We start from the raw sequence: 144,179 nt of genomic DNA on the forward strand, positions 1-144,179 counted from the left end.
AGTAAAATACCTTTTCCTTTCTCTGTCTTCAAGTATAGATTGTTGTTATCACTAGTCCTCTCAAATCCAAACTTCACAAGATAATTATGAAGCATTTCATACCATGCTCTTGTTGCTTGCTTCAAACCATATAAAGCTTTGTGTAGTCTACATACCATGGTTTTGTTCTTTGTATCAAAAATCCTTCTAGCTGCTCTATATAAACCTCTTTCTCCAATATATCGTTTAGAAATGTAGACTTAACATCCATTTGATAAACTTTGAAACCTTTGTATTTAGAGTAAGAAAGAAAAGTTTCTTACTCTTTCCAGTATTGCAACATGAGTGAATGTTTCTCCATAGTCTATCCCTTCTTGTACATATCCACTATAAACTAATCTTGCCTTGTTCCTTGTGAATTCACTATATTCATCTAACTTGTTTCTATATACCCACTTGGTGCCAATCACATTTTTATCTTCAGGTCTAGGAACTAGAGTCCATGTCTTATTTTTCTCAATTTTTTCAATCTCTTCTTTCATGCTCAAAAAACATATATCATTTCTCAACTTATTCCTTTTCATTGATCTAGCATTTTTATCTCCAATGATTTGTGTAGCAGGGTGATGTCTCTTGACATACTTCAATAATATTGGTTTTGCTCTATTTTTCTCATTTGGTCTCTCAACTTCTAAATCACTATGTACATCTTTGTTAGGTAGTTCAACATCTCTATCATGTACACTAATCTTAAAATCAAAATGTGCCTCAACTTTATTTTGTGACTCAACACCTAAATGTCGCTTGGTTCTTGAATGTAACTCGACATTCATAGCATGTGACATGGTAGTAAATACAACTTGTTGTTGATTTGCAACTTGATTTACAACATCTTCATCCATAGGCATACCTTTATAAAAGTATACAAATGATTTGTATTCTTTTGGTTCCTTCATAGATTCAGTCTCATGTACTTTTGTATATTCATCAAATTTCACATTTGTACTTTCCACAATATTGTTAATGTTATTATTTAAACACTTATAAGCTTTAATTCTCGTTGAATAACCAAGGAATATACTTTCTTCACTTTTTGTATCTAATTTACCATTCCTAAAATCTTTGAGAATATAACACTTTCTTCCAAATACCTTAAAATATTTTACATTGGGTGAGTATCCATACCATAATTCAAAAGGTATTGAATGAGTACCTTTCTTGACTTGCACATGGTTCAAGGTATAGATAGTTGTACTTACTGTAGACACCTAAATTTGATTACACTGCTTTGGTAATCTAATTTAGCCATCTGTAAAGGCATCATTAATTAAATTCTTATTTAATTAATCCTTTGCCATCCCTAGTTGATTAATTTAATTAATCATCTATAGTCCTAATTGATAAATCAAATAATCTATTATTTATCAATTAAATCCTTTTCTCCTATCTAATTCCAAAAATCCCCATTTATTAAATAAATCTATTTGATAAATGAAATCCTCAAATTCAAAAACCCCTAACCTATCTCTAATCCTCCAATTAGCCTAATCCACCCCATCCACCCATACTAACCAAGCTTAGCCACTAACTCACCCACCCTCATTAATGCCATCCACTTGCACATCTCTAACATCCCTAATCTAATCCTAAACCCAAGCCTAATCCACCCCCTAATGTTGTCACATTCCTTAAACAAGTTTAAGACTTTCCTAATCCAAACCAAAGTCTCCCCTCAAAAAATACAACCAAAAAGTCATGAGTGCTCTTACAAAACATAAAAGACTCTTACAAGCCCACTCATGACTCTTACACCCATCTTCCACACTCTTCCCTCTTCCACACTCATTCCTCTTACATCCCTCTTACATACTCAACCCCACTCATCATGCCTTTAACCAACCCTTTACCCTACCCTCTCACACTCATCCTCCTTGTGACAAGTGTCACCTTCCCATTGGTGCTAAACAAGCACAATCCATGTGCTCCCCTTTGAGTGCATCTTAGCCCTCCTTAAGCCTTCATCCATCCTTGCATCTAAGCCCTCCATCTCTCTACCCCTTAGCCTATAAATTGAATATCATCCCAAGCCATTTCATCAACAATCTTTGAGCTAAAGTTACCATGCCCTTTTGAGAACCAAATCCATCAATCTTACCCTTATAATTCCAAATTGAGAGCTCACAAAGCTACCAATTTTCCATTACCCATCTCCATTGAAGCAGCTTTTGAGCATCTTGAGCATACATCCACAGCAAAAGGACACATCTACAGAATCAAGAAAGCATGGAGTGTTTTCTCTTGTGAAGTTTGCACTTCTTGTTTGCTTTCTTTGTCTAAGCATATATGTGAATTTAGTTTTTGGTTTGTGAATGTTTACTTTATTTGTAATGTTCTTTGCATACTAAATCTTGTTCTACACTTACAACTTCTCTCTAGTATTTCAAAGCAACATTTTCCTCCATCATGAGTGTTCTATCATAGTCCATTACAGACATGTTCCTCCTTTCAGCAATTCCATTTTTTGGAGGTGTCCTAGAAGCAGATCTCTGCCTTTTTTATTCCTTTGTCATTACAAAACATCTCAAACTCATTTGATGTAAATTCTACTCCTCTATTAGATCTCAAAAAATTTAGACTTTTACTTGTTTCCTTCTTAACTCTTGCTAAGTACCACTTAAACATTTGGAAAGCATCATATTTCTATTTCAAAAACATAACTGGCATTATTCTATAATAATCATCAAAAAATAGCTTTGCACCTCAATTGGTCCACACAAGTCAGTATGAACAATCTCTAATATTCCTTTAGAGGTATGACTCTTACTCTTAAAACATGACTTCGTCACTTTTCCTAACTAAATTTTTTTGCAAATTATATTGTTAGGTTTCTTCAACTTAGGAAAACCTTGTGACTCTTCTGATATTACTGATACTAGCCAAGTTATAAAAATTAACATGACATAACCTCTTGTTCCATAACCACACATCATCATATTCTACAACTAAACAAATATCATTCTTTATATCAAGGTAGAATAGATTACCTCTAGTTTGATCACCTTTTCCAATTAGTTTTCCATCAGTATCATATATCTTAGCAATCTTGTTCTCAAACTCAACCTTACAACCTAGATTACTTAGTTGTAACACACTCAAGAAATTATAGTTAAGTCATTCAACACAAGAAGCATTGTCACATAAAACCCTTTAAGCTCCTCATATTGCATTAACAACATCTTTTATCCTAGAGCAATATTGAGAAATATTTTCACCTTTTTGCATTCTCATATCAATGAACTTACCTCTATGACTTTCAAATTTGGCTCTTAGAAAATTTGTGTCCCCTCCATAAATAGTGTGAAGAGCATGCTACATTTTCTTTGCACTATCATAACCATTGATATCATTAGGTTTTACATAACTTAGGGTAGAGGATTGCTCCAAAATTGCATGGTTATGTTCTTTCTTCTTTTTTAGATCTTCAATAGTTAGAGCTCCAACAAGATCAACATGCTATATGGTGATGTTGGATTGTGCATAATCTCCAAGAACTCTTAGGTGCAACTTTATCAGACTTTTTTCATGCAAGAAAGCTATCTCTGTTAAGCTTAGGTACCTCTCTTTTTGACATCTTGATCTTTTTCCTTCTAGTACCTTCAAACTAGTCCTCTTAATTAGATGGCTCTAATACCAATTTTTGCAATTCTTTAGAATATCTAAGAGGGGGTGGGGGGTGAATCACTTATCTAAGGTCCAAATGTACAATTTTTTATTTCAAAACTTAGTGAACCCATATCTATAAATAATTTTCATCATGCATGCATCCATTAGATCATATAATGACTTAAACTTATAGGTTACTATCAAATAAACTTTGCAGAATTATAAGCATGAAACATAATAGATTCTATAACACATTTGACACAATGATTTCATGTGGAAACCCAATTTGGAAAAAACCACCAGCAACATGCTACTCATTCTCACTCTTCTAAAGTAATGCCCCATGAAAGCTCAACCCTATCAAAGGTTATAATAAACACTATTAAATGTGACTTGGTTAAAGGATTTCAATCACCCTATTAGGAGTGAGCCTTGTTAGAGGACTTTAGATCATTCACTTGGAATGTCACCTGATTAAAGGATTTACAAATGATTGTTTTGTCAAAGTTAATCCAAAGGATTTACCCTAGATTGGTACAATGATTAGAAAGTGATAGTAAGCCTTGATTCTATAACAACTTACAACTCCATTTGTAGATTAAAAATTTCTATTTTAGTCCTCCATTATGCTTGGGTTTTACACACTTTAGTTCTGATAGCTTGTTCACACATCAAGAATCCATACCCTTAAGCCTTCTTTCTTTGATTTCCAATGCAATCTCTTCTCTTACATCATTGAATGAAGTAATACCTTAGACTCCTTGTCTTTCTTAGGTTCTCACACATTACAACCTTTGCTTCTAACCAGCCATCTCTATAAATAAAGAATTAAGATATTTTGTCGTTCATCCTTCTTCATTCTTTTTAGGGTTAGATTAGATTAGGTAGGATTCAATGAATCTACCCATCATTTCATTTCATTCCCTTCTAGAAACTTCTCCTTCAATCTTCTTTAAATTCAACTCAAAATGGTTCATCATGAATTTTGTGTGGCTAGCTCATCAACTTATCTTGCACACAATTCACACAATCCAAGAAATCAAAATTTTTGGCTAGATTTATCAAATTCATGATCTTTCTCATAATGCAAAGACTCAAAATTAACTTTCTTCTGATGCTCGACACATACTATGTTTCTTGCCATTTATAGTCAAAACACTTAACATGAACTAAAGTTTACTAGTGCTCAAAATTAACTAAAATTTATTCAACTTATACTGAAATTGACTTTGTTTGGCTCTAATTTATTTTTTGCTCAACTTACACTAACTTTTCTCAGCACCTACTACACAAATTGTTAAGCTTAGTAGACATACTTCGTTTAACTTGTTCTTCTGAATTTATTCAGTGTATCCATTCTTTACAACCTTAAGTAGATTATCAATGTACTATAATATCACTATCTTAATTGATCCTTGTACTCCTTTTCCATATTATAACTCAACCTTTCCTCTAGGTGCTATTCTTACCTCATTTGATCAAATCCTCTTTATCAATCAAATAAATGATAGTACTAAAATCATCTTAGCAGGTTTGACATTAGTGACAAAACAATGATTAAAACACATATTCATACTTGTATCAATTTCTTTTTCAACAATATCTAGTGAAAATTGGTTTTGAGAAGACAAATGATAATAACAATTTTTATATCAAGGAAGGACCATAGGATAAGATGTTTCTTTGAAAAATATTTGTAGATGATAACTTATTAATAGGACATGATAACTTATGTAAATCATGCTCTAAAGAAAAGAGGAAAGAATTTGAAATGTCTATGTTTGGAGAAATAAAAAAAGTTGTGGGTCTACAAGTTAATTAGATGAAGGATGAAATATTCATTACTCATTCAAAATACATCAAGAAAATATTGAAATTATTTGGAATGGAAGATTCTAAAACAGTTGGGACACCTATGTCTACTAGACATAAGCTCTCAAAGAATGATGATTTGAAGGAGGTATATCAAACTACTTATAGATTAATGTTTGAGAAACTTTAGTATGTGGTCCACACAAGACCTAATATTGCATTGACACTTCGCATAGTTGTTTTGCTAATCCTAAAGAAAATCACAAGATGATGGTCAAAAGATTTGTGAGATATCTAAAATGAAATGAAGACTATGTATTATGGTACAAGGAAGAAGGAAATATTGAGTTAAGATCCTTTACTTATATAGAATGGGCAGGAAGTATTGATGACAAGAAAATACTAGTGGAGTAGCATTCTTTCTTGGAAAGAGGCTTGTGTCTTGGACAAGAAAGAAGAAGAATTATATTTCTTAATCCACAACAAAAGCAGAGTATGTTCTTGTGATAGTTACTTGTTCTAACATAATGTGGATCAAAAAATTGATGTCAGCAATGATGGAAAAAATCAAGGAACTAGTGGTTATCTATTGTGAAATCAAGAAATTATTTCCTAAAGAAATTGGTCTAAGACAAAGAGGTGAAGTTGGAATATGTGAAAATTAAGGAGCAACTAGCAAATATATTTACCAAAGCTTTACCTAAGGATGCATTTATGTATCTAAGAGGTAAACTAGGGGTTATTCCAATATCTAATGCTCACTAAAGAAACATATAGTGTGGCATCAACCAAGCTCCATTAAAGATTGATCATGTTGATGTAGTGAAATGCAAAGGATATTGCATATGAATCAGTACAAAAGGTACATTGTAGTTTTAGATGTATGTATCCTTTGGTGATTGATGTCAAAGAGGGAGATTTTAGTGTCAACATGGAATAGTGATACGAAAATTTGTGAAAAGCTCAGTATTAATGAGATTAAGGGAATGTCTTGATGATGGAGTCTACAACCAAGAGGGAGAAAATTATAGAAGAATAGTAACAAGAAAGAAACAAAGACAAATCCAAGTAGAATATTAGAGGGAGCTAGTATGGATGTGAATCATAATGAAACTAAAGATATTATATAATTACTCATACTTTTATCAACTTATGTTGACATGTTGTGTTATCATCAATGCCAAATAGGGAGTTCTTTGGAATCAATCACTCAATTATATATTGTCATTGATGTTTACACAAATGTCAGTATTAACCAAGCAATATAGAGTTTGTAGTATTAACCTTGTATATTTCAGTATTGACTGAGTAGTCAGGTAATGAACACTTTCCATTATTAATTGAGTAGTTGGTTAATGAAAGGATTCTTTCTTGTAGTATGGATTGAGTGGTTGGGAATTGAAAGAGTTATGTTTTGATTAAGTGGTCGAGAAATGAAGAAGTCATAGTGTCAACCAAGTGTTTAGTTCCAGTGGTGACTGAGGGACAACAAATTAAAATTATAAAATGTTTTATTATTTGAGGCTAACTACTTGGATGTTTATTGATGTTTTGAAAAGGTCTTCAAGTCAAATATTTGTAGCTTATGAAATATAAGAAAGGTCAAGTTGTCAAGATAAAGTGTATCAAGAAGAATATGAAAAAATGGATATGTGAAAAAAAGAAAAGGCATAACAGGAAAGTGTGGAAGATAAGCTGCAAATAAACATCTAATCCAGAAGGATCCAGAGGTCAAGATAGAATAGATATTTGAATTTTCAAAGATAGTTACTTCATAAATCAGGTCAAATTAATATTTATTTATAACCATTGTAGCATTAAAGAAACCTCTTAACACACTTGACTTCATAGTCATTTTGTAAATCCTCTAACAAGGTGACATTTCATGATTGAAGTGTTTGAAATCCTCTAACTAGGCCACTCCTAATAAGGTGGTCTAAATCCTCTAATAGGGTCATACTTAACAGTATGTTTTGCAACCTTTAAAAGGGTTGGCTCCTAATAGGGTTCACTTCAGAAAAGTAAAATTTATTCTGACTAGTTGCAAGGTGGTTTTTCCTAAATTGGATTTCCACCTTAAATCTTTGTGTCATCTGTGTTCATGTTATTTTCTTATGTTTTATGTTTCTATAACTAAGTTACTAAAGGATAAAATATTTTAATAAATACTAAGATTGCTTTGTTAATTGAGCATCAGTATTGTTATAGTGTTAACCAAGCTATCCAATTACATATGATCAATGAATTTTTTATTTGAAATTTAACGGAAAAAGATTTGTTTTTGTGGTAACTGATTCACCCCTCCCCTCTTAGTTACCCCTCTTATATTTTCAACATAGATCTTGAGAGTTAGCTTGATAAAAAAAAAGTATTCTTAGATACCTTTAAGTCCATTAGTAAAGATCATTTTGAAAGATTGCCTATATTTAATGGAAATTTGAATAGGGAAGAATTGTTAGATTGCATAGATGCAATCAATGATAATTTTGATAGCAAGGAAGTACTAGATGACAAGAAAATCAATGCTACAAAAGCAGGTTTAAAGGTGGAATATAATGCCTTGGTTTGGAGGAATATAATGCAAGAAGAAATAATACAAGTCAAGAAGAAAAATATGACATCTTGGGAGAGAATATATATTAGATTAAAGACCCAATTCTCTCTTTGATATTATGAGGTAAAAATTCATAAGAGATCATAGAACCTGAAATATAGAGAGTTGGATATAAATAAATATATAGAAGAATTCCATAAGCTCAATTTGAGATCCAAGAAATGAGAGAATTAAGTGAAAAAGTTTGCTAGATATTTGAATGGTTCGAGATAGAATATAGAAGATGAGATAATTATCCTAGCCCTTAACATGATCCATAAGTTCTTTTAATTGACATTATGGGAAGAAGCTAAAATTAAAAGGATAGGATAAAAGATTCAAAGCAGTAGAGTGGGAGAGGATATAGAGGAAGGAGAGCCTTTGGTAGAGATAATATTGCTAAAAATGGTGGAGAAACCCCTCTAACTAAGGGAAGTAGAGAGAGTAGTGGAAGAGGAGGAACATATAGAGGAGGCTTTAGAGGAAGAATCAATTCTAGATTAAGATTTGGGAAGCAAGGAAAAAGTGCCATTGTATTTACTAGTAAATGCTACAACTATAATTAGGTGGGACATACCATGTGTAGATGGCCTAAAATGGATTCTAGTTATCATGTAGGGAACCCATATAGTCCAAGAAGAAGTTAATTATAGTGTGATCTCACTTAAGTAGTACCGAACATGGAAGGAGAAAATCTAATAATAAAGAGAACATTATTGAAGGTGTCACAACATTAAGAACCCCCTCAAAGGAAGGCACACTTCATAACCAACCATAATTTCCATGTTAATGTTTGCAAATGAAAGCATTGTTGCTATGGAAATGGTAGAGAAGTTGAAGTTAAAAATATTGCCTTACACTAGCCCAATGACTAAATAAGGGTCAACAACTATTAAAGGATGAACAAACATGGGTAGAGTTCGAGGTACATGATTATAAGGACATAGTTTTGTGTGATATACTCCCTATGGATACTTTCCATATACTATTAGGTCATCCATGGTAGTATGATGTTAAAGCCATACATGATGGGAAAATAAAATCCTATATGATAACTAAGGAGGGTAGGAATTATCAAATGGACCCTTGACTTGATCAGGGTGAAGATAAACATGTAGGATCCAATTTCATGTTAGTTATTGGTAAGGATTCTTAAAGTTTTTGAAAATAGAAGGTGACTAGGGCTATGCAATAATGGTTAAACCTAAAGATGAAAATAACATTGAGGCTAAAACTGAGGTTCCTACAAAATTCCAAGAATTGTTGATTAGTTTAAATACATTGTAGTCAAGGAGATACCTGATGCATTACCCCCTATGAGAAACATATCTATTACATATATAAAATACTAGGAGCTAACTTACAAAACATATATTCTTATAAGATGACCCCTACTCAAAATGAAAAAATAAGAAAACATGTGGACAAATTTCTAGATAAATGGACTATAAGGAAAAGTCTAAGTCCTTAAATAGTTCCCACAATATTGGTTCTCAAGAAAGATGGAAAGTGGAGGATGTGTAAATATTCAAAGGTGTACAAATACATCTCAAGCTCTAATACCATGTAAGAATTTTCCTAAGGAAATGAATGTAATGTTAGGATCTAGAAGCTCAAGAGATAGCACAAGAGAGATAGGAAAAAATGATCAATTTCTTAAGTAAATAATGATCAAGCAGACAATGCTCATGCCCTTGATTTACAAGGTAGAAGTGCCTAAATATATAAGCAATACATGATAACAAGGAGTAATGAAAGTGATAAGAATAAAAACTAAGCACATTTCCAAAGCTAGATTATCCTCCATTGTGCATGCAATTATGTGCAATAATGCAAAGATAAGAATACAAAGGTGTATCACACAAAGAGAGGCATGAGACAACATGTTCTTAAATACAATATATACATCTATGTGTCTACATGACAAATATGAAATCTCATCATCCAATTTAGACATAAGTAAAATCTAATTAGTAATATCTAGTTACACCAACAAAGGGCCATTAACAATATCACAATTTGATACATATTCGCTATGCCTAGGACATAGGAACTAATGGACTAATTGATTGGAGTATGCTATTTTTCAAAGGGGGACTTAAATTTAGGCTATCATTACATTAGGATCAGACAAGGGGATGAGTGGTAGACAACCTTCAAAACTAATGAAGGACTGTAGAATGGCTTGTGATGCCTTTTGGGATCACAAATGCACCTAGCACCTTTATGAGCCTTATGAATGAGGTCCTTGCTATTTTTTTTGGAAATATTTTTACAATATAGCTTGAAAACATTTTGATCTTTATATGGATTAAGGAGTATCTTAAACACTTGGATATGGATCTCAAGAAGCTACATAAGGAGAAATTGATTATCAACTTGGAGAAGAGTGAGTTACTCAAAATTGAACATATTTATATTGGTTTTAAGGTATCATATTGTAGTTTGAAAAATGATCCTTCTAAGGTAGAAGTCATCCTTAATTAGCCAACTCCTAATTTTTTAGGGGATGTAAGAAGTTTCCATCGTTTTCTTACTTTTCTAGTGTAAGCCTACTTTTGGTATCCAAGATTGAAATTATGCAAATCAACATTATCCTAGTGTTTGGGTTGATTTTTATTGCTAATGATGTTTTTGTAGACTATGACTTGTGAAGAAGATAGTGTTTTGAAGATATGTTGAACCTGAACTTTGAATTTTGAAGTTTACAGGTTCAAGTTCAAAGTTAAAAATTGAGCTTTCAAATTTAGAGAGTCAATGTCCAAATCCAAGTATAAATTCAAGGTTCAATTTAGAATCACAATATGCAATTCAAGGGTTAAATATTGAGTTTATAGAATCAAAGTTCAAGCTTCAAATTCAAAGGTCCACCTTGTTAGGTTTGAAATGTAGATTTAGATGTAGATTCATAGTTCAAGATATAGATTCAATGGTCTAAGAAGTTCAACTCCAAGGTTCAAGTTTAAGGTTCAGTGATCTAAAGTGCATCAGTGTGAGAGTTTGAAATCCTAGAGGGAAAAATAATAGTTTGGCTTCACTATGCCAATGTTGCAGATTCCAAACTTTCTAATATATCCTTGATGGGCCTATTTCTCTTTTATCTTCTCGTCAGTGAGGGAAATGATTAGTTCCTCTATATCAATCATTATATAACATTTTCCTCAAAGATGCTTTAGGAATTTTTCAAATTTCTTTTTTAGAAAAGCCAAATCATACGCAACTTGGTGTATGTGTGTTTTATTGAAAATAGTTAGAAGGTTTATAAATCTATCACTCACATGAATTTGTCTCCAAAGATTGATTTCTAAATGCTTCCAATTAATGTAAAAGAAATGGAGTAATTCCAATAGACCCCATGACTTAGTCATTTACATTCATCAATCATTAAATTGAAATGTCACATGGAAGTTAAATCTGTTGATGTGTGTACCTTACTCCACTAATGAGAGGCATGTACGTGAATTCTCCATTTTATTGTTAAATCAAGAGATACTAGATCTACATGGCTCTAATTATCAATTCAAAAGAGATACCAAGGCATGCATTGAACATTGTACCTAATATCTTTCAAGTGGTGGGATGGGTTTAAAAGATCAATGGACATATGTTTATAAAGCTCCATAAGTATGAGAGAATATTGATTGAAGCATTGTCATATGAGTTGATGGTTAAATTGAGTATCGTATGATATGGTGAAATAGAGTATGGTTAACTCTATACTCAAAGCGAATATAAGAGTAATCAATTCTTTTTACAACTTGGGGAATTGATACAAACATTGTCAAACCATTTCTTCATGATTGAGATCCATCATCATGTTCTCTTCCAAATGAGGAAGACCATCAATATAGTGATTAAAGATAGATCACTTAAAATGGGTATGTCATTAGATACATGATAGACCTTTTTGGAAATATAGATGGAGTAACTAAGAGTGGGGGGGTGAATCAGTTACCACAAAAAAAAATCCACAGATCTCTTAGATATCTTATAAACTATTTACTACTATCACTTAGTAGACACATAGAAAAATATAGTAACTTAGTAGATGTACTCTAAGTTAACTTATTACTGATCTTTAAGCATTCAAAAAGATTTAACATGCATGTATAAAAGTAATAACATGAACACAAGAGACACCAGATTTAACATGGAAACCCAATATGGGAAAACCCACCAAGTAACTAGCTACCTATTTCACTCTTTTGAAGTGATCCCTGTTAGGAGCCAGCCCTGTTAAAGGTTACAAAACACACTCTTAGGTGTGATCTTGTTAAAGGATTTAATCACCCTGCTATGAGTGGCTTTGCTAGAGGACTTTAGAACAATTCAATAGAACTGTCCACCTTGTTAGAGGATCTACAAAATGGTTGTTAAACCAACTCTGTTAGGAGATTTGGAAATCACTACTAAAATGGTGAGAAAGCAACAATGAATTGACCTAAATGATATGCAACTAAATTTTTTGATATAGATCTCTATTCTGCTTCACTAGATCCTCTCTGATCAAATACAATTTTTCTACTCCTCAAGGATATCTGATCCTTCTTCAAAATTTGATTACACCTTCTTCTTCACAATCAATACACTTTCATGCTCGCTCATTCATTTCTCATTCTTTAGAATTCACAACTTGACCTTTTATTTATACCTTACAAATTGTCAAGTCGACTCATTTACAAGTTACAATTATCAATAATCATTACATTAGTTGGCTACATTCATTACATGAAACAATAAAACTTTATTTCCTAAAATAATGAAATCGTTCATTGGCCCACCCTGCTTGGTAAACATTTCTCTAGAAATTATTTCTAGTGTCAACCAACTAAAGCTCGGTGAACACTGTGAACTCTACAAAATCCTTTGGAGACTGAATGAACTCGGTAAATACTAACTTTCCTTTGTGAACCTTGTGAGCTCGGTAGAAACTGACTTTTGCCACAAAAACCTTTGATGCTCAAGTGAGCTCAATAGAAATTGTTTCCAAAGAGTAACTTTTAGGAATGCTCAGTAGACTTTGTAATTCACTTTACTGACCAACTAAGCTCGGTAGACTTTTCTTGATAACTAATATGACATTTTTGTAACATCAAAGACAACACACAATTGAATAATTGTATCCAACAATCTCCCTCTTTGGCATTGATGACAACACAACATGTCATAGCAGATGAAATTTGAAAACAAGTCTTTTTTGACAAAATAATTCTCCCTCTTAGATTTTATGCCACAAACTTCTCAAATACAGAAATCTCCCTCTGTGAAGGAATTACATAGCTTCTTTACAAACAAAAAACTCTCCACAAACAAATTCAAATTTCATAACTATGACACTACACTCCCCCTCTTTGACAACACATGCCAAAGAAAAGATAAGCCAAATGAGTAACAATGTACCTTGATTACTGATTCATATGCAATGTTTCCATGACTATGCTGCATCAACTAAAAAGATCTTCAACTTTGTTCTAGTTGATGCATCACTAAAACTTCATTTTAGTGAAATTTAGATAGGGGAATGACCCCTAACTTACATCTTAGATACAAGAAGGCATCCTTAGGTAATGGCTTGGTGAATATGTTAGCAATTTGTTCTTTTGTATGAACATATTCAAATCCTATCTTCCTATCCTGCACCAATTTTCTAAGAAAGTGATACTTTATTGCAATGTGCTTGGTTTTTGAATGCATCACTAGATTTTTAGATATGTTAATTGCACTTGTATTATCAAAAAACATAACAAATGGTTATTTTATTTCCACATTCATGTCTTCTAACAACTATTTAAACCAAATAATATTAGAACAATTTATTGTTGTAGCAACATACTCTGCTTCTGCTATAGATTGTGATGTACAATTTTTCTTTTTACTTGTCCAAGAAACCAACCTCTTTCCAAGAAAGAATGCTCCACCATTTGTACTCTTTCCATCATCAATGTTTCCTACCCAATCAGCATCAATAAACACTTTCAAGTCTAGATTACCTCCAAATTTATACCACAAACCATAATCTTTAGCTCCTTTCAAGTATCTCAAGATCCTTTTGATTGCCATCAGGTGGTTTTCTCTTGGTTTTTCTAAAAATCTTGCTACAATACCAACTATAAGAGCAATATCTAGCCTTGTATGAACTATAGACCACAACTTTCCAATCATTGATCTATATAAGGTTTGATCTACTTCTTTGGATTCATCATCCTTCATAAGCTTTAGTCCAATACACATGGGAGTCCTAACTAGTTTACAATCTTCCATACCAAATTTCTTGAGTATCTCTTTGATATATTTTGACTAAGTAATGTAGATCAGATTCTTGCTCTGCTGAATTTGAAGATGAACAAAGAATTTAATCTCACCAAACATAGAAATTTCAAATTTCTTGTTTATTTTCTCTAAAAATTCTTTGCATAGATCATCATTTCCTGTGAAAAAAGTATCATTTTACAAATACTTCTGCCAAAAAAATCTTGTTATCTGGTCCTTCCTTGATATACAAGCTACTATTATCATTAGTTCTCTGAAAACCAATCTAAATAAACTAGTTATGTAATCTTTCATATGTTTCTCTAGGGGCTTGTTTCAGACCATACAATGCTTTGTGTAATTTGCAGACTATGTCCTTCTTGTCTAGATTAACAAAACCTTCAAGTTGCTCAATGAAAACTTCTTCATCTAGAATACCATTGAGAAATGCAAATTTGACATCCACTTGATATACCTTAAATCCTTTGTGTGCAGCATATGAAAGTAGGGTCCTAACACCTTCCAGTCTTGCAACAGATGTGAAAGTCTCTACATAGTCTATTCCTTCTTCTTGAGAGTATCCTTTACATACCAGTCTAGCTTTGTTTCTTGATACCTTTCCATCTTCATTTAACTTATTTCTTAATATGCACTTTGTTCCAATCACAAGTTTATCTTTGGGCGTAGGTACAAGATTCCATGTTTTGTTTTTCTCTATTTTCTCTATCTCTTCATTCATAGCCTCAATCCAACTTTCATTTTCCAATGCATCTTTGACATTTCTAGGTTTAAAATCAGCAAGTAAACAAGTACCTTTTAACTTACTTCTTGTCATAGTACCTTCAAATTTGTCTCCAATAATCTAATCTAGGGCATGATGTCTCCATACATACATTGCTAATACAGGTTACTTACCTTTTGATGGAGTTCCATTGTCCTCATTTTGAATTTCAATTTTAATTTCTAGTTGTTCTGACTATTGCTCGAGTCTTTTAGACTCAATAGGAATTGGCTCGATAGCATCTAAATGTGACTCAAGTTCCTTCAACTTGGTTTGAACTTCTTGCAACTCGGTGACTAAAGACTAAGGAGTAGAAGTTTCCTGATTGACAGATGTATCTAGCACTATATCAGGATCAATGAAAAAAAATCTCTTGTAATCTTTTGGTTCCTTTTTTCTTTCTTCTTCAGTCCTCTCTACAAACTCATCAACTTTCACATGTGCACTTTCTATAACTTTGTGAGTAGATAAATTCAAACATCTATATGCCTTACACTGGCAAGAATATGCCAAAAATATGCCTTCATCACCCTTCACATCAAATTTTCCTTTTCTAGATTCTTTCAAAATATAACATTTACTTCCAAATACTTTTAGGTAACTTACATTGGGTTTATAGCCATACCATAACTCATATGGGGTCTTGAATGATTCCTTCTTTAGTTGTACTCAGTTCAAGGTATGAACTGCAGTGTTGATAGCTTCCTTCCAGTATTTGATAGCAATGTTCTTTTCAATCATTAGAGTTCTTGCACCATCCATGATAGATTTATTCCTCCTTTCAGTTATTCCATTCTACTCAAGAGTTCCAGGTGTTGATACTTGTCTTTTGATTCCCCTTTCAATGCAAAAGTTATTGAATTCATGGGAGATGGATTCACCACCTCTGTTTGATCTCAAGCATTTTAGTCTTTTCCTTGTTTCCTTCTCTAATCTGGCCAAACACCATTTGAACTTATCAAATGCTTCTAATTTCTCCCTCAGATACATGACAGTCATCATTCTAGAGTAATCATCAAAAAAAAAGAATGAAGAACTTTTCTCTAGTATAGCTCTCAATTCCAGTAGGTCCACATAAATCAATATACAAAATCTCCAAAATTTCTTCAAACTAATAGTTTTTTCTTTTAAAGCTAGTCTTTCCCATCTTACCAATCTAACAATTCTTGAATAGACCAACATATGGTTTCTTTATACTAGGAATGCCTCTTACTTTCATGAATTTTCTTATTTTCACTAGGTTATCAAAGTTCACATGACATAACCTTCTATGTTATAACCAACTTTTTTTCAACTTGAGCAATAAAACATGAACATTCACCAAGTTCAAGATAGAACAAGTTACCTTTATTTTGTATGCCTGATCCAATCAACTTTCCTTTTTCATCCAACAGTCTTGTTTTTCCATTCATGAATTCCACTTTGAATCCAATATTGATTAGTTGTGCCACACTTAACAGAGATTTTTTTAGACCTTGAACCCAATAGGCATTATCACATTCAAGCTCTTTGGTTAGTGAGATTCTTCCTCTTCTTTTTATACAACAAAGTTCATTATTACCAAATTTCACACTACCACCATCATAGTCTTCAAAATGTACAAACTTTGTTTTATCACCAGTCATATGATGAGAGCAACCACTATCTATAATCCATGTGTCATTTTTTTTTACATGAGACATAAGTGCCATCTTATCTTCCTCATCATTATTAGATTCATGTTTCACAACAATGTAAACAATTTCATCTTCACTATTGTTAGAATCCTTAGAATCTTTAGCCATGAAACATGGTTTCTTACCTTTGTCTTTGAATGATTTGAAGTCTTTCTTGCCATTGCACTTGTCATCTTTCTTCTCATCCTTAATTTTCTTGTTTGGGCACCTAGCAGCAATATGACCAATTTCCTCACATGAAAAAAAGATCAAAGGAACCTTACCTTTGTATTTTCCTTTGCCTTTAGAATATTTCCTTGCTAGTAGAGCTTCAACCACCTCAAGATCACTGTCAGAACTCTATTATGATTCTTCTTCACTTTTTAACTGAGAATCCTTTATCTTCTTTCCCTTTTCTTTGAGTGAAAGCTTGCATTCAAATGCTAATTCAATGTTCTTGGAAGCTGGAACATAGTTGTCATAGTTATCTAGCTCAAATGCAGTCAATCTTCCTACTATGGCCTCTAAATTTATCTTATCATTTGCTTCACATCTTCTTTCTTGAATTGTAGAAACTCTAATTTCATAAATGGGAAGTAATGTTCTAAGAACTTTACTTACAACTATTTCTTCTTTGATATCTCCTCTAGAAGCTTTGATTGCACTAATGTTTGCTTTGACACTTTCAACATATTTAGCAATGTTCTTATCCTCTCTCATTCTCATCTGATCAAATTGTCTTCTTAAACTTTCTACTTTGGCTCTTCTCACATTATCATCACCCCCATAGATATCTTTCAGTGTGTTCCACATAAAAAAGGTAGTTTTGTAGTCCTTGATATCATAAAATTCTTCGTAGCTTAGGGCAGATGCAATATCTATCATCATGGTGTTATGAGCCTTCTCCTCAGCTATGTCATTAACAGTAGTGTACAAGAAGGAGTTACATATTCCTCATCAAGATATTTTAATCTTGTATCTCCAATGGAAGCCAGATGGAGTCTCATGAGACCTTGCCATGCTAAAAAGTTATCCTTGTTAAGCCTTGAAATTTCCCTCTTGTGAGACATCCTGATCTTTAGCTTAGATCCTTGAAATCCTTCCTGCAAGCACCAAGTGCTCTAATACCAATTGTTGAAAATATAGATGGAGTAACTAAGAGGGGGGATGAATTAGTTACCACAAAAATAAATCCACAGATCCCTTAGATGTCTTATAAACTAGTTACTATTGTCACTCGATAGCCACACAGAAAAATGCTATAACTTAGTAGATGTACTGTAAGTTAACTTATTACTGATCTTTAAGCATTCACAAAGATTTAACATGCATGAACAAAAGTAAGAACATGAACACAGGAGACAAAAAATTTAACGTGGAAACCCAATATGGGAAAAACCACCAATTAACTAGCTACCAATTTTCACTAACTTTCCTTTGTGAACCTTGTGAGCTCGGTAGAAACTAACTTCTACCACCAAAACCTTCAATGCTCGAGAGAGCTCAGTAGAAACTGTTTCCACAGACTAATTTTTGGGAACGCTCGGTATACTCTGTAATTTGCTTTGCTGACCAACTGAGCTTGGTAGACTCTATCTGATAACTAATATGACATTTTTGTAACATTAAAGACAGCACACAATTGAACAATTGTATCCAACACACCTTGATTATATATGTGCCTTGCAAATCTATGGAAAGAACATGTATATGTTTAAAAAATGCACAATCACCACATCTTCAATGGATGTGAGCAAGTAATAATCCTTGCAAGAAATATTTTTCAGATATAACTATGATTCATAAAAACACAAAGGTTAAATTCCAAAACTATTAATGTGTAATGGTGCTGAATGTGAATCATCATAGATGAAGAAAAACATTATCTTATGTCTTTTAGATTAGTAGAGATAATATCCTACCAGTTGCAATGGTGAATCAAGTTCATCATGGATTGATAATGAGAAATTAACTTAGTCTTTAGAAGACATAGGTTATTCTCTATAAGGATTCATTTTAATATGGTAGAGGCATATCCAATACAAGATAACTTTTTGGCAGAATGCTTGCAACAATCGAAGGTAAAAATAGTTCAGAGATAATGATTCCTGAAAAATCATTTTTCTAAGGACACATGCACATCACTGTGGTGGGTAACCAAAGTGTGAATCATGCCACCTCTAGTAGTTTGAAGGTTCTCATACATTCACCATGATCTTTGAATGGCTTGCTTCACTTGTAGTATTCTCACCATTGCACTTCATCAATAGACAAATTGAATGCTTTCTATATGGTCCCAATGATGATAATGCCTGAGTAGATGAAGTTGTACACACAACTAAAGCCACATGTTAATAAATCATGTGTATGCATTAAATATTATCACTCCTAGTATTTGGAAAGATATTAGAAGATAGAAGAGGTTTCTAACAACTCTTGGAGAATTAGTTATTAAAGAAATTTGATTCATGCCTAAAAGGGGATTCAATATTTCTTAAAGATTCAACTAGGAAACCAAATAATGTATTTATTTTAATATTGTAAATTTCGTAGGGCTCTTCTTTTTACTCTTAACAATTTTGAGGCTATAGAAGGGGGGAAGATATTTTCATGGCTTGTTTATTGTAAGAGAGGAAGATGTATGGAATATTTGCATTTTTAAAACTTGAATGTATGGGTAGGGGAATAGTGCTCTTTTGATTGTTCTGTCATGTTTTCTTTAAATAAAAGGGAATATTTATATATTTGATCTTAAGGTCTGAATATCAATTATTATAATTAAAACTAAGTATATGATTATTTCTTTCATATTCTTGAATACAGTCCTATGATATTATTTCAAGTTTGAGTGAATTTGTAAGTCAGTTGGCTAATAAACTTGCAATTGGAAAAATAGATCATGCTATTCTTTTAATTTCCTCTAGAGGCTGAAAAACTTTGTAGATAGTCTTATGGCTATTTTCTTCTTTTTCTATCATCTATTATTTTGTAATCTTGATGATTGCATTTGTCCCATAGTGATGAAAAAAATTTATGAAGCCTTTGTCTCATTTGGTAAAAAACATAAATCAATATTTAATTCATTGTAAATATTTTTGGAGGGAGTTGTACCTCTTGTTTTAGAAAAGAGTTACAATCTATGATAACTCATCCAACTATTAGTATCTCTTGTCCTTTCTAGATAATTCAAGTCAATTCTTTTCATTATTTTTTGGAGGACAAATCTATTTACTAACATATTTTTGGTGACTCTATAGGGGACTCGAAAGAAAAAATTAGTGCCTGATATTTGGTTCCTCAGTTTTCAATTTATCTCTATGTGCAGGAGATTAGCAACTCTATGAAAATAACTATGCTAGGTAGAAATTTTTCAAAGAAGCTGAGACCTAACCCTAACATCTTGGAGATCATGTAAATGAAAGAAAAATTTATATGAGACTTCTGGGAACATTGTAAAGAAAGCATTTTATAAGCTATAAAAATAAACCTTAGCCTTGAATATGATCACAATTATACCCTACTATGGAGGAGTTTGTGTTACAAATTTCACAAGCTAAAAGATTTGGAAGAATGTATATGAAAGAGTGCAACAACTTGAGAAGTAGCTAGAGGTGGATAATGATGAAGTTCTAGTTATTCTATTTCATCCCTCTCCTACAACTACCTTGTTATGAATGAGAAAGAGATTTGACAAGAATCTTCTTGGCCTTATGAAGAGAATGTGACTTGTGATAGAAGTAAGTTGGAACTATGCCCCATAAGTCAGCCCTATGGTTTTGAAACTCTTCTTAGAAAGGAGATCCTTGAAGAAGATGAAAATCATGTTGATGATAGTGTTGAGAAAACTCAACCTCAAGGATCACTAAATAGCTTAGGAGGTACCCCTTGTGAAGATGAAACCACGAAGCAGCCACCCTTATCCACTGAAAAAGAAATAATGCAACCTTATAGAGATTAAAAATTAACAAGAAAGGAAGATATGTATGGTTCTTTAAGTTGGCCTATTGTGGAGTCTTTTTCTTCATATGAGTTTTCTTATATTGAGAATAGAATTAGTTCATGGCTAGCAGGACACTTTTTAGATTCTCACAATTTAGAAGAGGGAGAGAAATTTGAAATGAATACAACACTTAAGAAAAATGAGGATCTCAAAAGACCACAACCTAGGGTAGTATCAACTCTCTTGGGTAATGATTCTTTAAATGAAGAATAGATTATTGAAGGGTTCTTGTCAGAAATCAGGAAAGAAGATTGAGAAGCAAGTAAGATAGAGAAAGAATTTATATAATCAAAAGGTAAAATTACTTGGAGTATGCCTAATTCTTTATACCTACCAATGGGGTTTTGTGAGCATGTCACTATTAGAGACAACCCCTTATTCTAGATATATAGATCACCTTTGGGTGAGAAAGATTGTTTCTTTCCCATTGGAATAGAAAGTGTTAAGACAAGTGTGAAGCAAAGAGTAATACAATGCAAAAGACCATTGGATATCTTAGAAAGCTTGTTGCCTTGTAATCAAGAAGTTATTCTCCAGTCCTTCTCAATTGACAAAGAAGGGATGGATTCTATGAAAGCTTCAAGTATAAGCTCTCATTTCTTTTCTTTATATGAAGGATTTTCAAACTGAATAGAGACAAGTGGTGATGAATTTAACCCAGTCAAGGTTGACCCCATGTTTGAAGAAGCTCATTTTTTTTTTAGGATTTTTGCAATCATAAATATCCGTTTACTTCTACTGATCCCAAGTGTGTGTATAAAGAAAATGTCTCAATCTCTTCTATAGAAGTATTTGAATATCATTTGTTTCAGTTGGATATTGGAAAAGGTCTTATAAGTTCTACACAAAAGGATCAAGAAAATGCAAAAATTTATGATGATATATGGCTTTATGGGTGTGGTGGTTGATTGATAAGATTCCACATACTGAGTTTGAGTTACCAAGATGGAGAGTTTTGCAAATGGAAGTGGTGTTGGGTTATGCCATGTCGATGCAATTCATTGTTCTAAAAAGGATCTTTCTTCTAACAACTAGTGAATGGCTTTGTGTAAGTCCTCCCCACCCCTAGTTCAATGGCGAGTTCTTCTAACTTGTGTATACTTGTAAATATCTTGTTGCTCTTTGAGCTTTTGGTATGTTTATGTAGTTGGTTTCTTTTAGCTTGCTGGTAGTTTAGGTGCTTTGGTGTCCCCTTTCTCTTCCCCTCTTTGTAATAGGTCCTTTTGATCTCTATTGTATGCCAACTTCTTTTTCACAATGGCTGAGCACTAGTCTTCTACTAGAGTTTTTCTAGATTCTTCAAGTTCCTCATGACCCACATCTCCAGTAAGAGCCAACTGTAAGCCCACTTTTGGTACCCAAGTTTGAAATTTTTCAAATCAACATCATCCTAGTCTTTGGGTTTCTTTTTATTATTAATGATGGTTTTGAAAACTATGAATTGTGAAGAAGACAATATTTTGAAGATATGTTGAACCTAAATTTTGAACCTCAAATTTCATAGGTTCAAGTTCAAAGTTCAAAATTGAGCTTGCAAATTTAGAGAGTTAGGGTTCAAATCCAAGTTCAAATTCAAGATTCAATTTAGAATCACAACATCTAGTTTTAGGGTTTAAGTTTGAGTTTATAGAATCAAAGTTCAAGCTTCAAATTTAGAGGTCCACCTTGTTAGGTTTTAAATGTAGATTTAGATATGGATTCATAGTTTAAGATACAGATTTTCCAATCTGAGAAGTTCAACTCCAAGGTTGAATTTTATCAATTGTTATTTTCTCATTAATGTCAAATATATTGATGAGACTTATTGCTACCTAATCTAAATTTCATATCTAATTTATTGATGAAGAGGATTTGAGAATATACTTATAACCGTAGCATCTAGAGGAAAGATTGAGATATGAAAAGCAAGTTACACTAGACATTTGATAAAGAAAAGTGATTGTTTATGTCAAGAAAGTTAAGAAAAGCTGAGTAGACGTTTAAAATATAGTTAGTGTTGAGTAATGCTATTGTCATCAAGCTACAATTAGTGCCAATCAAATCTAGTGTTGACTGAGCATTAGTAGATTGAGCAAGATAGTTGATGCCTAGCCAGAAATATTTACAATGACTAAGTATTTTAGTGACGATCAAGTGCCAAACTATAGAGATTATTGAGTGATACTATAAGAATGAATTCAAGGAAATTTTGAGATCAAGCCAACTTAGTTGATTTCTTGGGAGATGTAATACATGTTGAAGATAACATTGATGAGTTGGATCATTAAATTCAAGGCAAGGATTAGGTAAAACCTAACAGTTGAATTCTAGAGAAGTTTTTAGAAGAATATCAAGAAAATGGACATATACAGTGAATAGTGTTGAATCTAATCATAAACCCTAAGATGTATAGTGGATGTAGAAAATGGTAAACAAAAGATTCTCTATTTAAAGAGATATAGAGACAAACAATTAGTGTGTGCATGTGAGTGTGTATATGCAAAGCTTGTATGTGAAGAGAGACATATCGAGAAAGGTGTTGGATACAATTGCTCAATTGTGTGTTGTCTTTGATGTTACAAAAATGTAATATCAGTTATCAAAAAAAGTCTACTAAGATCAATTGATTAGTAAAGAAAATTACAGAGTCTACCAAGCTCACTTAGGTGTCGAAGGTTTCTATGATAGAAGTTAGTTTCTACTGAGCCCACAAGGTCAACAAAGGGAAGACAATGTTTACCAAGTTCACTCAGTCTCTAAAGGATTTTGTAGAATTCACAGTATTTATCAAGCTTTAGTTGGTTAACACTGGAAATTATTTCTGAAGCAGTGTCTACCGAGGAAGGTCAGCCAATGAAGGATTTTATTGTTTTGGGAAATAAAGTTTAATTATTTCATGTAGTCTTTGTAGCTGATTGATGTAATGATTATTGGTAATTGTAACTTGTAAAATGAGTTGACTAGATAATCTATAAAGTATAAATAAAAGGTCAAATTATGAATTCAAAGTATGAATGAGCGAACATGCAAGTGTGAAGAAGAAGGTGTGAGCAAATTTTAAAGAAGGATCAGATATCCTTGAGGAGCAACAAAGTTGCATTCAATCAGAGAGGATCTACTGAAGAAAAATAGAGATTTGTAACAACAAATTTTAGTTGCATCTCATTCAGGTCACTTCATTGTTACTTTCTCACAATTGTAGCAGTGATTCCTAAATCTCTTAATAGAGTTGGTTTAACAACCATTTTTGTAAATCCTCTAACAAGGTGGATAGTTCTATTGAATTGTTCTTAAGTCCTCTAACAAGGCCACTCCTAGTAGGGTGATTAAATCCTTTAACAAGGTCACACCTAATAGTGTGTTTTGTAACCTTTAACAAGGTGTGCTCCTAATAGGGCTCACTTTAGAAGAGTGAAAATTGGTAGCTAGTTACTTGGTGGTTTTTCCCATATTGGGTTTCCATGTTAAATTTGTTGTCTCCTGTGTTCATATTCTTACTTTTTTTCATGCATGTTAAATCTTTGTGAATGCTTAAAGATCAGTAATAAGTTAACATACATCTACTAAGTTACAACATTTTTTTGTGTGGCTATTGAGTGATAGTAGTAACTAAGTTTATAAGACATATAAGGGATTTGTGGATTTATTTTTGTAGTAACTAATTCATCCCCCCCCCCAGTTACTCCATCTATATTTCCAACAATTGGTATCAAAACTTTTGATGCTTGTAAGAAGGATTTCAAGGATCTAAGCTAAAGATCAGGATGTCTTACAAGAGGAAAATTCCAAGGCTTAACAGGGATAACTTTTTAGCATGGCAAGGTCTCATGAGACTCCATCTAGCTTCCATTGGAGATACAAGATTGAAATATCTTGATGAAGCATATGTAACTCCTTTTGGTACACTATCTATCAATGACATTACTGAGAAGAAGACTCATAACACCATGATGATAGACATTGCATCTGCTCTAAGCTATGAAAATTTTGATGATGTCAAGGACTACAAAACTACTTTTGAAATGTGGAACAAGCTAAACGATATCTATGGAGGTGATGACAATGTGAGAAGAGCCAAAGTAGAAATTCTAAGAGGAAATTTGATCAGATGAGGATGAGAGAGGATGAAAACATTGATAAATATGTTGAAAGAGTCAAAGTAGTCATCAGTGTAATCAAGGCTTCTAGAGGAGACATTGAGGAGGAAACAGTTGTAAGTAAAGTTCTTAGAACATTACTTCCCATTTATGCAATTAGAGTTTTTGCAATTCAAGAAAGAAGGTGTGAAGCAAATCATAAGATAAATTTAGAAGCCATAGTAGGAAGATTGACTGCGTTTGAGCTAGATAACTATGACAACTATGTTCTAGTTTCCAAGAATATTGAATCAGTATTTGAAGCCAAGCTTCACTCAAAGAAAAGGGCAAGAAAATAAAGGATTCTCAATCAGAAATGAAGAAGAACCAAAACAGAGTTTTGATAGTGATCTTGAGGTGGTTGAAGCTCTACTAGCAAGAAAATATTCTAGAGGCAAAGGAAAATACAAAGGTAAGGTTCCTCTAATCTATTTTTCATGTGAGGAAATTGGACATATTGCTGCTAGGTGCCCAAACAAGCAAAATAAGGATGAGAAGAAAGGTCACAAGTGCAATGGCAAGAAAGATTTCAAATCATTCAAGGACAAAGGTAAGAAAACATGTTTCATGGCTAAGGATTCTAATGATTCTGATGATGGTGAAGATGAAATTGTTTACATTGTTGTAAAAGATGAATCTGATAATGATGAGGAAGATAAGATGGCACTTATCTCTCATGTTAGAAAAAATGATACATGGATCATAGATAGTGGTTGCTCTCATCATATGACTAGTGACAAAACTAATTTTGAACGATTTGAAGACTATGATGGTGGTAGTGTGAGATTTGGTAATAATGAACCTTGTTGCATAAAAGGAAGAGGAAGAATTTTACTAACCAAAGAGCTTGTATGTGATAATGTCTATTGGGTTGAAGTTCTAAAACACAATTTGTTGAGTGTGGCACAACTACTCAATATTGGATTCAAAGTGGAATTCATGCATGGAAAAGCAAGACTGTTGGATGAGAAAGGAAAGATGATTATATTAGGCATACAAAAAAAAGGTAACTTTTTCTATCTTGAACTTGGTGAATTTTCATGCTTTATTGCTCAAGTTGAAGAAAGTTGGTTACGACACAGAAGGTTATGTCATGTGAACTTTGATAATATGGTGAAAATAAGCAAATTTAGGAAAGTAAGAGGCATTCTTAGTATAAAGAAGCCTGATGTTGGTCTATGCAAGAATTGTTAGATTGGTAAGATGGGAAAGACTATCTTTAAAAGTAAGAATTATCAGTCTAAAGAAATTTTGAAAATTGTGCATACGGATTTGTGTGGACCTATTGGAATTGAGAGTTATACTAGAGAAAAGTTCTTCATTCTTTTTGTTAATGATTATTCTAGAATGATGACTATCATGTATCTGAGAGAGAAATCAGAAGCATTTGAGAAGTTCAAATGGTATTTGGCCAGAGTAGAGAAGGAAATAGGAAAAAGACTAAAATGCTTGAGGTTAGACAGAGGTGGTGAATTCATCTCCCAGGAGTTCAATAACTTTTACATTGAAGGGGGAATCAAAAGATAGGTATCAACACTTAGAATTCCCAACAAAAATGGAATAGTTGAAAGAAGGAATAGATCTATCATGGATTGTGCAAGAACTCTAATGATTGAAAAGAACATTGCTATCAAATGCTAGAAGGAAGCTATCATCACTGTAGTTCATACCTTGAACCGAGTATAGCTAAAGAAGGACTCATTCAAAACCCCCTACGAGTTATGGTATGGATATAAACCCAATGTAAGTTACCTAAAAGTATTTGGAACTAAATAATATGTTTTGAAAGAATCTAGAAAAGGTAAATTAAATGTGAAGAGTGATGAAGGAATATTTTTGGGACATTCTTGCAAGAGTAAAACATATAGATGTTTGAATTTTTCTACTCACAAAGTCATAGAAAGTGAATATGTGAAAGTTGATGAGTTTGCAGAAGGGACTGAAGAAGATAGCAAAAAAGAACTAGAATATTATAGGAGAATTGTTTTCATTAAACCTGATATAGTGCTAGATACATATGGCAATTAGGAAACTTCTACTCTAGAGTCTTCAGTCACCGAGTTGCAAGAAGTTCAAACAGAGCTACAAAACCCAAGTCACATTCAAATGCTACCAAGCCAATGCCTACAGAGTTTGAAGGACCCGAGTAGTAGATAGAGCAGCCAAAGCCTAAAATTGAAATTCAAAATGAAGATAGTGGAACTTAGTCAAAAGGCAAGGAACCTGTATTAGCCAAGTATGTAAAGAGACATCATGCACCAGATTAGATCATTGGAGACAAATTTGAAGGTACTATGACAAGAAGTAAGCTAAAAGGTACTTGTACTTGCTAATTTTGAACCTAGAAATGTCAAAGATGCATTGGAAAATGAAATTTGGATTTAGGCTATGAATGAAGAGATAGAGAAAATAGAGAAGAAGAAAAAATGGACTCTTGTACCTAGGCCTAAAGATAAAAATGTGATTGGAACTAAGTGGGTATTTAGAAATAAGTTGAATGAAGATGGTAAGGTGTTAAGGAACAAAGCTAGACTCGTATGTAAGGGCTACTCTCAAGAAGAAGGAATAGACTATGGAGAGACTTTGGCTCCTTTTGCAAGATTGGAAGGTGTCAAGACCTTACTTGCATATGTTGCATACAAAGGATTTAAGGTATATCAAATGGATGTCAAATCTACATTTCTCAATGGTATTCTAGATGAAGAAGTCTACAATGAGTAGCCTAAAGGTTTTGTTGATCCAGACAAGAAGGACATGGTCTACAAATTACACAAAGCATTGTATGGTCTGAAACAAGCCCCTAGAGCATGGTATGAAAAATTGCATAACTATCTTATTCAAATTGGTTTTCAGAGAACTAATGATAATAGTAGCTTGTATGTCAAGGAAGAACCAGATAACAAGATTGTTTTGGCAGAAATATTTGTGGATGACACTTTGTTTATAGGAAATGATGATCTATGCAAAGAATTTTCAAAGCAAATGAACAAGGAATTTTAGATGTAAATGTTTGGAGAGATTAAATTCTTTGTTGGTCTCAAATTTAGCATAGTAAGAATGGAATCTACATCACTCAGTCAAAATACATCAAGGAGATACTCAAAAAGTTTGGGATGGAAGATTGTAAACCAGTTGGAACTCCTATGTGCATCGGACTAAAGCTTACCAAGGATGATGAACCAAAGGAGGTAGATTAGACATTATATAGATCAATGATTGGAAAGTTGCAATATGTAGTTCATACAAGGCAAGATATTGCTCTTGCAGTTGGTATTGTTGCAAGATTTTCAGCAAAATCAAGAGAAAATCACATGATGGCAATTAAAAGGATCATGAGATACTTGAAAGGCACTAAAGATTATGGATTATGGTACAAATTTGGAGGTAATCTAGACTTGAAAGTTTTTACTGATGTAGATTGGCTAGGAAATATTGATGACAGAAAGAGTACAATGGAGGAGCATTCTTTCTTGGACAGAGGTTGGTTTCTTGGACAAGCAAAAAGCAAAATTGCACATCTCAATCTACAGTAGAAGCAGAGTATGTTGCAGCAACAGTAAACTATTCTAATATTTTTTAGTTCAAATAGTTATTGGATAGTATGAAGGTGGAAATCAAAGAACTAGTTGTTGTGTTTTGTGACAATACAAGTGCAATTAACATATCAAAGAATTCGAGTATGCATTCAAAAACCAAGCACATTGCAATAAAATATCATTTTGTCAGAGAATTGGTGCAAGATAAGGAGATCAAATTGGAATATGTCCATACAAAGGAACAAATTGTTGACATATTCACGAAGTCATTACCTAAGGATGCATTCTTGTATCTAAGAGGTAAGCTAGGGGTCATTCCCCTATTTGAAGTTCACTAAAATGAAGTCTTTAGTGATGCATCAATAGGAAAAAAGTTGAAGATCTTTTAGTTGATGTAGCATAATCAAGGGAACATTGCATATGAATCAGTACTTAAGGTACATTGTTAATCATTTGGCTTGTGTTGTGTTTGGCATGTGTTGTCAAAGAGGGAGAGTATACTGTCATATCTTTTTGAAATTTGAATTTGTTTGTGAAGAGTTTTCTATTTGAAAAGAAGCTATGTAATTCTTTCATAGCGGGAGATTATTGTATTTGAGAAGTTTGTGGCATAAAATCTAAGAGGGAGAAATATTCTGTCAAAAAAGACTTGCTCTCAAATTTCATTCTACTATGACATGTTGTGTTGCCATCATTGCCAAAGAGGGAGATTTTTGGATACAATTGTTCAATTGTGTGTTGTCTTTGATATTACACAAATGTCATATCAGTTATCAGATAGATTCTACTGAGCTTAGTTGGTCAACAAAGCAAATTATAGAGTCTACCAAGCTCACTCAGGCATCAAAAGTTTCTATGATAGAAGTTAATTTCTACTAAGCTCATAAGGCTAGTGAAGGGAAGACAATGTTTACTAAGTTCACTCAATCTCCAAAGGATTTTACAAAATTTGCATTATTTACCAAGCTTCAGTTGGTTAACATTGGAAATCATTTATGAAGTAGTATCTACCGAGCAGGGTCGGCCAATAAAAGATTTCATTGTTTTGGGAAATAAAGTTTAATTGTTTCATATAATGTTTATAGCCATCTAATGTAATGATTATTGGCAATTATAACTTGTAAATGAGCTGACTGAATAATCTATAAGGTATAAATAAAATTTCAAATTGTGAATTCAAAGTATGAATGAACGTATGCATGGATAAATGAATGAGCGAGCCTGCAAGTGTGAAGAAGAAGGTGTGAGTGAATTTTGAAGAAGGATCAGATATCTTTGAGGAGCAACAAAGTTGCATTTGATTAGAGAGGATCTAGTGAAGAAAAAAATATATTTGTAATAGCAAAGTTTAGTTGCATCTCATTCAGGTCACTTCATTGTTACTTTCTCAAAATTGTAGCAGTGATTCCTAAATCTCTTAATAGAGTTGGTTTAACAACCATTTTTGTAAATTCTCTAACAAGGTGGATAGTTCTATTGAATTGTTTTTAAGTCTTCTAGCAAGGCCACTCCTAGTAGGGTGATTAAATCCTCTAATAAGGTCACACCTAATAGTGTGTTTTGTAACCTTTAACAAGGTTGGCTCCTAATAGGGCTCATTTTTTATTACATTAGAGAAGAAGGCTTAAGTTTTATTGAGAAGAGTGGATTGAAAATTTAAGGGTGTCCAAGCAAATCAAGATCAGAGATGTCAATGGAAGGCTTATCAGTAAACCAACATAAAGACCGAACATAGATCTAACCTAGCAAAGGGAGTTGCAATCACACAAATTAAAACCTATTATTTTCTTTCTAGTCATTATAAATAGTTTGTATTGAAATTATTTCAACAAAGGTTGACCTAACAGTCATTCAAAGACTTAACAGTTTGTGTAAATCCTTTAACTAGGTGACATTCTAAATGGAATGATCAAAGTCCTCTTACAAGGCCACTCCTAATAGTGTGAATAAATCTTCTAACCAGGTCACATTTTACAATGTGTTTTGTAACCTTTAAAAGGGTTAGCTTATAATAGAGCTCACTTTGAATGAGTAAAAAAGAGTGACATTTTGCTAGTGGTTTTTCTCAAATTGGATTTTCACATAAAATCTTAGTGTCAAAACTATGATGAATGCTTTATGTGTATTTACATTTGATAATATTTTCTTTATGCAATGCAATTATGTTTATGAGGGTTTTATAGTATAGACCAAGAAAAATAATGATAAGTACAATGAAGTGTTTATTGTTTAATTGTTCAAGTGGTACATATTGATCTTGAGTAACTAATTTGACTCCCCCTCTCAATTATTTTAAATAGTTCTAACAATTGGTATTAGAGCTCAGTGCTTATAGAGAAAATTTTGAAGTACTTAAAGCTAAAGATCATGAATAATAAGAGAGATGTACCCAAGATGAACAAGGAGAACTTTCATGCATTGTAGACCTTGATGAAGTTGCATATATCTAGTATCAGTAATGTTGGTGTCAATATTTTGGAAAATGAATATATATTAGTATCAGCTACTCCTCTAACTATTGAACACCTAAAAAAGAAGCAAGAACACAACCAAGCAATATTGGAGATTGCCTCATCCCTAAGCTATGACAAGTTTGATGACCTAAAAGACCGTGGCAATGGAAAGAAGATGTGGGACAAATTGAAGACTAGGTGATAACAATGTTCTAAGAGAAAAATCAGAAATATTGAGAGGTGAATTTGATGACATGAGAATGATGGAAGGTAAGAAAATAGTACAATACTGCATAAGAGTTAAAGAGGTTTTTAATGCTATTTGAGGTGTAAATGGAGAAATCAAAGATGAAACAATGATAAGTAAGGTATTGAGAACTTGACTCCCTATGTATGTTGTTATAGTCTCTGCAATCCAAGAACTGAAATATACACCAAGTAACAAATTTTAGAAGGTGTAATTGGTAGACTTACTACTTTTGAGATGTCTAACTTCAATAACTACACACTTGCTACTATTGAATATGCTTTCAAGTCCCAACTAGTTCTTTGCAAGAAGAAAGGAAAATATGTGAAGAGTAAAAGTGATAGTTCTGATGATGAGATTAATGAACTTGAAGCCCTCATTGCAAAAAGGTTTGGAAGAGGAAGAGGTGAATACAAAGGAAAATTACCTATCATTTTTTTTTCATACAAAAAATTTGTTCATATTGCTACTAGATGTCCTGATAGAGATGAGAAGGATGAAAGGAAGGAAATAAAGTACAAAGGAAGAAGAAATAGAAAAGACTACAAGAGAAGCAAGGATGACAAAGGTAAGAAATCTTGTTATATTGATGAAGAAAGGATTGGTAATGAATCTAAGACTAATGATGATGAAGTTTTCTATGTTGCTATGAAAAAAATTCTGATGAGGATGAGAAAACTACATTAATTTCTTATGTGAACAAAAATGATACATGCATAATTGATAGTGGATGTTCAATTCATATGATTGGTGATAAAGAGAAAATTGAAGATATTGGTCAATACAATGGTGGATATGTTAAATTTGGTAATGATATCCACATGTTATAAAAGGTAAATCTACAATTAAACTAATTGATAAGATAACATGTGACAATATTTATTGGGTTGAAGGACTTAACTACATTTTTTTGAGTGTTTCACAACTGAAAAAATCAGGTTACAGAGTTGAATTTCACAATAGAAATGACAAGATAAATGATGGTGATGGTAATCTAATTGTAACTAGTGAGTAGACAAGAGGTAACTTATTCTATTTAGACCTATCAAAGGAGACATGTTTGTTTATACAACAAGAGGATGTTTGGTTATGGCACAAAAGATTATGTCATGTAAACTTTGATAATTTGGTGAATATAAGTATGATGAAAAAATTAAAAGGGTTTCCTAAACTAAAGAAGCCTAAAAATGCTATGTGTAAATAATAGCAATTAGGAAAGATGACTAAGTCTAGTTTTAAGAGGAAATCATATACTGCTAATAATATTTTTGAATTGGTTTGATGTTACTATGGAGATCAATTTTTCATTCTATTTGTGGATGACTACTCTAGAATGATGACTGTAATGTTTCATAAAGCTAGATCCAATTCTTTTCAGTTATTTAAGTGGTATTTATCTAGAGTTGAAAAAGAAACATCAAAGAGTCTAAAGTGTTTAAAATCAGACAAAGAAGGTGAATTCATTTCACATGAGTTCAACATATTCTGCAATGATAGAGGAATCAAAAGCCAAATGTCAATACCAAGGGCCCCTCCTCAGAATGCAATAGCTGAAAGGTGAAATAGATCAATAATGGACTATGTAACAACATCAATGATGGAGAATAATTTTGATGAAGGGTGCTCCCCTTAATACCATAAACACATAACATAAACAAAGAAACAACAACAAATGTGAGAACAAAATAAGGACTTCTTATTTGCTCCGCAAACACAGAATTAAAGAATTCATAAGTACAATATGATAACCCACATGGGCACCTTCATTACAGTAATCTGCAAGAATAAGCTATGAACTACCACATAGAACTATCCTAGACAATGTTTGAGCCTTTCTTAAATAGGCACTTTTATGCCGCCTAGGAAGGTTCTAGATGTTCAAACTCAATACCTAGGGAAGATAAACCCTAACAATACATATAGAGTCAGCTAAATACATTTTTGATAAATTAATTTAGTTATTTTGGTAGCCCAACTTTGGAAAGGCATAAATCTCGAACCATTGCTTCGATTAGCTATTATAACCACTTTTTGAAAATGCCAGCTCCTTATTTGCAGGCTTGAAATGGCACTAGAACCCTTCTATCGAGTTTTTGGACATCATCCGGGCACTCTAAAGCCTCCAACCATAAACATAAAGATATTTCTATAAAAATTTCCACCAAAAATTTGCAATAACTTCTTTGATACTTAAGATGGAGCAATGAGATTTTTATGGTAGGCTTATAATTCCAAAATGAACCTTCCTATAGAAAATGAGAACATTCCAAGCTCATATGAAAAACTTACTAAAAATAGCAAGTTCCCATAAATAGTAACCACCCTGTCTACTAGTCCTTATTAAAATAGAATGGATTGAAAAGAAAATATATTTGGGTGATCCAAGATTTCTCTAACACCTAGGATGATCCTACACGAGACACCCAAGGTAATTTTAGAAGTGATCCCATCACATCTCATGTGTTCAAAGGAAAACCAAGATGGTTAACCTCCTCCTTTTTTAGCCATGATGAATCTTCAACTTGTCTCCCTTTTCATTTGACCAGATATTCCTCATAAGTTCTATTCTTGGTACTTTTACCCACAACTTTCTAGTATCTCCTCAATCTCCTTTGTAGTTGAACTAGCTACTAGAATAATCCACTGTGCTTCTGCTACTTCATCCTCATCACCTCCTTCATAATACTCTATCAAATCTAAAATATTAAATATTGGTGAAATATTAAATTTAGTAGGCAACTCCACTTCATAAGCATTTCTAAAATCAAGCCTTTTCACTATCTTGCACAATCCAAAATTCTTCATCTTCAGCTTATTATATGTACCCACTGGAAAACACTCCTTTCTCAAATGAACCATGACTTCATCTCCAATCCAAAATTCCTTATAGCTCCTTTTCACATCTACCTTAACCTCGTATTGTGTATTCATCTTTATAATGTACTTCCTCACCTCCTCATGGGTGTTCTTCAAATGTTTAGCAAAATATTTTGCTTCAGCACTACTTATCTCACCTTTATCCAAATGCCTCAAATTAGAATCATTTCTGGGACTATTCCCATATACAATCTAGAATGGAGATTTAATAGTAATCCTATTGATAAAATTATTATATGCAAATTATGCCTACGGTAAAATCATATCCCATCCTTTTGGCTTGTCTCTAACCAAACATCTCAGCAAGTTTCCCAAACTGTGATTCACAAATTTTGTCTATCCATTAGTCTATGGATGATGTGATGAACTAAACTTCAATTTTTTCTTCAACTTCTTCCACAATGCATTCTATAAATACCCAAAAAATTTAGTATCTTGATCTGAAACTATACTCTTTGGAAAGTCATGTAGTCTCACCACTTTGCTAAAAAACAACTTTGCCACATGAACAACATCACTAGTGTTCTTGCAAGGAATAAAATGTTTCACCTTTGAAAACTTGTCAACCACCACAAAAATAGAATCATGCCCTCACTATGTCCTTGGTAATCCAAGAACAATATCCATGTTGACATTCTCCCACGGCTTCTCTGATATAGGTAATGGTTGGTACAACCCTATATTCTGCTTCACTCCTTTTGTCATCTTACATACTCTAGAACTTTGAACAGACTTCTTCACATCCTTCTACAACTATGGCTAGTAATAATTCTCAATAACCAAAGCTATGGTTTTATCCCTTCTAAAATTTCGAGCCAATCCTCCACTATGCTTCTCCTTGATAAGATTCTCTCTCATTGAACTTCTAGAAATGCACAACTAGCTTGCTTTGAACAACATACTATTCTAGATCATGAAATCCAGCCACTTTTTTTTGTCAAGTATAATAGGTTCTATACAAGCCTTTCACACTTCACCAAAATCAAGATCATCTAGATACAAAGTACTAAGTTCCTAGAACACAACCACCTCTATTTACATTTTTGTCAGCAAAATTTGCCTTCTACTAAGAGCATCTATAACTCTATTAGACTTCCCACTCCTGTTTTTGAAAAGAAATGTATAACTCTACAAAAACTCAACCCACTTCAAATGCCATTGGTTTAGTTTTCCTTGACTATTAAAATATTGCAAAGCTTGATGATCAATATACAAAACAAACTCCTTAGGAAGAAGATAGTGTCTCCACTTCTTCAATGCTTGAACTAAGCATAAAATTATTTATCATAAACATAATATTGTATTTCTTGCATCATTCAATTTCTCACTAAAATAAGCAATAGGCCTTCATTCTTGGCTCATAATAGCTCCTATTGTAGTACCACTAGCATCACAATCTACTTGAAACAACTTGTTAAAATCAGAAAGTGCCAAAATAGGCTATTCAATAACTTTTTATTTCAATAGATTGAAACTCTTATCTGCTGCTATAGTCCACTTAAATTCTTTCCTATCCCCTCTCATTGTTTCAGCTAAGGGTCTACAAATATTGCTAAAACCTCTTATGAACTTTCTATAAAAACTAGCCAGTCCATGAAAAGGTCTCACTTCTATCATATTTCTTGGAGTAGGCGATTGAAGGATAGCCTTCACTTTCTCTGGGTCCATTTTTAGACCTTCTGCTAAGACCACAAATCCTAGGTACACCAACTCCTTCTTTTCAAAACTACACTTCTCTAGGTTTATCAACAACTTTTCTTCCCTCAACTTATCAAACACCTTGTGAATATGGATCAAATACTCCTCCAATGTCTTACTAAAGATCAATGTATCATCTAGGTAAATAATGACAAACTTACCTAGAAACTCCTTCGATATGTCATTCATGAGCCTCATGAAAGTGCTTAGTGCATTAGTTAGCCCAAAAGGCATGACTAACCACTTGTACAGTCCTTCTTTGGTCTTGAAAGTAGTCTTCCACTCATCACCTTCTTTGATATGAATCTAATGGTGCCCACTCTTCATATCTATCTTTGTGAAATACTTAGCTCCACTCAAATAGTACATAATATCATCCACCCTTGGCAATAAAAATTTGTACTTGATTGTGATCTTGTTGATAGCATGAAAATCTATGCACATCATCCATTCTCCATTCTTCTTTGGAGCTAATACTATTGGTACAACACATGGACTTAGAATCTCTTGAATCAACCCCTTCTGCAACAACTCATGAAATTTTCTATTCAACTCTTCACTTTCTATTGGTGTTATTCTATGCACTGCTTTGTGTTGTGGTTTCACAATGCAAGCCCCATTTCTCCTTGAAATTTGGACCCCCTAGTAGATTTTTTGTTTTCTAGACCCCTAGTCTAGGGCTTTGGTCATTTTGGGAACTCCACTTGGAGTTTGGGCCAAGTCCTAGTCCTCTAATTGAGATATCTAGAGGTTAGAACTAGAGAATTTAAGTACTAAAGGGTAATTTTTAGTGCACAAAAAAACTAGCTTATTGGGGGAAAATTATCTATTTTGACTAGTGTTGACCCAATTTTATTAGTCTAAGTCCTAGGGAGTCCTCATTTGGATCTTATAACATGAGCTAATTAATGTTTTCTTCTTTGTGCAGATAAAAATACATCCTTAACTTGTCAAGGTCATAAATTTTGACCTAGAGCTTAGAATTCAAAACTGTTTACACCGTTGGAAAGAAGAACTTAAAATATAATTTTAATCCCTAAAATAGAGAGCCTTTAGCTACTCAATTTTAGGGATTGATGAAAGTTTCAACTGGAAATTTTGAGTAGAAGATCTTCGAAAAAGCCAATTAAAAGGACCTAGAAAATCTTGTTAAAAAAGATATGGAAAAGTTTCAAAAATTTGATCATTCTGGATAATCTGGATCACCTAGTCTCTAACTTGAAAGGATTGGGAAGTTGGAGAGAAGAAAATATCAAAGATACAAAGGTCAGACACATGGACTAGAATAGGTTCCTCATCTTATGCAACTATTAATGACAAGATTCAACATAGGTGCCTTGGAATTGCAAGTAGAAGAAGTAGAAGGAGTTCAAGTTTATGAAGGTGTTTGTATTTAAAGAGGGTAAATCATCAAAATGATCAAAGTAAGTACACAAAATTAATCCCACACCTCATCTAAGAAAATCCCAAAAACCATTTTCAAAACAAAGAACTTTAATTTTTTTCGATGAATTGAGTAGTTGAAAAAAATTCTAACTCTGGAAAACTCTAAATGAAAAAATTCTAACTCTAGGAAATTTTAAAGTTGAAAAAATTCTAACTCTAGAAAATTGTAAAGTTGAAAAAAAAATCTAACTCAAAAAAATTTAGAAGTTGAAAAAAAATCTAACTCTGGAAAATTCCAAAGTTGAAAAGATTCTAACTCTAGAAAATTCTGAAGTTGAAAAAATTCTAACTCTAGAAAATTCTGAAGTTAGATTTTCTAACTCTAGAAAAATCTAAAGTTGAAAGAAAATCTAACTCCGAAAAATTGTGAAGTTGAAAAAATTCTAACTTTGGAAAATTTTGAAGTTGATAAAAATTATAACTCTAGAAAATTGACAGTTGGTGAAATTTTGCATTTTTTGGACCTACTTCCAAGGTGCACTTCTTCTGAAGTGTGCTAACAATTAACTGTCAGTTCCAAATTTAGAGATTTCCATGCGATGAAAATGATTTTGATGGTAGTTTAACTCCTACAAACATCTAGTGAAGGTTGAGCTTCTATTTTTGGCTCTTCCAAAGACTACTACATTATCTGATGGCTTTCTTCTTCTTATTTTCTCATGCTTTCTTTGTTTTGAGACATGTAAAGGCTCATGCATCCATTTAATAATATAAATATGGATGGAGTCCTACTAAGCACCAGTTAGAGAGTTAGTTTGTACATAAATAGATTTTTTTTATTAGTTTAGAAGCATATGTTTGCATAAAGATATCTCTTACTCTCAACACAAATTGAGGAGAAGATTTCTTATAAATTCAAGAATGTGATATGTATTTGAGGCCACCATTATTTTGATGCAATAATATATGCTATTGGTGGTCACATTTGGAGTGTAGTAATTCTTGCCTAAGTGTGTTATATTTTGTGAGTGTATGTTCATGAAGTGTAATTGAGCCAATAGTTTTATTGCATTGTTTTGGTTGTGCAATCTTTTAATTATGGTGTTTGCTACTAGTCTACAAATGCCACTAGCATACTTAGTTTGAGAAAATATCATCATATTGTTCCTGTATAGCTTTTCATCTTGCATGAACACACTTTTTGTGGCCTTGCAATTTGATGAAAAGTGAAAGATCTTATAGCTACTAAATTCTCATCGATGATGGCAACAGTGGAATTAAGGAAGCGTTGCTCCTATTTTCATTGGTTACCTATTGATCTTTTCAAAGGCTTAACTCACAGACGCATTGTTTCATGGCTTGTGTCCATTAAGATTTTACTTTCATGTTATTTGTTTAAACTACTTATTACCCTATCTTCGTTATTTTCTTTTACAAACACTGGGTTAATTTAGGAATTCATATAGTTGCATTGTTAGATTGCATTCATTTAAAAATAGAAAAATAGAAAAATATATTTCTTTTTGTGTGTTTTATTCTTTTGAAATAGCAAGTAGATTTTACATCTTATTTGAATTGTTCAAACCAACAAAGGCGTCCCTGTGAAAAAATACATTTGTCTTCAACTGAACAGATTCTAATAGCTCACAAGATCGCCCAGAACCTTGGAGTTGATCCCAGATCAACTTTTCAAGAGAGGAGTTCAAAAGGATTTCTATTGTTAAGCATCATGAAAAATGATAGCTCAACACCTTATTTGGGAAATTGGGTCCTAGAACCAAATCCATCTAGTGATTGATCTTCCTCATTGGGGGCAATCCATCAGGTACATTATCTGATGCAATATCAGAAAACTCTCCCAACATATCTGTAATTTCTATAGGTACCTCCTCTACTTCTTTTCTATCTTTTGGAATTATGTAAAAATACATATGCTCTCATTTCATGCCTTTGAGAAACTCTTTTCCATCAATAAAACATATTCTATCATCACTACATACCTTTTCTTCTTTATCCTTCAATGGCTTCAACTTATGCTTCACTCCATCCTTGGTCAAAGTGTAGGTATTCGCTCACCCATCGTGTACAACATGCCTATTAAATTGACACAACCTACCCAACAGCATATGACATATGTCCATAAGTATGATATCAAAAAGTACCTCATCCTGGTAGCCTCCAATCTTGAACTTCAATGAGCATTGCTCATTGACCATGACCTCATAGTCATCTTGCACCCAAGTAACATGGTAAGAATGTGGGTGTTTCTGCCTCTTCAACTTCAACCTTGTGACAATCATTTAAAACACTAGATTGTAAATACTTCCACCATCAATGATCACATCACAACACTTATCTTCACATTTTCACCTTGTGTGAAACAAGCTCATTCTTTGATTAAGTACATTCTCACCAGTCACCATGATTCTTTTGTTAACTAGGACTTCTCCTCTTTCAACATCTTCAGAATGTGATGATGTGGCATCTTCATCAACAAGTGCAACTCTAGCATGGCCTTTTGTTCTTTGATCTATCCTTCCTTGGCACTAGAAACATTCAAATGATCTATGCCCTTCTTCTCTGTAGTGAAAACATTTCCTCTAGATCCTTTTCCTCTACCTCTTCCTCTCGGATCTCTATTGTTTTGATCATGGAAATAGTTGGAATTATTTCCCCTCTAGTTTTGACTTCTACTTCTAGCCTCATCCTTTTTCTTTTGATCATCATTATAACCACCATAAGATCATCTGCTAGATCTTCTGCCATGACCTCTTCCACTATTCTTCTTGTCAAACTTCTTGTTTTGTTTTTCCTCAAATCTTAGGGCAAATTCATATGCCTCCTCAATACCATTCATTCAATCTAGACTCAATTTTTCCTAAATACTTAGCCATAACCCATTAAGATAATGGGTGACTTTCTCCTTATCAGCTTCTGCATGGACAGTTCTGATGAGAACTCGGTAGAACTCTTTTGTATACTCTTGAATAGATTTTCCTACTTGCTTCAACCCTTGTATCTTCTTCAACAAATCAAGCTCATAATTGAGGGGAATGAATTTTCACTTTAGTTTAGCTATCATTTGATCCCATCTAGTGATTTTTATCTTTCCCTTTATATTTCACTCCAACTGAACCTCCTACCACTAGATCTTTGCATGTCCCTTTAGTTTTTCCTTTGAAAACTTGACCCTATCAGGGTCCTCCAGTTCATTGATCTATTCGATCAACTCCTCTGGGTTAAGATTTTTCAAAAATGTGGGAACTTCAAACTTAGGTCTTTTTCCAATCTTGGAGATGGCCCTAAAAAGCCTTTCTTCCTCTTGATTTAGAACTACCTCTGCTTTGGCATTTTTGTATACTTCATCCTCATCCTCACTTTCATCTCTTACAAGAAGATTTATTCCTCTATGCATTTTTTCTTTTAGTGCTTGCATTTGTCTTTGGAGAGCTAAAAACCCCTTAGGTGTAGCATCGAAAGCTCTTTTTCCACACTCTCTTCGTGGAGGCATTTTTATGCTTCTACTAAAACCATAGTGCAAACTACCTCACAATCAATGATATGTCTTCACACTTAGCCCAAACCATAGTCTTGGTGTGAACTGCCTCATAGTAAGTGATCTGTCCACACACTCAAGAACTCTAGCTTTGATACCACTTGATGAAGGGTGGTCCCCTTAATACCATAAATACATAGCATAAACAAAGAAACAACAATAAATGTGAGAACAAAATATGGACTTCTTATTTGCCCCACAAATGCAAAACTACATAATTCATAAGTACAATATGCTAACCCACATGGGCACCTTCATTATAGTAATCTGCAAGACTAACCTATGAACTACCACCTAGAGAAATCTTAGACAATGTTTGGGCCTTTCTTAAATAAGCAATTTTATGCCACCTAGGAAGGTTCTAGTGCTCTAACTTAATATAAATAAGCCCAGCCGCTAATACCTATAGTTAGCTTATCTAGGCTAGCTCAGTGATCGAAAGGTTCAAGGAAAGAGAGAGAGTGATCTAAACATTTCAAAACACTAACATAGGGCCATACCCCTTACAATAATCTATTTTAGGTTGCAATAAAATAATAGGCAATACCTAGGGCTGACAGACCCTAACAATACATATAGAGTCAACTAAATACATTTTTGACAAATTATTTTGATAGCCCAACTTTGGACAGCCATAACTCTTGAACCATTGCTCTAATTGGCTATTATCAACACTTTTTGGAAATGCCAACTCTTGATCTATCGGCTTGAAACTACACAAGTGCCCTTTTGTTGAGTTTTTGGACCTAATCTAGGCACTCTAAGGCCTTCAACTGCGAGCTTGAAGATTTTTCTATAATTTTTTCCACTAAAAATCTATAATAACTTCTATAATACTTAAGCTAGAGCAACGATAATTTAGAGCAATGATATTTTTATGGTATACTTATAATTCCAAAATGAACCTTCCTATAGAAAATGAGAACATTCCAAGCTCAAATGAAAAAAATTATAAAAACAACAAGTTCCCATAAATAGTAACCACCCTATCTACTAGTCCTTATTAAAATAGAAAAGACTGAAAATAAAATATTTTTGGTTGATGCAAGATTGCTCTTACACCTAGGATGCTCTTGCATCAATTATATCATAGAAATATTGGAGAGATCCTGTTAGTGTTGTTGTTTATACCCTGAATAGAGGACAAGTCAAGAAAGTTACAAATGTTACACCTTTTGAATTATGGTATGGTTATACTCCTAATGTTAAATATTTCAAAATCTTTGGTAGTGTATCATATTAAAATAGAAGCACTTCCATGTTAAGAAAATTTAGCCCTCTAAGTAAGTGGTCTAGGCTTATGTCAAGCTCCTTGAATAGGTCTTTGCATGGATCGAGATTTTTCTCCCTGTTCTTCTTCTCCCCCTATTTCCAACCACTTTCTAACAACTTTCTCTGAGAAAGTAAAGACTTTGACTTTTTAGGTCAATGATGACTTGAAGGGTCAAGATCAACCTTGACCTTGACCTAGGTTAAGGACAACCTTGACCCTAGCCTAGGGAAAATTTGACCTCAACCTTTACCCTAGGTCCAAATTTCAAGTTTCAGAGGTTTTAGGATATCGGGCTTCAAAAAGTTTCATTTTCCCTCTTTTGGGTCATCCATTTTGGGTTTCAGAATGGTAAACTCTTAAATTGCATTTAATCTAGGTCCATTTCTAGGGGTTAAGGTTAATTTGGATTTAATTCTCCAATGTCGGCCCCTCTAGAAGTTTGTGCCTTGGATCACTATATAAGGAAGCTTCCTCCTCTCATTTTCTCAAGAAATATAAGAAGAACACAAGAACAAGGAAGCATATTGTGATATTGGATGATCTATTATTTCCAAGATCAAGAAAGAATTCCTTCAAGCATTTTAAGGGAAGTATCCAAGCTATATTCTCCATTCAAATTCTCTATTAAAGATCAAGGATTCAAGCATTCAAGCCTTTGAAGGGATTTGGTTCAAGCATTCAAGATTCATTATTCAAAACCCTATATCTAACCATCATGGTAGTGTGATCTTCCTTCAAGATCAATTCATTCTTCTCTCAAGGTGGATTCCAAGCATACAATCATTGAGGTTTTGATTTAGATTTGCTAATGTTATGTTCAAGATTTCATATTAACATACTTGTTTACATTTCAAATATAATTTCATATCTATTGAATATCATACCTTCATTATTAGATTTACTTTTACTACTTGTTAGCATTTTCTATTTCAATTCCATTATTAAGGTTGATTCCAAACTAGGGTTTGACCAAGGTAAACCCCTTATCCAAATAACAAAACCAATTTTCTTGTAGTTAAAGGTATAGGAAAATGAATATTAGTGCAGATTTGAGTTAAGGATATATCCTATATTCCTGCTCTTACATCATATTTACCCCACACACATCCATATTTTATTCTATTCATTTTGGAGAACTCAAGACAAACAACTTTTTCTTTTTTGGTGTTAGATCTTTTGCTTCCTTTTATGCTGTTGTATTTTTAATTCAAAAATATAAAAAAATCTATATATTCAATAAAATACAAAAACATTTCTTGCACCAAAGATTATTGATGCTTTGGTTTGTTGTCATGTTCTTTATTACCCTTCTTTTAGCATCTCTTTTCCATTCCTATGATGTTTATGAGAATATCATTCACTTTATTATGTTGATGAACCTTCATCTTATTCTTGCTTATGCTTTTGTGAATTTGATTGGTACTAGTCTTCCTAAATTCAAAACTCTTATTAAAGATTCATGTGCTAGACTTATTATTCTTTTGGATTATGGGAAAAATTTAGTAGATGATATACCATCTCCAAATCTTCCTAATTTGATTCCTAATCTTCCTGTTCCTAATCTGATGCCTAATTCTCCATCTGTTAATCCTCGTTCTTCCCATACTTATGATGGAATATGAGCTATACTTTAGGATGCAAATGTGCAAGATTTCTTTGATTAATCTTCTTCTTTGATTCATGATGATATTAAAGGAAAGGGTAAAGAAACTTCTTCAAAACCAATTATTCCACCTTATACAACTTTTACTCATTAACATGATAAACAATCACCTCTTGTAGATGCTTTACATGATATGTACACTATATGATATAATATGATATCTAAACAAGGTTCTAGATGTTTAGGGCTTGGAGTTAATGAGCATGGTATCAAGTATCCAGTTCATATACCCCTTAAATAGGATATGCATGGTGTTGGTTTTTTACAATCTCAATCCAAGGTGGTTGATCTTAATGATCGTCCTCCTCTTCATGATCTTCTCCCTACACCTACCTTAGATAACCTTGATATTCATTAAGAGGTGGCTAAAATGGTGTATGTTGAGTTAATGAATTCCAAGAAAGATATCTTTAGACCTATTCCGAAACATGCTCTATACAAGTACAAATATCCTTTTCAATATAGTAATACACACTTACTTGTTGATTGTAAACATTTCCAAGTATATGTTCATGAAAGAGCTACTTTAGGAATCATATCTCACTCTCATGTAGTTTTACAATTCCTTCATAATTTTGATATAGGGGATTCCTTTCATTTTTATATCATATAGCTCTCTTCTCCTCTTTTCTTTGGATTAGGGGACAAGAGGTGTCTTTCCATCTAGTCTCCTTGGATCCATTAGGCCTTTTATTGGGCGTAATTGGTATTCTTTCTTCCTATTTTTCTATGATTTTGTATTATGTTTATAATCATTCATAGAATCTATTCAAGATATCTTTTTTTTAAGACTTTTTTTGTAAAGGTATCACTTTCTTCATCCCTAGGGGGCAAGGTTCTTCTTTCTTTCTCTTTTTCTAGGGAATTGATTTCCTTAACTTAGTAGTGCTTATTTATATTGCAATATTATTTCATCATACTGATACATGTTTTGGTTATGGATAAACTTTTTATACAAGAGGTTTTTGTCCTAGCTCACCTCTTCTCTATGTTGCAAATTATGTTCTTTGTAAACTCTTACCCTTGCTTTGGTGTTAGAGTTTTTTTCCTCATTTCAAACATTATTTTTCCTTCTCTTTATAGGGGGCTTGATGATTGAATATTTGTTCCCACTTGGTTTATCTTTGAAATATGATATTATATCTAAAAGTATTAGTCAATGGTGGGGGTCTTGTTGATAAGATCTCTTTCTTTGAGGATCTTTTTTTTTCCCATGAGTGACATATTGTTTTGACAATATCTATACTCTTGGATGTAGGGGTCAATTCCCTCCCTAAGAATATGCTATACATTCTTTTAAATAGGATATCTCGTTGCATTGTGAAGTAGGTATCATCTTCATTATCATGTCTAGAAGCTAATCACAATAGGGAGGGGACACACATAAGGTCTCCTTTGTAATATAGTGGTGCAAAGCACCCAAGGGTTTTACTCTCAATCCCTAGTTCATTTGTGTTCTTGTGATTGAGGAATGGATCACATCAAATAAGCCACCAAAGACTTTAAACTTTCATTCATTTGACATATACAAGGTCACAGCCAGTTAGACAACATAATCCCATAATTGTGTGAATTGGCAAGACAATCAAAATGTAAGCTTAGTGCATGACCATAGCTCAAAATAACTAACATCAAATGAAGTCATCCAAGTTGCAAAGGAAGGAAAGATAGAGTAATGCATCATTGCAACCACTAGTGGTTAGGACAATGTAACCATAATGAAGCAGTGATGAACAAAAATGAAAACTATTTCACACCATCACAATCAAGAAATGCTAAGTCTAACTAACAGTAGTGAAGTAATGACTAAAGGAAAAATAGATCATTTTCATTGTCGCAAATAGAATATATTAAGCTAGAAAGGAAACAACAAAGTCCTGACTGAAGGAAATGAAGGTTGGTCTATGGTCATGACTATCAATGACTAACTGTGGAGTAAGCCAATGAAGATGCAACTAAAGCAAAAATAGATAGTTTCACTTCATCATGAAAAGAAGATGTTAAGTCAACAAAGAAGTAATGAAGTATCAACCAAAAGAAATGAAATGATTTTGCACGGTTGCAACTTAAGATAATCATCATTTGCAAGTCTACATTTCTATGGTCACAAGGTAGAGTAAGCAGTCAAGAAAAGAGGTATTGCAATGATGAAATAGATAGTTAGAGGATAAGTCGCAAAGCTACAACTAGTTTTTGTAGCATCACAAAAATAAAGTATATAGTAAGAGGATAAGCCATGAAGGCATGAAAGTGCTAATAAGATGACTAGGTGCAACATCACAACTTGGAATGTAGTTACTGAAGAAAGAAGTGTGAAGAGGTGAGAAAGACTTATTTGCAACATTGTAGCTAGAAAAATCAAAAAGAGAAAGAGTAAATAGAGAAAGGAAAAGAACACATTAGCCAATAAATAATTACAAATGAAGAAAGAAGTTGAAGAGTCAAAGAAGGTGGTTGAACACTGAATCTTGATGATTTTCTAAACAAGCTGGCAAGGAGATAAAAGATGAAGGGTCTCAGATGACACAGAAAAAGAGGTAGGAGAAGTTAGAAAGTTAGGGAATTAGCATTGTAGAAGCTAACAGAGAGTTATTTTCCAGTAGATACAATTTTCTTGAATGTAATGTGATTTTCTAAATTCATTAAAGATAATTGAAGTGTGCTAATCAATTTTAGTTTGTAATTTATCTTTTGTGGGAGAGCTTAGTAGAGTAGAATAAAGATACTTCTTGATACCTGTGTTCACTCAAATGGACTTCTAGAGTCAAGACGAATCCTCTATACATATGTTCTTTTCTTTTTTCATAAGTGTGTGTGGTGGAGCTAGCTCTAAATTGAAGAAAGGCCTAGGTGAGAAAGGCATGTCTTGGTTAGAAAACTTGTAGAGAGAGAGAGAAGAAGTGATAGGAGAGTGCATTATTGATTTTTATCAGTCATGAGAACTGGTGTTTTGATAGTCTTTTTGGTAGGTAGAAAGCCTTGAGAAGGGGAAGAGATTAGTTCCTCTAGTACTAGGGTAGGTAGTGATCCTAGGGTTTCAATAGTGAGTCTAAGAAGTTATAGAAGAAAGTAGAACTCAAGGTAGAAGGTGACTATTGGTCATTTTTTCCTTCTCGCCAGAATCACCACATTTGAATTCAATGTAGTAACATTCACAACTTTGAAATATTCAAATATTCAAAAGGGGCACAAAATAATTTATGCTAACCTTATTATATTTCTTTCCCTGCACATTTTAATGTTTCTACAGGCCCGCAAGTCCTCATCGTCGGACCAAGATAAATCAATGATTGGAGATATCTCGCTATGGGAAGTTGCATGTTGTTTTGCCATAGCAACATAGTTCCTTTTGGCCACGTGGCCGGTGGGTCCTCCTTTTCCTTATTTTTTCTTCAGTGCTGGGTTTTGACAAATCCACGGTGGGCACTATGGTGCTATCAAAAAATTTGTGTTCCTCATCGTTAGCGACATAGCACCCAGATAGAAAGTGATACTGCAATGACATCAAAAGGAAGGTGGGTCCCAAGTATGCCCTATTGGATATCGGTAATGAAATTTGGCACACACGGTGGGACCTCAGGCAATGTGGAAGGATGATTGTTCTTGAAATGAGGCTTTGATTCATTGACAGCTGGGTAGTTCGTTGATGTCAACAATTACCTAGACCCATGTGCCTTTTGAATGAAGATTTCCTCACCCTCGGATCAGTTTGGATCAACGGTAGGCGCTATCTCGCTATGGAAAGCTACGAGGATATTATCCATAGCGACATAGCACCTCGACGATGCATGGCATAGATGATGTAATGGGCCCGCCCTTATCCAAAGTAATATTACAACTCATCCTCAGTGGTAGTTGTTAGGTGGGTTATAGTACAGTGGTGATATTTCATTGGTCCATTCAGCCAACTCAGTGTGTAGTTGTACAATTTTGTTGATCACCATAGATCTAAGGAAATCGACAGTAGGTGCTATCTCGCTATGGAAAGCTGCAAGGATATTACCCATAGTGACATAGCGCCATTGTGCCATGTGGATCGATAGGACTAGGTTACTCCAAGATAAAGATGCCAGGTGGTTGCCAAGTGGTTCAGGGGCCCCCAGAAGTTTTAAGGAGATAGCGCAGTAACACGGCAAGCCTTCACAATTGTCAGATCAGTCTGAATCCATGGTGGGCACTATCTCGCTATGGGAAATTTCTTGAAGGATATGCATAGTGACATAGTGCCTTGATGAAACATGTCCCAGTGGGTTCGATGGAAGCAGTAATGGTTAGATGCGCTGGCAGTTAATGTGACGGTTGCAGTTGGAGTTTGAGGAATTAGTGTAGTTAGTAAAGAAAGATTGGTCAACCTCAGGAAGACCTTCTAAGGTGGAAAAGTGAAAAGAGATCATTGGTCCACATGGCTCATTCTAATGCTAGGGTTATGTTGACCTACTAACCATGCTGGTTCATGAACTGGGAATAGGGTATATTGAGGTTTTTGCATAATCCAATATTATGATCGATTCCAACCACCCTGGAGTAAATACGAAACAAAGAGGAACATTCTACCACCCCAATCTAATCTATCTACCTGGTCAAAGCACACTTATGGTGCCATTTCTATCTTCTTAGGGCCCTGTTCCAACCAAGATTAGATATCATTGCATCTGGATCTATACCCAGATTAGATTTTCTCCATGGTTGTTCTCTGCAGGACTTAATGACAGGTTGTTGTGAAGTAATTACAGTTGGAGGACATCCCAGTCATGCCTGAGCTATAAAGGAAAATTTGGTAAATTTTTTGAGGGTCAACATTTCTCTATTTTCTCTGTTATTGCTCTGTAGATTCTCAGTGTAAATTCCCATGTGCCTCTGAACTGCATGACTTTCTATCTTATCTCTTTCAGCCATTGGTATGAAAGTGCAAGAACTCTTTGCCTCTTACTAGTGTTTTGTAGAGATCTATGATCTGCATGATTGTATCTCCTTGCCCTACGAATGATAATATAAGTGAACCTCTTTTTCCTTGTGTCATTCATCTTGGTCTTTTGATCTGCATGTGATTATTATATTAAAGAAAGTCTGAATGTGTATATCCTTAGTTTCATTCTGGTTCAATAGTGCATATATGGTTAGAGATTGGTCTGAACACTCTATTTTGGTGCATCACCTCTTTAGATTAGATTAGGTAGATTTTCTTTCATGCTCTCCTTCTCCCTTTTCCTCTCCAAGAGTAGTTAGCTGCATCTTGATAGTAAGAGGAAGCTGGCCTTCTTCAGAGACTCAACCTCATAGTTCAAGTCCCACAGCTTGGAGGTTGTTTCCATGTTTCACAAGGTTGTCCTTAGGTAACAACTTTGGACAAGGGTGCAGACTTTAGTGACAACATTTTTTGGCACGCCTGGTGGGACAACTTTTCAGAAAAATTCAAGCCTACTGGTGTCAAAAGGGAAGATTTCAAGATCAATACCAAGGAGATAGAACTGGCTTCAGTGTTTAAGCCTTCAAGAGGCTCATTCTTCAAAGTACTTGGCAACTCTGAGCTTCAAATACATATCTAGTTCCAGACCAAAGTTGCAGTGATTCATGCCTAAAGCTGAAACAAGGGCATCTTCTAGAGGTAAGTTTCAGTATCAAGAGCTTTCATTTTTAAACCCTAGAAGAAGGAAGACTAGAATATCTTTATCATCGGTTAGGAGTGCAATAGTAACAAATACACCTACAAGATCTATCTCAACTCCTCCTACTATTAGATCTTAGCCTAGAATACCATCAATACATATCAATAGATCACTTGTCTATATTGTGTTGCCTAGAGCTCATACTTTTTCCACCTTTAATGGTGGGAGCCCTCTCTTATTAGCCCAAAGACATGACATACCAGTAGCTGCCCTCAAAAGTATACCAGAGTTTACTGGTGAAACTTCTATCTCTCCCTCAGAACACATTCAAGAGGTTGCAAATGTCTATAATATCCATGGTATTACGGAGGATGATGTTGCAATTAGGCTCCTAGCTTCATCCTTGAAAGGAAAAGCACTACAATGGTATAGAGGTTTAGCTCATGGTTCTATAACAGATTGGGATGGATTAGGAGCAGGATTGTACAAACATTTTGAGGATAAAAGTAACTATTTGTCACTTTTAGAGCAATTGACTACTATAAAAAGAGCCCCCCATGAATGTATGACTGATTTTAATTATAGATTTCAAAAACCATGGGATAGAATACCTACTTCAGTGAAGCCTACCCCTAGTAATTCCTTCTTGCATTACCTTAGAGCTTTTAACAGTGATATTGCCACTACAATCCAAACTATGGGAGGAGATACCTTGCCTAATGCTTATGAAATAGCAATAAAATTAGAGAACATCCTAATACAAGGAGGTAAGCTAGCTCTAGGGCCTCCTATTCCTTTCTTCCCTGATGTTCCAAATCATCAACCAGCAATGGCTCCTCTTCCCACAATTCTTACATCACAATCCCTTGTCCCAGTCCCTCAATCTTCCACATCCTCAAATGGGATAGATGAAATCAAGGAGATGATGCAATCTCTGATCTAGAACATGGACAAAAGAGAGAAGAACCTTGATAAAAGATTACAAGATTATGGGAAGAAGCTGGAGGATAACTCCTCTATGATGCAGAAACTAAGCAACAAGGTGGTGACTTTAGAAAGATAGGAAGCTCAAGGTAGTAAGCCTCATCAATTGCAATATCAAACTCCAAGCAGTGGTAGGCCTCCAAATCCTAATCATTGCAACAATTCTTTTGATCAGAGTAGGCAGGGTGGCCATGCTTGAACCTCAAATGTAAATCAAAGTAGGGCCATAGTCTCTCAAAACAATATGGCCCAAGATCAGGATTTTTGTCCCTCCTGCAACTACTCCTATGCCTATTGTATGTGTCAGAAGGCTAAATCTTTTATGGCATTTATAGTCCAAGATCCTGTAGCAAAAAAATCATACAAGGAGGACCAATTTAAAGATGTCTCAGATATGTAAAGACAATGCAATTTCTCTTTTATGAATCATCAGATGGAGGAGAATTGTAATGTAAACTAGGATTCCATTGCTCATAACACTAGAAGCAAAAGAAGAGCTATGGAAGATGTTGTCCATCCTCCTCCCAATCAGGCCTCAACTTCAAATGTGATATCTCATGAGCAAGAAGCAAATAATCAATCAAGTTCCTTTTAGCAGCAAAGGCAAAATCATGGCAGAAAGGATGCAAGTGATCCTCAGGTTATTCCATCTCAACCTCATACAATCATAGCTCCCAAGGGTTCTACCAAAACACCTACTATGCCATTCAGTGTGGTAGAGAAAATGAAGAAGACAAATGTGAATATCTCCATGTGGGATGTTGTTGCTACTATACCCACGCAAAAGAGGTTGTTGCAGCAAGAATTGGAAAGAATTGAACCAAAAGATCAGACACTCAGCATGGAAAGTGCCACAAGCCTAGTGCAACCATCAAGGGAGGTAGAAATGAGTAAAAAGGTTATACCTCCTCCATTATTTTTTTCTCTATTTATACAGGGCAAACTAGTCCACAATTGCATGATTGATTCAGGGGCTAGTAGTTTAGTGATGCCTAGGTGTGTTGTTGATGCTTTGGGAATGAAATATGAGCCCATTGTTAAGGATGTATTATAGTTAGATGGTAGTACTATCAAGACTATAGGGATTCTTATAAATGTGGAGATGGCTTTACATGCATGCCCTGGTTGTACTATAACCCAAGATATCTTTGTTGCTGAGGTCAAGCCATATTTTGCCATTTGTCTATCAAGAGACTTTACTGCCATTGCTTCAATTAGAGCAGAGCCTCAAACCCTCCATCATATTGAATCTTATACCCCCAACCCCATCAACATGAATTGCCCTATCCTAGAGATGGATGAGAATGATATAGTGAATGAGCCCACCGCTTCCCTAGTAGAGATACCTGATTTTTTCTTGGATGAATGAACTAATGCGTATCAATTTGACCCTATGTCAAAGACCGTTGAGACAGGTCTCAGTACATATTGTATATTGGAGTAAGATGCTCTAGTTCCCAATCTTATGGTTACTAAAGAAGATGTAAGTGGGATATGGAGCATGTACTTTGATGGATCAAGGAAGTGATGTTGATTTCTCCTGCACAAGTAAGGTACTACTTCTCCTTTAGGCTCCAATTTAGTTGCACTAATAATGTAGCTGAGTATGAACCCTTGATTCAGGGTCTCCTACTTGCTCAAAAAAGAGGAATCCAAGCCTTAGGGGTGTATGGAGACAATGAGTTGGTGGTTAATCAAGTGAGAAATTAGAATACCACCAAGAATGGTTTGCTTAAGTCTTAGATTAGATTAGGTAGATTTTCTTTCATGCTCTTCTTCTCCCTTTTTCTCTCCAAGAGTAGTTAGGTGCATCATGATAGTAAGAGGAAGCTAGACTTCTTCGAAGACTCAACATCTTAGTTCAAGTCCCACAGCTTGGAGGTTGCTTCCATGTTTCATGAGGTCGTCCTTAGGTAACAACTTTGGACAAGGGTGCAAACTTCAGTGACAACAGTGACCTCCCCATCATATTGGTATTAGAGTCATAAGATTGTGGCTTGCGTAGTATGTTTTATACTCCTAAATCCATTGGGTCTTCAAAGATGGTGACCAGTGTTGAATTGGCTAAGGAGGAGATGAGCAAAAGAAACTTCTAGAAGAGAAGACCATGATCATTTATGAGGCCATTGAGGAGATGAAAGACAAGTTAAAAGAGATGGAAGATTCAACCCAAGAAAGAGAAGGTGAATGCCTTAGTAGCAGTGCATGAAAGGAAAAATTAGAGGATGAGATACCTGAACTGAATCTACCCTTGGGTGAAGGAGAACCATTCCTCAGAGCTCTCAAAGCATTGGGAGGAAAGAGTCTAAAAAATGTTTCATTTTTCCATGAAAAGATGGATGTAGAGGTGGTCCTAAAATGGATTTAGAGTTTAGAAAATTACTTTGAATGTGAAGGGATAATAGAGGCACAAAAAGTGAGAGTTGCAAAATCTAGATTGAAAGGATAGGTACTTACTTGATGGAAGTTTGTGCAAGAAGAAAGAGAAAGTAAAGGAAAGAACCCCATAGACAATTGGAAGGGTATGGTGGCAAAGATAAAAGAAGCTTACTTGTCAGAGGACTATGAGATTTATTTACAAAAGTAGAGTTAGAATTTTAACTAGAAGGATCTTGATGTGGCTACCTACATTGAAGAGTTTCAAAAGTTGGCTCTAAGGTTGAGGGTATATGAGGGAGAGAGCATCGAGGTGTCAAGATATCTTAATGGCCTTAAAAGGTATATTCAAGATGAACTAAGTTTGTTCAGTCTCAACACACTACAAAGTTGTTTTCAAATGGCTAGAAAAGTGGAAGATAAGTTGAAAAGAAAAGGGGACTCAAGTTCCAAGAACATAGGTAGAGGTAGAGACTTCAAAGGAGGTTCAAGAGGAAGTTCTAGTTTCAAGACAAATGAGAAAAGAAACTATGGTGATTCCAAATAGAATGAGTAGACTAGTAAAAATAGTTAGAGAAGTGGCTCAAATAGAGGAAGAGAATCTAACAATGGTAGCAGAGGTAGAAATGGCAACAACAATAAGAGAGGCTCTTATTTTAGAAATATGAAATGCTATAAGTATGGAAAGTTGGGGCATCCTACCTATAGATATCCATAGAAAGCATCAACATCATCTCATGGAGAGAAGAAGATCAACTACATCCAAGAGGAGAACAATTTGAGAGCAGGTGAAGTGGATCTTGATGTAGAGAAAGGTGGGAGCCTCATGTTGAGGAAAGTCTTAGTAGAAGAACCTATAAAGGAGGAACCCAAGCAGAGAAGAGAATTTTTTTAGAACAACTTGAAAAATATTAGGCAAGGTGTGTAAGGTGATTATTGACTCAAGGTTTATTGACAATGTCATGTTAGAGGAAGTAGTATAGAAGCTTGGATTAGTTAAAATGCCACATGTGAGTCCTTACAGAGTGACTTGGTTGAATAAAGGGTAGAAAATCCTGGTAAATGAACAAGTATGGGTAGAGACCACTATTGGAAAGTATCAAGATAGGATCTTATGTGACATACTCCCCATGGATGCTTGTCATATGTTGTTGGGAAGACCTTGGCAATATGATAGAGAGGTAGTACATCATTGGAAGGAGAATAAATATCCTTTCAAGAAGGATGGTGTAACTATTGGAAATATTATGATAGGCTAAGTTACTAAGAGGGGAGGGGTGAATCAGTAACCAATAAAACTTAATGCTTAATTAGCAATTAATCCTTCATGTATATTCTGATCTAATTTGCATGCATGAGTAACTTAAAACATTAAAGCATACATCACACTTTTGACACACAATTTTGGTGACTCAGAAACCTTCCAATGAGAAAGTAAAACTGGGATGGGGTGATACCCATAAGCTTTAGTACTATAGTATAAAGTTGGCTAGTTAAGGCTTACAATGATCACTTTTGATGATCTACCCTATTAGGAGCAATAAGGATTGCTAGGTCCGCCTTGCAAAAGGATCTACAAACATACATTGAAGTATGCACTCGGTAAAGAGGTTTACACAAGACTATTTTGTCTACCTTGTTAAAGGATTTGACTGATGCACCTGTTAGAATGAAGTAGTAGTTGATTTCTGATCTATAGATTGGTTTGTTGAATGAGATTCCTCTGAGTGTACAAAGCACCTTGCTATGATAGATAAATCTTTGTTTCTCCTTATACTATTGTAGCCTTTTCAGTTCACTCTTCTTCTCTTTCCTGATGATTACATTACTTCTCTTTGATTGTTTGGATGTGATGCAATAAATTACATATATAACAATATAATTACACAATTACAAAGTTAGCCACGATACAAGTTTACACAAATATTACAAAGTTGGCCAAAGTCTAGAAACTCGAGTTCTGAAGATTGACTTGGTGAGGTTTTGATACTTGACATCCACTATCAATGCTCAACATCATCTTGCACTCAGTAGATGTAGAAGCTCAGTCCATACTAATCACTTCCAAGTAGTCTTAAACTCAGTCTGCATTGGTGGCTCGATGAATACTATGAAACTTGACATATAAACTAAATCACTTGATTCACACTACATAGCTCGATTAATGCTATCTCATTGAGCTCGATATAAACTAAGTCACTTGGTTAACACTAAGTAGTTCAATTAACACTAGACTCACATCACATCAACTACAAACTTGATAAGCACTACACAACTTAGTTTACACTGGTAAACTCAGCATACACTGAGATGCTCAGTTTACACTACCGATTGTTACCTTTGTATTATCTGCTCAGCTCAAACTAAAATCTATCCAAAGGACTTGGTAGCAACTATAGAACTCAGTAGCAACTAAAATGCTTGGTTAACACTATTAATTTTACAATTTTCTTGGTAAATACTTACAATATGAATAAATGTATGTCACTAATAAAAAACATGACTAGAATGTCAACAATCTCTTGCTTTAGCATTAGTGACAAAAACACTTATCAAGAATATTCAAAACATCTTTATCCATCACCTTATGTCTCCATCTTGATAGACTGTACTATTTTTGAGATTTTTCAAAATTGGTTTTGTAAGAGATATATTTTTGTACATGGTAATGCTCCCCATTACATAATTTATAGTATACTATACATATTTATAAAATATACATTTAAATACATCTTCTCCAATATTCTTTCAATCTTCTTACATCTTCTCACATCTTCTCCCCCTTATATATTCTTATAGCTTCTCCCCCTGTTGACATTAATGCCAAAGATTTATGCTATATATTTATTTACACAGTAATGCCAAAATGTGACAAGAAATCTGAGTGTACCTTCAAAATAAGCGCCAAAGTCTTGTCCCAATTTTTTTGCAAGACCTTGCATGTGTGCAATACAATCTGCACTTTTACTGCCAATTCGATCATGTCATCTGCAATGGAGAAGTTGTTGTCATGGATGAGCATTTTTTAATGTACAATGTGCTTCTACAGTACATCCATGTTAGGGAGAATCATATTCTGAATATCTATCAATGTAGATCTGATTCTTGCCTCTTCTCTAAGCAATTATGCCTACATATCTGTTAGAAATTTGATCTTATTAAAGTGAGCAAAGCTAGAACTTGGGTCAAGCTACAATTTCTTTGCACTTGCCTTTAGATCTTCATCAATTTTTGATAATTTATCTCTTATCTCTTTTTTGAAAATTGATGTATCACATAGTTTTCCAAAAAGTAAAGATACATTAATGCACGAGGTCTCTAGAGAGCCTAAAATAGTAGATAATTCTACTTGATGAATGGAAATTTGTTGAGCAATAAGTTCTAAAACTTTATTCACAAAATTTTTCTCAACTTTCTGTAATAATTTATCTTGTCCATCTAAATTTTCATTATATTTCTAGACTGCCTCTACCAATTGATACAAACTTGGTTAAGAAGTATCAACCTCTATGTCTAGAACCTCTGCCAAAATATTCTTACCATCCTCAATGATCTTAAACTCCTTGTTTCTTTCCTGTCTTAGCCTTTGCTACTTGGCTTTCTTTTGAAGAAGTTCACCAAAAGTTTGCATCTGATCTAGATTTAGATTTGAGATGTCCCATTTAGGAATGACAATCTCCTCATCAATATCTATATCCTCTTCCTTTTCTTTGCCTTTACCTAAAAATTTTGTCCTCAGTTGAGGCTTGGTCTCAATTGTCCTTGCACTTATTGCTTGTGTACTAGGAATGGAAACAATTGTTGAAATGGTATGACTCACTGCAAAAATGGATATGTACTCATTGAAATACTAGTGATAGGAGTACCTGATGTAGCCAAAATTGATGTAGAGGGAGAAGTTTGCTGTGTGATAGATGAAGTTCTTGGCATTACTATCAGTGAAGTATTGAGTTAGACTGGTGCAGATATTGATTGAGTGCTTGTGTTTTTAGTGCTAGTCACAATCAATCTTGTTGAGGTTGTCTCTAGGCTTGGTGTTATCAATGTTTTACTTGGAGAATGAGGAAGTGAGGCTATGACTGTTGTAGCAATCTTAACTAGGTTGGTCTCCTCAACATCTTGTGTATCTTACTTGGTAGCTTCCTACCCCTATTACTCTTCATCATATATATTATCAAAATGAGTCACCTCTTCATCATTTTTCTCTTCATCTTTGTACTCCTAATCATCATCATCTACCTTATCACTTATACTAACTACAAAATCACTCAGTTTGTGAATAAGATAGACATTCTTCCATGCGTTTGTAGTGTTCTTCGCAACATGCTCAATTTCTTTCAATAGTGTAAGGCAAGTATTGAATCTTAAAGTTAACTTTTCTTCATTCTTCTTCAAATATTCTTTCACCTCCTTATCATCCAAATTTGGCATAAGCTACCTTAGGGTCTACTCATATGTATCTTTTGTAGTTTGCATGGCATGTTTCCATCTTGGCACAATCTTGTCCATCAAAGCATTGGGAATCTACTGAGTAAGTTGGCCAAGTGAGTATTTCCACTTATCCATCTTGGTTATCAATATATCTTCTATCTGCTTCTACTCATTAGCAATCCTGGTTTCATATTTCAATGCATTGAAGTTTGTAATACCAAAACCTGATTCCAACTCTTTCATTCTTTCCTCAAATATGGATGGAGACCTCTTGAAAATTATGTCTCCTTCTTCTTTATCTGTTTTCTTCCGAGATGATCTTCTTGTGAACATAGTAGTGGATGTCTTTGCAAGCTTGGTAATGATTACCTTATCCTTCTTCTTTAGTGGCTCTTCTTCTTCTGACTTCTCTTCATCCTTTGCTTCTTCATCCTCACCATTTCCTTCAATTAACAAAAGAGTAGAACTAGTTTTTAGTTTGGAAATCATCTTCTTGCCCCTGTTAACTACCTAACGAAGCTTTATTTCTAGTTCTATCCTAGCCTTTTCCTCATCATAGGTGCCAAAGTAAGCAGCCTTGGGATCAACTGGCTCATTTATTAATGCCTCAATTATGTCTTTGGTTTCATCAATATTCACCTCATATCCTAGAGGTTTTACCCATGCAATTCTTGGCATAACTGTCTAAATATACACCTTGTCAATGGATTATTTTTGGAAGTCCTCATGGTCTCCATGTTTTTGTTGAACTGGTTCAATAGTAACTTGGCAAGGTCAAGAGAAAGGCTATTCTTGACTGCCTTATATGTCAAATCAATTGCTTTGCAGGATACACTATTCAATTTGCTCGAACTATATATCTTGTGGGCAATGACATGAATACTAAACTTCAATTCCATGTCAGTGACACCACTTATCTTCATTCCCCTTCCATCCCACTCGACAAGGGTTTTCTTGTGATATTGCTATGAGGTTTTAACTATGTGATTTTGAGTCAAACTCATTGACCCATGTTTCATGAGTAGTGATTCAACATGAATCCATCTCTCATGAGAATAAATGGAACACTTAGATCCAATGAGTGCCAAGTCTTCCATTTATTCTCATGAGAGATGGATTCATGTTTAATCACTACTCATGAAACATGGGTCAATGAGTTTGACTCAAAATCACACAGTTAAAACTTGATAGCAATATCACAATTTGACTTGTTGTGGAAATTATCTTCTACTTATCAATGGTTTTTTTCTCCAGTTCAACCCGACCTAGGGTTTTAGTCATTTTAGCTTTTTCCAACATTGGGAGACCAATGATCCTATGGATCATCTTCTTAGTTATCAAAACTGGTTGCTCCAACCACAACTGACCATTATGCACACAACTAAGGATAAATCTTATCCATTTCACTTGAAAATCCTATGGCATGTGAGGAATGTGAGTTAAACCTTTTGTCTCTGTAGACACCTAAATCCTTTAGAAAATAAAGTATTTTTATTTTTTGAAAAAGTCCCTGATGACATCATCATTTATTAATTAATTAATTAATTTTTATGCCATTAAATCCCTTTATCTTAATTAAAAATATTTAATTAAGGAATCCTTCCCAAAAATGTTTAAATCTTATTTAAATATTATTTTCTTATTTATTAATTATTTAATTAATAAATTGACCAAAAATCCCAAAATAAATAAATAAATAATTTTTTGCCCAAAACTTGGCCAATTTCCTTAAGACCACTAACCTCTTCCAAAATCTTCTAATCCTTCTTTAAATTCAATTAAAGGCTAATCCCATAATTTTCTATCCCTAATCCCAACTCAAAATATTTAATTAAGATTAAATATTAATCCTCATGTTTATTAAAAATGTTTTAATAAATATCTCCTCAACCCAAACCCTTGAAATAAATAAAACTTTATTTATTTTCTAAAAAACCTTTTTCATCCTCATCCTAGGAAGTTCTAGACTCTTCTAGAAAGTCTTCATCCTCATCCAAAGCCTAGACTCTTCTAGAAGATGTCAATCCTTATCTTTAATCCTAATCCTAATCCCCTCCTAACCTTGTCACATTCCCTAAACATGGGTTAAGACTTGCTAACCCAAGCCAAAGTTAACAGATATCTCCTCCTTCACCCACCCTCATTTATTGCCATCCACTTGCCCAAGCCTCATCTAATCTGAACCCACGCCTAATCCAAGCCTTAATCATTTGCACATTCCTAAGTCAAGCTTAAGACTTTCTTAATCCAACCCAACTCAAAATATCTCAACTCTCTCACAAATATCCCAACCATAAAATTTTATGAAGCCCACAAAGCCATAAATGACTCTTACAAGCCCATTCATTGCTCTTACAAGCCATTATGAGGGTCTTTATGAGCTTTGAGCCTCCTTTGTTGACCCCTTACCCCCTCTTTCTCTAACCAATGACATTGTGACATGTGTCACTCCCTGATTGGCTGTAAGGAAGCACAATCCATGTGCTCTCCTCTCATTCAATCTAAACCTTCCATAAGCTTTCTCACATCCTTGCATCCTAGCCCTTGATCCCTCAAGCCCTTTGCCTATTTAAGGAATCCTCTCCCAAGCCATTTTAAACACAATCACCCATAGTAACAAAGTAATGCCATTTTTTATCATGAAGTAAAGCCATAATGCCATTTTTGAGAAGCCATTTTACATCAAATCTATTCACCCAAGCCAAAATTCATCAAGAACACCATTGAAGCCTTTCGAGAATCGAGCATACATCCTATCTAATTAGACAAAGCTACTCAATAAGAGAGCTTCTCATTGAGAAAGCCCATTAATGGCTCATATTCTCAATTGAGAGCTCATCTTAGTCTATCTTGAAGTTACGTTTATTTAGTTTTGTGAATACTTTTGATTTGATATTTAGTGTTCTTTGCATTACTAATCCTCATATACATTCTGGCACGTCCGGTGGGACACTAAATATATAATCAAAAGTATATGAGGATTAGTCCATCCAAATCATCATTACTCGAGATTTGGGAAATGCTTGGAGGTGATGTGGATAGGATTTGGAGGGATTTGACATGTGGTAGGATTTTGATGCTTGCAAGAAGTGGAAGGATTTTAAGCAGTTTGATCGATGGTATGGGGATGATAGCTATGGGAGATGGAGGTGATATTATAGATGGGGAAGCTTCATCACTGACTACTTCACATGGTTGGATTAGATGACATGGCTTATCAACTATTGCAGGTGGGTTTTCTTGTATTTCCTCTAGGAGATTCTTGGGAGACTCATGTGTCGGAGGTGGAGGTGTTGGATTGACAGGAATAGCTGGTGTGATGGGGGTGGAAGATTAGAAACTTGGTTGATTGGGTGATGGAGGAGAAGCTGGGATATGAGATGGTATGACTAGATAGTTTGGAGGAATGCTTGGATTTTGGGGGATGGTTGGCGGAAGGCATTTAAGGCTCTCAAGATACCCATCATAGTCAACAAGATTTTCATCATCATTGGAATAGGATGTAGCGGGAGAAAGGACAATGCGACCAAACTCATCATGATAGGGTTGGGATTTCATGTTTTGATGATGAGTTGGATGGGGATGAGGTCTTGCATATGGATGAACCTGGAAGCTTATGGTTGGATTTGGATTAAGCACATATTTTGGATTGGCTGATGAAAAATTTCCTAGGGAGAGTCAAAGCTGCATGACAAGCCTAAGGAGGATTGGCTGGAGATTTTTGGCTTTCCTGTGGATGGAAGACTTCAAGGGTATGCTATCAAAAAGTGAGAGTTTTGCTTTCCTATGTATAGGATTGGTGGCTTTTGGTGTCAACTTGAGGATAAATAATTGATACTATGGGCATGACACGAGATTGACCACTTGTGGATCCCAACCTTTAGCTTAAGGTGATGAGGGATGACAAGTGACAAGGCTAGATTACCCTAGACAAAGCTCTTTCAAAGGGATAACCTTGGGGATATTGAGGGATTTGGATAGATTGATTGGATAACAAACTCTGGCAGAGTAACAACAATTCCTTAAAGGCTTGGGTGATTTTGGATTGGGTTGCTAGCTGGTTGGGGGGATGATTTGGATGGACTAATCCTCGTATACTTTTGATTATTTATTTAGTGTCCCACCGGACGTGCCAGAATGTATACGAGGATTAGTAATGCAAAGAACACTAAATATCAAATCAAAAGTATTCACAAAAATAAATAAATGTAACTTCAAGATAGACTAAGCTGAGCTCTCAATTGAGAATATGAGCCATTAATGGGCTCTCTCAATGAGAAGCTCTCTTGTTGAGTAGCTTTGTCTAATTAGATAGGATGTATGCTCAATTTTCCAAAGGCTTCAATGGTGTTCTTGATTGATTTTGGCTTGGGTGAATGGATTTGATGTAAAATGGCTTCTCAAAAATGGCATTATGGCTTTACTTCATGATAAAAAATGGCATTACTTTGTTACTATAGGTGATTGTGTTTAAAATGGCTTGGGAGAGGATTCCTTAAGACCACTAACCAACATGTATAAACCTCTTTTTTGCTTTGCTGCTAGTGGATGCCATCTTTGCTTGGTAGGGTTTGAGGGAATTTGAAAACTTTTGGTAACAATTCGCTCAAATCGATTGAATGCTTCAAATATCACTCTGTGCAAATAGCTCTTGAAAATTCACTCTGAGAAATGACTTCAATTTCACCCTTTTTATCAAATTTCAACATAAATACCTAGTATGAATGTTAGATCAAATTACAGACTACCATCCACTTTACTTACATTAAATAATCAGTAGAGTCTTCCATGATTTGGTAACTACATAAGACTTAGTTACTCTTGACCTTGCTTGATAGAGTTTGTAACCTGACCTAGCTTGGTAAGGAAGGTAACTTGGTAGTAACTAGTACCTCTTACTCAGTGATCCCTTTGTATCTTGAATGCCTATATGGATCTTTTGTCCTATCAAGTGGAACTAATATTAGATGTCTTCTTTAGTAGCCTAGTTCTAGTTCTCCTTTGAGAAATTAAGTGGAAAGGGTGGAGTCACCCAATTCTTGAGTGACTTGGTCATCATTTCTTGGACTTGGATTCTCAGTAGATTTTGGAACCCATTGTTGTCTCATTTTCTTTCTAATGTTATCATTGTTTGCCTTCTTTTCATCTTAAATTCTTCCAGTAGTCATATAGTTCTTGGCAGGATGACCAAGTTCTATACAAATGAAACATCTTTTGGTAGTATCTCTTTTCCTCATGTGATATTTTTCACAATTCATTCCAATGTGTCCAAATTCTCCATAGTAATGACATTTGCATCAAGTGTTATAGTCCCAACCAAATATAGCTTTTAGAATTTGTTCTACTGGATTCAATATCTTAGTTTTGCATTCTGATGACTTGTGCCCATGCTTCTTACATTTGTGACATTTGCCTTCAAATCTTGGTTTTTCTTTGCATTCATTAACTCTATGACCATGCTAATTACAATTGTAGCATTTTCTATTGAAATTTACTTTCCCATTGCTCCAACATTTTCTTGATCTATGACCTATCTTACCACAATGACTCCAACTACATTTTTTATTCTTTTGAGCTCCTTGCTTAGATGATTCAACTTCTTCTGTATATCTAATTCTTTCTTTTCCTTTTTGTTTGTAATGACTTCGCTCATTCAATTGATTCATGTCTGCTTGGGATTTCATCATCCTTTCATTGGTTTTCCTTTTAGCGTTTAGATCATTCTACACTCTTTCATTCTCTAATCTTAGATTTATGATTTCTTCATTTGCATTGGTGAGCTAATAAATGAAGTTTGCTTGCTGAAGGGATTGGTGTTTAATTTCATTATTCTTCCCTTCTATCTCTTATCTTATCTTGTTTTTCTCTTCCATGACTTCACACAATCTTACTAATTGAATTTCTTGCTCTCTTTTTAGTTTTTTTACTTCTTCTTGAAGAGTACTATTCTTTTCCAATAGTTCTTTGATTTCTTCATTAGCTTCATTTGAATTTCTTTAATGGATGTCTTCAATTCTTTCTTCTATGTAGAGTGGATCATTCATCTGGATTGCAAGATCTTTTCTTCTTTTTAGGGATTGAGAGAGTTTCTCTTTTGCTTTATTAAGTTGTCCAATAGCCAATTCAAAATATAGCTTCTCATTGTTAATAGCCTTGTCAAGTTTGAATACCTCCATTGCCTTTGATCTTTGCTCAAGCTGTTAAAATTTTCTCTGAGAACCACAATGCTCTGATACCAATTGTTGGAAATATTATGGTAGGTTAAATTATTGAGAGGGGAGGGGTGAATCAGTAACCAATAAAAGTTAATGCTTAATTAGAAATTAATCCTTCATATATATTCTAATCTAATTTGCATGCATGAGAAACTTAAAACATTAAAGCATACATCACACTTTTGACACACAATTTTTGTGACCTAGAAACCTTCCAAATAGAAAGTAACATTGGGGTGGGGATGATACCCACAAGCTTTAGTACTACAATATAAATTTGGCTAGTTAAGGCTTGCAATGATCACTTCTGATTATCTACCATGTTAGGAGCAATAAGGACTGCTAGGTCCACCTTGTAGAAGGATTTACAAACATACAATGTAGTATGCACTCAGTAAAGTGATTTACACAAGACTATTAGGTCTACCTTGTTAAAGGATTTGAATGATCCACCAATTAGGATGAAGTAATAGTTAATCTCTGATCTACAACTTGGTTTGTTGAATGAGATTCTTCTAAGTATACAAATCACCTTGCTGTGATAGATAAATCTTTGTTTCTCCTTATACTGTTGTAGCCTTTGTAATTTTCCCTTCTACTATTTTCTAATGATTACATTACTTCTCTTCAATTTCTTGGATGTGATACAATATATTACATATATACCATTCTAACTACACAATTACAAAGTCAGCCACAATACAAGTTTACACAAATATTATAAAGTTGGCCAAAGTGTAAAAACTCAAGTTCTAAAGACTAACTCAATGAGGTTCTGATATTTGATATCAACTATCAATGCTTGGCATCATCATGCACTTGGTAGACATAGAAGCTCGGTCCATACTGATCACTTCCACGTAGTCTTGAACTCGATCTACACTGCTCACTTGGCAAATACTATGAAACACGACATATAAACTGAATCACTTGATTCATGTTGCATAGCTTGGTTACTACTATTTCATTGAGCTCAGTATAAATTGAGTCACTTAGTTAACACTAAGTAGCTTGATTAACACTAGACTCACATCACATCAACTACAAACTCGATAAGTAGTGCACAACTTGGTTTGCATTGCTAGACTCAACATACATTGAGATGCTCAGTTTACACTACTGATAATTACCTTAGTATTATATGCTCGGTGCAAACTAAAATCTATCCTAAGGACTTGGTAGCAACTGAAATACTTGGTTAACACTGTTAACTATACAATATGCTTGGTAGATACTTACAATCTGAATAAGTGTATATCACTAATAACAAACATGACTGGAATGTCAACAGTAACTTATAGGATGCAATCCATAGTGGAAGAAGAAAAGATAGAGAAGGCTACTGCCAAAACACTTTTGATGAGTGGAAAACAATTCCTAAAAGACCTAAAAGAAGGAGTTTGGTTTGTTGTCCTATTGAAGCCCAAAGAAGAAGTAGAGGTGAAGAAACCTAGTATGTTACAAGTGGAGGTACAAGCTACATTGGATCAATTTAAGGACATCATTAGTGATGGTACACCATCCACACTACCCCCACACAAAGTAGTAAGTCACCAGATTGATTTCATGCTATGAGCTTCATTTCCAAACAAAGCTACATATAAGATGACTCCATAATAGAATAAGGAGATTGCTAGGTAGATCCAAGAGTTTAGCCCATGTGCAATACTAGTTGTGCTAGTACTGAAGAAAGGAGGTAAGTGGAGAATCTATACTAATTCTAGAGAAATAAATAAGATAACCATAAGATATAGGTTTCCTTTTCCTAGAATAGAAGATTTGATGGATTGTCTAGGAAGTGCACAATACTTCTCTAAAATAGATTTAAAAAGTGGGTACTACCAAATTAGAATGAAGGAAGGTGATAAGTGGAAGACAAAATTCAAAACCATTAAAGGGTTATATGAATGGTTAGTCATGCCATTTGGTCTCTCAAATGCACCAACCACATTTATGAGACTGATGAACAAAGTGTTGAAGCATTGCATTGGTAATTCTATCGTAGTTTACCTAGATGATATTCTAGTTTACAATAAGAGCAAGGAAGAACATTTCAGAAATTTGGAAATTGTCTTGAGAAGATTGCAAAAAGAGAAATTGACCATAAACCTTGAAAAATGTAAATTCATGAAAGAAGAACTAGTCTACCTTGGATTTTTCATATCACAAGGTAAGCTGAAGTTGGATGAATATAAGGTCAAAGCAATTCTAAATTTTCCTACACCAAAGACAAGTACAACTATCAAAAGTTCTCATGGTTTGGCACATTTTTATAGGAAGATCATTAGAAACTTCAATGAGACATGTGCTCCTATTATGGACACTATCAAAGGAGGAATGAAGACAAAGTTTGTGTGGATAAGAAGGGCAGAGAAGGATGAACAAAGAGGTAGCTACTAAACAAATCTTGGTAATGGCTAGCTTTAAGAAATTATTTACAATAGAGTATGATCCAAGCAACATTGTTGTTGGAGTGGTCTTAAGTCAAGAGGGAAGACCTATTTAATTTTTCAATGAAAGATTGAATTAAGCCAAATCAAGGTATTCTTTCGATGATATTGAATTATACACATTAGTGAAAGAACTTAGAAAATGGAGACATTATTTGTTTCCCAAGGAATTTGTGGTCTTCACAAATAATCAAGCCTTAAGATTTATCAATTCATACGAGAAACAAAGTTTGAGGCACATAAAATGGATGGAATTCTTGTAGTCCTACACTTTCACCATTAAGCTCAAGAATCATATCAATAACAAAGTAGTAGATGCTTTAAGCAGAAGATTACTAACAGTGTAGGGAAATCAATTAAAAAGAATTAGAGTAGAGGAATTCAAACATCTTTATGAAGGAGATGAAGATTTCTCATAAGCTTACAAGGTATTCTCATCTTTTGAAAATCATTTTCATAGTGAGTTTACTAATCATACATTGTAGAATGGTTTATTATTTTAGGACAATCAACTTCGTGTTCCAAAAGGTTCAATGGGAGAGAACCTTTTTCAAGAGAAACATAATAGATGTTTGAGTTTAAACTCTGGATTGAACAAAACCCTAGAGCTTGTAAGTAGATATTATTATTGGCCTAGGATGTATAGAGATGTGATAAATTATTTTGAACAATGTAACATATTTCAAAAAGAAAAAGGAACCTCATCAAGTGTTGGTTTGCATCAACCATTATCCATACTTGATAGACCTTAGGAATGTCTAAGTATGGATTTCATTGTGGGGTTACAAAGAACTAAAACTAGTTTTGATAGTGTGTTTGTAGTAGTGGATAGGTTCAGCAAAATGAGTCATTTCATACCATGTAAAACCACTCATGATGCAAGCTACATTGCACATTTGTTTTTTAAAGAAGTAGTAAACATTCATGGATTAACAATCACTATAGTTTTTGATAGAGATGTCAAATTCATGGGTTAGTTCTGGAAAACATTATGGAGGAGATTAGGAACAAATATGTTCCATAGCTCTACATACTATCCTAAGACTAATGGTTAAACTAAAGTGATAAAAAAATTATTGGGAAATCTTCTCAGATGCTTAACAAAAGAATATGGATAGACTTGGGATCAAGTTGTATCATAGGCTAAGTTTTCTCATAATAACAATATCAACAGAACTATTGGCAAGAGTCCATTCTAGATTATTTATGGAAGACACCCAGAGGAGATTGTGAATCAGATAGGTAAAAGATATGGATCAATCAGTGGCAAATCAGAAATTGGAAGAAAAAGTAAATCAAGGAAGAAGAGATGTGCAATTTCAAGTTGGAGACTTGGTATAAGTGCACCTAAAAAAATATAGATTATAGAAAGGAATTTCTAGCAAGTTTTAGATGAGAAGAAATGGTCCCTAAACAATTCCAGAGAAGTATGGAAAGAATGCATATAAATTGAATCTACCTAAGGAATTAGGGTTATCACCAATTTTCAATGTGAAAGACCTAATTTCCTACAAAGAACCTGAGATTCAAAAAGATACTTCAAAAGCAGAAATGTAGAAATATGTCCAAGAGATCAAAATATTAGTACAACAAAAACTACAAGCAAAAAATATACTAGATTCCAAAGTGAAGAAAATGACAAGGCATGGAGTATCTCGTTCAATGGAAAGGTTACCAACTGTAGAAGCTACATGGATCAAAGAAGACTTAAAGAAAAAAGGCATTAGTTTGGAATTATTTCCAACTAGGCCAACTTAATCTCTTTTTGTAGAGGGGGAGAATGGTGTGGAGCACCCTAGGGTTTTACTCCAAACCATAGTTCATTTTCATGCTTGTAATTGAGGAGTGGATCACATTGAATAAAAGGCCATCGAATAAGCCACCAGAGACTTAAAAATTTTGTTCATTTGACATCTACAAGGTCATAGCCAGTTAGACAACATAATCCCATAACCGTGTGAACTAATGAGATAGTAAAAAAAATCCACTTAGTGCATAATCACAACTTGAAGTAACTGACATCAAATGAAGCCAACAAAGTTGCAAAGGAAGAAAAGACAGTGGATCACATCATCACAACCGCTAGTGGTTAAGGCAACATAACCATAGAAAAGTAGAAATGAACAACAAAGAAAACTATTTTGCATTGTCAAGATCAAGAAATGTTAAGTCTAACTAATATCAGCAAAGTAGTGATAGGGTAGAATAGATCATTTTGCATTTTTGCTAACAGAAGATGTTAAGTTAGAAAAGAAAAAAATGAAGTCACAATCAAAGAAAATGAAGGTTGGTACATGGTTGTGATTGTCAATGACTAACCATAGAGTAAGCCAATGAAGGTGCAACTAAAGGAAAAATAGATAGTTTTGCTTCATCATTAACAGAAGATGTTAAGTCAGCAAAGCAACAATTAAGCAAGGACCAAATGAAATAAAACAATTTTGCAAGGTCACAACTTAAGAAATTCATCATTCACAAGGTCATAGGAGTCAAGAGATAGTTGAGGAAAATAGCTTTAGAGCCATGCAAATCTACATTGGCATGGTTGCAAGGTAAAGTAAGAATTTAGGAAAAGAGGTGTGAAGCCATGACCAATATTCCCAATTTTGCAATGATGAAGTAGACAAATAGAGGATAATCTTTGAAGTCATGACTGGTGTTTGTAGCATTACAACATGAAGTAGATAGTTAGAGGATAATTCATGAAGGTTTGAAAGTGTTAGGAAGATGGCTAGGCACAATGCCACAACTTGGAATGTAGTTAAGGAAGAAAGAAGTGAGAAGAGGTGAGAAAGACTTGTTCGCAATGTTACAGCCAAAAAAGTTTAAAAGAGAAAGAATACATGGAGAAAGGAAAAGGAGACGTTAGCCAAGAAATATTTATAAATGAAGAAAGAAGTTGTAGAGTCAAAGAAGGTGGTTAAACATTGAATCTTGATGATTTTCTAAACAAGTTGGTAGGGAGATAAAAGATAAAGGGTCTTAGATGACATAGAAAATGAGGCAGGAAAAATTAGCATTGTAGAAGCTAGCAAAGAGTTATTTTCTAGTAGATACAGTTTTCTTGAATTTAATGTGATTTTTTGAATTCAATAAAGATAGTTTAAGTGTGTTAATCAGTTTCAATCTATAATTTATCTTCTATGGGTAGAGTTTAGTAGAGTAGAATTGTGTTGCATAGGAGTAGCTTAATAAATGGATCCTTCTTGATCCCTGTGTTCAGTCAAATGGACTTCTGGAGTCAAGAAGGATCCTCTGTACATATGTTCTTTTCCTTTCTTTAAGTGTGTGTGGTGGAGCTAGCTCTAAATTCAAGAAAGGCCTAGGTGAGCAAGGCATGTCTTGATTAGGAAACTTGTCGAGAGAGAGAGAGAGAGAGAGAGAGAGAGAGAGAGAGAGAGAGAGAGAGAGAGAGAGAGAGAGAGAGAGAGAGAGAGAGAGAGAGAGAAAGAGAGAAGAAGTGAGAGGAGAGTGCATGATTTCTTTTTATTAGTCATGAGAAATGGTTGTTTGATAGTTTTTTCGGTGGGTAAGAAGCCTTGAGAATGGGAAGATATTATTTCCTCTAGTACTAGGGTTAGGTAGTGATCTTAGGGGCTTAATCGTAAGCCTAAGGATTTCTAAAAGAAAGTAGAACTCAAGGTAGAAGGCGACCTCCCCATCATATAGTTTTTCAAATTACATGCTAAATCTCACAAGGTAATGCACAAAAGTTGTTAAATCCTTAAGAAACATGCAGTTTTAAAATTTTCAATATGCTAAATCCTTTGAAGGTAATGCACATAAGTTGCTAAATCCTAAAGAGATGCATTTTTCAATATGTTAAATCCTTTGAAGATAATGCACATACATTGCTAATTCCTGAAGAGACACACTTTTCAATTTTCAACATGCTAAATCTCGGAAGGTAACACACATAAGTTTCTAAATCTTGAAGAGACACACATTTTCAATATGCTAAATCTTCTGAAGTAACACACATAATTTGCTAAATCTTGAGGAGACACACATTTCATATTCATAGTGATACAAGTAGGTGGGTCTATGAGCATTCCAGAACTCATTAGAAGATGCATTACAATTACAAGCTTACTTTATGGGTGAACTATCAGGTTTGGCCACCTATTTGACTCTCCCTCCTTTGGTATTTCATAGTAAAGTGGGCATCTTACTAGGTGAGGTAATCATGTCCTCCTTTCTCTCTTTTCACTTTCATGCTAGTAGGATTGGATCATGAAGCTACATTATTTATAGTGTTGCTCTTGTCTTTCTTATGTAATCATTTATGATTTTATGATAGCTTTTCAAATATGATATTAGTATGAGAAATATTTCTTAGCAAGGTTTTTTATGCTAGTTGATTTGGGTTTGTTTAGTACTAACACTTCTTTTATGTTGTTTCAGTTTTCTTTTTGTTTTCGCACCATTGTGCATGTATGAGGAGTTGGAATCCTTAGCCCAAGGGCTTATGTCCTTAATTTCATGTTATTTTATCTCATTTTGAATCCACTTGGATCTCTTCTTTCTTCTCCTTTCCCAAGAGTTTGCATTAAATCCATACTCTTGCTAAAGTGGGGGCTTAATGTATCATCTTAAAATGGAAGCACTTCCATGTCAAGAATGTTTAGCCCTCTAAGTAAGTGGTATGAGTCATGACAAGTTCCTTGAATAGGTCTTTACATGGATCTAGATTTACCCCCCCCCCCCCCTTCCTCCATTCTTCTTCTCTCCTCCTATTTCCAGCCTCTTTCTAACAACTTTCCTAGGGAAGAGTCAACCTCGACCTTGACCCTAGGTCCAAATTTCAAGTTCTGGAGGTTTTAGGATATCAGGCTTCAAAAAGTTTCATTTTCCTACTTTTGGGCCAGCCATTTCAGATTTTGGAATGGTAAACTCTTAACTTAAATTTGATCTAGGTTCATTTCTATGCCTTAAGGTTAATTGGGATTTAATTCTCCAATGTCAACCTCTCTAGAAGTTTATGGCCTAGATCACTATATAAGTAAGCCTCCTCCTCTCATTTTCTTAAGAACCATAAGAAGAACACAAGCATAAGGATGCATATTATGATATTGGACAATCCATTATTTCCAAGATTAAGTAAGAACTCTATAAAGAATTTTCAAGGAAGTATCCAAGATATTGTCTCCATTCAAATTCTCTATCGAAGATCAAGGATTCAAGCATTCAAGATTCATTATTCAAAACCCTAGATCTAACCATCATGGTTGTTTGATCTTCCTAAGATCCATTCATTCTTCTCTCAAGGTGGATTCCAATCATACAATCATGGAGGTTTTGATTTAAATTTTCTAATGTTATGTTCAAGCTTACATATTAACATACTTGTTTATATTTCAAATATAATTGCATATCTATTGAATATTATAGCTTTATTATTAGATTTACTTCTACTACTTGCTAGCATTTTCTATTTAAATTCTATTATTAAGGTTGATTCCAAATTGAGGTTTGACTAAGACAAACCCCTCATCCAAACAACAAAACCATTTTTCTTATAGGTACAGGTATAGGACAATGAATCAATGCAAATTTGAGTACCCTATTCACCAAAATTTTGGGATCGACAAAAAAAATTTCCCTTAGAACAATGTAGGTCAAGGTCAAATTTTTTGGGTGATGCGATGCGCTTCCCTGCCCACAGGTGGTTAATTATGTGGTGTTCCATGTTCACTAACAGTCATGGCTTTTGGTGCAATGGCAAATGGGCCCTACAATTGGTATCAATATCCCCAGCCAAATCTGAGTCAACATAGCCCTGTAAATCAGTAGTAGAGCCCCCAAAGTGTAAAAACTTATTGGATGTTCCTCTCAAATATCTGAGAATCCACTTGATAGCATTCCAATGCTCAAATCCTAGATGACTCATATACCTGCTAACAACTCCCATTGCATGTGCAATATCTGGCCTAGTGCATACCATAGCATACATCAAACTTCCTACAACTGAAGCATAGGGTACCTTGGACATCTTATCCTCCTCTTCCTGTGTCTTGGGACACATCTCCTTAGTCAATTTCAAATGACCAGGTAAAGGTGTGCTGACAGCTTTAGCATTCTCCATAGAGAAACGTTGCAACACCTTCTCAACATAATCAACTTGAGATAGCGTCAATGTTCTGTTCTTCCTATCTCTGCAAATCTTCATACCAAGGATTTTTTTTGCTGCCCCCAAATCCTTCATAGCAAATGCATGTGCTAATTGGCGTTTCAACCCCTTAATATGATCCATGTTAGACCCAGCTACAAGCATATCATCAACATATAAACATAAAATAATGTAGCTATCATCATCCAACCTCTTAAAATAAACATAGTAATCTGAATGACACCTATTATATCCATGCTTATGCATAAAACTGTCAAATTTCAGATACCATTGCCGAGGTTCTTGCTTCAAGCCATATAAACTTTTCTTCAATTTGCAGACTAAGTTCTCCTTTCCTTTGACCTCAAAACCCTGTGGCTGAGCCATATATATTTCTTCATCCAAATCACCATGAAGAAAGGCTATTTTAACATCCATCTGCTCTAAATGCAAATCTTCAATAGCCACAAGACTTAAAACAGTACGAATAGAAGTCATTTTAACAACAGGAGAAAATATCTCATCAAAATCAATTCCCTTTTTCTGTGCAAATCCTTTTACAACTAACCTGGCCTTAAATCTTTTCTTACCTCCTTCCTCTTCTTTCAACCTGTAAACCCATTTATTCTGTAAAGCCTTTTTACCTGCAGGCAACTTGCACAAATCCCATGTCTTATTTTTCAGCAAAGAGTCCATTTCATCTTTCATTGCAGACTCCCGCTGAATCTTAGTATCCACCTGCACAGCTTCATCATAACTTTCAGGTTCATCAGCATCAGTAAGTAAAATAGAATACAAAGAGGGAGAAAACCTTTGTGGAGGTCTAATTTTCCTTGTTGACCATCTAACATTCACTGGTGTGTGTGGTATTTGTTGTTGCAGTTGTTGCAACAACATGAGAAGAAAGAAGATGATTATGTAGTGTTGGATGATACTCCAAAAGCTAATGTTCCAGCCATTCTTGTAGGGCCTAGTTTTGGCCTGGTCATGGGTTCAAATCTCCCTGGTGCCTTCCCGACCTACGTAAGCACTTGGTATGCGCGTCAAGGGGGAGATTGTTGGGTGATGCGACGCACTCCCCTGCCTATAGGTGGTTAATTATGTGGTGTTCCATGTTCACTAACAGTCATGGCTTTTGGTGCAACGGAAAATGGGTCCCACAAAATTTTTGGGGTAAGATTGTGCCCCAAGGTAATATTGTGTCTCACTATCTAGGTCAAGGTTGACCTACTCTCAGAAGAACAAAATTTTTCTGGGTTTTCTCTATCTTGGCATTTCTAGTCTGATGCAGGTTTGAAAATTCCCCGAAACTATACATAGACATTAGAAATCATCATTTTCAAAATTTTCCCTACTCTGAGGTTAGTATTTGTCTTTTATTCATTAAATATTTTAATTAGATACTTTCTAGAGTAGATTATAAGACTTCTTCCTTTCTTCATATTCTCCATCATTTGATTCATTGGTGCATTGATCACTTATTTGTGATCAATCCATTTGGATCTTTCCTTTTTGGAATTTGGGTTAAGGATAGATTTTATATTCCCCTCTTATATCATATTTACCCCACACATCCATATTTTATTCTATTCAAGTAGTAGATTCCATATACTGAAAGATAATAGGAATGGAAAGCTTGATGCAAAAAGTGATGAAGGCATATTCCTAGGTTATTCCACTAAAAGAAAAGCTTATAAGTGTTTAAATTATAACACTAACAAAGTTGTGGATAGTGAAAATGTAAGAGTTGAAAAGTTTTCAAAAGAGGTGGAACTTCATGTAATAATGAACTTAAAGAATATCATACATTCATCTATTTGGATGATGATGCTCCTATTTCTCAAAGTGAACAGACAAGTTAAGTTGCAAGTTCTCATCAGATAGGAAATGATGGAATGAAAATGCAAATTGCTAAGCAGTAGAAAGTGAGTGCCGAGAAATAGATTGTAAATGTTGAGTCTCAGATAGGCAATGCCAACTATCAGATAGAAATTTTCAAGCATACCAAACCTGAACTAGAACAAAGGAAAGGAAGAGCAAATTAACTTGAGTTTAATTTTCAAGATGAACCTATAGAAGATCAGAGAAGGAAACCACTTGTGGTAGAAAAATATGTAAGAAGACATTATAAACTTGAACATATAATTGGTGATGCTGAATTAAGTATTATGACAAGAAGAAGAATCAAAGATAATACATGATTAATTTTGTAAGTTTGAGCCCAAGTCAATAAAGGATGCCTTAGATAATGAAGATTGGATCAAGGTAATGAATGAAGAAATTGACCAGATTGAGAAGAAAAATACTTAGACCTTAGTGCCAAGACCTAAAGGAAAAAATTTCATTCAGACAAAGTGGGGTTTTAGGAACAAGCTTAATGAGAATGAAGAATTAACAAGGCAAGACTAGTATGCAAGGGTTATGCTCAAGAAGAAGGAGTTTAGTATGGAGAAAATTTTTCTCTAGTGGCAAGAATTGAAGGGGTTAGAACTCTTCTTGCATACTGAGCCTATAAAAATTTCAAGGTATATCAAATGAATGTCAAATCTACATTTTTTAATGGTATACTAGAGGAAGAAGTGTACATTGAACATCCTAAAGGATTTGTTGATCCAAACAAGAAGAACATGGAATGTAAACTGAAAAAATCCCTCTATGGATTGAAGAAAGCCCCAAGAACATGGTATGAAAGATTACACAACTATTTGGTGAAGATTGGTTTTGAAAGGACAAATGATAACATTAACCTATATTTGAAGAATGGTAAGAACAATGAAGTATTGCTATCTGAAATATTTGTTGATGATATCATTTTTGAAGGAAAAGAAGATTTATGGAAATCATTTGCTAATGAAATGAAGAAGGAATTTGAAATTTCTATGTTTGGTGAAATCAAATTCTTTGTTGGACTACAAGTGTGTCAAATGAAGTTTGGTATTTTCATTACACAATCCAAATATTTCAAGGAGATACTAAAGACTTTTGGTATGGAGATTTCAGGCCAATGAGTACACCTATGTCTACTAGACATAAGCTATCTAAGATTGATGATTCTACTAATGTGAACCAAACCCTATATAGATCCATGGTTGGAAAATTACAATATGTTGTTCATAATAGACCAAATATTTCTTTGGTAGTTGGGATAGTTTCTAGATTTCAGAAAATCCTAAAGAGAATCACATGATGGCGGTGAAAAGGATAATGAGATATCTAAAAGGTATAGAAGACTATGGATTATATTACAAAATAAATGATAAGTTTGAACTAAGGATGTTTATTGCCTTAGATTCGGAAGAAAATATTGATGATAAAAAAATCACTAGTGGAGGTGCATTATTTCTAGGAAAGAGATTGGTAGCATGTACAATCAAGAAACATAATTGTATTTCCCAGTCGATAACTGAAGCCGAGTATGTGTCAACTGCAGTGAACTATTCAAATATTATGTGGATCAAATAGTTACTAAAAGGTTAAATCATAGATCTAGTGGTTATCTATTGTGATAACAAGTGCTATCAACATTTTAAAGAATCTAGTAATGCACACCAAGACCAAACACATTGCTATCAAGTCTCAGTACTTGAAGGAATTTGTTCAAGACAAAGAAGTGAAGCTAGAATATGTGAATACCAAGGAATAGATTGCTAACATATTCACAAAACCATTACTAAAGATTCTCGTGAATATCTAAGAGGTAAAGTAGGGGTGATTACCCTAATAAAAGCTACTTAAGAAGGAAAGGTACATTGCATCACATATACTAGTTAGAATATCCTACATAGTGATGCAATACAACTCTACTTTGGAAAGTGGCTAAGGTAGATAATTTAGTACAACATACCAAATTAGTCATAGATAGATGAAAAATATCAGCCAAACATGCTAAATCTATATAATTCAAATATATGAAGACTTTGAAGTTGAGATAAATACACATATTTGGCATTGCTGTCAAAGAGGGAGATATCACTTAAGAAGGAGAGATTATAGAAAGAGGAAGTAATTACTCCTAAGATAGATTTAGAGAGTACAATTCAGAAAAGAAGAATCAGACTATGAGTAACAAAATCTTTTGGATTGTATGGTAACTAAGCCATAATTAGTATTAAGATGTTTGAGATGTTTCCATCAATGCCAAAGAGGGAGATTATTGGCAACTTACAATTGAAACACTTGTTGTTTTGTCATTGATATCAAATCTACTGACAAGCCATATTTCTACCTAATCTAAATGACATATCTATTTGATTGATGAAGAGCATTTGAGAAGTTTCTCATGACAATAGCGTGTAGACGAAAGGTTGAGTTATGAAAAGGAAGTTACACTAGATATTTGATTAGATAGACTTTGATGAAGAAAAGTGATTGTTTATGTCAAGAAAGCTAAGCCAAGTTGAGGATAAGTATAAAACATAGTTAGTACCGAGTAATGCTAGTATCAACCGAGCTATAGTTAGTGCCAAGAAAATTTAGTGTTGATTGAGTATTAGCATCGACTGAGAAAGATAGTTGATGCTGAGCCAGAATGATTTACAGTGAGCGAGTATTTCAATAATGACCAAGTGCCAAACATTAGAGATTTTTGAGTGACAACATAAGAATGAATTCAAGAAAATAATAGGATCAAGATGACTTAGTTGATTTCTTGGGAGATGTAAACCATATTAAAGATAACATTTATGAGTTGGATCATTAAATTCAAGGAAAGGATTAGGTAAAGTCCTAATAAACAAGTTCTAGAGAAGTTTTTAGAAGAAGATCAAGAGGATGGATAGATAAAGTAAATCGAGTTTAACTAGATCGTAAACCATAAGATCTATGATGGATGTAGAAAATGGTAAAGCACAAATTTCCTATTTAAAGAGACACATAGATGACCAATCAATGTGTGCATGTGAGTGTGTATGTGCAAAACTTGTATGTGAAGAGAGACATATAGAGAAAGGTTAATCAGAAACACGTAAGAGTGTGAGTAAATGTGAAGCTAATAGAGAAATCTTGTAGATATGATGTTGTTATTGATAAGTACATTAGAGAAGAAGTCTTAAGTGTTATTGAGAAGAGTGTATCAATTGCTTGAAGGGTGTCCAATAAAATCAAGATCAAAGATGTCAATGGAAGGCTTATCAGTAAACCAACACAAGTAATGAATAGAGATTTGAACTAGAAAAGTGAGTTATTATCACACAGATCAAAACCTTTCTTTTTTTTTCTAGTCATTGTGAATAATTTGTATTGAAATCCTTGTAATAGAGGTTGACCTAACTATCATTTGAAGACTTAATAGTCTATCTAAATCCTTTATCTGGGTGACATTCTAAATGGAATGATCAAAGTCCTCTTACAAGGCAATTCCTAAAAGGGTGAATAAATCCTCTAACCATGTCACATTTAATAGTGTATTTTGTAACCTTTAACAAGGTGTTTTGTAACCTTAAATAGGGTTGGCTCCTAATAGAGCTCACTTTGAAAGAGTGAAAAGGAGTGACATGTTGCTGGTCATTTTCCCAAATTAGGTTTCCACGTAAAACCCTAGTGTCAATACTATGATCAGTTTATTAGGTGTATTTACATTGATAATGTTTTCATTATGAAATGAAATTTATGTTTATGACAGTTTTATAGTATAGACTGGTCAACAATAGGATAAGCAGAACAATGAAGTGTTTATTGTTTAATTGTTCAAGTGGTACATATTGACCTTGATTAATTGTTTCACCTCCCTCTCAGTTATTCTAAACATTTCTAACATGGTTAAATCTGCACTCAAAGTGAATGTAAGAGTAAGCAATGTTTTTGTAACTTGGGAATCAAAACAAATACCTCTAAACCATTTTTTCATGATCATGATCCATCACCATGTTATCTTCCATATGAGAAAGACCATCAATATAGTGATTAAAGATAGACAAGTTAAAAATGGTATGTCATTAGATACATGGCACATCTTGATTATATATGTGCCTTGCAAATCTATAGAAAGTGAATGTATATTTTTTTTAAGTGCACAGTCACCACATCTTTAATGGATGTGAGCAAGTAATAATCCTGTAGGGGCATGTTTTATGATATCACCCTAATTCATAACAACATAAAGGTAAAATTCCAAAACTATCAATGTGTAATAGGGCCAACTATGAGAATCATCATTAAGAAATGAATGAAGTCTTATGTCTTTTAGATGGGTAAATATGATATTCCACTAGTTACAATGGTAAATCTAGTTCATCATGGATTTATCATGAGAAATTAACTTAGTCTTTACAAGACAAAATGTTACTATCTATGAGGATTCATTAGAATATGATGGAGGCATAAATAATACATGATAAATTTTTGACAAAATGCTTATGACAGTCGAGGGTAAAAATAGTTCAAAGATAATGATTCCTGAAAAATCATTTTGTTGAGGACACATGCACATCACCATGGTGGGCACCCAAAGTATGAATCACACCATTTATAATAGTTTGAAGGTTCTCATATACTCTTCATGAACTATGAATGGATTTTTTCACCTAGAATATTCTAATTGTTACACTTCAACAATAAACAAACTGAATGCTTTCTATATGGTCCCAAATGATGATAATGCCTGAGTAGATGAAGTTGGACACACGACTGAAGACACATATCAATCAATCATGTGTATGCATTAAACATTAATTCTCTTAATATTTAGTAAGATATTAGAAGATAGATGAGGTTTCTAAAAACTCTTAGAGAATTAGTTATTAAATAAAATTTGACTCATGCCTAAAGGGGGATTTGGTATTTCTTAAAGATTCATTTAGGGAACCAAAAGTGGGAACTAGAGAATGTATTTATTCTAATATTTTGAATTTCCCAAGGTTCTTCTTTTTAATCTTGATAGTCCTAAGGCTACAGAAGGGTTGAGAACATATTTTCATGGTGTGTTGATTGTAACAGAGGAAGATATAGGGAATATTTGCATTTTTTGTAACCTGATTGTAAGGGCAGGAGGACATAGTGATCATTTGATTGTTCCATCATATTTTCTTGAAATAAAGGGGAATATTTGTATGTTGGATAGTAAGGTTTGAATATTTATTATTCTAATTGAAACTGATCATATAATTATTTCTTTCGTATTCTTGAATACAGTGTTGTGATATGATGTCAAGTTTGAGTGAATTTGTAAGTTAGTTGTGTTGGAATGCTTTAGAATAAATGGGAGGGGGATGAATCCATTATATAAGGTCCAAATGTATAGATAAAACCTTTTAGTACTAAACAAATACTTATGCCTGCATTGATCATCCAATATCTCAAGCCATATTATATTATTGTCCTAGGTCAAATGAACTTTGCAGAATGTAAACATGAGATACCACAAAATCATTCACACAATTTGACAGAAGAATTTTACATGGAAACCCAATTTGGGAAAAACTACCAGTAGCATGCTACCAATTTTCACTCTTCTATAGTGAGCTCTATGAGGAGCCGACATATTTAAAGGTTACAATGCATACTATTAAATGTGGCCTTGATTAAATGATTTCAATCACCCTATTAGGAGTGAGCCTTGTTAGAGGACTTTAGAACATTCCATTATAATTTCACCTTGTTAAAGGATTTACTCATGACTATTAGGTCAACCTTAGTCCAAAAGATTTATCCAAAATGATACAGTTGTTAGAAAGTAATAGTAGGACCTAATCTGATGACAAAACAAATCACTTGTAGATTAAAGATATCTTGTTTAGTCCTCCATATTGCTTGGCACTCAATCTCCTTCAACTTTGATATCTTGTTCACCCTTCAAGCCTTTACCTCATTAAGTCTTCTTTCTTAGTATGCCAACTGGAGATTCATCCCTTCGCCCACCAAATGAAGCAACACCACAAGACACCTTGTCTCTCTATGGTTTGCACTATGACACTTTGCTTATGTCTTGCTATCTCCTTAAATAGAGAATTTAGATATTTTTCCTCTTAACCACAATCATCCATCTTAGGGTTAGGTTAGATTCGTCAAATCTACCCTCTTTTCCATTTGGTTACCTCTATAAACTTCCTTTATAATCCTCTTCAAATTCATCTCAAAATAGTTATCTTGATTTTTGTGCCAACAGCTCATCATACTTATCTTCCACATGCTTCACACAATTCAAGAAATCAACTTTGTCGACTTAGATTCATCAATTCTTTGATCAAACTCATTTTACTGGAACTAGGTAATAACATGTTGTTTTCTTGATAATCATTATCTTCTGATGTTTGGTCAACACTAGGTTTCTTGACATACACTAAGTCTTTATTGGTGCTCAAAAATATTAAAATTTCTTCACTCGGAACCTACTAGATTTATCTTTGCTTGGCACATACTAACTTTTCTGGGCTTCAACTAACTTGTTGCTTGGCTTGCACTAACTTGTCCAACTTCCACTATTTACTAGGTCAGGCTTGGGAGACACATTTCTTTTATTATCCTCCTTCTATTCTTTTCTCAAGTATCCTTTCATTATATCCTCAAGTAGATAAAGAATACACTATATCATCAAAGTCTTACTTTGTTTTGCCTCTTTTATACACCATATAACTCAACCTTTCTCCACGTACTCTTCTTATCCTTTCTTTTCAAATCATCTTCATAAATCAATCAAATGATATCATTTAGACCAAATTAGCAATTGTCTCACCAGCAAGTAGCAGGCTTGACATCAGTGAAAAAATAATGATTGTTCCATGATAGGTTTCATCAATCTTCCTCATTTCTATACTTCAATAATCTTCTTCAACAAGTTGGTTCATAAAATTGAAATTAGAAGAATAGATCATGCTATTCTTTTAATTTCTTTTGTAGTGTGAAAAATTTTGTAGATAGTCTTATGGCTATTTTCTTATTTTTCTATCATCTACTATTTTGTGACCTTGATGATTGCATTCTTCCCATAGTGATGAGTGAATGTTAGCAAGCCTTCATGTCTTTAAAAGATAAAATTAGATATTTAATTAATTTTAAATATTTTTGGAGGGAGTTGTACCTCTCAATTCAAAGGAGAGTTATTAATCCATGATAACTCATCCAACTGTTAGTAGCTCTTATCCTTCTTTTCGGGTAATTTGACTAAGTACTTTTCATTATTTTTCGGATGACAAATTTGTTTGCTAACATATAAGATGTCAATTTTCTTGGACTAGCATAGCTAATGATAGTTTTGAGAGTTTGAAAATAAAGTTGCAAAGTTTCCTTCTTTGAGATTTCTTGATTTTAACAAGTCTTCACAGTGGGGTCTGATGCAAGTACAATGGCCAGAGAAGAAACACTAAGTCAGAAGGACCACCTTGTGGTATTCTTTTTAGAGAAACTAAATGAGACTAAGCATATGTATTCTACCTATGGCTTAGAGTTATATGCTAGTATTCAAGCCTTAAATAAATGGAGGAAATTTTTGTTACCCAAATAATGTATTGTCTACACTAATAACCATTCACTTAGCTTCTTAAATAGTCTAGAGAAGTTGAATCAAAGTCACTTAACATGGCTTGAACAGTTGTCAACTTATACCTTCATAATCAAATACAAGAGGGGTACAACTAAAAATAAGGTGGTAGGTGAAAAAGTAAAAATCTTGCACATAACATGAACGAAATCCATGAATAAGTTAGGAAAATTCTATAGAAGAGTACAAAGAAGTACAGGGAACAAGAAGACAAATTAAGGATGGAAACTCTCTTGAAAGTAGATGATCTAGTCATTGCATATTTGAGGAAAGAAAGGTTACCTAAAGGAAAACCTATAAAATTTCTCATGAAGAAGATTGGACAATTGAAGATAGTGCACACATTTGGTAAGAATGTATATGAGGTGGAATTTCCTCCTAATATATGAATTTCACCTATCTATAATTTTGGTGACCTCTATCTCTACAAATGAAATGTGGAAGATATAGGGAAAGATGACACTACTACATCAGATGAAGTAGATTGGGTCAAATATTTACCTCCTACCCAACCCTTACAACTAGAGTGCATTTTGTACTCTAAAATCACCAAGAAAACTAGGAAAGGGTTATATAGGGAATAACTAGTAAAATGGGCCACTCTACCTAAAGAAGAAGCTACATACATGAAAAAGGCATATATATTGAAGCATGGAACAACTATTCAAGCCCTATCAACTCAAGGGATTTGAGTTTTTCCCTACCCCAAAAGTATGGAGCAAGAGCACCTTTCAATACTTGTGAAACCTAGTTAAGTGATGTAATAATGTCTAAGGGAAACAAATCATGTGGAATTGAGCTTGATTAGACCAATTTTGTTTGAAAATCTTAAATGGTTGACTTAGTTAATTATGGGAGTTTGAGCTACCAAGGTGATCATGATTTGAATTTTTCTAAAGGGCATTCCAAGGCAAATTAGCTGTGTGGGATAGTCTAGATGTGAATTTATTTCTCAAAAGTGGCAAAATTGCAACTTTGTAACTTTTGCAACAAAGTTGTAAGATTGCAACCCCAAGCCCAAAAATCTATTATGAAAGGGTATAAATTATCCAAGAGAATATATAAGGCCTTGGAATTTGGTTTTGATATTTTTGAATTGATCAAGGCAAGAAATCAAGTTTTGTGCTTACTTTTGTTTTGTTTTTCCTATTAGGTTGTTATTTCTCATGCTATAAATAATAGTATAATATTAGTTATGCTTAGAAATTGATTAGATATAAAAAATTAGTTTCTTATCTTTTAAACTAAATTGGTTTGATATTTGAAGGTTTATTGAGTGAAGAGAGTAAAAAATTTGAAGCTTACACAAGCTTAAACCCTCAAAAACCTAGAGTTTGAAGTTTAAATGGGCTTATACTAGCATTCCACGATTAGAATTCCAAATGCTTTCTTCAAATTATATTGTTTAGAATGTTTTTGTTTCATTTTTGGATTTTCCAAGATCAATTTAGTTATTTTACAATAATGCTCTAGGTTGAACACTAGAATGTGATAAGCAAAGTGTTAGGATTAACCACAGACAGAAATAACAATTACATGCAAATATAAAAAATATCAGGAAATAATAAATCACACAGAAAAGAACACAAGACACCAAGATTTAATGTGGTTCACCCAAACCCCTAGGCTACGTCCACCAAATAGCAAGTCCAATATTATTAAGATCTAGTGATTACAACCTGATTACAATCTATAATCCCTTACAGCACAATACCACTGCAATAAGCAATTTTTGCATCACACATTATTAAAAAATCACTAACCCTAAGCCCTTTTATACAATTAGTTTTTTCATCTTAGTGTTAAAATTAGTTACAAAATGTTGGCCATAAATTGGTGAATAATAGCCAAAAAAAAATTCAAAGAATTTATGAAGTATGTATAGTACTTCCCTGATCAATCACCACAAACTAACACAAAGAAGTTTACAAGAATGCTTAGTTTTAGTGAAAACAAGGTTGAATGGTGGAATCCAAATTTTTTTTAGGGTTACTCAAATTATAATAGACCCCATTAAAATGCCTAGACTCTGCTTGAATTGGTAAAGAATATGGTAATAAGTTGTAGAGTTGGTTTGAAAACTATCAATTAAGACAATTCTTTCCTAGTCCATGTCATGATAGTTAAAGGAAAAGCCCATATATTGTTCTTGATTATTGTGTAGAGTTCCCAAAAGGGTGCCAAGAACTACAATTTATTGTAAGGTTTTTTCATGAGTTTGGAGAGTTGAAATGTTATTACTCAATAGATAAGGCTAATTGTATTAGGTCTACTAAGTCTTACTATAGTAACTTTCTCAATATATCCCTTGGAGTAGAACCCATTTATCCATTGACTAAATAGAATGAAACTAATCCAAATTAATGTCATGAATAGTGTGAAAGCATCAATATCCTATTTGGTTAAGGCATTGTAGTAGATAACTCTTTGGAAGGATAAATTTACAAGGTTAACTAGGTTGTGGAAGTTGCAACCTAGAGACAAGTTGGATTATTTGAATAGAAACCTTGGCAAGGTTTGAACACATTCTAGGTGGGTCCTTTGGTAGGCCACTAGTGTAGAACCCATTGGATGGCTAGTGTGACATTTTTTCTTAATTATTCCTTGTCGATAAGTGATCCACAAACCCCTCTACATCATTCTTGAAGAGGATAGTTTTTTCATGGCGATCTCAAGGATTGAAAAAAGACCTAAGATTGAATTCCCCACATTTTAAGAAAATATTAACTCAAAGAAAGTAATAGACTAGATCAATGAGTTAGAAAAATATTTTGATTTTGAAGATATTAAAGATCTCAAGAGGGTCAAATTTGTAAAGGCCATACTAAAGGGTCATGCAAATATTTGGTGTTAGGAGATTTCTTTAGAAATAAATATAAGAAGAAAGGAGAAATTCACAAGATGGGATAGAATGGTGGAGAAATTAAGGAGATAATTCATCTTTGTCAATTATGGGCTTAATCTTCTGAAGAAATGAAAGAGTTGAAGCAATTGGGAAGATCTATTCAAGAGTTATACATAAGAGTTCTATAGAATAGACCATATAGAAGCTAACAAGGATAAAATTGTATGTTACCTTAATGGTTAAGGTCAAGTTTTTGGGAGAAAGTGAGTTTGGTTAGAATAACTAGTATTAAAGAGGCATGCCAAATTTCCAAAGGGTGGAATAAAAGTTGAAAAATAAGTTTGAAAGAAGCAAGGTTAGAGATCCAAAGGATAATCTTATTGGAGGCTGAAATGAAGATAAAAAAAGGAGTGACGATGACAGTCGTAGTAAAAATTAGAGGGTAAATAATTTCAACCATTCCCATGATCAATATAATAGGAATCAATGAGTAAAAGGTCAAGGAATAGGACAAGGAGGTTTCCATTATAGAGAAGAAGGAAATAGAGATTATGAGTGTCCTCAACATCAAGGGAGAACCAAGAGAAGACTTTCTGAAAAAACACAAGTTGCACATGTAGATGGAGATGCCAAACCATCACATTTTGAAGATGTTGAAAGAGATTAAGTCATGGTTTTCAGAGAAGCCTTAGCAATTGATGAAAATGAACCTAAAAAGAGGAATAATTTACTTCGCATCAAGTGAAAATGTAATGGTAAAGTATGTAATATCATTATTAATGGTGTTAGAAGATTTAATCTTATTTATGAGGGAACAGTTAATAATTTGAAGTATAAAGAAAGAAGCATCTAAATTCTTACAAGATTGCTTGTTTGAAAAATGATCATAGGCATATCAGATATATGAATCAAAAGTATAATTAAAACTTATAAAGGATCATAAGCTTAAAGGTTTGATGAATGTATTGTCAATCTTTTAATTAAGTGTTGAAAATTCCTTCAAAAGGTACATGTATTTTTATTATCATTTTACTCAAATGCTTTCTAAAGTGATCCAAAGTGCCCAAGGAAAAACTAAGTTGTTAAATAGTTAAAAAATGGAAACCAAAGAAGTTGATTAAGATTCATATTAGGGCATGTTTGTTTAATAGAATTGGGTGAAGGATTGGTAGGAATCAATTCTAAAAAAAACCAATCTTCAATTTGCATGCATCAATCCAAAATTAGGATACGAGTTTCAAATTCCCATTGTGATTTTAAATGTGGATTTTTAATTCCATGTCAAGAGGTGGGATTGGAATTAAATCAAATGTTCATTTTCATTTTTCTTGCTAAAAATACCCAATTCAAAATTAACAAATAAAAAATTCTAGATATAAGAAAAATCCAATATTTGCTAATACGAGAAGCCAAACAAACCCTTATTGACCAAAAAGAAACTAATTCTAGGGAATGTGTTGTTATCAAAAAAATTGAAAAGGTGTGAGATTTATTTAAAAGGTTGATAATTTTTGCATATTTATGTATTTTTGGTATTTTGTTCAATAAACATCACTTACACAAGCCTACATTTTTTACAACTAAACAAAGATAATTACCATAACATTCCATTAACCACGTCTTGGAAATAAGATAATAATTTATTGCAAACACAAATATCATATGGTAGATGGAAGATGTAAATCTTTGAGGTGTTTTATAGTTTTGATAACCATGATTTCTATCATGTAAATTTATAAGATATTATTGATGATCTGTCATCTAAAATTTAATAAATGTGTGAAAATGTTCCTTTGGAAATTTTAGATCATGTATTAATGTTGAACATCCTTAAATATCACATACTAAAGAAAAAATTAAGCCTAGAAAGTAAGTCAACTTTGACTATGAAACACTTTTTCTTAGACGTTAGTCATTAGTGTGTGACATTTATAATTAGAGATGAATATATATTGAATGCTTCTAGAAGCATTATAGACTAAAAAGAGATATGGCAGATAAAGTCAATGCAATTGGAAGCTTTTTATCATCTAATGGACATCAATCCCAATACAAAAATATAGTGTTCTGAGATGAAAATGTTTAGATGGATATTAAGAATAGTTTTCACCTCTATAAGGACCATCTAGATCCAATCAATGCTAAGTGTTACATTTAGTATCATGAGAGATGGATTAATGTGAATCACTACTCATGGACATGGGTCAATGAGTTTGACTAAAAAATACATAGTTAAATCCTTATAGGAATATCATGATTTGACTTGCTATGGAAAATATCTTATACTTAATTATCAATTGATGAGCTTCAAGGTCTTACTAATTCATGTTCCATAAGGAGAAATACTTGGTGAATGTTTTGAAAATGGGGTTACAAGTAGAGTGGGTTTAACCATGGAGGAAACTTTGTAGTTAAGCATGCTCAAGCTAGAGTAGTACTAGATGAGTGACATCCTAGGAAGTCCTAATGCTTCACCTTTGTGAGCATCACCTAGATCCAATGAGTGATAAGTATTCCATTTATTCTCATGATATATGGATTCATGTAAATAACTACTCATGAAACATTAGTGAATGAGTTTGATTAAAAAACTAAAAAGTTAAATCTTGATAACAATATCACAATTTGACTTGTTGTGGAAAATATCTCCTACTTATCAATTGATGATCTTAATAGGATTACTAATTAATTATTCATAAGGCACAACACTTGGTGGAGGTTTCAAAAATGGGGATGCAAGTAGAGTGGTTTCAGCCATGGAGGAAACTCCATAGTTAAGTGTGCTCAAGATGGAGTAGTATTGGGATGGGTAACCTCTTGAGAAGTCCTAGTGCTTCACCTCTGTGAGCATCACCTAGATCCAATGAGTGTTAAGTGTTCCATTTATTCTCATGAGAGATGAATTCATGTGAATCACTACTCATTAAACATGGGTCAATGAGTTTGACTCCAAAACTACATAGTTAAATCCTAATAGAAATATCACAATTTGACTTGTTGTATAAAATATCTCCTACTTATCAAGAACACTTTTGTCAGATTTTACAAAATTTACAAAAGAAAACCATAGAACATGGTCTATTTGATATAAACACTTGACTAGATTTAATTTCAAGGAATTAAGTTTAACAATGTCTCCATTCCTAAGGCATAAACAAAGTTTGAGTAATATTTTTTTAAAGGATTGCAATAAGTTCCCACTGTAGAACACACATATAAAGAGTTGGTAGCATGTCGTTATTATGTAAGAAAAATGTGGAATTAAAGACAAATGTTCTCTCCATGATATAAAAATATTGGATCCTTAGGATAACTATGGACTCGATCCATCAAAATATATAGACAAGAGAGATTTTAGTTCAATGTTTTAAAGTTTGATCAAACATATAAACTGTTGGAAATAAATATTGCAAATAAACATTACCCTATCAATTTCAATGATTTCATTTATGAATTTAAAAATATATGTGCATCCATCAAAGACTAACATTAGAGAAAATATTTTTATCAGATATTGTCATCTCAAATGTTTTAATAGACTTCTATACAAAATGTGGAATCATAATCAGCATAGATAAACTATTAGATAAAATGCTTATAGAAAAAACAATCTCATGGACCTCAATATGCACAATAAATCCACAAAATAGATTTTTCTAGAAAGGATTTACAATATTTCAAGAAAATGCAAATTTTAGGTGTATGTATAAATTTTGTGACCTTTATTCAATATACTTTGATTTTTTGCAAGATATGGGATTCTTCCAAAAATAGTCTCAAACATGAAAAAGGAGGTTGTTAAAATGTTAGTAATTCATAATATATAAAAATTGGATTATTGATTATAATGGTCTAGAAGCTCCAAAGTAAATGCAAGTTTCAGATGAAGCTCCACATTGTTTCATGTGTAGCTCACTTAAGCAGATGGCTTACACATCATACACTATAACTTGATTTCTAAGTTAAAAGTGTTAAATAGTCAAAGTTGACTTACCTTTTTCAAGCTTAATTTTTTCCTTAATGTACAATGTTTGAGAATGACCATATAAAATATGTGGACCACTTCCATCACTTCAAACACAAATAATTCACTTTGGTGGTTATAAGAGCATGTGACATATATAAATATTTATTTTATTGGTAGATATGGTTTCTCAAATAGTCAACATGCATGGGAAGTTTTTGAGAATGTTGAATACTATTGTTATTAGTTCCAATAAGTTTGTTATCACATATGACTAAAATTAGACTAAAGCTATAAAATATCAAGTTTTAAAAGGGATGTATGAAGATATATATTCCCCTAAAGAAGTTATATTCATTGAAGGAGTGATCCATGTTTTTTATTTCATACATCTAAGAGGTTCTATCTTTAAAGATTGATGCAGGAGCATCTTGGGTTTTCTCAATGACTACTTTGGAGTTCATGGGAAGAGGTTGGGTAGTTTCTTAGTAGGGTTCTTAGACTAATACCTGATCAAAGAAGGCATGGTGCTCGGTCACTTTTGGGTTTATTGGTGGCCAAGTAGATTGGTCTTTGAATGGATCTTGACATACACTATGGAGCTCAACATGGTCTATGGAGCTCCGCATGGTCTTGGAGCTTGGCATGGTTTGTGGTCCTAAGTTTGCACTGTGAGCTCAATGATGCTTGGAAATTTACAAGTGATCAGCTTGGTTTTTCTAACACTCAACTTGGTCTTGGTTTTTGTTGGTGTCGAGTTGTGTGTGAGCTAAATTTTGGCATTTAATTTATGTATAGGTATTTAATTTTTGTAGTAGCCAACTTGTGGCTTAATATATATTTAATGTATGGGATTTAATTTAGTTTTTAATTGCTAGGCCAACTTGTGGTGTAGTTGGGTATAAGTAAGGGGTCTTGTGGATTCTTTAGGCATTCATTCATTCAAAGAAGTGAGTCTAGAGATTAGCTAAAGAGTGAGTTTTTCCTGAGTCTATGTACATAGTACCAAATGTTTCATAGTTTATAGTAGGATTGTGATTCTCATCCATCTTGGAGAAGAGGATGAAGTGTGGGAGTGAAATTTAAAGGGCTAGTGGTCGAGGCTTAGAAAACTAGGAGATTGCTTAGTGGGCTTGCGAGCACAAATTTAGATCTTCCTTGGACATTTTTCCCAGAGTGTAGATCTGGACTAGCTAGGGTTTGGATTGGATCTTGAGGGATCTTATAGAACTATTTTATATTTTCTATTGTACTTGTCCCTAACCCAGAAGGCCTTATAGTTGGGCATATTACATGTAAACAATTATTTTTGAGAATAAAGAGTTGTGACTTGGTCTCAGATCTTGCATTATTGCTTCTTCTTGTTGTGTTTCCATTGTATGGTTATTTTGATGGGGGTTAGGACATCTCCTTTAGGGATTCTCTTTTATTTCACTGCATTAGGTGGTATCAAAGAGAAGGTGATCCTAAGTGTGTAGATTGATTGCCAAAGTTGAGGTTGTTTGCACCAAGACTTGGGTTGAGCAAGTTTGATCTGAGTGCAACTTTATCTAGTGATGGATTTTTCTTTTTGGAGTCCTATATCTCTTGGTTGTGAGGTGGTAGATTATGGTTATGACTTGCAATTATAGAGGACTTGTAGATGGATCGATGGATGTGAAGATGAAAGGTTGATCTTATTGAGGCATGATCACAAAGAGTTTGTGTATTGTAGATCTGTGTTCCTAGATTTGTGTTTTGGTTCTTGATTGTTCATGTGAGGTGGCAGGTTGTGATCTAACTTGCAAAAAACTTAGGTTTATCACAAGGATCATGGAAGGATTTTTTGTAGAGGGTTTATGAAGACCTTGGGAGATGGCTTTGAGAGGATTAGACCTTAGGATGATTATGAATCTCTGTGATGTGGTGGAGAGGAAGTTTTTTGAGATGGTTGCTTAGTTTGAAGCTATCTTGGCTAATTGAGTTAAGGATGGGTTGAGGAAGGAATTCCTTAGATGTTTATAGAGTTGTAGTCTACCGATCTAGAAGAGAGTTGTCTAGCTAGTTAGAAGACTTGTCCATGAGAGAAGATGGCATAGCAAGGTGGACATGGAAGAGGTTGGTTTTGTTGATCAATTTATGGAGTTTGATATAGAACTCTCAAAGCAACTTGAAGTTTTTGCTGAGGATATCCCTAACCCATTTGATGTTGGAATGGAGATTGGTTTTCATGATCAGTCAGTTGGGTCTGGCATGGAGATTGTAGAGCTCTTGGTTTTGGATGATCTGATTGTTGTTGATGGTGAGTTGGATGTTGCAAAGAATCTTGTTGTGAGCAATGTGATTGTTGATGTTGAGAGTTTTGAATATGTTGTTGAGGAGTTACATATTGCTTCTAATATGGAGTTTTTTATTCCTAGTTTGAATTTACTAGTTGCTATTGTGGATGAGGGTTTGCAAATGAGGAATTATGTTCAGTTTGTTCTTGGGAGTGAGCATGTTGGTTGGATGGTGGAGGTTCTAGTGTTTGACAAATGGATGTAGATGTGGATGATGTGCAGATTGGTTTTCTTGTCTTGGTTGGAGTGGAAGCCTTTGGTGAAGATGAATATGGTTGTTTATCTTTCTTTAGGCATCAAAGTGTGGGACTCACTTTTCTATTTATCTGAGGAGTCTAATGTAGGAGCATAATTGTTTTTCTTGGTGACTACTTTAGATTTCATGGGAGGAGGCCTGATAGTTTCTTTGGAGGGTGGTTGGATTGGTACTCAATCAAAGAAGGAGTGGTGTTTGGTCACTTTTGGGTTTAGTGTTGGCCAAGTAGATGGAACTTTGAAGGGAGCTCAACATATACTATGGAGCTTGATGTGGTCTTGGACCTCAGCATGGTCTGTCTAGCTTGACATGGTGTTGGAGCTCGACATGGACTTAGAGCTTGACATGCTCTATGGTGCTACGTTTGTACTATGAGCTTGGCAATGCTTGGGAATTTACTGGTTCATAGCTTGGTTTTGTTTGACACTCAGCTTGGTCTTAGTTTTTGTTGGTGTCAAGTTGTTTGTGACCTGACTTTTGGTATTTACTTTTTGTATAGGTATTTAAATTGTGTTGTAGCTGACTTGTGGCTTAACATATATTTAATGTACTAGATTTATTTTAGTTTGTAATTGCTAGGCTGACTTGTGGCTTAGTTGGGTATAATTAAGGGGTCTTGTTAATTCTTTAGGCATTCGTTCATTCAAAGAAGTGAGTTTGGAGAGTAGCTAAAGAGCGAGTTTTTCTTGAGTCTATGAATAGAGCACCCAATGCGAGGTAGTTTACAGTAGGATTGTACTGATCATCTAGCTTGGAGAAGAAGATGTAGTGTGGGAGCAATCTTTTAAGGGCTAGTGGTTGAGGCTTGGAAAACTATGAGATTGCTTGATGGGCTTGCAAGCACAAGTTTAGATCTTCCTTGGAGGTTTCTACCAAAGTGTGGATCTAGACTAGCTAGGGTTTGGATTAGATCTTGAGGGATCTTGTAGAACTATTTTGTAATTGCTTTTATATTTAGCCCTAACTCAAAAGGCCTTACAACCAGGCATATTGCATGTAAATAGTGATATTTGTGAATAAAGAATTGTGATGTGGTATCAGATATGGCATTATTATTTCTTGTTGTTGTGTTTCTATTGTGTGGTTTTTTTTTGGGGGTTAAGACATCTCCTTTGGGGATTATCCAGCCTTGCACTATGTCAAAGATACATGACCTACATAAGGTGGATATTTGAATGTGGGAAAGGAGAAACTTTCAAGTTGGAAGTGGAGTGGATTTCCTTCAAGGCCAAGTTCATTTAAGTACACCCAATAATAGCGTCAACTGAACTAATTTTTTGTACCTTCTTTCTAAACTATCAAGCTTCATATTCTCTTTTGGTAAAGTGACTTATGTGACTCATTATAAATAAAATTTATCTTTTAGGGTCAATTATTGTAAGAGTTGGGTAAATACTAAGCTTGTTTACAAAATCCATTTTGTAGGAGATTGGTGCTCTGCAATAGGGAGCCTCTACGAAGAGTCATCTAATCTCCTTGGGGTTTCCCATTGTACATGTTAGCATTGGAGTTCATTTTTTATTCTTTTGTGTCTTCCTTTGTTTATTTTAGTTGATGTATTTTTGTTGTATGTTCTTGTTTTATTTTTCTCTATCATTTTTTCATGTTTAAGCCCTCTAATAAAAATTATGTCATATAGGGCTTACTTCACCAAGGATTTCTAATTTGACCCATTTTTTCTTGACACTATTGAACAGTAGTAGTTAATGTTGTATCTAATAATAAAGTCAATGAAATAGCTATTAATGCATGGAAGAAAGTTTGTTTTAAGGAAGACACCCTTTTGAATGCAAGATTAAGCACACACTCTTTAAAAAAGTCCTTGCAGAGAATTCTTTACCATAATATCCCTCACCTACTTGTTTTAATGGTAAAATTTTCAAAAAATCTAATGTGGAACCAGTTAGGCTTGTTGGAGCTAGAACTAATAGATATTAAGTGGAAAATTATCGCATCATAGAAGTTAGAGACCTTGAGGAGGAAAAAGGGTAAGGCCTCTCTAGTTGGTTTGAAAACCTTGTCCCTTTCTTTGAATGAAGACATGATAAAGGGCATTAGGTTTGAATAATATAAACTGAGAAATATTTATATTTTCTTTGTTTGCATGGACAATAGGTTTTTATCTGCAAGAATATCTCTTGATTATTGGATTAATAATGTTTGGGAAAACAACATGGACTTGTAAATTTCAATGGAATAATTAAAAATGGTCTCTTTGTAGTTTCCTTGAAAACCTACAATATGTAGGAAAGGGTTCTTAAAAAAGGATTTTAGAACATTGGTTAGACATTGTTTAGGGAATTTCTATGATCACTAAAGGGGGATTTTGGAAAATTTATTTCTTAGTGTTCTCCAAATTGATTGGATATTAAGGGATTACAACTAGAGTTTTGCCCATTCATCCCACACATTTTAGCACCCATGTGATCATTTTTATAGGTAGAGGAATCAAAGTGTTACCCTACCTCATCTTAATGCAAGAATTTTAATTTCATTAGAACCTAAAGTTGGTATTTAGAAATAATTTCTCTTGAAATTGAAGATGAATCCTTCCATGGGAACACTCCTTACTCAAAAATCTAGGTGCTTGTTTCACTGTAAATTGAATGGATACATAAGACATGGTTTTTGATCTCTTAATTTTTTTTAAAAGAATTTAATATGACCTTTCAGAATAATAATGGGGGAAATCCTAATTTAAATAGAGAGAGTATGAATGAAAAACTAGGGGGTGGGTGTGTGCACCATTATGGTGGATAGAAAGATGGACAACACCCCAAAAAATAAAAAAATTTAATAACCTGATCAGTTTATGAATTACTCGATTAGGTTCTATTCAAATTGAAAAAGTTGTTAGGTTGGTTACCAAGCCTAGTAGAAAGAAACTAAATACAAAACCCAATCAAGTTTTAACACTCCAAAAAAATTAATAAGGTTTTAAAAGATTATTATGTTCTCTAAAACTCAATCAAGTTTTAAAGAAGTTAGATTGTGTTTCTTTTCCCATGGCTTTAGCCATTTCTAATGTCAAAAACTACAAAGAAACAACTTGGGAAATCAAAAAAGAGCCATTACCTAATCATGTTTTCCCAAATAGGAAAATTTTCAGCATCACCATCCATTTGCAACAATGGCACCATGTAAAGAAGGTAATTTTTCAAAAAAAAAATTATCATTTTTGTTTTCAATTACTATTAAGACAGGGTTTATAATTTATTTTTATTTTTATATTAGTTGGTTCAAAGAATCCTAGAAAATTAAATAGAGATGAAATAACACCTCTTGCACCAACAACACAATCAAACCATGAATATACTTCACATGACAAAGTATAAAACCCTCAAGATAATGTAGGGCAACCACAAAACCCTAAAGATAGTGGTGCAAAACCATAAAGTCCTTAATAACTACAACAACCACTTCCACTTGCAACCCTACATGTCTCCTATTAGATCATGTATATACTACACAAGAGGACCTCATCAACCTCTTGACACAAAATTACTCATACATTTCACAATTGGTCAATAGGTTGAGGTCCTCTACTCTTGATCATCACTCAACCCTCATTGATACACTATAAAAAATGCATGATAATGCAAATTAGGTGTCTAGGAGGTTATAAAATGGAGTTCATAAAGGAATAATTTTTGTGCATTTTATGTATATGGGTTATGACCAAGTGAAAGCTAAGGGCATACTTAATGTTGATATACATACTCTTTTTAGTGATCTCGCTACTAATAACTAAGAAGTATTTGCAAAAAACATTCCTTTACAATGGTTTATTCATAATAGGATGAAATAAAAAATTTGCGATAGGTGGTATATGGTATTTTAACTACCATTGTGTAATAATTATGAGGCACCTTTACACTTTTCAAGAAAGATATATTGTCAATTCATCCTTGACAAGAAGCCAAATTACTTTGGTATTTACTAGGTCTAGGGTGGAGGAAGAGGCTATGCATGTAGGATAAACTTGGGGCTTGTAAGGTGATACAACCATGAGATAGGATGAATACAAAAAAAAAAAAAAAACACGACACAAAGTTAGTTGAATCATTGACTGATGCTGTTATTGAACATGGCACAAAGTTAGTTGAAAGGGTAGATGGATCATCACATGAAACACCTCCACCATCATCAAATGCCTCACTTGGGTCATTTTGTACTATGCCAATTCTATCAGCATCACATGCACTACTAGAGTCATCCCCACCTATGCCACTTACATCATCATCACATGCTTCTTTAGATTCATCCCATCAAGTTGAGAGCATTTTCCATAGATTTCAAGTTATACGTGATGGGATGGATACTAAGGAAAATGAGGATGGTTTGGAATCAAATTCATGTATACATTATAGGAATAGATATTATGTATCTAGTATTGAGGATGCATCCCTAACATGTGATTTGATGATGACGGTCTTTTCTGGAAGGGAGATACAAGTTTGGTTATTTAGGTTTTGAAATTTTATTAATTAATCACTTAAATATCATAAATATAAATAATTTTTTTATTTATGCAATACTCCAAGTTGATACATGAATAATACGTAATTTAGTATACAACAAGTGGTAGAAGAACACCACACAATATTTGTTTTGCTAGATGCACAAAGGGAGATGGAATACTGGTGTAAGAGAATCTAGGGTTAGGCTAGACCCTCAACTCATTTTTGACTTGTATATTACACTAGAAAAGTTGTGGAAAAAATAGGGGCTCCAAGGGGGTCCAAGGAATGTGTGTTTGGGAAAAAGTTGCCAAGGTAGGCCAATTTGGGCCTAATGTGTAAATTGACCTCAAAATACTTGAAAGAAGTATAAATTGGGTTGGAGAGGCTTAATATGTTTTAAACGATCATTCTTCACCCATTTGAGGTGTTTGTGCATTGGAGAAGGAAAAAAGTGCAAAAGTTGTAAAGTTGTTATTAACACCATTGCAACTTTCCAATGTTATGCAAGATTTGGCAAAATACCCCAAATTAGTTATGGTCTTGAGATTTCAGTTGAAATAATATTTAATAGGGTATATAAGGTGGTCTAATACCTTGGAGAGGGTTTGGTTTATGTTTTGAACAAAAAGAAATAGAAAACTAGCTATTCAATGCAATTTTATCACAATTTAATTTCTAACTCAAACATCTACTGTTTAGTGGATTAAATTTAGCTTTCTATCATTCTACATAGTTAGCATACTTTATCTACTTTCCCTATGTGATTTGGTTTAGACATTTGAATATGTTAGAATGATTTGAATAACTAAGATGGGGGGGGTGAATAAGTTATCTGTAGGTCCAGATGTACCAATTCAACTTTAAACAACTTCAAATAACTTAAATAATCTCATTAAACATATTGGTCTATATAGCATATCATTAGCAAGCTAAAATTATTTAAATATATGTTATGTACATGTGTCAATTAATAGTAAAATAAATAACTATAAAAATAACATGCATGACATAATATTCACACAAGTAAATAACACCATAATTTAATGTGGAAACCCAATTTGGGAAAAACCACCAATTAACATGCTACCACTTTTCACTCTTCTAAAGTGAGCTTAGTTAGAGCCAACCATGTTAAAGGCTATAAAAGACATAATTAGGAGTGACCCTATTAAAGGATTTAATCACCCTATTAGGAGTGGCTTTGTTAGAGGACTTTGGATCATTCCATTAGAATGTCACCTTGATTAAAGGGTCAACAAAATGTCTGTTAGGTCAACCTTGATTAAAGGATTTTGATTGCAAAAATGGTTAGAATTTAATGGTAGGTTTTATTTGTAAAAGAAAACTCACTTTCCAAATTCAGATCTCTACTTTCTCATCTATTAGTTCATTGATTGGCCTCCATTATCGTCTCCGTTACTGATATGCTTCATATCCCTTCAAGAAATCACACTTAATTAATCTATCCACTTCCCATTTTCTACTCTTCTCTTCATAAAATCTCCTTAAGATAGTTAATCAACAACAAACCAAACTTAGAAAGCATCTCTTATGCCTCCTTAAATAGGTAATTTCTATCTTTTTTCTCTTAAATATTATAGTAGATCTTAGGGTTAGGTTAGATTCATTGAATCCTTCCATCATTATGTTATCCTTGTTCCTTCTAGAAACTTCTCATTAAATCCTTTTTATTAATTGATTAACAAACTCTCTCAATGCATTAAATACACAAGCTCATCAATCATTATCATACACACATTTTGACTAATCCAAAATTTCAACTATGCCAACCTCAGATCTCAAATCATAAACTATGAACTTGTTGTCACTGTACAATCACTAAGTTCTTTTACTCAATCATCACTATGTAGCTCAACATTCACTATTCTTTTTGACTCAACATTCACTATCCTACTCGATCAACACTGGTACTTGGTCAATACTGACATTTCTTTCATCAACTTGCTTGGCCATAACTATCACTTGGCTTATAATATTTGTTTGGCTTCTTCTTAAGTTCCTTAATCTTCTACCTCATTTGCTTCATTGACGGACCAAAATTGGTACTCAATCAAGCTTAGAGTTTTACTCAACTTCTTATCATTTCACTCATGCATCACTTTACTTGGCTTCTTTACTTTATGAAATGATTAAACAACATGTTATCTTGTTAATGAATAAGTTATCAAGTGCCCATTGTAATTCCATGATACTTAAGGGTAAAAGCACAATCAATTGTCACACTTGTATAAAGGAAAAGGTTAGAAACAATAATGTAGATAAACTTCAATGAGAAAAATGTCATATATCTGTTAGGAATTTCAAGATGATGCAAATTAATAAAATATGTTAAACAGTATGAAAATTACAAATATAATTTTTTAAAAATAATTGAACAATAATTGACATAATATTTTTTAAAATTAAGTTGATTTTTCTATTGTTGGAAAATCCTGAAAAATTAGGGGTTTTACTTCCTGTCACAAAATTATATGCCAAAAAGAATTTTTTGGTTTGAACTTAAAATATATGTTAGAAGACATGTATAGCTAGTGCAAGAAAAAAGAAATATTCATTTTCAAGCTATATTTTGTGATTTATAGCTTTTCAAAGTTAAACATTTTAGAAATTCATAGTTTTCATCTCCCCCCATCGTTTCCCTATAAAATATATAACAAACAAAAAAAAATGTATATTCTTGAAGACAACTCTCTCCTCTAGTGCAACATATAACTTTAATAAATTTTTTATACAATTTACTTTTCTAATTTTATTTTTGAATCTACCTCTTTCTAGAACTTAACATATCTACTTTCATTATTTAATAAATTAAACATTATTTTCCTATGCCAAACTGTATAAAAATTATATGGCCAAATTTTTTATTTAGAGATCTATGAAAATGTATTTTTAGTTTTATATGTTTGTCAAATTTTAAAGGGAAAATTGGGCCTTAAACATCATAATTTCAATGAAACATATATTTGGTTGATGTGGTTGTTATGTGGGAAGCCACATTAGGGTACTTGGCCAAGCACACCTCGGTTGAGTACCCCTAAATTCCTTAGGATGTGAGAAAAATTAGTCAAGCACCCCCTACCTTAGAGGTGCCAAAAAGCACCCATGTAGACTCAGTTGAGAAGCTATTAGATGAGGGTTACTCAGTTGAGCATTTCATGATGGTTGTCCAAATCTATGACAAACCTTCATGCAGTTACCCTTAACTTCTCTTCTTAATTTCTTGAATAGCTCACCTTGCTATGTCCTCTTTTCAATTCATATTTATCAACCAAATGATATAGCACTCAACACTATTAGTAAATGTCTTACTAGTAGGTTTGACATTAATGAAAAAATAATAAATATTCCAATTATGATTTCCAATAATCTCCCTCTTTGGCATTAATGGAAACACCTCTAGTTATCATGTAGCCTAAAATCTTCATTCTAGGTTTTGTCAACTCCCTATATGTTTGTATACTCTCTTTCTTAATTTCATTCTAATTCTCATCTATGAAATCTCTCAATCCTCCCTCTGACATCAATTGTAGTAGTATCATTACATGTCTTAGACTTCTCCAATATTATACTACTCCCTCTTTGCTAATAGCTTCTTCTTTGGTTAACATCTTCTCCCTCAACTCATGGTAACTACAACATCATCTCATCTCTGTCTTTTTCAACAATGCCAAATACACCATTCTCATATTTTTTAATTTATATACATCATCCTTATTTCACTTCCTTAACTAATAGTAATAGCTCGCTTCTTCTGTTATCCATGGCTTGACAACTTTATAGTTCACAACATTAGGTGGATCCTAAAGAGTGACCTCCTACATCAGTTTATAAGATATTCTGATTATAACAATTGATTCAATAGTGCTACTTTTATTAGCTTTCTTGAGGTAGGGGAATGATCCCTAACTTACCTCTTAGATACTCAAAAGCATCCTTAGGTAGTGCCTTTGCAAAAATGATATGTATCTTTTCTTTCATGTTCACATATTCTAATCTCACTTCTTTGTCTTGTACCATATCTCTCAACTAATAATACTTGCTCTCAATATGTTTAGCCTTTGTGTGCATCATAGGGTTCTTTGATACATCCATTCACCCATCAGCCCTACAACAGTTCACCCCAGACAATAAAATACATAACTAATTTGGTTGGATCTGATAACTATACCAATTAGTAGAGATAAAGAATTTAGATAGAAATCATGGGCCATTTGGATGGATGCTCAATACATGCTATTGGAAATATAATAGGAAAAGTAAACTCTAAGAGAGGGGTGAATCAGTACTTAAAACTTCAACATTAAAATCATTCACCACACATCCATCTCACAATCTATGCATGTAAAATGAAATACCAAATTAAGCATATACATCCATAGTATAAAAGTAAATAAACATTCAACACATGTATGACACAAGATATTTGGTTACCTAGAAACCCTCCAAGGAGAAGGTAAAATTGGGGTGGGGATGACACCCACAAATCTCCAATACTACAGTAATAAAGTGTATCCAATGTAAGGTTACAATGTTTGATCATGAAACATGATCTACCTTGTGAAAGGTCTGCCCTATTAGAGGCTTACAAGATTGTTAGATCTTACCATGTTAAAGTATTTTTACACCCTATTAGAAGTGTGCTTGGTAAAAGGACTTTAACTTATAATGAACTAAGCACCTTGTTAAAGGATTTATAGTAGCCTATAAAGACTACTCTATTAAGAGATTTAATTGATTCGCCTACTAGAATGTCTTAGCAATGATCCTTCAATTAGCACTCTACTACTAGATAATAGATCACCTCTTTCCTTATGTGTACTTGATCCTCACTGATCAGATGTATCTTTGTTGTCTTCTAATTCCTTTCCTCTATTCTCCTCTAACTAATTCTAAAATGTATCTCAATTCACAACTCCTTAGCCACCATGAATGCTTTATTTGTGCATGCAAACTTCTCTCTTTTCTCCTTCTACACAAAAATTTTAGGGTTTGTCCTCCTTATGAAGATCTAGGTAACTTAGGGTTAGGAATGAATGAATGATTATGATTCACCCATATTGTCGCTTAATCCTTCCCTTTTTTTGATTGGCTGCATAAATTGCATAGGGATTCATAAAAAATATTCATCCTTATCATCTAGGATTGAAAAACAATCCACAATTCAGCTCCAAAATGGTTTACATAGTAGTTTGTGCCATTACAAACAACTATGTCAAAACTATATTACTCAACACATGAAGTCCCTGATTCTCAACATCAACTGTAACTTCAATGTTGTAACTCGGTCTCTGAATGTCTCAACATCTATTGATCACTTGACATCTAAATGACTTAGAACTTACTATATGCTTGGCACTAGAGTGACTCGACACTTACTATATATCACTTTCTCTGCATGTACTATTTGACAGCTTATTCTCAGCATGTATTACTTGTTTGGCATAAACTAAGTAAATGAGTTGAGTATATTGTCACTCATATGTCAAAACCAATTTGAGATTAATAATCTCCCCCTTTGACATGAGTGGAAAAATACTTGGTCATGCATGAATAAACTTAATCTTTCAAGCATAACTTAGATAATATCCATTTACATAAAAAATTTTGCAAAACTTATGACTCATGAGTCATACCTCAAAATTCAATAACTCCCCCTAAGTTGATTATTCCATTTTGAACTGAAAACATAATACTCCTTCTAAATGGATATTGCATATTTTGACTCATTGAATTTGTCTTTGTTTGATCTCTAAACTTATCTCTCCTTATCATGCATTCTCCCCCTTTTGACATTTCTGTCATGGGTTGTACATTTATAGTGTGTTTTTTCCAAGAAAGTTTTATGGACCTTGAGTATTATCTTCAGAGCTACATCCCAATTATCACAAGCTACCTCCAATGATTTGATTTGGATGGCTAACTTGGCAGCAAGATGAACTAAGCCTTCAAGTGTAGAAAGATGGGGATCTTTCTACATTAATGTCTCTACACAGGCTAGCTCCTTGTGAATTAATTCCATGTGTGTGGTTAACATGGATTGGATGTTGACTAGTGCAGATCAAATATTTACATCTTGAGCATGCAAAGCTACCATCTGACCTCGAGAATTCATCAGATTCTTGAAGTGCTTCTAACTTTGAGTTAGAGAATGAGGTAGATTTGTACCTATTTTCTTCATATCTCCCTCTAAATTGTCAATATGGCAGTACACTTCCTGTGTGAACATATTTGTATCACACAAATTGGTGTAAAATGAGAAAATATTCTCTAAGACTTTCTTTACACTATCAATCTTGGTTGCTAACTCAACCTGACTAAGTGAAATAGGACTTGATATCTTTTCATTTACCTTTCCTTGAAATTTTCTCTCAAACCATTCAAGCAATTTTACATTAGAATCTAGGTCTACATCATTGATATGTTCTACAATGTTTACCAACTACTCCATGATAGGTTTGTCTACTTCAAGTGCTGGCGAGCTGAATGCATCAAGAAATATGTCCTTGATGTCTTGCAATACTTACTTCTAGCTATGCTCCCTTTTGAGTAGTTCTTGATGCTTTTTCTTCACAAGTGCATCCCGTAGTATGCTCATTTGTTCAATAGTGATTGTTGCAAGGTCAAATTTTGGTAAAAAAATCACTTCATCCAAGTTTACATCACCAAATTATGTAACCTCACCTACCTTGAATATACTAGGACTAGGCCATGATGACTACATTGGTGTAGCTTCTACACTCAGCCTGTGAAGTGCTTGACTTTGAGGATTAGTAGTTGTTGGCAAAGCGACCAGTGTTTGTATTGCTAATTGCTCCTTAAGATTTGTAGTCAAGTCTGACTCTTCAATCCTCTCCTCTTCTTACCTTTTAATTTCAATTGCACCTTGAACTTGTGTTCCAATCCATGCATTTATAGAAACTTCTTGTACTAACACAATGTGCACAAATTTTCTGATGTTTGTCATAGATGTCTCTTTTCTTTGATACACTACAATGGGTAATGTAGGTTGTATCACAGTAAGTTGAGGGGTTTTTGATATTTCTTGTGTTTCCACCTCTGCATATGTCTTCTCTACCTTCTTAAGTTCATCTACACTCACCAGTATAGGACGACTAGACAGTTGTGCCTTGGTGGTGGTGTCTAGCAATATTTTCTACATGTCCTCCTCTATTAGGGGATTGATGTTCTCAGACACATTGTCAAAAACATCCTTAATATTTATAGTTTTAGTGTCTACTTTTGTTACATGTTGAGGATTGGCACTCAAAATTTGTATATCTGGTATACTTTGTTCTATTTTTTGCTCATCTTCAGTTGTTGCCTATGTATCTGCATTTCTCTTAGTGCCTTCCACATGTGCATCTTTCTTAGCATCAACTATAGTAACCTTAGTTACTTCTTGGTCACCTTTTTCATCATCTACCTCAACAGGTGCCATCTCACTTGCCTTAGGTGTTGAGCACATTAATTACCTTCCATAATTTGGTATTGTATTGAACAACATCTTCAATCTTGTTCTATAAAATGTTAAAAGCTCAGTACTTTGTAAAAAAGTTTCTTGCATACTTCTTAATGGCCTTTGTCATCTCAAATATATCTAAATCTAGCATCACTCTTGCAAGTGTAGTTTCTCTTATATTTCTTTCTATTGTGAGACTATATTTCCATCTTTTCTCAACACTATCATACAAATTCTTTGGTAGAGAGTTGGCAATCTCAATTGGTGACATCTTAAATATTTCCATCATGGCATATATTAACTCTTCTACCTTATCCATATCTAACTTTCCAAGATTATCAAATTTATTATGTTAAAATCCACTCAAATCTACATTATTCTTTATATTTTCACATAGATTATCCAAGTTAGAAGAAGGACTATGACTTACCACTTTGAATTGGCTATTAACATCAAATTTTGTCCTCTCCTCATCTAATTTGGCTGGAGCAATGTACTTTCTCCTTTTTCTCTTCACAAATTCATCATCTTATATAGATTTCTTGGCCTTTATTTCTTTTTGATTTTCCACTTCTTGAACTTTCTTAGCAGTAGCTCTTGTGCTGGTTTTGGTAGCTAGAACTACAAGCTTATGTTTTACAACCTTCTTTGGGTTGTTGATTGCTAGAGCTTTAGCTTTCCTCTTCTTCTTCTCTATGGCTACAGGTGCTCCACTAGCTTCTTCTTCCTTGGCACATTCTTCAAGCTTAACTTCCTCTTCACCTTGATCTTCTCCTTGACCTTGGGTTAGGTCTAGTGGTGCTTGAGAAAAAACTTCTTCTTCATCATCATCTTCATTGTCTTCCTCTTCTTCATCTTCCTCTGCTCCTTCACCAAATTTTTCTTTGAGTTTATTAACAATTTTGCTCTTCTTTCTTATTACTGACATTGTCTTCAAGTCCATAGTTATCTTTTATTTTTCAACATCATAATTACCAAAGGTAGTAGCCTTGTTATCTACTTCTTTTGCAAGAAAAGTTGTAATCGTTGCAGATGCCTCATTCGCATTGATCTCATATCCTAGAGGTCTTAACCATCTTACCCTTGGAACTATAGCCTATACATATGTGAAATTGGTATCAACTGGAAAGAAAACATCATTAAAATGTTTCTCAACTAGTGACAATAGAATCTTGTGTCTTTGTTTCATAGACTTCTTGAAGCCTTAAAGTAATTAGTCATAATAGACTCAAAAATCTCTCCCATTTGCTCAGTGAATTCACCTATTTGCACTACAATAGATTTGTTTCTCTTTGAAGCTACTTTACCAAAGGAAGGAAATGTGTCCTACATAGAAAAATATACATACAAGTATTGATCTAAACTTTCATTGTGTACTCTTGTTTATCCTTATGGCTCCCAAGTTTTCTAATAATTGTTGCAACTGTAGCTTGGTAAGGTCATAAGTATGATTCTTCTTCACTATATTATATCCTACATCAACAAAAATACAAGGTACATTGTTAAACCTACTTGATTGAAAGAATTTTTGTGAGATAAATCTTATTGGAAAAGTAATTAGGGGATTTGTGATGGTATCAATTGTCATTCCTCTCTTGTTCCACACTACCCAACATTTTTCTCAATCACCTCTTTTGCTTCACTTCTCATGTTTTTGGGCCTATCTAGGGTTGGATATCCTATTACCCTTTACATAATTTTCTTAGTAATATTGATAGATCCATCTTCTAATCATACAGAATTGTCATGAATTCTTCTCAAAATAATCTTAATCCATTCTATCTTTAAAATGTTTGAAAATTCTAGCACATGTGTTAACTCTTTTCTCTCTAAAATCTTGTATTCCTCCTTCAGTACTTCATTCTCACATAGTTTTCCATATAGGTCTTTGATTTCCATATCACCTGTGCTACTCACCTTGCATGTGTAACAAAATCTTACTTCTTGAATTATTAAGACTTGTGGTGGTATCATGCATAATGCACTAGATGGGTGTTGTTTATAAGCAATGTCAAGAATTGCCTTGAAATTTGGTTGTCTAATGTTATTGTTGATTAGTTGAACATTTTTATTTTCCTTCTTTGAACTTAGTAGTAGAAGAACTAGATGCCATATTTAATTCCTAGGGTTTGCACAAATTCAAATAACGTATCTCGACACACAATAAATACCTTCACAAATCTTATGAATGGTGTCAAACGGTGGTTGAATTCACTCTATAAATGCTTGGAATGCTCTCTTCAATTTGCCTTTAGATCTTTGTGCTCTTTCTAGTTTCAAATGATGTCAAATGAGTAAAAAATTGATCATATAGACCTCAAAAATTTGCAATTAATGCTCAGTCCTTAATTAGTTCTAAGCTTGGATTGAATAGAAATTTCAACTCACTCAGCTTCCATGCAGTTTCCTTTATGCTCAGTAACCACTACAAGATTAATCAACACTATCACTTACAGTAGCTCAGGTTTAACTAGATTTCACTTAGCAACCATAGTGAAACTTTTCATGCTTGACAGTAACATGAAAACTGAGAAACCTTAAAGATTTCTTCTAGATTCTTAAAAATACTTTGCATCTTCCTTGATGTAAATATAATCTTTTAAAAACTAAATCCTTGGAACTGATGTATAGTATATCTTTTAAATATTAGTCCTACACATGACTCTTGATTTCTTAATTGGAGGTGGTGTGGTCACCTGACCCATTAGGTGAAGTGATCCCATCTAAACTTGTTGTGATGCAATCTTCCTTTCTCTTTCATATGTTGTTCATCTCATGTCTAACATTCTCAATATCTGCCTTTCCTATTTTCTTTGTTGAATGCACTACTAGGTGCCTTTGACCTTGTTGGACAATTCTTGCTTATGTAACTTGTCTTTAAGCAACTAAAATATGTAGTTTGACTCAACCATCTTTTGTATTCACTTCTAAAATGTGTTCTTATGTAGTTTTTAGAAATATGTCCATACTCTTGACAATAGTGACAACTATACATAGTATTATAATCCCAATTACAAGAGTTTCCATTGTGCTTTTCCTTTGTCTACTTGTTTGATGACCACTTAGGCTTGGATCTGCACTCATATACTCTATATCCATACTTATGATAGTTATAGTAGTACCCATCAAATCTTTGTGTGCTTATGGTCTTGGTTCTACATTCATGTGCCTAATGTCCTTGCCTTTCGCATTTTTGGTAGTAACTCATGAACTTCTACCTATGATTTTGATTTGCAGTCATTCTTTTGCAAACATTGGCAATATGACCTATCTTACCACAATTATGACAAGTAGGTTTGGAGTTCTTACCTTTGTTACTTCTCTCTTCACCACTTTTAGATGATTCTCCTTCTTCAGTGCTAGTGTACCCTAATCTAGTAGTATCACTATTGAATCTAGTAGATCTCATCAATTGCTCAAAATACTTGATGGCTTCACTAGGTTTGTTGAAACTTTTAGCAAATTCTTTTTCTTTCTTTAGGTCATTTCTTAGTTGTTCATTCTAGAACTTTAGCATTGTGATCTCAATATTTTTTCCATTCAATTCATGATTTGCAATCATCATTTGAGTCAATGTTTCTAATTGCATGTGAGAAATCCTATTCACCTCTAATGTATGTTCTTCTAGTTTATTGGTCAAAATCCTTTTGTCATCTTCAATCCTGACTTTTTCCTCTTTTTCTTTCTTTTTCTACTTGGTCACCTCACGTAGTAATACTTATTGGACTTCTTGTTCTATCTTAAGATTTTTGACCTCTTCGGTTAGGGCTCCATTCTTTCCCATCAGATCTACAACTATTGCATCAAATTCACTTGTGTTCCATCTACAAATAATTCAATAGTATCAATCTTTTGGTAATGTGTGTCATTCTCTTCAATAGCTATCTATTTCCTTCTCTTCAATGATCACTTTAACTTATCTCTTGCTTCATTCAACTAATGTAGGGTAAGCTATATTTCAATCTTCTGGTTCTCAATAGTCTTTCCCAACTTGTAGACTTACATCTTCAAGATCTTTCCTCAAAGCTACAAGGCTTTACTTTCTAGAGAACTAGGCTCTAATACCAATTATTGGAAATATAATAGGGAAAGTAAGCTCTGAGAGGGGGGGGTGTGAATCAATACTTAAAACTTCAGCCTTAAAATCATTCACCACACATCCATCTCACAATCTATGCATGTAAATTGAAATACCAAATTAAGCATATACATCCATAGTATGAAAGTAAATAAAAATTCAACACATGTATGACACAAGATATTTGGTTACCCAAAAACCCTCCAAGGAGAAGGTAAAATGGGGTGAGGATGACACCCACAAATCTCCACTATTGTAGTAATAAAGTGTATCCAATAAAGGTTACAATGTTTGATCATGAAACATGATCTACCCTGTGAAAGGTCTACCCTGTTAAAGCCTTACAAGATTTTTAGATCTTACCCTGTTAAAGGATTTCAACATCCTATTAGAAGTATGCCTAGTAAAAGGACTTTAACTTAAACTGAAGTAAACACCCTATTGAAGGATTTACAACAACCTATTAAGACTACTATGTTAAGAGATTTAATTGATTCACCTATTATAATGTCTCAGCAATGATCCTTCAGTTAGCACTCTACTACTAGATAACATATCACTTATTTACCTATGTGTACTTGATCATCATTGATCAAATGTATCTCTGTTGTCTTCTAATTCCTTTCCTATGTTCTCCTCTAACTAATTCTACAATGTATCTCAATTCACAACTCCTTAGCCACCATGAATGCTCTATTTGTGCATGCAAACTTTTCTCTTTTCTCCTTCCACACACATAAAAAGTTTAGGTTTTGTCCTCCTCAAGAAGACCTAGGTGACTTAGGGTTAGGTATGAATCAATGATTTTGATTTACCCATATTACTACTTAATTCCTTCCATTTTTCTGATTGATTGCATGAACTACATAGGGATTCATAATAAAGATTCATCCTTATCATCTAGGATCACAAAACAATCTTCAAATCAGCTCCAAAATGGTTTACATAGTAGTTTGTATCATTACAAACAACTATGTCAAAACTTTATTACTCAACACTTAATGTCCCTAGTGCTCGGCATTGAATGCAAGTTCAATGCATTAACTTGGCCTCTAAATGACTTGACATGCATTGATCAGTCAACATCTGAAAGACTCAGCACTTACTATCTTCTCGGCACTAGATTGATTTGAAACTTACTAGGTACTCAACACTTACTGCATCACTAGCTTAGCGTGTACTATCTAACAACTTATGCTCGGCATGTATTACTTGTTCGACATGAACTAAGTAAATGACTTAAGTATATTGTCACTCATTTGTCAAAACCAATCTGAGATTAACACATGCAAAGTTGGGTCGCATTCAAGGTATTTTTTTGTTGTTAATATTCATAAATTGGCTAATTTGAGAAACTTTTGGCTAGTAATTTGGCTAATTATTTAATATTTAATGCAACCTAAATCACCATATTTTTATAAATTTTATCTTTTAAATGTTTTAAATTGCTTAATAATTTATTTTATTAAAAAATTTATGTTCAAAGATTCACCATAATATTTGATATATGATTAGATTTGATTCTCCTAAATATTATATATTACTGGAGAAATTAGAATTGATTCACCGATCATTATCATAATTATTAGTTACTTAAGGGATATATCACCAATATTTAGTTTTCACTATTGATTTAAAATATATTGTAATGATTCTTATAATAATCATGAGTTAAAAAAAATTCAATTTTCATTTGTAATTGTCTATGGTGATTGATGAAGTTTCTATTACTATTGAGATTCACCAATATATTCTATACAAAAATTATGATTCCAAAATAATTGCCAATATAAATAATATTTAAAATTTAAAAATTGATAGATTCGAGAATAGAAATAATTTTTTGTTCAAAATAATGAAAGATTCACTAATATTTTATATCTTCTATTGGAGTGGGGATTTCTTAAATATTACCCTAGTCACAATACAAAAGCCAATGCTAGTTCCTTCTCTCCTGCTAGTGGGAAGTTTATTAAACTTGTATTATCATAATAAATAACAACATGTTTAGTGATCCCTTCCTTCATTCCTTTTAACAATTCTTTGATCTATACAATATTAGAACAATTTACTGCTACAACAACATAGTTAACTTCTACTATGGATTGAGAAATAGGATTTTGTTTGTTTCTTGTTCATAAAATCAATCTCCTTCCTAGAAAGAAAGTGCCTCCACTTGTACTCTTTGTGTCGTCAATATTGTATGCCCAGACAACATCTGTATAAACCTTCAGTTTGGATTTATAATTTTTCTTGTACCATTGTCCATTATCTTCTCTTTCTTTTAGATATCTTAGTATCATTTTCACTGCCATCATATGATTTTCTCTAGGATTAACAAAAAATCTAGCAACAATTCTAATTACTAATACAATATCAGGTCTTATATGTAAAACTATTACAATTTTATAATCATTGACCTATGTAATGTTTGATTCACATCAATAGAATCATCGTTTTGACAATCTATGTCCACTCACCATAGGTGTTCTAGCTAGTCTCAAGTCTTTCATTACAAAAGTCTTCAATGTCTCTTTGATATACTTTGATTGTGTAATGTAAATTTCTTTCTTCATTTAATAAATTTGCTATCCAAAAAAGAACTTGATATGTCCAAACATTGACATCTCAAATTCCTTCTTCATTTTATTTGCAAATGACTAACACAAAAAATATTGTCCTCCAAATATGATATCATCAACGAAAATTTAAGCTAGCTATATCTTACTTTCAAATTCACTTTTCAAGTACAATTTTCTATTGTCATTAGTTCTTGCAAAACTAATTTTCACCAAATAATTGTGTAGCCTTCCATACCATACTCTAGGGGTTTGTTTCAAACCATATAGAACCTTTTGTAACTTATATACCATATTCCTCTTGCTAGGGTCAAAAAATGCTTTAGGTTATTCAATGTAAACTTCTTCTTGCAAGATTCCATTCAAAAATGTAGATTGAACATCCATTTGGTATACATTGAATCCTTTGTAAGAAGAATATGCAAGAAAAATTTGTACTCTTTCCAACCTTGCAACTGGGGAAGATATCTCACCATAGTCAACTCCTTCTTCTTATGCATATACCTTACAAACTAGTCTTGTCTTGTTCCTTGTGACTTCACCTTTCTCATTCTTCTTGTTTATGAAAACCCACTTGGTTCCAATCACATTCTTATCCTTTTGTCTAGGTACCAATGTCCAAGTCTTGTTTTTCTTAATTTTCTCAATCTCTCCATTCATTGCTCCCTTCCAATTTTCATTCTCCAAAGTGTCTTTGACTGATTTGGGCTCAAACCCACATAGTAAGCATGAATCATTGTTTAGTCTTCTTCTAGTCATGAATCCTAAATCTTTGTCTCCAATGATTTGATCTAGTTTATGTTGTCTTCTCACATAATTTTCCAAGATAGTTCATATATTATTTCTTCTTATTGTGGCTCACTTGATTTTTCTTGTTCATTTGCATCTAGTGTACTCTTCTGCAACTTGGTTTCCTTTATTTGATGGTTGATAGTCACTATATATAACTCATCTTCTATAGCCTAATGGTCATTATTCTATTGATTCTCAAAATAAATCTTCTTCTTAACCTCAACAGTTTCTAAATGTTGATGCACGACAACCTCTTTTTGGGATTCAGGTAAGGTTCTAGGTTCACCTTCAAGAAAATAGAAAAAAAAAATTATAGTCTTCAGGTTCTATCTTTCATTCATCCTTAATTTTTTTAAAAATTCATCAACTCTAACATTTTCTCTTTCAATAATTATTTTAGTGTTAGAATTCAAACTTTTATAAGCCTTTCTTTTAGTGGAATATCCTAGAAATATACCTTCATCACTTTTTGCATCAAATTTTCCTTACATCTTTCAATATGTAACGCTTGCTTCCAAAAACTTTGAAATAATTTACATTAGATGTATAGCCATGTAAAAGTTTAAAAGGTGTTTTTTTTTTTACCTTTCTTCACTTAAACTTGATTCAAACTATAGACTATAGTACTTACAACTTCTCTCTAGTACTTCTATGAAGCATTCTTCTCCATCATCAATATGGTTGATCTATTCCTTCTCTCAGCTATACAATTCTATGATGGACCCCTAGGTGCACTCATTTGTCTCTTAACTATTTTTTTAGTGCATAATATGTTGAACTCATCTAATATGAATTCACCTCCTTTATCTTATCTCAAGAACTTTAGACTCTTTCCTATTTCCTTTTCAACTCTAGCCAAAGACCACTAAAATATTTGAAATGCATCAAATTTTTCTTTAAGAAACATCATAGTCATCATTCTAGAAAATTAATCAACAAATATAATGCAATATTTGCCACCATAATAGATTTTCACTCCAATAGTACCACATAAATTAGTATGAACCAACTCCAAGATATCATAAGAAGAATAGGTATTGCTCTTGAAACTAGACTTTTTCATTTTAACCATTTGACATTTTTTTCACATTTTTTTATTAGGTTTTCTCAATCTTGGTAACCCTCTAACTCTTTTCATCTTACTAGTGCTTACCAAATTATCAAAGTTCACATGACATAGGCTCTTATTCCATAACAAAATATCTTCAAATTGTACCAAAAGACAAGTATCTTATGATAAGTTTAGATAGTACAAGTTACCTCTTTTTTTCTCTCCACTTCCAATTAGTTCACTAGTAGTATTATAGATATATGTCATCTTGTTTCAAAATTCAACTTGATAGCCTAAACAGATCAACTATGCCACACTCAGCAAGTTATATTTCAAACCATCAACCTAATATGCATTTTCACATTTAATCTTATCATTTAGTATAATTGATCCTTTACCTTTCACATAACATGGTGCATCACTTTCAAACTTAACACTACTTCCATTATAATGTTTTAACTTCTCAAGCTTGTATCACTAGTCATATGATATGAGAAACCACTATCAATTATCCTACTCACATGTGAAATGAATGTAGTTTTCTTGTATTCATTAGAATCATCTTTCTTTGCAACATAAAAAAATTCTTCATCGTGATCATCAAAATCATTATCAAAACCCATCTTCTTCAAAAATATAGAAAGATTTCTTACCTTTATCTTTGTAATCTTTATTACTTTGGTTTTCTCTACTGCCCCTCCTTCCTTAACTCTTGGAGCCTTTCATTTCTTTCTTCTCATCTTTGTCAAGACACCTTGCAACAATATGACCAACTTTTTTATATGTAAAATAATAATAGGGAGTTTAGCTTTGTATTTAACTTTTTCTCTTGGTATCCTTCTAGCCAATAATGCTTCAATTTCATCAAGATCATCATCTAATTCACTGTCACTTTCCACATGTCTACTCTTTTTCTTTTTCTTAGATCTATGAAGGGTTAGTTGAGACTTAAAATAATATTCAATACTACTAGGTGAATAGTTATCAAATTTTGACAATTCAAATGTAATGAGTCTACCAAATAGATTATCCAAGGTTTACTAGGTGTACATCTTACCTAAAAAGTAAATAAAGTGCCCAATACCATTCTTATCACACTTCATTCATTTATGTCTCCTCCAACACCTCTGATAGCATTCACCACATCTTTGATTTGGCCATAATATTTAGCAATGGTCTCACCTTCTTTCATTCTTATATCATCAAACTTCCCTCTCAAGCTTTCTGGCTTATCTCTCAATACATTGTTGTCTCCTCCATGGATTTGTGTTGAATTTTCCCACATTTACTTTGTAGTAGAAAAATCCTTCACATCATCAAACATAGCATAACTTAGGGCTATTGCTACTTCAATCATATTCAATTATGCTCATGCTTCTCTTTCATTTGTTCAATTGTCATAGGTATAGGTTGTTGGAAATGAAGAGAGTAACTAAAAGGGGAGGAGTGAATCAATTACCACAAAAGTAATTCCATGTCCCTAGATGTCAAATCAAACTTTTCACTAATGATGAAATACTTTTTCAAGCTCAATTAAAACTAAGTTATTATTGTAACTTGGTTAATAAAGAAGTCTTATGAATATTATTCTATTTTAACCTTTAGTAACTTAGTTATAAAAACATAAAGCATAAAGCAAATAATATGAACATAGATGACACCAAGATTTAACATGGAAACCCAATTTAGGAAAACCACCATGCAAGTAATTACAATATTTTTCACTCTTCTGAAGTGAGTCTTGTTAGAAGCCAACTCTATTGAAGGTTACAATACATGTTGTTAAGTATGATCTTGTAAGAGGATTTAGATCACCCTATTAGGAGTGGTCTAGTTAGAGGTCTTCAAACACTTCAATCTTGAAATGTCACATTGTTAAAGGATTTACAATCTAACTATTAAGTCAACTCTATTAAGAGATTTCTTCAATGCTACAATGGTTAGAAGGTAACAAGAATTTGACTTGAGTTAGGAAACAACTTCTTTTTCAGATTCAAATCTTTGTTCTAGCTTGACCTTTCGGTCCTTATTGATTAGAATATTCTTTGCAGCATATCTTCAAAACTTTCATGCTTTGCCTTTCCCTTCGATCACATATCCATCTTGTTCCACATATTCCACTTTATATCATAGATTAAATTTATTAACCTTTCTTATATATCATAAGTTTTATCAAGTTGGCTTGAATATCCTTTCAAATAATCATTCAACATCCCAATAGTTATCCTCAATAAGTTAATTAATAGACAAGTAAATTATGTAGTCACTTGGTCAATACTGAGATTGATCACTCAGTTAACACTAGAAGTCCTTTGATGCCCAACCACTTGATTAATACTTCAAGTGCTTGGTTAATACTGAAATTCCTTCATTTCTTGACTACTAGGTTAATATTGATATCATTCATTTCCTGACTACTTAGTTAATATCGATATCCTTCTTTTCTTGATTGCTCCATTAATACTAATATCCTTTAAGTTCTTCATTACTCAACCAGTCAGTTAATATTGAAATTTGTGTAGCATCAATGGCAACATACAATTGAATCATTGTTTCCAACAATATCCCTCTTTGGCATTGGTGGAAACATAACATGTCAACATAGAATGATAAAAGTGAGCAATTAGATAATATCCTTATTTTGATTCTAATTCTCATCCATACCAACTCCCTTTGTGATTTTTCCTAGATTTGTCTTAGCTGCTTCCAAATGAATTCTCCCTCTTACATCAACCATCATCACTTTGTAGTGTACTTTTGTCATTATTCTCCCTATTTTCTATATATTTCATCATCTGTATACTTTCCTCCTTGAAATTTTAAAATCTTTATCTTTGACATAAAATTCGAAAGGATACATACTTTGAAGTTACTATGTACCTTTTATAGTGACACATGTGCAATATGTTCTGCATTTCACTCTTGAAGTGTGGAAGTCTACATCAACTTGATAAATCTTTACTGAAACTTGGTTCATGCATCACTATTTTTTCCTTTAGTGAGCATCAAATATGGTAATAACCCCTAGTTTACCTCTTGGATACATAAATGCATGCTTAGGCAATATCTTAGTAAATATGTCTTCTATCTGCTTCTTGGTGTTCATATATTCCAATTTCACTTCTTATCTTGAACTAATTCCCTTAGGTAATGATACTTGAATGTAATGTGTTTTTTCTTTGTGTGCATTACAAGGTTTTTGGATATATTGATTGCACTTGTTTTGTCACAATAGAAAATCACCAGTTCCTTGCAGATTTCCTCCTTCATTTGTGATCGTAATTTCTTGATCCATATTTTGTTAGAGCAATTAACTACTACAACAATATACTTTGCCTCTGATGTTGATTAAGGCATACAATTCTTCCTCTTGCTTGTCCAAGATATGAATCTCTTTCCAAGAAAGAATGCTCCTCCACTACTTCCTTTTTTGTCATCAATGCTTACTGCCCAATCTACATCAATAAATGTTCTTAAATCAAGGTTTCCTCCTTTCTTATGCCATAGACCATATTCTTCATTTCTTTTTAGGTACCTCAGAATCCTTTTTACTGCCATCATGTGATTTTTTTTAGGATTTGTAGAAAACCTTGCAACTATGCCAACTGCCAATGCAATATCAGGTCTAGTGTGTACCATGTACTGAAGTTTCCCAATCATTGATTTGTAGGTAGTCTAATTTACCTCCTTTGATTCATCATTTTTGAAATTTAATTTCTAGTAGACATATGTGTTCCAATTGGTTTGGAAACCCTCATTCCAAATTCTTTCAATGTGTCCTTGATGTACTTTGACTAGGTGATGAATATGTCATCCTTCATTTGATGAACTTGTACGCCAACAATGAATTTTATTTCTCCAAAAATAGTCATTTTAAATTATTTCCTCATTTCTTTAGAAAATGATTTGTATAACATCTAATGTCCTCCAAATATGATATCATCCACAAATATTTATACTAGAAATATCTTGTCATTTGGTCCTTCCTTTATTTACAAATTATTGTTTTCATATATCTTTTCAAAACTAATTCTTACTAGATATCCATGTAGCCTTTCATACCATTCTCCAAGAAATTTCTTCAATCCATATAGAGCTCTATGAAGTTTATATACCATGTCTCTTTTGTTTGGATAAATGAAACCTTTAGGGTATTCAATGTAGACTTCTTCTTCCAGATTCCATTTAAGAAAGATGATTTTACATCCATTTGATATACTTTAATCCTTTATGTGCAACATATGCTAGTAATACTCTAACTCCTTCAAGTCTTGCAATAGGGGAAAATTTTTCTCCATAGTCAATACCTTTTTCTCATGCATAACCTTTGCATACTAGTCTTTCCTTGTTCCCTATTATTTCTCCTTTCTCGTTTAAATTATTTTTGAATATCTATTTTGTCTCAATCATATTCTCATCCTTAGGTCTAGGTACAAGAGACTAGGTATTGTTCTTTTCTATTTACTCACTTTCTTCATTCTTTGCCTCTACCCAACCTTCATTTTCTAAAGCATCTTTTATAGATCTAGGTTGAAATTCACTAAGAAATCATGCACCTTTTAATTAATTTCTTATCTGTATGCCATCTGACTCTCCTCCAATTATTTTTTTAGGTGTAGGATTTCTTCTAACATATTTTTCAAGTTTTGGTTCTTTCCTTCTTTTTTCTAAACTCGGTTCTTCATTTTTGTGATCTTTTTTCTTTTTCTGAAGATCCTTTATGTGTGAATTAGGTGCCTTTTTCCATGACTTGAGTGTTTTTTTATTTGAATCAAGTGCCTTTTTTGTGACTCAAGTTCCTTTTTCTATGACTCAGGTTCCTTTTGCTATGACTCACGTACCTATGTTTGAATTGGATGAAAGTTAGGTTGCACTATCTATGACTTGGTAGATTCACTTTGCTATTGCTCAACTCCAATTGATTATGAGATGGGTAAAGTCTTAGGTTCCTCCTCATAGTAAACAAACTTTCTCTAGTCTTCAGGTTCCTTGATGCTTTTTTCTTCACTTCTTTTTGCAAACTCATCAATCTTCACATGTGCACTTTCTATAACTTTGTGAGTAGAAAGATTCAAACATTTGTATTCCTTACTTTTATTGGAGTAACCTAGAAATATACCTCCATCACTTTTTTCATCAAGTTTTACTTTCCTTACATCTTTAAGAATATATCATTTGCTTCCAAATACTTTGAGATAACAAACATTAGGTGTATACCCATACCATAATTTATAAGGTGTTTTTTTTATACCTTTCTTTAGTTGAACTCAATTTAGTGTATGAATTGTTGTGTTAATTTATTTTCTATAGTATTTAGGTGCAACATTTTTCTCAACCATTAGTGTTCTTACACACTTCATGATTGATCTATTCCTTCTTTCTTCTATACCATTTTGCTCTGGTTTTCTAGGTATTGATGCATTTATTTTGATTCCTCCTTCATTGCAAAACTCATTGAATTCATTTGAGATGAGTTCACCTCTTCTATCTAATCTTAGGAATTTCAAATTCTTTCATGTTTCTTTCTCAACTCTACCCAAATACAATTTGAACTTTTGAAAAGCATCAAATTTATCTTTTAAGAACATTACAATCATCATCCTAGAATAGTCATCAACAAATAAAATTAAGGATATGTCTCCATAGTATCTTTCTATACCTATTAGTCCACAAACTTTTGTATTTACTAGTTCCAAAACTTCTTCAAAATTGAAAGACTTACTTCTAAAACTTCTTTTACTTATCTTCCCAATTTGACATTGTTTACACATGTCCATCTTAGATATCTTTATATTTGGTATGCCTCTTAGTGTTTTGTTCTTGCTTATGGTAACCAGGTTATCAAAGTTAACATGACACATCCTTTTGTGACATATCCAACTTTCCTCTATTTAAGCCAATAAAAATGCACTTCAGTGAGATCAAGGTAAAAAACTTACCTTTTGTCTAATTTCCAATCCCAACCATGTTTCCTTTTCCATCTAATAGCTTAGCTTTGTCATTCATGAATTATACCTTATACCCTATATCATTCATATGTGTCACACTAAGTAGATTATGTCTTAGTCCTTTAACTTAGTAGGAATTTTTACATTTGGTTCCTTTGATTAATGCTATGAATCTTTTTTCTTTTACATAATATGGTTCACTATTTCCAAACCTAACACTTCCACCATCATAGTGTTCTTAATGTTCAAACTTAGCTTTGTCACTAGTCATGTGATGAGAAGAACCACTATCTATGATCCATGTATCATTTTCGCTAACATGAGACATAAGTTCCATCTTTTCATTTTCCTCATTATCATATTTATCCTTAACAACTATATACACTACTTCTTCTTCATTATCATCACTATTAGAATCTTTAGCAATGTAATGAGATTTCTTACCTTTGTCTTTGTAGTTCATGTAGTTCTTGAAGTCCTTCTTACCTTTTGTTGCCCCAATTTTCATTTTGTACCAATTTTGCAAAGTGGAAATTAACTTGTATTGTGTTTAGTCTGGTCAAGTTAGTTGGTCCTTTCTTCCTCAAGTGATAATTATCTCCATTGGCTTTTCATCTTTTCCCTTCTCCTGCATTGTATGGTTGGGTAGGTTTTCTTTATCATCACAAGTCTTTCGGGTAGTTTAGGACCTTGCTCAATTGAGATTCTTGAATTATGTTACTTCAAATGAACTACTTGCAGCTCATTTTTTTCTGGACATGAAGAAAGTTGAAATGGTAGAAAATCTAGTTTCGTCTTCTCTTTGGCGAGTTTTCGCACCCCGAAGCTAAAACTCCGCCAAGATTCACAAATGCGGTTTGCAAGTTTAAATGAAGAGAGAAAAATTATGTTATGGATAGATCATTCAAGTATTGCAATTTATTCACTACATGAATCATTCAAAACTCACTAAGATGATTAAAAAAAGCATCTACGAAAAATTCAGAAACAACTTCTCCTCAGCGAGTTTTGAACCAAGAAGTCAATTTTTCGAAAAGGCATTTGTGAAAAGGTAAAGTGAGTCAGTGGGTCCCATCTTTCACTTGTAAAGCTAGTTTTATATTTTTTGTAGGCTTAAAGTAAAGTGATTAGGACAAAGAAGGTAAAACAAGGGCACAAGTGAAAAAGTGGAAATTGCCTTCTCCTCCATAGGCTTTCTACCCTCGACAGTGATTTTTTGCAAGTAATAGAAAATTGTTCTTGCAAGCATAATAATTGTGTAAATTGATCATGGGATGTTTTGGGAAAAATATTTGAAGCAAATTAGTTGAGTTTGTGAAGGTATTTTAAACAAAATCCAGTCAGGAAAATTTCTTCCCAAGGAGTACTCCATTTCTATTTCTCCAAAACAACATAAAAATGGGAAAGTAAGTTTGTAATTAAAGAAAGTTACCGTTGGGCCAACGGGAACAATGAAAAGATAGGGAAAATTTTCCTCACATTTCTAATTCAACAGATTTATCCTTAAATTTTCTCATGTGGCACGGATCATGAAAATCAATGGATAGATTAAGGGTTCTTATATAAAGATAACTGTAACAGATTTTCAAATCACTACTTTCTCTTTTGAACTATTATGCTGAATAGTGCTTATGAAAAATCTTCAAAGTTACAAGGTTCACTCTTTGCACTATTTGCAATTATTAGATTTCAGTTTACCTTTATATCAGACAAAATGGCAACAAGATTCACTGATTTTGATGGATTGGGTGGAATCAAGTCTATATGGTAGAATATCACAGACACTTCGCTTTGCTTCTTCAACATGCAAGACTTTCAAAGGAGACTAAGGATGGAGCCAATTCACCCCATAATGGACATACTTCAAGGAAGTGGATTAGTAGAGGCAACCAAATTTCCAGTAGCAGTACAACCTCCAGAGTTGATTATTGAATGCATCAATCATTACAATCTAGATACCAAAAAAATCTTACTACCAGATCAAATAGTGCTAATCTCAATTGATAGACAAGTAGTAGTGAACTGCCTCTAGATTCCAGAATGAGAGGAGTTCTCTGAATTAATAATTGGAGGAGCTATGTCTAAATTCTCTCTGAAGAAGATGGTGTGGCGAAAAGAGATCATAAGTTCTTGGTTCCAAAAGCCAAGGGGAGCTAAGAGTAAGGTCCCTAAAACCCTTTTCAGCATTGATCTCAAGCCTAAGATTGTGGACATTCTGGTCCTCTTGCATAAACTTAAAGGTGAGGTAGAAGCCCTTAATTTTGTAGAAAAATAATTCTTTTTGGTGCAAGTTATTTGCTTGGATACACAATATATTGACTAGGTGTATGAGGTAAGTGAACATCTGTCCAGGGATCTCAGTGTGGCTAAGTTCTACAATTCATTTTATATGTCTCTTTCTTGATATATATGTTGGCTTCCCTACAACTATGTCTAGGACTCCTCAGATTAGAGAATTTCCCCAATAACATGAAAAGCTATAAAATTTATCCATGCCTGCAATTGTAGAATAGTTATGCAAAGTATATCCGAGTAAATAATTCGTTCACAATGAGAATATGCAGGGAACTCTAAGGATGTCTAGAGCAGAGATTTGGTCTAGAAGAAATGGCAATCATCAACCAATTTGGTATTTATTTCATTCAGTTCTCATCTTTTTCTTATTTACGTCTTGCAATGTTTGATGGATCTCCTCTGAAGCTGCCTAGATATCGGAATGCCATGATTGTACTCATTGAGATTTTGAGGCAAGTGATTCAAGTGAACATGTTGAGCACTAATTTGAGGAAGAAGGGGTATGAATTCACTATGAAAGTTGGGGCCTATAGTTGTGAGACTCGATCAGATGCTAAAAACATGCTTAAGACATTTGAGAATAAGTACAACTTAGAGGAGTATGAAGTGGTGAGGCCTATGTTTGACCCAAATGGGTATGCCAGAGATGTGCTTCAAATTGGAAGTGTAATCAAGCATGTTACTACTATGGAAGATTATTGGGTGGATTGTAAAAATGAGTTGGAAAGCTGAGATCAAGCTTTTGCTAGATTGACAGTGGATCAAATAAAGACATATGGCATTAACTTAGATGTGGAAAGGCTAGAAGATGATGGGAAAAATATGTATAGTAATACATATTTGACCAAATTGAGAAATACTCCAATCAATTTTGAGCCATATGTTGATATGGAAGAAGAGCTTGATGTTATGATGGTCCAGATCATCAAGAGAACCGGAAAATGGGTCGAATGGACAACAAAAAAGGGCTGGAGTAAGAGCAAGACTACTCAAGCTTCTCCACCCACTACTACTCCCACTTCTTCTCAAAGTGCCACACCAAGTGTTACAACTACAGCTTCTCAAGGACCTACTCAATCTATAGGAGGAGGTGACCAACCCTCGAAGAAAAACATTTCAATAGCTCCAACTTGCCAAGGTAGTCCTCTACCAGTTATTGGAGCCGAAGCTAGCACCGAAGAAAAGAGGATTGAAGAGTTGAAAGATGGTGTTACTGCTCTAGTCTCACCTCCTTATGTTACTACTCTAGTCTCACCTCCTCATGTTGCTACTCTAGTCTCACCTCCTCATGTTACTACTCTAGTCTCATCTCCTCATGTTACTCTAACTCCATCTCCTCATCATAGCCTTGGTCCATTTGCAAGCACTCCTCTTTTGAAGCCAACTAGTTCCCCCATTCAGATAGTAGAGATCAGGGATGAAAAGAGAAATAGCAGCGAGTCCACTAAATCTGATGAAGCTGCAAGGAAAACTCAAGAGGAAGAGAAAGCCCCAAGTTCATCTAGGCTTCTTTTTCAAGATCCAAAGAATCCTTTTTCTGTAGCTACAATGGCAGTGACTCTGGTGAAGAAGAAAATGTTTAGTATAGAGTCACTTTGGGCTACTTCTAAAGTGATTAGTACAGAGTCCTGGCTAGAAGAAACCTTAGAAAGGAAGAGAAAGAGGAAAGACGAGAGCATCCCTGCAAAAAATACTGTGTCTCAAGTAGTTCACTCTAGGTCTACAATAGTGAAAGCTACGAAGCAGGAAACTTTATAAATACTTGGGAAAGGTCCAGAAATAGGACACTTAACAATGGAGATAGCAAAGCCAAACAAAGTAGGGAGAATTGAGGACATGACACCCGATGATTTCACTCTGCATTCAATTGATCTTGGAGAGGCTAGACATGATACACAGGTGGGCCTATGGAGATCAAGTAATGAGGTGATAGAAGAACAATTGGAGAGCCTCAAATTATTGAAAATCAAGATGAAGGCCAAGATTGAAGAATTGAAAAGATTTATTAGGTAGTTAGTTATTCCATTGGCAACCATTACTAGTGTGCCTGCTACTAAGAACCCCATAGCAGAAGAAGTGCAAGCTTTCATCTCACAGCTTTAGAAAGATAGGCATTCTGGTCAAATTGAAAAAGAATGGATTGAGAAACTCAATGCAGATGGAATTTCTCTAATTGATCAAATTGTAAATGTTATCCTTTGATTGGAAACTAAGAAGGATAATATCATATCTAATCACAACACTCTAGCCACAGAGAAGCAAGATGTGATGAATGCATTTCCCTCCTGAAAATGTTCATCCAAATGAAGGCAAAAGAGGTAGTTGAAGAAAATATTTTGAAGAAAGGGACTGAGCCTCTGTTTGAATGGATTCAAAGCATGCAATTCAAGCTAGAGATAATTCAAGAAGCTAAAGAGGGACTCAAAGAAATAGGGGAAAAAGTGAGAAGACCCAAGATAGAGCATTGGAACTCATGCAAGGATTACACACTGACTCACAAACCAATGGGCAAGGGAAAGCTCTTATTGGGGTAGAAGTAATGAAGAAAAACTTCTCCACATACTTGAGTAATCTATCTAGAATTACTTCAAGTAGTCATAACAGAGTATTAGAGTTGTAGACGCTTGGTGGATGCGTACACATGGTTGCTGAAGAATTGACAAGTCAGCTAAATGCAGTAAAGAAGCTAACTTGAGAGCATTCAAAGTGGCTCTTAAGATTTACTAACGTGCATGTGCCTAGTCATGAAGAAATGATTCCAATTATAGTTTATTCTAAGGCATACAAAGTAAAAACTAAAAAAGGAAGAAGCCTAAGTGATTCAGTTGACGCCATCTTTTCGTTTTCTGTTGCAAATTTTGCAAATTTTTTAATACAACAAACTGGCATCTTGCCATTTGTCATCCTCAGAAGATGAACCGATTAAAATTCCTATTGTAACGGTCATCTCTCAAACTCTATATGTATGAAGTTGAATGATTAATGAAAGGTCAAAAAATTTTGGTGTAGGATACTTGATGTTGCAGAGTCAATTGAAGAGTATTTTTATGTCAATTATTTTATATTCTAGTAAGTTGATAGTTGTTAATTAGCTGATTCTTTCTCTTAAACAAAGTTACAGTATGAAGGAAAGAATGTTTCATTCCTTTGTTTTGAGGTTGTGAATAAACCCATTAGGATGTGTTGTGGAATATTCAGAGGACTCATTAGACCTTTTTTTTCATTTATATCTCTGTTAATAGTTGTTGTAGATTGGTAAGCACTAAGTGTATGAATTCATAGGATGTGTGAGTTCTATCATTTGGTTCATAGACTAGAAAATTCCCCCTGCCTGGATTAAGTTTTGTTTAGGCTTAATTCAGTTTGCCTCTTCTACTCTCGGGTTAAGAGCATACCCTATGTTAGGTTTAGGATCAAAACATAATTCATTGCATATCATTCCATTAGGGAGCTATACCTACGAATTCAGAGAAAAGCCAATAATCAGAGAATGGCTTTTCAACTATTGCAACCAGATATTGTTCATGATTTGGGCACTAAGAGTCATATTCCTAAGAAACAAGAAAGGAAAAATTTGTTTACCAACAATTTTTTGGCAACTCTGCTAGGGACACGAATAGTCACTTAATCAAAAAGCCTATGTCATGAGGGAAAATAGTACTACCTCATGAAAACATAATCCCAGTGCTCCAACCTAACCTTGGTTTTCAAGATAACCAAGAGGACATAATTTCATTGCTTAACACATTCATTTGGAGGCACAAAAGGAACACTGAACATTATTAGAATGCTAGCTAGGTATTGGAGGAAGAAGAAAGAAGAGCTGAAGCCTTGGAAAGAGTTGTTCAAAGGAGAGATATCTGGAGAGCAGAAAGACAATTAAGACAATAAGCTCAGAGATAAACTAGACTCAGCATCCTGGAACAATTTAGGTTCCTCAGAAATACCAAGGAATATGGTGGGCAAGATCCTACCTTTGATAAACTTGTAGAGCTCAGCTTTCCTATTTTAGACGTCCCAAAGTGGAAAGGTGAAGGTAAAAGTCAAAGTATACCCCCTTCTCCTGTTAGAAAGCAAGATGCCAGCACTTCACATTCCACTTGTCAGGTGGTAGCACTTCATAGAGTTACTACCCCTCTAGTTGTTAATTTTCTACCATATACTACTAGAACAATCATGGCCACTCCATGGGCCATGGCAACAAGACTGTTAGCATTAAATGCTTACCATCCAGTCCCAGCTGGTTCAAGGAAGAATTTTCCTAAATTCTCTAGTGATGGGAAAGTCACTACAGATGAACACATTAAAGCTTTCTTTGTGGCTACTCATATTTTAGGAGTGGGACATGAAGATGTTGATGTAAGATTGTTCGTAGGAACCCTCACAGAGAGTGTAGCAGATTGGTTTTATCATCTAGCTAATAGCTCAATAACTGATTGAGATATAATGAGAACTGAATTTGAGACAAGACTCAAAACTATGAAAGATGACCATGCCTTGCTAACACAATTGACTTCAATTAAGAAGCAACCAACTATGAGCATGAGAGATTTCATTGCCAAATTTAATAAGATTAATAGCAAAATTCCTACTATTGACAGACCCACACCTAGTAATTTTAAAACTTTCTTTATTAGCGCTATGCCTCCAAATATCAATTATGATCTGAGAAGAGCACGTCCCATTTATCTGGCTAACACACAAAAGAAAGTGATTTAATGCGAGGATGATTTAATTTTTGCAAGAAAATGGAAACGAGAACTTCAAACTAAAGGGAGTTTTAGTAATATCACATCATCAAAAGAGATGATTCAAAAGTTGTCTAATGAATTAGTAGCAATGAAGAAGTAGTTACCTAGATTCAATAGCTCTTGTCAGAAAAATTACCAAAATTCACTAGGAAGAAGCAATGAAAGTAGATTTCCATAGCTTACAAGTTCACAACCTAGGTTACAAATCAAAGCAGTGCCAGAAAAAGGAAAAATGTGTGTCTTTCATTTGACCACAGATCATGACAGTGACAATTGTCTGAAGACTGCTTGTATAATACAATTGTTATCTACTAATGAATTAAATACTGTGGCTCCTTGATCAGAACCTAATTCTTATTCAAATGGTGACTCTGGAAATTTTTTTTTAGAATACAAATCAGATTCTAAATCAAAAGGTGAGTGTTATGCAGCTATTCATGGAACTTCATACACAGTGCTTACCCATGGACAAAGGTTAAAGAACCAAATCTCTAGTCACACTCACAAGAATGACTTTAGTCCTTCAACAAGCAATGTACATACTGATCAAGGAGCATCTACTTCACAAATAGGTAAGGATAAGACATCCTTTGATTTCATTCAATTTTTTGAAGAGTCAAAAATTCAAATTTCCACTATTGATTATTAAAGTCATATCCTTTCGAGTTAAAGAGATTGGTAGATCGATGTAAAGGAAACACATTAGATGCTAATTATAACATAATGGTTGAAAAAGAAGACAAAACCTTGACATCTGGTTTGTTTAATCAAGAAGATTTCATAGTTTTAGCAACCTCTCTTGGGCAAAAACCTGAACCTTTTTATATCTCATTGTACATCGATGGATGTAATCTCAATAATTGTATAATAGATTCAGGTGCATCGAATAATGTTATGCCTTATTCTGTAGCTAAAGCTTTGGGTCTCAATCTTACTAAAGTGTATGGAAGATTCTATTCAATGGATGCCAAACAAGTTCCCTTACTCAAATAGATTAAAGACGCTCAGGTAGGTTTAGCTTCACATCTAGAAAAGAAGCTCCTATTGACTATCCTAGTAGCTGATATCTCGACAAGCTATGGACTTCTGTTAAGTAGAAGTTTTTGTTGTGACTTAGGAGGATAAATAAAATTAGACTGGTCCCAAGCAATAATACCTATTGGGAATAAGAAAGCCAAATTAGAATCTAAAGAAAAGGCAAAGTTCACAGTGTTGAAATCAAACGAACCTAAAGCTTAGATCCTATATCAAGAATTAGAGTTTGGAAAGTATATGTTGTTTACTGAAGAAAATCCAAAAGAACAAATAGATGAAAATCAAAACAATAAATTTTCTAATGAAAATAAAGATGTACAGGCATATGGATGCTTGAATTTGATAGAAGTTGTGCCTCTGTAGGATCTGGAGCTGGTGTAGTATTGGTATCCCCGAAAGGAGAACCTAAACCTATGGCTTTCAAATTAGAATTTGGGAATACGAATAACAATTTGGAATATGAGGCCTTATTACTTGGGATAATGATAGAAAAAGAAAAAGGAATAAAGATTTTAAAAGTCCAAGGTGATGTAGAGCTTATTGTAAAGCAGGTAAAGGGACAATATTTTGTTAAAAATCACAAGCTGAAAAATTACAAGATCAGAGTCAGGGATGAGATTGAAGGTCTAGATGCCTTCTCTATTGAAGCAGTTCCAAGAGAGATGAATACCAAAGATGATTCATTGGTTGTCTCTACCTCCCTATTACTTCCTCATCTAGATTTCCAAGACAAGAAGTACCAGATCAAAATTGTATATCGATCTATCGTTCTAGATAACATAGAATCATGGCAAGTTTTCAATGATGATAAAAAATTTTAGATTTTCCTTGAGAATGAAAAGTTTAGCTTTGTGCATGAATCCAATAGAAGTAATCATGAAAGCCCTGATGTAGAGAAAGAACAGAGCCAAAATGTGGAAGTTCAATTGAAAGGAAACATTATTCCCCCATATTTTGTGGCCTTAGAAAAACTATTTAATAGACATGATGCTTACATAAAGCATAAGGGAGTAGAAAAGGGGCCAATAATGGGTGAATATGAAGGAGTTAACATTGGAGATATTCATAATCCCAAACTCATTAACATTGGGAGGTGTTGTTCCCCTGAAGAGAAAGAGGCCGCAAAGAATCTATTTGGGGAATATAGAGATGTTTTTGCTTGGAGCTATGAAGATTTGGAAAGTTATAGAAACGGGAAGGTAAAACATAAAATTCCACTGAAGCCTAATGCAGTCCCTTTCTGGCAAAAAGAAAGGAACTATAATCCTAAAGTCATTGATGCCATCTTTCGAGAAGTAGATAAAATGTTAAAAGAAAGAATTATTTATCCCATTCATCATTCCACCTGGATAGCCAATATAGTACCCATCAGAAAGAAGAATGGAAAAATAAGAATCTGTGTTGATTTTTGCAACCTAAATCAAGCATCAATGAAAGATAACTTTTCTCTTCCTAATATGGACTATTTATTGAAAACAATAGCAGGATCTGAAATGATGTCTATGCTTGATGCTTCTTGGGTTATAATCAGGTTGAAGTAGAAGAGAAAGACTAGCATAAGACAACATTCACTACCCCTTGGGGTACATTTTCATATCGCAGAATGCCTTTTGGACTTATCAATGTTGGTGCTACATTCCAAAGGTGCATGAGTAAGACATTTGCTGATTTGAAAGATCGAATCATAGTCATATACCTAGATGACCTTACCGTGTTCTCGAGAAAAAGAAAAGATCATATGGAAGATTTGAGGAAAGTGTTACAGAGGTGCCGAGAGCATGGAATATCTCTCAACCCAAAGAATTCAATTTTTTGTGTGACAGAAGGAAAGCTCCTTGGCCATATATTGTCCCAGGAAGGCATTAGAATTGACCCTGAAAGAGTAGAAGCTATTCAAAGACTGAGCCTACCCTCAAACAAAATAGGGGTTAAATCTTTCTTTGGGCAAGTAAATTTTCTCAGAAGATTCGTGCCTGATTTTGTAGAAACTACTAAACATATAGTGGACATGATGAAAGGGAATTAAAATTTCAAATGGAATGAGGTAGGAAAGAGAGATTTTCATGATATAAAAATTGCTATTGCTAATGCCCCAGTACTGTGTCATCCAAATTATAAGCAGGACTTTATTATCTATTGCTACGCTTCTGAACATACATTGTCAGCTATTCTTATGTAGGAAAATGATGAAGGAGTACAAGATCCTATTGCTTTTATGAGCATACCTTTAAAGAACAATGAACTCAAATATTCAAAAATTGAAAAACATGCTTTTTTAGTGGTCAAGGCTCTTAAAAAATTTTGATTCTATATCTTGCATTCACATTCAATAGTTTTTTTCCTAGATGTAGCAGCAAAGAGCTTACTGATGCAGTAGGATATAGGTTACAATGTTAGAGGAGCATGGGTAGAAAAAATACAAGAGTATGATATAGAGGTTAAACCTACCAAGTTGATATGAGGGAATGCTCTATGCAAGGCAATTGCAGAAAACAAAATCACTGGACAATCAGAAGAATTGGGTGAGAAGCAATTGGTGTTAGTTGTAGGTCTCTACGACCCATGGTTTTAAAAAAGATATTGATGGTAATTTCCTTAGATGTGTAGATAAACAACAGTAGGAAAAGTTGTTGAAGACATTTCATGATCAAGCTTGTGGAGGACATTTTTCTTCTTCATTCATAGCATTTAAAATACAATGATAGTGCTATTATTGTCTTGGGATGTTTAAAGATGCATATGCCTAGGTAGCAAAGTGTGAAAAGTGCAAGATGTTATTTGGACACCCTCAAATAGCTGCTCTACCAATGAGACCTGTTATCATCAAAGGGCCTTTTCAAAAATGGGGCCTTGATTTCATTGGTTTGATTACTCATATATCCAAAGCTGGTCATCAATATATAATAACTGCAATTGATTACTTCATTAAATGGGTAGAAGCTAAAGCTACAAAGAAGACTAATTCTGAAGTAGTGTGTGAATTGATAAGGGAGAACATTTTGTTCAGATTTGGTGTTCCTATTAAACTAGTGATGGATAATGCATCTTATTTTTCTTCAATCAAGATTACTAATTTCTATTTTGAGTATGGGATCACCGTTGGTCATTCATCTGATTATTTCCCTCAAGGGAATGGCCAAGCAGAGTCTAGCAATAAGAACTTAATTAATATTGTGAAGAAGCTAGTCTTAGATAATTAGAAGACCTAGCACAAGAGGATTTATGAGGTACTCTAGGCAGATAAAGTGACACCCAATAGGGTAATTGGTATATCCCCTTTTGAACTAGTTTATGGAATTGAAGCCAATCTACTTCTATCTCTGGAGTTAGCCATGAGAAAACTCAGAATAGTAATTGAGGATGATGTCTATAAGGATGGTCTAGAGAAGAGGATCCTATATTTGAGAAAACTTGAAGAAGAAAGGAAGGAAATTTTAGACCACATTACACAGCACCAAATGCGAGTGAAAGAGCTCTTCGATAAGAAAACAAGACCTCAAAAATTTATGGTAGGAGACATCGTACTACTTTGGGATGAAAGAAAGGCTCCAAAAGGAATGCATAAGAAGTTTGAAGCTCTATGGAAAGGTCCATTTAGAATTCAATAGGAATTTGAAAACAATTCTTTCAAGTTGGCATATGAAGATGGTGAAGTACTACCCCTGACTTATAATGGTTAGGATCTCAAGCTCTATCAAATTGCAAATTGAAAATAGGTAGCCCCTGTACTGTACTATAGTTAAACTTAGTGTCTTGTGCATGTCTTTGTTAGCCTTTTTTCCTTTTTTTTTCTTTTCCTTATCCCTTTTTTAATTTTATTTTTTTGTGTTGTCACCTTTCATATCCTTTTGCGAAACCAGGGATTCTAAGTTCCTTGCTTGGGCATACTCTACCCAAGTCCCCAGTCAAAGCCAGCTGTTGCCCCACTTTTCATTTTGTACCAATTTTTCAAAGTGGAAATTAACTTGTATTTTGTTTAGTCTAGTTGAGTCAATTGGTCCTTTCTTCCTCAAGTGATAAGTATCTCCATCGGGTTTTCATCTTTTCCCTTCTCCTCCATTGTACGATCAGGTGGGTTTTCTTTATCATCACGAGTCTTTTGGGTAGTTTAGGACCTTGCTCAATGGAGATTCTTGAATTATGTTACTTTAGATGAACTACTTGCAGCTCATTTTGTTCCAAACATGAAGAAAGTTGAAATGGCAGAAAATCTAGTTTTGTCTTCTCTTTGGTAGGTTTTCGCACCCCGAAGCTGAAACTCCACCGAGATTCACAAATGCAGTTTGCGAGTTTAAATGAAGAGAGATGAATTATGTTACAAATAGATCATTCAATTATTGACATTTTTTCACTTTGGGAATCATTCAAAAGTCACTAAGATGATTAAAAAAAGCATCGGCAGAAAATTCAAAAATAGCTTCTCCTCGACGAATTTCGAACCAAGAAGTCAGTTTTTCAAAAAGGCATTTGTGAAAAGGTAAAGTGAGTCAGTGGGTCCCATATTTCACTTGTGAAGCTAGTTTTATATTTTTTATAGGCTTGAAGTAAACTGATTAGGGTAGAGAAGGTAAAATGAAGGCACAAGTAGAAAAGTGGAAATCACCTTCTCCTCCGCGGGCTTTCTACCCTCGATAGCGATCTTTTGCAAGTAATAGAAAATCATTCCTCCAAGCATGATAATTGTGTAAATTGATCATGGGATTTTTTGGGAAAAATATTTGAAGCAAATTAGTTGAGTTTGTGAAGGTATTTTAAACAGAATCCAGTCAGGCGGATTTCTTTCCAAGGAGTACTCCGTTTCTATTTCTCTGAAACAAGGTAAAAAATGGGAAAGTAAGTCTGTAATTAAAGAAAGTTACCATTGATCCAACAAGAATAGTGAAAAGATAGGGAAAAATCTATTAGAACACTCACATTTACTAATTTAACGAATTTATCCTTAAATTCTCTCATGTGGCGCGGATCATGAAAATCAACGGATAGATTAAGGGTTCTTATATAAAGATAAGTGTAATAAATTTTCAAATCACTGCTTTCTCTTTTGAACTATTATGCTGAATAGTGCTTCCAAAAAATCTTCAAAGTTACAAGGTTCACTCTTTGCACTATTTGCAATTATTTGATTTCAGTTAACCTTTATATCAGACAAAATGGCAACAAGATTCACTGGTTTTGATGGATTGTGTGGAATCAAGTCTATATGGCAGAATATCATAGACACTTCACTTCGTTTATTTGACATGCAAGAATTTCAAAGGAGACTAAGGATGGAGCCAATTCACCCCATAATGGAGAAACTTTGAGGAAGTGGATTAGTAGAGGCAGCCAGATTTCCAGTAGCAGTAAAGCTCTAGAGTTGATTATATAATGCATCAATCATTATAGTCTGGATACAAAAAAAATCTTACTACCAGATCAAACAGTGCTAATCTCAATTGATAGGCAAGCGATAGTGAACTGCCTATAGATTCTAGAATGAGAGGAGTTCTCTGAATTAACAATTGGATGAGCTATATCTAAATTCTCTCTGAAGAAGATGGTGTGGCGAAAAGAGATCATGAGTTCTTGGTTCCAAAAGCCAAGGGGAGCTAAGAGTAAGGTCCCTAAAACCCTTTTTGGCACTGATCTCAAGCCTAATATTGTGGACATTATGGTCCTCTTGCATCAACTTAAAGGTGAGGTAGAAGCCCTTAATTTTGTATAACAATACTTCTTTTTGGTGCAAGTTATTTTCTCAGATACACAATATGTTGATTGGGCATATGAGGTAAGTGAACATCTATCTAGTGCTCTCAGTGCGACTAAGTTCTACAATTCATTTTATATGTCTTCTTTCTTGATATATATGTTGGCTTCCCTACAATTGTGGTTGGGACTCCCCAGATTAGAGAATTTCCCTAATGACTTGAAAAGCTATGAATTTTATCCATGCCTGGAATTGCAGAATAGTTATATAGAGTATATCTGAGTAAATGATGTGTTCACAATGAGAATATGTAGGGAACTCCAAGGATGTCCAAAGCGGAGATTTAGTCCAGAAGCAATGGTTGTCATCAACCAATTTGGCAGTTATTTCATTCAATTCTCATCTTTTTCTTATTTATGTCTTGCAGCATTTGATGGATTTCCTCTGAAGCTGCCTAGATACCTAAACACCATGATTGTACTCATTGAGATTGTGAGGCAAGAAATTTAGGTGAATGTGTTGAGCGCCAATTTGAGGAAGAAGGGGTATGAATTCCCTATTAAATTTGGGGCCTACATTTATGAGACTCTATCAGATGCTAAAAACATGCTTAAGACATTTGAGAACAAGTACAAGTTAGAGGATTATGAACTGGTGAGGCCTATGTTTGACCCAAATGGGTATGCTAGAGATGTGCTTCAAATTGGAAGCATGATCAAGCATGTTACTACTATGGAGGATTATTGGGCAGATTGTAAAAATGAGTTGGAAAGCCGAGATTGGGCTTTTACTAGATTAATAGTGGATCAAATAAAGACATATGGCATTAACTTAGATGTGGAAGGGCTAGAAAATGATGGGAAAAATATGTATAGTAATACATATTTGACCAAATTGAGAAATACTCCAATTAGTTTTGAGCCATATGTTGATATGGAAGAAGACATTGATGTTATGATGGCCCAGATCATCAAGAGAACTGGAAAATGGGTTGAGTAGATAGCAAAAAAGGGCCAAAGTAAGAGTGAGACTACTCAAGCTTCTCCAGCTGCTGCTACTCCCACTTCTTCTCAGAGTGCCACACCAAGTGTTACAACTATAGCTACTCAAGGACCTGCTCAATCTGTAGGAGGGGGTGACCAACCCTTGGAGAAAAACATTTCAATAGCTCCAACTTGCCAAGGCGGTCCTCTACTAGTTATTGGAGCCCAAGCTAGCACCGAAGAAAAGAGGACTGAAGAGCCAAAAGATGGTGTTACTACTCTAGTCTCACCTCCTCATGTTACTGCTCTAGTCTCACCTCCTCATGTTACTACTCCAATCTCATCTCCTCACATTACTCCAACTCCATCTCCTCATCATATCCTTGGTCCATCTGCAAGTGCTCCTCTTTTGAAGCCAACTAGTTCCCCCTTTCAGATAGTAGAGATCGGCAATGAAAAGAGCAGTAGCAGCAAGTCCATTATATCTAAGGAAGCTACAAGGAAAACTCAAGAGGAAGAGAAAGCCTCAAGTTCATCTAGGCTTCTTTTTCAAGATCCAAAGAATCCTTTTTCTACAGCTACAGTGGCAGTGACTCTGGTGAATAAGAAAATGTTTAGTATAGAGTCACTTGGGGCTACTTCTAAAGTGATTAATATAGAATCCTAGCTAGAAGACACCTTAGAAAGGAAGAGAAAGAGGAAAGAGGAGAGTATCCCTGCAAAAGATATTGTGTCTCGAGCAGTTCACTCTGGGTCTACAATAGTGAATGCTAAGAAGCAGAAGACTTTAGCAATACTTGGGCAAACCCAGAAACAAGACACTTAACAATGGAGATATCAAAGCCAAATAAAATAGGGAGAATTAAGGACATGACACTCGATGATATCACTCTGCATTCAATTGATCTTGGAGAGGCTAGACATGATACAAAGGTAGGCCTATGGAGATCAAGTAATGAGGTTATAAAAGAGCAATTGGAGAGCCTCAAATTGTTGAAAATCAAGATGAAGGCCGAGATTGAAGAATTGAAAAGATTTATCAGGTAGTTAGTTGTTCCATTGACAACCGTTACTGGTGTGCCTACTATTGAGAACCCCACAGTAGAAGAAGTGCAAGCTTTCATCTCACAGCTTCAGAAAGATAGGTATTTTGGTCAAATCAAAAAAGAATGGATTGAGAAACTCAATGCAGATGGAATAAACTCAATGCACATGGAATTGCTTTGACTAATCAAATTGGAAATGTTATCCTTTGATTGGAAACTAAGAAGGATAATATCATATCTACTCACAACACTCTATCCATGGAGAATGCAAGATGTGATGAATGCATTTCCCTCCTAAAAATGATCATCCAGATGAAGGCAAAAGAGGCGGTTGAATCAAAGATTTTGAAGAAAGGGACCGAGCCTCTGTTTGAATGGCTTCAAAGCATGCAATTTAAGCTGGAGATGATTCAAGAAGTTGAAGAGGGACTCAAAGAAATAGGGGGAAAATTGAGGAAGACCCAAGACAAAGCATTGGAACTCATGCAAGGATTACACACTGACTCACAAACCAATGGGCAAGGGAAAGCTTTTATTTGGGTAGAAGTAATGAAGAAAAACTTCTCCACATACTTGAGTAATCTATCTAGAATGAATTCAAGTAGTCAAAACAGAGTATTAGAGTTGCAAACGCTTGGTGGATGCATACACGTGGTTGTTGAAGAATTGACAAGTTAGCTAAATGCAATAAAGGAGCTGGCTTGAGAGAATTCAAAGTGGCTCTTAAGATTTACTAATGTACATGTGCCTAGTCATGAAGAAATGATTCCAATTATAGTTGTTGCTAAGGCATATAGAACAAAAACTTAAAAAGGAAAGAAGCCTAAGTGATTCAGTTGATGCCCTCTTTTCATTTTCTGTTGTAAATTTTGCAAATTTTGTAATACAACAAAATGGCATCTTGCCATTTTTCATCCTCAGAAGATGAACCAATTAAAATTCCTATTGTAATGGTCATCTCTCAAACTCTATATGTATAAAGTTGAATGATTAATGAAAGGTCAGCAAATTTTGGTGTAGGATACTTGATGTTGCAGAGTCAATTGAAGAGTATTTTTATGTCAATCATTTTCTGTTCAAGTAAGTTGATAGTTGTTAATTAGCTAATTCTTTCTCTTAAACAAAGTTACAGTAGGAAGGAAAGGATGTTTCATTCCTTTGTTTCGAGGTTGTGAATAAACCTAGTAGGATGTGTTGTGGAATATTCAGAGAAGGACTCATTAGACTTTTTTCTTTTTCTTTTTTTATAGCTCTGTTAATAGTTGTTATAGATTGGTAAGTGTTGAGTGTATGAATTCATAGGATGTGTGAGTTCTATCATTTGGTTCATAGACTAGAAAATTCACCCTACCTAGATTAAGTTTTGTTTAGGCTTAATTTAGTTTGTCTCTTCTGCTCTCAAGTTAAGAGCATACCTTGTGTTAGTTTTAGGATCAAAACATAATTCATTGCATATCATTCCATGAGGGAGCTATACCTACCAATTTAGAGAAAATCCAATAATCAGAGAATGGCTTTTCAACTATTGTAACTAGATATTGTTCACAATTTGGGCACTAAGAGTCATATTCCTAAGAAACAAGAAAGGAAAAATCCATTTACCAACACCTTTCAACCTTTTATTTCTTCTATCATCTTTGTTTTCTCTGTTTGGACATCTTGCAATAATATGACCAACCGCTTCACAATAGAAACAAATCAATGCAACTTTTCCTTTAAATTTACCTTTCCCTTTTGATACTCTTTTTGTAAGTAGGGCTTCAATGACTTCAAGATCTTCATCTGTATCATCTTCTTCTTCATTATCAACCTATTTGCCTCTTGAGTTTCGTCCCTTTCTACCAAGAGTTATTTTGTCTAAGAATGCATATTCAAAGTTTCTAGGAGCATAGTTATCAAAATTATCCAATTCAAAAGTAACCAATCTTCCCACAAATGCATCCAAAATTATATCATTCTTTAGATTGCATCTCATCTCTTGAATGGATGAAACTATAATTGCATAAATATGAAGAAGATCTCTTAGTACCTTGATGTCCACTATTTCATCAGTTATTTTTCCTCCTGCAAGTTTGATTGGACTCACACTTTCTTTGATTCTTTCATTGTATTAGACAATGTTCTCACCTTCTTTCACCTTCATTTGATCAAAATTGCCTCTTAAAATTTTTGCCTTGGCTCCTTGCACATTTTTATCACCTCCATAGGCTCTCTACATTTTTTCTCACATTTCATATGTTGTTGGAAAATATTTAATTTTATCAAATTCTAAATACTTGAGCAAGGAATTTATATCAATCAATATTATGATCTTTTACCTCTTTCATTTTTTCTATGGTCACAGGTTTAGGTGGTGGAACATGTTTGTTTTCTAAGTAGAGTAGACTAGTATCTCCAATGCTTGATAGGTGTAGCTTCATGAATTCCTGCCATGATGAAAAGTTTTCTTTGTTAAGCTTCAGAATCTTCCTTCTTTATGACATCTTGATGTTTAACTTAGGTCTTTGAAATCTTTCTTGCAAGCATTAAAAGATATGGTACAAATTTTTCAAAATGAAGAGATTAACTAAGGGGGGGGAATCAATTATTATAAAAACAATTCCCTATCCCTAGATTTCAAATTGAACTTTTCACTAATAATGCAATACTTTTTCCAACTTGGTTAAAACTAAGTTATTGTTAATGTAACCTAGTTAACAAAGCACTCTTATGAATACTAATCTATTTTAACCTTTAGTAACTAAGTTGCATAAACATAATGCATAAATAAAATAACATGAACATAGATGATGCCAAGATTTAATGTGAAAACCCAATTTGGGAAAACCACCATGTAACTAGTTACAATATTTTTCACTCTTCTAAAGTGAGCAATGTTAGGAGACAACATTGTTAAAGGTTACAATACATGTTGTTAAGTATGACCTTGTTAGAGGATTTAGATCACTCTATTAGGAGGGGACTATTTAGAGGTCTTCAAACACTTCAATCTTGAAATGTCACCTTGTTAAAGGATTCACAGTTTGTCTATTAAGTCAACTCTTTTAAGAGATTTCTTCACTACTACAATGGTTAGAATGTAAGAGTAATTTGACCTGATTTATGAAGCAACTTCTTTTGTATATTTAGGTCTCTGTTATGTCTTGACCTCTAGATCCTTATTGATTAGAATGTTCTTTGTAGCTTATCTTCCACACTTGCCTTCTCTATCTTTCCCTTCGATCACATATCCATCTTGTTCCACATTTTCCACTTCATATCATAACTTAAATTTCTTTAGCTTTCTTATATATCATAATCTTTGTCAAGTCAGCTTCAATAACCTTTCAAATAATCATTCAACATCCAAATATTCAGCCTCAATCAGTTAGTTAATAAACAAGTGAATTGTGCTGACACTTAGTTAACACTGGAAGTTCTTTAATGCTTGACCACTTCGTTAATACTAGAAGTTCTTGGTTCATATAAAAATTCCTTCATTCCTAACTACTTGGTTAATATTGATATCCTTCATTGTCTGACTGCTCGGTTAATAATGATATCCTTCATTGCCTGACTTGTCGATTAATGTTAATATCCTTCAAGTTCTTTATTGCCTAACCACTTGGTTAATACTTACATTTTTGTAACATCAATGGAAACATACAATTGAAGAATCATTTCCAACATAGGTTGCATATTCATTGTCTAGCTAGTATGATGTAGAATATCCAATATCAGAAAAGTGCAATCTCATGAAGTGTTTCCATGTTGGGAAGTTCTCCTTGTTGAACTTTGGTATCTCTCTCTTGTACATCTTGATCTTTAGCTATAAGTCCTTTCAAATTTTCCTTACAAGTACCAAAGTTTCAATACTAGTTGTTAGAATGATTAGAATATCTAAGAGGGAGGGGGTGAATTTATTATCCTTAAGTCCAGATGTAGCAATTCAACTTTTAACAGCTTAAACAATCTCATTAAATAAAGTAGTCTATATAGCATATCATCAACAACTCAACATTCTTTAACTCTCTATTTTGTATATGTGTCAACTAACAATAAAATAAATAACTATAAAAATAGCATGTGTAACATAATATTCACACTAGTAAATAATAGTAGGACTTACTGTGGAAACCTAATTTCGGAAAAGCTACCAAGTAATATGCTACCACTTTTCACTCTTCTGAAGTGAGATTGGTGTTAGCCTTAGTTTTGAGTCATCATTTTAAGTTTTTCCTGTTCCTTTTTGAAACCTAAAATCTTACATCAAGAAAAAATAGGGTTAAATTTTTAGTAGCTTAAAAATACTCTAATAAAGTTTAGTACTATTAAAGTTTCTTGGATGGAAACAGTAATAGACAAATAGTAATATATATGAAAGTCCTCTCTTAATGACTTTGTGCTTGGGAAATCTTTTTGAATATATACATCTATCATATTTTGTTGTGCTTTAAAACTTAGTGTTTGAGTAAAATCAGTTATGGTTGCTTTGTGAGCCATAATGGTTAATATTGTATGACATCTACTGCTATTTCTCTTGTTGTTTGTGTTTATCTCTCATTTCTCAAAATTGGCATAAGTCATTGTAGAATTTGAGTTTTTATATCGAACTTGATTACTTGTGGAAACACTGTGAGCTTTCCCTTTATTGTTAAATTTCTAAAGTTGTAAACCATTACCTCAATATCCAAGAGTACATGAGTGTCCCTCAAGCACTTTCTGGTAAAAGTGTAGTTTGTTCATTTTGATCTTTTGAATTTATTGATAAATCATTTGTAAAGGAAGTTGTACCTATAAGAAAATTTAGAGGGAAATGATTAACACAATGTGTACCCAATTGTTATGAACTTTATTGGATTTTCCAACCTTGGGCATAGATTGAATTATTGATTTTTGTAGGAAAAGACAATTTGTTCACTAACAATTAGTTAGGAGCCAACCCTAATAAAGGTTACACAACACATTGTTAGGTGTGATCATGTTAAAGGATTCAACCACTGTGTTAGGAGTGGCCTTGTTAGAGGACTTTAGATCATTCTATTAGATTGTCACCTTAATAGGATTTGCAAAATGACTATTAGGTCAAACTTGATTAAATGATTTTGATTATCATGATGGTTAGAATGTAATAGTAGGTTTGTTCTATAAAACACAACTCACTTTGAAAATTTAGATCTCTATTTTTTCATTTCTAGTTCATTGCCTAGCCTCTATTATCACTAATCTTCTTGGTATCCCTTCAAGTAATCACACTTAACAAATCTCTCCACTTCTCCTCTTCTACTCTACTCTTCACAGATTCTCTTTAAGATCACCAATCAACAATGAACCAACACTAAAAATATCTCTTAGGTTAATTTTTATGTTTTTCCACTTAAACATTACCATAGATATTAGTGTTTAGTTAGATTCATCGAATCCTTTCATCATTGTGTTCTCGTTCTCTCTTCCAGAAACTTCTCATCAAATCCTTTCCATTGATCGGTTAACAAATTCTCTTTTTGCATTAAATACACCAGCTCATCAATCATTATCATCCATGTTTTTTGATTAATCCAAAAATATAAACATGTTGGACTCAAATCTCAAATATTTCATAAACTATCAGTTTTCTATCACTCAACAATCACTAAGTTCTTGTGCTCGGTCGTCATTATGTAGCTTGAAATTTTCTATTTTTTCTTGCTAGTGAAATGAAGAAGGAATTTGAGATGTCAATGTTTGGAGAGATGAAGTTCTTTGTTGGTTTGAAATTTTATCAGATGAAGAAAGGTATCTGCATTACACAATAAAAGTATATCAAGGAAATATTGAAGACTTTTGGAATGGAAGACTCAAGACCATTTGGAACATCTATGGTGACTAGACATCAATTGTCAAAGAATGATGATTTAGATGAGGTGAATCAAATATTATTTAGGTCAATGATTGGAAATTTATAATAATTTGTACATAGTAGACCTGATATTTCATTAGAAGTTGGAATTGTTGCTAGACTTTTTGCTAATCCTAGATAAAATCACATTATAGCAGTGAAATTGATACTAAGATATTAAAATAAAAATAAAAAGACTATAGATTATGGTACAAAAAAAGTGATAATTTTCAACTAAAAGTTTATACAGATGTTGATTGGGTAGGCAATATTGATGAAAAAGAATCAGGTCAAAAGGCTTTACTATTTGAAAGTTATTGTAGTTTTCAGTTGCTTGGAGATCCCCTAAGAATATGTCAAAGTTATATTTGAGGCACTAAATAGCCTCGTATAGGCCCAAAAAATGGGAGATGAGCTAAGCTCATCCATAGGGCTATAGAGCACTTGGAGAGTTTTCCAAAAATGTAAACAATTCATCAATCGGAGTTTGAGGTCAAAAGTTATGCCTCCTAGAAGTTGGACTACCATTTCCAGATTCATCTAATTTTGCATCAACTTTTGACGTATCTTCTAGAACCTTTTTCTTTGGCAGTGGATTCCAAATGGAATATTCTAAAATATATTCCTAACCCTAAACATAATTTGGGTTACTTAAGATCATTTCTTGCATTGTAAAGGTAGTTTTTGTGAAATTTGGGAAAAGGTACTGTGAGAAGGATTTTTCTCCAAAATTTGATAACATTGTAAGCCCATAGGGCATGTATTTGAGTCTATTTTCATTGTACTAAATATGATATCATATCAATTCTGATAATAATATTCTCCTTTTCCTTTTGTGTTCATTTTATCTTGCACTGTGCCCTCATCAGAGTGAGTTCAAGAAGTTGGGTATTAGCACTAAACTCTTGTCACCAAGTGTGACAAAAATTCTTTACTGTAAGGGAGAATGGTGTAGGAAAACCTAGGGTTTGGCTAGACTCTTAGTTCATTTTTGGGTTGTACATGACCCTAGCCAATTCATGGTATAAATAAGATCTCCAAGGGGGTCCAAGGAGTGTCTTAGTATAGGTAGGTTGTCAAAGTGTGTGTTTGGGCAAAAGTTTCCAATAGGTGACAATAAGTTTCCAAGGTTGGCCAATTTGGGCCTAATATGTAAATTAACCTCAATATGACTAGAAGAAGTAGAAATGGACTTAGATAGTATTAATATTTTATAAGGGGTAATTTTTCATCCATTTGAGGTTTTAGTGCATTCAAGAAGGAAAAAGGTGCAAATGTTGTCATTGATAACATGTTGTGCAAGATTTGGTATAACACCTTGAATAAGTTATTCAATCAAGTTTTTAGTTAAAATAGGATGTAATATGATATATAAGATGATCCAATACTTTGGAGAGGGTTTGGTTGATGTTTTGAACACAAAATAATAGAAAATAAATAGCTATTCTCTAGCATTTTCACAGCTTGGTTTGTAACTAAAACATCTACTGTTTAATCGATTACATCTAGATTTTTATCATTATAAATAGTTAGGGTAATTTATCTACTTGATAAATTTTCTTTGGTTAAGATATTCAAATATTTTTTCACAATTGAATAAAATCGTAAACCCGTTGGCCTATTCACTACTAGTTCTAGGGTTTTCTCAATAAAAATGCTTATTTCATAAATCCCACCCTAGGTTCTTCATGCCTTTTGGGATATGTAAAGGCTTTTAGTGTAGAGTGAACCATATGAATTTGAAGTTGCAAAAATGAGGTTTTTCTATTTTTTGTGGCTTTCCCTAGACGAGACTATAGCTACTCGACTAGGAACAAGAATGGTAACAATAAAAGACTGTATGAATGGATGAAAGTGCTATCAAATAACTTTCAAGGTTTTTTTGAATTCTTAGGAAGCAATCAAAACCTTAGAAAAGGTTGGTGAATCAATATGACCCAAATTTGAAATAAGAAACAAGTGCTAGTTCAAATCATTAGTAAAAGAGCCCATTTTGTGAATAGAGGTGTACAAACATCTTGGGTACCCAAACCCTAAAAACCTTGGAGATCTTTGAAAAGAGTATTTACATCATAAGTTTGTTCTGGGGGTCATTTGAGGGGTATTAGAATTTGTTACCTATTTTTTCCCCCACCAAAAAATTTGAATTTAAACACAGCATACCCAATGGCTACTTCCCATCTTTTATATTATTTAAATCCCCTAGAAATATGAAAAATATATGATAAAACTTTATGGTACTTCTTTATTTCCTAAATTTGTTTCTGCTTACCCACAACTTTTTGGGCCATTGGATCTTGCATAGATCCATGGTGGTTGCTTTCTTGCATTCTCCAAATGCACTACCTTTACATAATGCAAGGAAGCCCCTTTGCAACACGTGGATTGGTGGGTCCTTTCATTTTATGTGGGCCACAAAAAGGAGGAGGGTCAGTCCAATTGGCAGTTCGATTGGTGCCTGCTTTCTCGCATTCTGTCTTTTGTTAGACTTTCTAACAATGTGGGCAAGTGCCCTGGTGACACATGTCTAGATGACATCATGATGGATATTCACATAGGTTCAAGGGGCACATGTTATGAACATATCTGATGCGATCAGATCATTGGCTGGCACTTCCCCGCAATATGAAGATGTAGGAAAATTAAGCAATGTGGGCAAGCACCTTGCTACCATGTGTCATTGTTGGGCCAAGTCACATGAGGTGGCTACTGAGTGATTTGTAGGGCCCAAAATCTTTAATGGAAAGCATGGTATAAATAAAAATCTTTGGCTATCGTCGATCTTCTATAGATCGATGATCAGTGCTTGCCCGCAATATGAAAGTGCATGAGTTTTAAGGAATGTGGGCAAGCCCCCTTGTGACGCATGGCACAGTGTGACATCATGGGACCGCCCTTCTCAAAAGATGATGACAGCTTGTCTTCCATGGCAGTTGTCAGGTGAGTCAGAGTACAATGAAAGCATCTTATTAGTCTGTCTAGCTGACTAGGTATACAGTCGCGTAAGATTTTTTATTGTTGTCAAATTCAAACAAATCAAGGGTTGGTGCTTCCCCGCATTATAAAGTTGCAAGGAGATTAAGGAATGCGAGCAAGCACCTTGTTGTTGCATGTTCTTATGGGGCCAAGCTTGTTTCATATTCCATAGGGTGATGCCAGTTGGGACTAGGTCAGGCTGAGTCAGATGTCAAAGTGTTTCGTGGGCCCTAAATTTCAAAGGATAGGCACAATATATGTAGAATCTTTTTTGATCATTGATCTTGCAAAGATCAACGATTGGTGCTTTCCCACAATATAAAGATGCACAAAAATTAAAAATTATGGGTAAGCATGTGAAGGACATATGTGCTTGCGGGCCCAGCCAAGGTATTAACAGTTAAGGTAGCACAGTTGGGGCTGGCAGTTACATTGCGGCCATGATTAAGCTAGGAGGTGGCATAGTTAGTTGAAAAGATATGGTCAATCATGTGGAGACTTTGTGGGGTGGCAAAAAAAAATAAAATCATTGGCCCACATGGTCTATTCTAGTTGCAGGACTTAGTTGACTTGCTGACCTAGCTGATTCACAAGCTAGGAATGAAGGAAATCAAGGTTTTTTGAATCTAATCCTTGTGATTAATTCCAACCACCCTCGAATGAATGCTAAATCTAGGAGAACACTCCACAACCCCAGTTGATCCATCTGCTCAGTCAGAATGGTTTAATGGCATTGTTTGTTGTCTTCTCGAGGCCTTGTTTTGGAAAAATATCAGATTTCATGGTATCTGAGTCTGTGCCAAGGTTAGATTTTCCCTAGATCTGAATGATTATTCTCCATAAGACTTAATGGAAATGGTTGTGGAGTAACTTCAGTTAGAGGACATCTCAGTTATGCCTGAACTATAAAGGCAATTTTTGTAGATTTTGTTCTGGTCGACTCTTCTCTATTTTCTCTGATATTGCTCTGCAACTTTAGTGTAAATCCCCTTTGCCTCTGAACTATATGAAATTTTTCCTTATCTCCTCCATCCATTGATGTAAAGTGCAAGAACTATTTGCCTCTCATTGGTGTATTGTAGAGATCTGCAATCTAGCATGACTGTATCTCTTTTGGCATATGAATGGTATATAAGTGAATCCTCTCTTTCCTTGTGTCATTCATTTGGGTTTTTTGATCTGTATGTGATTGTTAGATTAAATCAAGTCTAGATGTGGATATCTTTTGGCATCATGATCGTTAAATAGTGCATATATGGGTAGAGATTGGTTTGAACACTCTATTTTGGTGCATCACCTCCTTAGGTTAGAGTAGGTAGATTTACTTACATGTATTCCTTCTCCCTTTTCCTCCCCAAGAGTAGTTAGGTGCACCATAATAGTAAAGGAAGCTAGCCTTCTCTGGAGACTCAACCTCATAGTTCAAGTCCCACAGCTTGGAGGTTGTTTCCATGTTTCACAAGGTTGTCCTTAGGTAAAAACTTTGGACGTGGGTGCAAACTTTTGTAACATCAGAGTTATTATCAAAAAATGTGTTATTATACTTAAGTAGGCCTAATTAGGTGTAGAAGGTTAATAGGTCTTGAAACTAATCTATTTTTACATTAATAGACAAAAGACACCAAGATCCATTGGAAAGGGGTCAAGAATAGTTCTTAGTATATCTCTAGTTGCCATCCATCCTACTATGAGTTGGGCATGATAGTCAAGTGAATGTGAGTGAACTTACTTTATGATCAAGTGCTAATAATGAGGTTTTTCACTTGGTAGTAAGATATTAGGTTAGAGAAGGATATAGAGCGAGTTATCCTTAAGGTTGGGGTTGGGGTAAGATCCCTAGAAGACTTAGTGTGAGGTCTAATGAAAGATTCTAAGCGACTCAAAGAGAAGATCTACCTATCAAGACCTGAGGTAAAGTTTTATAAATATTCCTAAAAATATAATAATACATTAGTTTTTGAATATTATTTCTTCATATAATGCAAATTTTTGGGTAGCCCAACAATTCTCTCTAATTGGTTTGTTAAATGAGTCAAACTCCTTAGGTTCCTAGATGTACCCAAACATCAATATGCCTTTAAAGGCTCCAAAAAAAACTCCACATTTGACTATGGATTCTAATGCTTCTTAACAATTTTTCAAACCCAAACTAAGGTGATTCAATGACTTCCAAACCTTCAAGTTGGGGGATGAAACCTCTAACATCATCCCCCCTTTCAAATGTTACTATTCAAATTTAACTCATTGTATCAACACTATGATCCAACCAACCAATTAGGGTTCTCACACCTTCAATTTTTAGTAATATCTAGACTACACACCTTGGTCATGCTCTTGAAGCATCTCAACCCCTTATCAAATTTCAAACACCTAAATACAAAACTCTTGATTAGAATTCCATTTTCTAATCACACTCCAATATGAAAGAAAACTACTTATCACATCCACAAGTGTCACATCTCCTCAATGTTTCAACCATAGGATAAATCTACATATCCACTAGAATGATCAAAATATTTTTCCACAAACTCTCTTATCTTCCTAATGATATCATTTAACCACTCACAAGGCTCTTACCATTCCAAAAGTTCCTTTGT

The sequence above is a fragment of the Cupressus sempervirens genome, chromosome 2 (assembly GCF_028749045.1).
Source record: "Cupressus sempervirens isolate cs-2001-9-10 chromosome 2, ASM2874904v1, whole genome shotgun sequence".
Lineage (NCBI taxonomy): Eukaryota > Viridiplantae > Streptophyta > Pinopsida > Cupressales > Cupressaceae > Cupressus > Cupressus sempervirens.